We start from the raw sequence: 136857 nt of genomic DNA on the forward strand, positions 1-136857 counted from the left end.
TTAGGGTCTCAAAAGTTTAGGGCCTCAACATTTGGGAGTCTCAGATTGCGTCCCCTAGCGCTTTAGACTCTAGACCCCTGGTGACTCGGAGTGACAGATTTCTGGCCACCGGGACCCTGGAGCCCGAGAATTACCAGGTCTTGGCATTTCCGAATCTTGGAAGCCCGAGGCCTCGGACACCAACCAGGGTCGGCCCCGCGAGGCCAGGGCGTGTGGGTAGGGGCCGCGCGTCTAGGAGGGGCCCCGGGGGAACCGCGTCTTCAGACCATACAAGGCCAGCGGCGTCAGGACCAGCCCCGGGGCCCCGTGCCCGGAAGCCGCCCTGCGTCAGCGCCTGCGGCTCGGCCCTGCCGCCCAGCCTTCGCCCCCCGCGACCCCTCTTCTTTCTCCTTGCCCCGCTCTCCCTCCTCTTCCCTCCCACTTCCCTCTTTTCTCCTTTCCCTACCCTCACCCTTCCTCCTCCTTTTCACTTCCTCTTCTGCACCCTGCTGCCCCGCCCTACGCCCTTTGCCTTCTGTTCTTCTCTCCTCCCTCCGATTTTTCCCCTCCCTCATTATTCCTCTCCCCCCACTTTCAGCCTCCCCATCCTGCCGTCTCTTACCCCCTTTCTCCTCCTTCCCGTCTCCCTTCTCTCTCTTTTTCCGTCCTTCCTTTCCTTGACCTCCCACTCCCCATTGTCCTCTTCCCCTCTTCCCCCAAGACTTACTCCTCCTCCTCTTCTCTCTCCCTCTCCAGCCCCCTTCCCTCCTCTCCCTTCTTTCTACCCTCCTCAAGCCTCCCTCCAGCTCTCAGGCCTCCTTGGCCCTCTCCCTTGCTCACTGACGTTTGGTCTCCTCTTCCAGGAAACTGCCTCCTTTATGGGAAAGGGCTCAGGCCCTGATAAGTAGAAGAAGGTCAGGCGAGAGGGAGTCAGAACCCCTGAGGTGCAAAGGCAGCGGAGGGGCAGAGACCAAGAGCAAGCAGTGAAGAGACATTTGCTGAAACAGAGCGTTGGAGACTGAAAGAACAACATCCCTGGTCCTTCCTTTAGCCAGATCAGATTCTCTGCCCCTTCCTCAAAGAACCCCTCATGTAAGAAAATGGCACCTCCCACCATCTACCAGGGCTTAAGCCAGACACCCAGGAGTATCCCTTGACACTTTGCTCTCAAACCCACACCCCAGGCCAACAGCGATCCTGTCTGATCCACCTGCAAAATAGATCCACAATCCACCTGCCCCCACCATGACCCCCACCCTGGTCCTAGCCAACATCGTCTCCCATTTGCATCTTCATAGCAGCCTCTGCCCCAGTCTCTGCTCTAGCCCCTGCCTTCAGTCTCTCCTTTCCCCACTCCCCCACGAGACAACCAAACGAAGCCTGTTATGAGACCTGAGTCAAATCACATACAAGTTAAAGTCCTAAGTCCTCCCCACAGCCCACACAGTCGCGTCCATCACTTACCCTCCCCCTTGGTCACTCTGCTCCAGCCATACTGGCCTCCTAGCTGCTCTACCAAGTCTGGTCTGCTTCATCCATAGGAGCTTTGCACTAGCTTTTCCCTCTGCCTGAACGCTCCCCAGGTGTCCCCCCCCATGGCTCACTCCCCTCCTTCAGGTCTCTGCTGAAAAGTTGCCTTCTCTGAGATCCCCCCCACCACTGCTGTTGCAATCCACACCCCACCTCCAACTACCCCATCCTCCCTACCTTGCTCGACTTTTTCCATGACATTATCATCACCACCTAACATTAAAATGTACTTAATTCTTATGTTGACAGCAATCTGCCTCCCCACTAGAATGTCACGTCCTCAGAGGGCAGGGACTACTTGTTTACTGCCGTATTACACACAGCTAAAGGAAGCCAGGTACATAGTGAATGTTCAATACATGTTAAAAAAAACAAGTCGACTCAAAAACGGAAAGGAAACATAGTTTTCCTTTTCAACAGAGGTTGAAAACTCCAAGACAGATAAATATGTTCATCTGTAAAAGAGGCATTAAAAAGAGAGAGAAATACGGAGGAGGCAGTCATGTACAGTTTGCCTAGGACACACGTCTCTACAAAAGTCAAACTATTTGCACTCAAGTCCATGCCCAGAGCATCTAATAAGAGACGATACCCCCACCTGGTGGCTGAGACGGAAACGGCACCTTCCTACAATACAGAACACCCAAAGGACCGTCGCCAAAGCCCTAGGAGTCTTTTGAACCCAGTAATTCAAAAGATAGAAACGTTCATTCATTTAAGGGATGTAGATGTTTTGGTTGGTTTATAAGATGTATAAGTTTGTAAACACTGATGAGAAGCCAGGCGTGGTGGCTCAGGCCTGTAATCCCAGCACTTTGGAAGGCAGAGGCGGGCGGATCACCTGAGGTCAGGAGTTCGAGACCAGCCTGACCAACATGGAGAAACCCCGTCTCTACTAAAAATACAAAATTGGCCGGGCGTGGTGGCACATGCCTATAATCCCAGCTAATAGGGAGGCCGAGGCAGGAGAATCGCTTGAACCTGGGAGGCGGAGGTTGCAGTGAGCCGTGATCGTGCCATTGCACTCCAGCCTGGGCAAACAAGAGTGAAACTAGGTCTAAAAATAAAAATAAAGATAAAAATAAAAAACAACTGATGAGGAAAAAATTAAAAGTGCTCCAGGTGAGGATCGAACTCACAACCTCGGCATTGCTCCGCTCGCACTGTCATATAAGTACCGCGCGCTAACCGATTGCGCCACTGGAGCTTCGGCCGCACCCCTCCGCCGGGGACTTCTTCAGTGGTTCATAGCCACGTGACCTCACCGGAGGGCCCCGCCCTGTATTACACATGCAAATTAAAAACTTTGGATTGACCAATAGGAGACAGTGCATCGCCAGTTCCTGATTCTCACGCCTCGCGGCCCTTGCTGTAAAAGGGAAAAGTCAGCGAGGCGTTTGGAATGTAGGGGTGTCGCCTACCAGAAGGACGCGCCTCCTCATGAATATTCCAAATCAGGGGCGGGGTCTTAACCCTTTGCTGCCGGGCCGGCCGGAAGGCAGCCCCTCCCCCCTGCAGGCGGGAACAGGATGTAAGCCCCGGCGACAGCGGGGGAGGGGAAACCCCGGGCGACCGCCCCCCGCCTCACAGCTGGGACCGGACTCTCCCGCCCCAGATGTGGCGTCGCCGCCGTCACAGGAGCCCCGTGTCACCCAGCCGGGAGCCCGAGGGGTCCAGAGGCTCGGACCCGGGCGTCCGGAATTTCTGCACCGCATCCAGAGAGACCCCGAGGTCCAGGCCCCGGCGCCCGGGCTGGAGGACTTGAGCCATCCAGGTGCGCAGCGCCCCCTCCTGGAGCAGCCGGGAGCCCGGACGTCACCCCGGGGGACCCTGGAGGCCGAGCGCCCCGTATTCCCGGTTTCAAGAACTCAGGATCCAGGACCGCAGACGCCCTCCAGGGCTCCGATCCCAAGACCCCGCGTTGGAGGAACTTGAGATCCGGACTTCTAAGCGCCCAACCAGTTTTGGGCTGCAGCGTCCATCACTTCAAGGGGACCCAGGACTTTGGGACCCCCTGTGCCCCAATCTGGAGGGAGTTTCATTCCTGCCCCTGGAATTAGGGGAACTCAGAAGTCCACCCCCCACCCCACGGCCCTACCTAGAAGACTCAGGAATGTGGGTCCCCAGCGCCCCCATCTGAGGCTCCAGAGTCGAGGCTCCCAGCATCCCCTACTTACAACACCGATAAATTCTGACTGCGGGACCCCAGTCTCCGAGAGACCCCAGATTCTATTCCTGGAGCCTGAGAGCCCGAAGTTTACGCCCCTGAGTCTGGGCTCCGCACCTCCCCGGGGACCGCGTCGGGGTCGCGCAGGAGCCGGGCTGCCTCGGGCCGGGGCTTGAGGCTCCCCGGGAGGTGAGGGGGGAGGTGAGGGGCCCAGGCAGACTGGGAGAGGGGGCGGCGCCACTGCTGAACAATGAGGGGGCGTGCCGGCGGGGGGCTAGCCGAGGCGCCGGCGGGAGTTGGGGGCTGGAGGGGTGTGGGAAGGCGCTGGGGAGGCTGCGGCTGTGGGGACCGCGATCAGGGTTCGGAGAGACCGGCCGGAGGGGGTGCGAGGGCTCGGGGCCAGCGCCCCAGCGCGCAGCTCTCGGCGGGGGAGGGAGCCGTCTGCAGGACCCTGGCATCCGGTCCCCCAGCCTCCGCCCTCCCCTGGGACCTCGCGGCCTCCCGCCCACGGCTTTTCCCAGCCCTGCCCCTCGCCCTCCGCTCCAGCCGGAGCCCAAACGTTCCCAGGATCCCTAAGCCTCCGGCCCCAGACAAACGGGACTCCCTAGACAAACGGGACTCGCAGCTTCTGCGCCTCCTGCTCCGCTCACTCTTCTTTGTCTCAGCCTTTCCATCTTTTTCCGCAGGTTCTCTCTCCTTGTCTCCTTCTTTCTGTCACTTTGTGCCTCCCCCATTAGTTACTCCCAGGGGCCCCTCCCTGGATGTACACCACGCTGCTAATTCTCAGCCCCCATCTGTGAGTTTGGGCGGCGGAGAGGCCCATGGGGTCCTGATATCCAAAAAGGGACTCTTTCTGCAGGACTGCTGGGCCGCTCAGCCATGCCAGAGGGAGCCCAAGGACTGAGCCTCTCCAAACCCAGCCCAAGCCTCGGGTGTGGCCGAAGAGGTGAAGTGTGTGACTGTGGCACCGCTTGTGAGACTCGGACAGGTGAGCCCAGAGGCAGGGGTGGAGCCTGTGGGGCATTTATTCCTGGGCAATGCTGGCAAAGCAGGGTGATGGAGACAGCCCAAGGCCAACTCGCACAAAGCTCCGAGTCTGGTGGGGGAGGCGGGCCCATCCCCAGGCAATGACAGGCCAGAGGGGGCAGCGCTGGGCAGAGTGGTCAGGACTGTGATCAGGCTGTGATCGTGGATCCTCCGAGCTCGGAAGGTCAGGGGAAGGTTCCTGGAAGTGGGAACATCTCAACTGAGAAGTGGAAGATTAGGGGGAAGGAGTTGGGCAAAGACAAGGAAGAGTATTCTACATTCAAGGAACAGCATGTGCAAAGGCCCAGAGGTGAGAAAAGCCTGCATGTAAGTGACCGAAAGAAGCTGAGTGTTGGCCGGGCGCGGTGGCTCAAGCCTGTAATCCCAGCACTTTGGGAGGCCTAGACGGGCGGATCACGAGGTCAGGAGATCGAGACCATCCTGGCTAACATGGTGAAACCCCGTCTCTACTAAAAAATACAAAAAACTAGCCGGGCGAGGTGGCGGGCGCCTGTAGTCCCAGCTACTCGGGAGGCTGAGGCAGGAGAATGGCGTGAACCTGGGAGGCGGAGCTTGCAGTGAGCTGAGATCCGGCCACTGCACTCCAGCCTGGGCGACAGAGCGAGACTCCGTCTCAAAAAAAAAAAAAAAAAAAAAGCTGAGTGTCACTGGAATGCAGAGTGTAAGAAGGGGGTGGCCGTGGGAAGAGAACTGGCTGGAGGGATCTGTGTCGGCCACATTGCCCAGTGCCCTGTGGATCTGAGGATTTTGGACTTTATCCCCAGGGGCAGGAAGGGGTTATATTCACGGGAGTGACACAGTCAGATGGGCAAATTAATAAAGGTCTACCTAGCTGATTCATGAAGGTGGATTAGAGAAATGGAAGCCAGAAGTCCAGAGAGGACCGTGATGGGAGAGGATGGGACTGGACCAAGGCAGGGCAGTGGGGAGAGAAGGAAAGAACTTGTGGGAAAGCTGTTGGACAGGAGTGGGTGAGGGTGTGGGGTGAATGCATGAAAGACTGTGGAAGTCCGGTGCATGGGGAGATTTCTCTGACCTCCTGTTCCACACCCCAGCAGCTCCTGCAGCCCCCACTATGACCTCCCCCCGAGGTTCTGGGAGCTCCACATCCCTGAGCACAGTGGGCTCTGAGGGGGATCCAGCCCCAGGACCCACTCCAGCCTGCTCAGCCTCCAGGCCAGAGCCCCTTCCAGGGCCCCCCATCCGCCTACATCTCTCTCCGGTGGAGATCCCAGGTTCAGCCAAACCCTCAAGGCTGGAGCGTGTGGCCCGGGAGATCGTGGAGACAGAGCGGGCCTATGTCAGAGACCTCCGCAGCATCGTGGAAGTAAGCCAGGCAGACACGCTAGGGCAGTGGGTACCCAGGCCAGCCCCTTGGCTCCCGTAACCCCAGTCATCCCCACAGGACTACCTGGGCCCTCTGCTGGACGGCGGGGTCCTAGGGCTGAGCATGGAGCAGGTGGGCACGCTGTTTGCCAACATTGAGGACATCTACGAGTTCAGCAGGTCAGGGGCAGGGGGGACAGGCAGAGGGCATTGATTGGTTGGAGGGTCTATTTTCTAACCCAAACTTCGGAGCTTCATAGTGTCCTGTCCAGGCTGGTATGTGGGGTTGTGACATTGGGCAAGGATCAGGGATCATGACTGGGAGTGAGGACCCAGAGTAAGGGAGGGGCATAGGGGATGGGAGTCAGAGGACCTGGATGAAGCCCAAACACTGGGACAGGGTCCCGGCATCAGGACGAGGCCTCAGGCTGTGTCAGCTCTGGGCTCACGATGAATCCAAGAATCACGTGCGGCCTGAAGGCCGGGACAGCTTGAGCATGCGTGTGACCCCCTAAGCCTGATTTGCCTGGGACTTTTCCAGTTTTAGCACTGAAAGCCCTCGTCCTAGGAAACTGCTGAGTCCCGGACAAACCAGGATGGTTGGTCGTTGTAGTAAGGAGGACGCTGGGGTCCAAGGATCGTGACACGGAAAAGTGCCTTGGCGAGGTCTCCAGATTACAGCAGGATCTTAAGATCATCCTAGCTCTTTAGGTCATGACATGACGCCCCTAGGCTCATGCCAGCAGCGACACAAGTTCAAGCTGAGGAATGAGAAGCTGTCCAGGGACAAAGTCTAAGCAGGTTACCGTGTTCCGTGTAGCCCTCAGAGGACCCTTCTTCCGGACGTGACATCCCCTTAGGAGATGCTGGCAGTCAGCAAGCCCCGAGCCCCAGCAGACCACTGGGGCCTCAGCCTCCTGGAGGCCTCCCATGGAGGGGTTCGTGGAGGCAGGCGGTTCCTCACCCTCCCCTCTTCCCCGTAGCGAGCTCCTGGAGGACTTGGAGAACAGCAGCAGCGCTGGGGGCATTGCCGAGTGCTTCGTGCAGAGGGTGAGTGGAGGGTTGGGGGGCTCTCGGTCCTAGATGGGGCCTTTGTAGAGGGGGGAGAGCAGGCTTGGGCTAGGATGGAAGGGGGGTCGTGGGAAGCCAGGACCTGGGGTCTCCCTGACTCCCATGTCACCCGCAGAGCGAGGATTTTGACATCTACACATTGTACTGCATGAACTACCCGAGGTGAGGGGCAGGAGCCCCTGCCGGGCCTCAGGCCGTGCCCACAAGCTGATGTGCCAGTCACCCTCCCTCTACCCCCGACCCATCCAGCACCGACCCCTGCCAGGCTGTGACAGTAACTGACCTCTCCCTTACTGCCCCACCCCCTGTCAGACCCTGACCCTTCCCAAACCTTGGCCCCTCCCCAACCCCTCTTGTCCCCACCCACTGGAACTGACGATCCCCCACTGACCTGTGCTGTGCCCCCAGCTCCCTGGCCCTGCTCCGGGAGCTGTCATTGTCTCCGCCAGCAGCGCTGTGGCTGCAGGAGCGCCAGACCCAGCTTCGCCACTCACTGCCCCTGCAGAGCTTCCTGCTGAAACCTGTCCAGCGCATCCTCAAGTACCATCTGCTGCTGCAGGTCAGCTAGGGCCCCTGGAGCCAGGCTGGGGAGGGCGAGGTCCTGTCCCTTGACCACTGTTGATGCATCTGGAGGGTGGACCCCCTCACCAGTTGGACGAGGCCTGAAGAGGCATCCTCTGACTTTTCTGTACCAGGCTGTGCACCTGGGAAGGGATCCAGTCCCTAGAAACTGGGCCAGTGGACCGGGTGCAGTGGCTCACACCTGTAATCCCAGCATTTTGGGAGGCCGAGGTGAGAAGATCATTTGAGCCCAGAATTTCAAGACCAGGCTGGGCAACATAGCAAAACCTCACCTCTATAAAAATTTTTTTTAATTAGCCGGGCAGGCCGGGCGTGGTGGCTCAAGCCTGTAATCCCAGCACTTTGGGAGGCCGAGACTGGCGGATCACAAGGTCAGGAGATCGAGACCATCCTGGCTAACATGGTGAAACTCCATCTCTACTAAAAAATACAAAAAAAAAAAACTAGCCGGGCGAGGTGGCGGGCGCCTGTAGTCCCAGCTACTTGGGAGGCTGAGGCGAGAGAATGGCGTGAATCCGGGAGGCAGCGGAGCTTGCAATGAGCTGAGATCCGGCCACTGCACTCCAGCCCAGGCAACACAGCGAGACTCCGTCTCAAAAAAATAAAATAAAATAAATTAGCCGGGCACAGTGGTTTACAACTGCAGTCCCAGATACTTGGAGGCTGAGGTGGGAGGATTGTTTGAGCCTGGGAGTTCGAGGCTGTGGTGAGATGTGACTGTGCCACTGCACTCCAGCCTGAGTGATGGAGCAAGACCCTGTCTCAAAAAAGAAAAGAAAGAAAGAAACTGGGCCAGCATTTGGTGTAGGGTCTTGCTGGCAGTGGCGCCTGGCACCAGCTCATTCCACTTCCTGTCTCTGCCTGTTTGTCTTCCTCCATCTCTGCCCCTACCTTTTTTTTTTTTTGAGATGGAGTTTCGCTCTTGTTGTCCAGGCTGGAGTGCAATGGCGCGACTGCAACCTCCGCCTCCTGGGTTCAAGAGATTCTCCTGTCTCAGCCTCCTGAGTAACTGGGATTGCAGGCATGTGCCACCATGCCTGACTAATTTTGTTTTCTTTTTTTTTTGTATTTTTAGTAGAGACAGGGTTTCACTACGTTGGCCAGGCTGGTCCCGAACTCCTAACCTCAGATGATCCACCTGCCTCGGCCTCCCAAAGTGCTGGGATTACAGGCATGAGCCACAGCGCCCAGTCCTACCTTTTTTTTTCCCTTTGAGATGGAGTTTTGCTCTTGTGGACCAGGCTGGAGTGCAGTGGTGTGATCTTGGCTCACTGCAACCTCCATCTCCTGTGTTCAAGTGATTCTCCTGAATCAGCCTCCTGAGTAGCTAGGATTGCAGGCGCACACCACCATGCTCGGCTAATTTTTGTATTTTTTTTTTTTTTTTTTTTTTTTTTTTTTTTTTGAGACGGAGTCTCGCTCTGTCACCCAAGCTGGAGTGCACTGGCCAGATCTCAGCTCACTGCAAGCTCCGCCTCCCGGGTTCACGCCATTCTCCTGCCTCAGCCTCCGAGTAGCTGGGACTATAGGCGCCCGCCACCTCGCCCGGCTAGTTTTTTTTTTTTTTTTTGTATTTTTTAGTAGAGACGGGGTTTCACTGTGTTAGCCAGGATGGTCTCGATCTCCTGACCTTGTGATCCGCCCGCCTCGGCCTCCCAAAGTGCTGGAATTACAGGCTTGAGCCACCGCGCCCGGCCTAATTTTTGTATTTTTAATAGGGACGGGGTTTCACTATGTTGGCCAGGTTAGTCTTGAACTCCTGGCTTCAGGTGATTTGCCCACCTCAGCCTCCCAAAATGCTGGGATTACAGATGTGAGCCACTGCGCCTGGCCTCTGCCTCTGTCTTTGTATTTCTCCATCTCCTGTTGCTCTCATTCTCTTTTGCCTTCTCTGTTTTTCTCCCCTTCCCTGTGTGCCTGGTGGCTGCCTGACAGGAACTAGGGAAGCACTGGGCGGAGGGCTCAGGCGCTGGGGGCCGCGAGATGGTGGAGGAAGCTATTGTGTCCATGACAGCGGTGGCCTGGTACATCAACGACATGAAGCGCAAGCAGGAGCATGCGGCGCGCCTCCAGGTGGCCCCAGGGTGGGGCTGGGGCTTGCTGGATGAGGGAGTGAGCGAGGGGGCCTTGGGGGCAGGTGGGGGGATATCAGTGCCTCAGAGGTTGCCTTGGAGGATTGGCTGGGGACAGCACGGCCCTGTTGCTAACCCCCCTGTTTTGGTGTGTATGTGTGTGCTACCTACCTATGCTTGTCTCTGTGCCCGGCGCACCTGGCGGTGTCCTGGCAGGAAGTGCAGCGGCGGCTGGGTGGCTGGACCGGCCCGGAGCTCAGTGCTTTTGGGGAGCTGGTGCTGGAGGGCGCGTTCCGAGGAGGTGGAGGGGGCGGCCCCCGGTTACGAGGGGGTGAGCGGCTGCTCTTCCTGTTCTCTCGGATGCTGCTGGTGGCCAAGCGCAGGGGGCTGGAGTACACCTACAAAGGCCACATCTTCGTGAGTTTGGGGATGGGGTGCGGCTAGAATACTACCTAAAAAGTATACCCCAAATACTTGTATCTGTGTGCCCAACGGTGTGGGCCAGGGGACCCTGCCACATTTTCTTGAGTTAGAGAATGGAGATCAAGGGAAGGTTTCTTTCTAGTACATAGAATAAGAGCTGCCCCAATTAAGAGAAAAAGGAAGAAGGCTGGGCGTGGTGGCTCATTCCTGTAATCCCAGCACTTTGGGAGGTCGAGACCAGCAGATCACTTGAAGTCAGGAGTTCGAGGCCAGCCTAGCTAACAGGGTGAAACCCCGTCTCTACTAAAAATACAAAAATTAGCTGGGTGTGGTGGCAAGTGCCTGTAATCCCAGCTACTGGGGAGGCTGAGGCAGGAGAATTACTTGAACCCAGGAGGCAGAGGTTGCAATGAACCAGGATTGCGCCACTGCACTCCAGCCTGGGTGACAGAGCGAGACTCCGTCTCAAAAAAAAAAGGGATAGGAAACCCACCATACAGCCTTATGGGGTACATCTTCCTAGGGAGTAGGACCCGGATACATCTCCAAGGGTGTCTCCGTATAAGGGGCATCACTGAGCCCAAGGACTCTGAGCTTGCTGCCCCTCTCTTTCCTTCCAGTGCTGCAACCTGAGCGTGAGTGAGAGTCCCCGAGACCCTCTAGGGTTCAAGGTGTCTGATCTGACCATTCCCAAGCACAGACACCTGCTCCAGGTGAGCATGTAGTGGGGTCAGACTGGCAGGGATCCCCCAACCTCGAGACCTCACACCTGGCCCCCTGACTCTACTGCAACCCACTCCCAGGCCAAGAACCAAGAAGAGAAGAGGCTGTGGATTCACTGTCTCCAGCGCCTCTTCTTTGAGAACCACCCCGCCTCCATCCCTGCCAAGGTACAGCTCCCGCCACAGCCAGGGGCCCTCTGAGTGCTGGAGACACCATCCCCCAATAGTACCAGGAGACGCCCCTGCCCAATGCCAGAGCAGTCTCTTATAATGTGATTGCTAAAAGTGCAGAATTCCGCTACTGGGGTTTGAATCTTAGCTCTACCATGTCCCTGCTTTGTGACCCTGGGCAAGTAACTTAACCTCTCTGAGCCTTAACTTCCTCACCTAGAGGAATGATAGCACCTTCATCCTAGGGTTGTGGTGATGTTTAATAGTCGCCAGCCCCGTCGTCGTGGGCTTGACCAATAGAAGCTCCCATCAGCTGGCTGTGGCGGCTCATGTCTTATAATCCCAGCACTTCAAGGGGGTGATGTGGGAGGATGACCCGAGCCCAGGAGCTCGATACCAGCTTGGGCAACGTAGTGAGACCCTGTCTCTAAAAAACATTTTTTAATTAGCTGAGGCTGGCCAGGCACGGTGGCTCACGCCTGTAATCCCAGCATTTTGGGAGGCCAAGGCAGGCGGATCACCTGAGGTCGGGAGTTCGAGACCAGCCTTACCAACATGGAGAAACCCCGTCTCTACTAAAAAAATACAAAATTGGGCTGGGCACGGTGGCTCATGCCTGTAATCCCAGCACTTTGGGAGGCCGAGGCGGGTGTATCATGAGGTCAGGAGATCGAGACCATCTTGCCTAACACGGTAAAACCCCGTCTCTACCAAAAATACAAAAAATTAGCCAGGCGTGGTGGTGGGCGCCTGTAGTCCCAGCTACTTGGGAGGCAGGAGAATGGTGTGAACCCAGGAGGCGGAGGTTGCAATGAGCCGAGATCACGCCACTGCACTCCAGACTGGGCGACAGAGTGAGACTCCGTCTCAAAAGAAAAAATTACAAAATCAGCCAGGCATGGTGGCGCATGCCTGTAATCCCAGCTACTTGGGAGGCTAAGGCAGGAGAATTGCTTGAACCCGGGAGGTGGAGGTTGCGGTGAGCCGAGATCACGCCATTGCACTCCAGCCTGGGCAATAAGAGCAAAACTCCGTCTCAAAAAAATAATTAAATTAAATTAAATTAAAGTAAATTAAAATAAATTAAAATAAAATAGCTGGGCTGGGCGTGGTGGCTCACGCCTGTAATCCTAGCACTTCGGGAAGCCAAGGCAGGTGGATCACCTGAGATTAGGAGTTTGAAACCAACTTGGCCAACATGTTGAAACCCCATCTCTACTAAAAACACAAAAATTACTGGGCGTGGTAGCGGGCACCTGTACTCCCAGCAACTCAAGAGGCTGAGGCAGGAGAATCGCTCAAACCAGGAGGCAGAGGTTGCAGTGAGCCGAGATCGCACCTTTGCACTCCAACCTTAGCTGGCTGTGGTGGTGCACATCTGAAATCCCAGCTACTCAGGAGGGTGAGGTGGGAGGATCACTTGATCCCAGGAAGTAGAGGCTGGAGTGAGCTATGATTGCACCACTCTACTCCAACCTGGTGGATAGAGCAAGATCATTAAAAAAAAAAAAAAAAAAAGAACAGCACCCATTAATGGGCATGACTACGGTGCTTAAAGCATCCTCCCTGTGGTACTCCAAAATCGACCCACCTCAGCCCTCATCCTCCTATCTTTCAGGCAAAGCAAGTTCTCCTTGAAAACAGCCTGCATTGTGAGTTGGGGCCTTGGGCTGGGAAGGTGTGGAAGTAGAGGAATTACTTCCAAGAAAAGTTGGCTCTTAGCCCCAAAACTCTCCCCACAGGTGCCCCCAAAAGTAAGCCTGTCCCAGAGCCCCTGACACCCCCACTTGGGTCTCCTCGACCTCGAGATGCTAGAAGTTTTACCCCTGGGCGAAGGAACACAGGTAAAGGCGGTGGATCCCTGAGTCCCGGCCCTCAGCCCTCACTTCCCTAGGACCCGGGAGCTGGGCTTACGCAGGGCTCTGGCCCTCCCTCCCACAGCTCCATCTCCTGGGCCTTCTGTGATCCGCCGAGGCCGCAGGCAGTCTGGTGAGCGCTCACCCCTAAGGGTGATCCAGGCATCGGGGTGGGAGCTGGGCTCCTGACATCACTGTGTCCTCCCCGCAGAGCCGGTGAAGGACCCTTATGTCATGTTCCCACAGAACGGTCAGTGACTGCCCTGGCTTAGCCTGGTCCATCCCTGTCTGTCTCCTGGCGGGATGTCTGTGGTGGGTTGGGGAGGGGTGGTCGCTTCAGCTCATCAGTTAAGGGGGATCACCCTCTTTCCCTTACATCTCACTAATGTTTTTCTCTCTATCTCTCCATCCTCAGCTAAGCATGGATTCAAGGTAAGAGATATCTCGAGATAGGGTCTGGGCACCTTGACTTCTGGGTCTGATAGAGAAGGGAGCCTGAGTTCCAAAATCCTGGGTCTGAATGAGAAGGGGATTGGGGCCAGACAGAATAGCTCATGCCTGTAATCTCAGTACTTTGGGAGGTCAAGGCAGGAGGATTGCTTGAGCCCAGGAGTTTGAAACCAGCCTGGGCAACATGGCAAAACCCCATCCCTACAAAAAGTACAAAAAAATTAGTCGGGCACACCAGTGCATACCCATAGTCCCAGCTACTAGGGAGGCTGAGGTAGGAGGATTGCTTGAGCCTGAGAGGCAGAGGTTGCAATGAGCTGAGGTCGAGCCACTGCACTCCAGCCTGGGTGACAATGAGACTCTATCTCAAATAAAGAAATAAAAATTTTAAAAGAAAAATTTAAAAAAATTTTTTTTGATTGAGCCAGCCATGGTGGCTCACACCTGTAATCCCAGCACTTTGGGAGGCCGAGGCGGGTGGATCACCTGAGGTCAGGAGTTCGAGACCATCCCGGCCAACAAGGAGAAACCCCGTCTCTACTAAAAATACAAAAATTAGCTGGGCATGGTGGCAGCCACCTGTAATCCCAGCTACTCAGGAGGCTGAGGCAGGAGAATTGCTTGAAGCTGGGAGGTAGAGGTTGCAGTGAGCCAACATCGAGCCACTGCACTCCAGCCTGGGTGACAGAGTGAGACTCCGTCTCAAAAAAATAAATAGGCCGGGCGCGGTGGCTCAAGCCTGTAATCCCAGCACTTTGGGAGGCCGAGACGGGCGGATCACAAGGTCAGGAGATCGAGACCATCCTGGCGAACACAGTGAAACCCCGTCTCTACTAAAAATACAAAAAACTAGCCGGGCGAGGTGGCGGGCGCCTGTAGTCCCAGCTACTCGGGAGGCTGAGGCAGGAGAATGGCGGGAACCCGGGAGGCGGAGCTTGCCGTGAGCTGAGATCTGGCCACTGCACTCCAGCCTGGGCGACAGAGCAAGACTCAGCCTCAAAAATAAATAAATAAATAAATAAATAAATAAATAAATAAATAAATAAAAAATAAATTAGCTGGGCATGGTGGCAGGCACCTGTAATCCCAGCTACTTGGAGGCTGAGGCAGGAGAATGGCGTGAACCTGGGAGGCAGAGCTTGCAGTGAGCCAAGTTCGCGCCACTGCACTCCAGCCTGGGTGACAGAGCGAGACTCTGTCTCAAAAAGAAAAAAAAATTTTAAAAATTGGCCAGCCTGGGTGACAGAGCAAGACCCTGTCTCAAATAAATAAATAAATAAATAAACAAAATTTAAAAGAAAAAAAAATTGGCCAGGCATGATGGCACACACCTGTAGTCCCAGCTACTCAGGAGGCTGAGGTGGGAGGATTGCTTGGACCCAGGAGGTCGAAGCTGCAGTGAGCTATGATCGCACCATTGCACTTCAGCCTGGGCAACAGAGTAAGACCCTGTCTAAAAAAAAAAAAAAAATCCAGGCACAGTGGCTCACGCCTGTAATCCTAGCACTTTGGGAGGCTGAGGCAGACGGATCACTTGAGGTCAAGAGTTTGCAACCAGCCTGGCCAACATGGTGAAACCCCATCCCTACTAAAAATACAAATACTAGCCAGACATTGTGGCAGGTGCCTGTAATCCCAGCTACTCAGGAGGCTGAGGCGGGAGAATCGCTTGAACCGGGGAGGCGGAGGTTGCAGTGAGCAGAGATGGCGCCATTGCGCTCCAGGCTGGGCAACAGAGCGAGACTCCATCTCAAAACAAACAAACACAAATGAAGGGGATTGGGGCTTGGGGTCCTCTATGTGAGGGAGGAGTCTCGGCTTTTGCCTTCCATTGCTTTCCCTCCTTCACAGCATGCTGGCAGCGAAGGTGAACTCTACCCCTCAGAATCTCAGCCACCAGTTTCAGGCTCTGGACCGCCTGAGGACCTAGAGGATGCTGGACCTCCAACACTGGACCCCTCTGGGACCTCAATCACTGAAGAAATCCTGGAACTGCTGAATCAGCGAGGCCTTCGAGATCCAGGGGTGAGCTGGCTGTCCCATCATGGTGTCCTTGGGCCTCTGGGTGTGGGCACACAGACCAGGGACCAGGTAGGCCAGCCCATGCTCATACTTTTTTTTTTTTTTGAGATGGAGTCTTGCTCTGTTGCCCAGGCTGGAGTGCAGTGGTGCGATCTTGGCTCACTGCAAGCTCTGCCTCCCAGGTTCAAATGATTCTCCTGCCTCAACCTCCTGAGTAGCTGGGACTACAGGTGCCTGCCACCACGCCCGGCTAATTTTTTTTTTTTTTCTTTCTGTATTTTCAGTAGAGACAGGGTTTCACTGTGTTGGCCAGGCTGGTCTTGAACTCCTGACCTCAAGTGACCCGCCAGCCTCGGCCTCCAAAAATGCTGAGATTACAGGCATGAGCCACCGTGCCCGGCCACCATGCTGATATCTTTGGCTTCTTCTCCTGTGCCCACTATAGCCATCCACACATGACGTTCCCAAGTTTTCCAGAGACTCCCAGGTGCCTGGCGACAGCGAAACTCTCACATTCCAAGCCCTGCCCAGCCGGGACTCTTCTGAAGAGGAGGAAGAGGAGGAGGAAGGACTGGAGATGGATGAACGGGGGCCTTCCCCACTCCATGTCCTGGAGGGGCTCGAAAGTTCCAGTGCAGCTGAAATGCCCAACATTCCCTGCCTTACCAAAATTCCTGACGTGCCCAACCTTCCTGAAATTCCCAGCCGCTGTGAAATTCCCGAAGGTCCCCGCCTTCCTAGTCTCTCCGACATTTCCGGTGTTTTTGAGATGCCCTGCCTTCCAGCCATGCCTAGTGTCCCCGACACCCCCAGTCTTTCTAGCACTCCCACCCTCCCCTGTGACTCCTGGCTCCAGGCGCCTCTGCAGGAACCAGTTGAGGCTCCAGTCACCAGGAGAGAACTGTTCTCTGGAAGCAATCCTGGGAAACTGGGAGAGTCGCCCTCAGGAGGCAAGGCAGGGCCAGAGGAGGGTGAAGAAGGGGTATCTTACCCAGACCTCCAGCCCCAGGATGTCACCCAACCTCAGGGATTCCCAGATGAGCTGGCATTCCGCTCTTGCTCAGAAATCCGGAGCGCCTGGCAGGCATTGGAGCAGGGGCAGCTGGCCCGGCCAGGCTTCCCAGAGCCACTGCTGATCCTGGAGGATTCGGATCTGGGTGGAGACAGCGGGAGTGGGAAGGCCGGAGCCCCGAGTTCGGAAAGGACAGCATCCCGAGTGCGAGAGCTGGCCCGGCTTTACAGTGAGCGGATCCAGCAGATGCAGCGGGCGGAGACTCGGGCATCAGCCAACGCCCCCCGCCGCCGGCCTCGGGTTCTGGCCCAACCCCAGCCGTCCCCCTGTCTGCCCCAGGAGCAGGCGGAGCCAGGTGAAGTCCGGGTACGTGGTTGGCAGAGGTGGTCCCCGCTGGGGTAGTGGTCCTGACTTGATCCTCTTTTTGCATTCAGGGCTCCTGCCTGCCTTTGGACACGTGCTGGTGTGTGAGTTGGCCTTCCCGCTGACATGTGCCCAGGAGTCTGTCCCCCTGGGTCCTGCTGCCTGGGTTCAAGCTGCCATACCTTTGTCGAAGCAGGGAGGCAGCCCGGAGAGCCAGGGTCTACATGTTTCAAATTTGCCTAAGCAAGACCATCCGGGCATCCATGTTTCAGCTGCTACCCTTCTGCCTGAACAAGGAGGTTCCCAGCATGTCCAGGCTCCAGCCGCTACACCTTTGCCGAAGCAGGAATGCCCCCTACACCTCCAGGTGCCGGCTCTTACAAGTTTCCCTGATCCAGGCCACCCAGAAACCCAAGTTCCAGCTACTACTCCTTTGCCTGAGCATAGAAGTCACGTGGCTATACCAGCTCCATCCACTGCCTTTTGTCCTGAGCAGGGACGCTGTGTGGACATCCACGTTCCCACCACTCCAGCTTTGCCCAAGGAGATTTGTTCTGATTTCACAGTTTCAGCCACCACTCCTGTGCCCAAGCAAGAAGGTCACCTAGACAGCGAGAGCTCAACCAATATCCCACTAACAAAGCAAGGAGGTTCCAGGGATGTTCCGGGCCCAGACCCTGTCTGCAGTCAACCCATCCAGCCTTTGTCTTTGCATGGAAGCAGCCTGGACCCCCAGGGCCCAGGCAACACCCCACCGCCCTTGCCACGTCATCTCCCAGATCTTCAGATTCCAGGTACCTCACCTTTGCCTGCACATGAAAGCCACCTGGACCATGGGATCCCAGCCAACGCCCCACTGTCTCTGTCCCAGGACCTTCCAGACACTCGGGTTCCAGCTACCACACCTTTGCCCCTGCCACAAGGCCTCACAGACATCTGGGTCCAAGCCCTCCCAACTTCACCCAAGCAGGGAAGCCTCCCAGACATCCAGGGTCCAGCGGCTACACCTCCACTTCAGGAGCCAAGCCTTACAGATACACAGGTCCAAAAACTCACACCTTTGTTGGAGCAGAAGAGCCTCACAGATGCCCATGATCCAGTTGCCACACCTTTACCTGAGAGAGGAGGCTCTCTAGACATTCAGGGCCTCTTACCCACCCCATTTCAGACCACCATGGTTTTGTCCAAACCAGGAGGCTCCTTAGCCTCTCATGTTGCCAGGTTGGAGTCTTCAGACTTGACCCCACCTCATAGTCCCCCACCTTCCAGCCGTCAGCTCCTGGGTCCCAATGCAGCTGCCCTCTCCAGATACCTGGCAGCCTCATATATTAGCCAGAGCCTGGCTCGGCGGCAGGGGCCTGGGGGAGGGGTCCCCGCAGCCTCCCGGGGCTCCTGGTCCTCCTCTGCTCCCACGTCACGGGCATCTTCGCCGCCCCCCCAGCCCCAGCCACCACCTCCCCCAGCCAGGCGGCTCAGCTATGCCACGACGGTTAATATCCACGTGGGTGGGGGTGGGCGGCTGCGGCCAGCCAAGGCCCAGGTCCGGTTGAACCACCCTGCTCTCTTGGCCTCCACACAGGAATCTATGGGCCTTCGCAGGGCCCAGGGGTCTCCTGATGCCCGCTTCCATATGTGAGCCAGGACATGAGACTTCCCCAAAGCAAAGACTTCAGCCAGATGCCATAGACCCTCAGAACTTGGCCCAGAAGTCCAGACACTGAACGCAGGCCTCAAAACTGCTGCGGCTTTCCAGCTCCTGGTTTCTGCGAATGGCCCTTCTTGCCTTGATCCACAGGGATGGGGAAGGGAATGTCATCAATGTTTTGTTAATACTGATTGTTTCATGCGATGATGTGTATTTTCCCATTCTGGAGGCTGTGGGGGATGACAAGACAATGAATGGGAAAGTCTAACACAGAACAAATCAGTGATTCTGAACACTTGGAGAATCTCAGACTCCTTTGAGAATTATTGGAAAATGGATCCACTATAATTTGGAGTGTGATTTCAGCAGGTGTGTGAACTGCTTGACGCCCATTCAGGAAAGCCAAGTTAAGAAGCTCTGCTTCAAGTAGACCCTAGAAATCCATTCCCTTGGCAATTTATACAGTTAACATCTCCCACCATCCGTTCATCTCACCCACTCTGCCATCTCCACCTGTCCATCCAGCTGTTGCTCCATCTAACTTTCCCTTTCCATCTACCCATCTTCCAGTCCCTCATCTCACCTATCTACCTTGCTTATCCAACTGTCTGCCCTCTTCACCCACCCATCCCTTTATCATTCTACCCCCATCTGGCATTCCATCCCTCCCTCCATTTATCCATCATCCCACTTACCCATCTTCTCCATCCAGCACTCCATCCATCCATCTCTCCCTACATATTTCCATCTGTGTCCATTCATCCACTCATTTTGCCATCCATACATATTCACCCAGCCATCTCCCAATCCATCGACATACCCATCCCTCCCTCACTAGACTCTTCTGGGTCTTAGTACTGTGACACTTCAGAGACAATTCCATGCTGATACAGGGGAGATCAATTTTGGGGTTCTGGAATAAGTCTGTCCCACATCTGTCTTGATTTCCCTTGGCATCCTCCCCACCAGTTCCTCATGAATATCCCGGTTCTTGTGCCCACTCACATACCTCAGATCCCTTCACTCCTCCCCCCAGTTGGCAGCCTCTACAATTCATCCACATGCTCCCTCCCCCAGCAAAATAATTCAGGTCGTGGAGACAAAAGGCTTTTATGTTAGGTTCTGTCTGCCCCCTTGTTCCAGCAGTGGTATGCTCAGTGAGAGGCACAATTTAAGCAGTGTCTTTGGTGCTGATACTAGCTGCTTTCATCAAATACTTAGCATCTTGTGCTTTAGCATGTTATTTATGTAAGCTCCCCTAGGATTCTCTAACGCACCCTGGTATCCTGGCTATGAATTCAAGTCCCATCTTTACTTATTTGGTGTGGGTCCTCCCTCTGAGCCGGATTTCTCATCTACAAAATGAAGACAACAGTACTTCCCTCCTGGGATCATTGAAAGATTTAGGGAGCGTATCCTCCCACTTCCCAAATATGTTTGAACCTCTGACTTGCTTAGGAGCATCATTCAAATCACAGATCTAGTCCCGACTTACTGAATCAGGACCCCCAGGGCAGGAAGAGCTTGGGAATCTGAATTTTTTTTTTTTTTTTTTGAGATAGAGTCTCACTCTGTCACCCGGGCTTGAGTGCAATGGCGCAATCTTGGCTCATTGCAACCTCCACCTGCTGGGTTCAAGCAATTCTCATGCCTCAGCCTCCTGACATAGCTGGGATTACAGGTGTGCACCACCACGCTCAGATAATTCTTGTAATTTTAGTAAAGACAGGGTTTCACCATGTTGGCCCAGGCTGGTCTCAAGCTCCTGACCTCAAGTGATCTGCCCACCTTGGCCTCCCAAAGTGCTGGCATTACAGGCATGAGCTATCATGCTTTCCTGGGAATCTGAATTTTTTTTTTTTTTTTTTTTAAACGGAGTTTCCCTCTTGTCGCCCAGGCTGGAGTGCAATAGCACGATCTCAGCTCACTGCAACCTCTGCCTCCCAGGTTCAAGTGATTCTCCTGCCTCAGCTTCCCAAGTAGCTGGGATTACAGGCACCCACCACCACCCCCAGCTAATTTTTGTATTTTGTAGTAGAGACGGGGTTTCACCATATTGGCCAGGCCATAGTGGTCTTGAACTCGACCTCAGATGATCCACCTGCCTCGGCCTCCCAAAGTGCTGGGAATACAGGCGTGAGCCACCACACCCTGCCCAGGAATCTGAATTTTCAGCAATCAGTTAATAGCAAATAAGCTGCGATTTACTGGGTACTAAGCACATACTATGAGCATTACAGCCACTTTATATAAGCTCATTCACTGTCCTCATAACATCCCTAATATGCAAGTGAGCATGTTTTTTAATCCTCAATCTGTGCCTGCCTCAGTGAGGAAATTCAGGCAGACACAGAAAGGCTAAGGGATTTGCCTAGTCACACAGCTAGGAAGGTGCAGCACTGAGACTCGAATCCACACAGCTTGGCTCAAGTCTACCATTAAATTTGTTTGTCCTGGCCAGGTGCGGTGGCTCATGCCTGTAATCCCAACAGTTTGTGAGGCCGAGGCAGGTGGATAACGAGGTGAGGAGTTTGAGACCACACCAGCCTGGCCAACATGGTGAAATCCCGTCTCTACTAAAAATACAAAAAGCCAGGCGTGGTAGGTGCCTGTAATCCCAGCTACTCATGAAGCTGAGGCAGGAGAATCACTTTAACCCGAAAAGCAGAGGTTGCAGTGAACAGAGATCATGCCACTGCACTCCAGCCTGGGAGACAAGCAAAACTCCGTCTCAAAAAAATAAAATAGGCCGGGCGTGGTGGCTTAAGCCTGTAATCCCAGCACTTTGGGAGGCCGAGACGGGTGGATCACGAGGTCAGGAGATCGAGACCATCACCATCCTGGCTGACAGTGAAACCCCGTCTCTACTAAAAAAAATTTAAAAAAACTAGCCAGGCGAGGTGGCGGGCACCTGTAGTCCCACCTACTCGGGAGGCTGAGGCAGGAGAATGGCGTAAACCGGGAGGAGGAGCTTGCAGTGAGCTGAGATCGCGCCACTGCACTCCAGCCTGGGCAACAGAGCGAGACTCCGTCTCAAAAACAAATAAATAAAAATAAAAATAAAATAAAATCCATAAATGTGCCTGTCCTGTGCCAGGTGCTGTTCTTGCCAGTGGGGATACAAGAGAGAACACTGCCTTGCCAGCATGAGGCTTGTGGCCTGGTGCTGTGCACGCCTCAGGGGATTCTGATAATTAGCTGAGTACAGTTGCCAGCACAGGGCCTGGCTCAATAAATATTAGCTGCTGGCTTCTGCTCACTTACTGTTTATTGACTGGCTACTGTACACCAGGGCCGGGGCTGTGTCCTGGGGGCCCCGGGGCGACAGAGGTGAACTCCTCAGCCTGGAATGATCCACTCCACTGCAGCCTCCCCAAGGTCAGGACCGCAGCCGATGCTCCCCTCCTCTGCCCCAGCTGCACATTCCCGGCTGAAGGAAGTTCTCAGCCTGGCTTGGGCTTCCAGCAGCGTCGGAATTCCCGGTATTCGAGGAGGCAGGGAGGGAGAAGGGGCCTGTCTACTCCAAGGCCTGGAGCTGGGAAGGAGAGGCAAGCCCCTTTCCAGTCCAGATGTGTCCCAGCTGTGCCTCTGGGAAAGCGCCAGGAGCCTCAATAAGGGGGTCTCTGGACCCCCGGGGAAAACCATGGGCGCCAGGCTGGCCCCCGCCCTCCGCCCTCCTCCCGGTGTCTGTGAATTCCCCTTCTTCCCTCCCGCCCAACTCCTACTGCTGCTTCTCGGCCCCATCTCCGTCACCTTCTCAGGAAGACCTTTCCTGCTGGCCTACCTTGGTTCCCAGCCCAGTCCTCATCAAAGCTACAGCTAAATCAGGTTCCGAAAGGATAAGGATCGTGCCCGCTGTCCTCTCCAGGACATTTAGGTTAATACCAGCTAAACCTAGTTAACCCGAGTTAACTCTGGCTGCAATGCAAAACTTGGCAAGCTGCAAAACATTTTGCCCCTAGGGTAGCTTTCTCACCCTGTGTCACCAACCTCACAGGGATGTGGATACCTCCAACAATCTGATGCTCCATGAACCCCACTCCTTTACTTTACTTTAATTTTTCTTTTTTTGAGAAGGAGGAGTCTTACTCTGTCGCCCAGAGCTGGACTGCAGTGGCGCAATGTCGGCTCACTGCGACATCTACCTCCTGGATTCAAGTGATTCTCCTGCCTCAGCCTCCAGAGTAGCTGGGACTACAGGCGCGTGCCACCATGCTCAGCTAATTTTGTACTTTTAGTACAGATGGAGTTTCACCATGTTGGCCAGGCTGGTGTCCAACTCCTGACCTCAAGTGATCCGCCTGCTTCTGCCTCCCAAAGTGCTGGGATTACAAGAATGAATCGTTGCGCCTGGCCCCCCACTCCTTTACTTTTTATTAAATTTAATTAATTAATTTGAGACGAAGTCTCTCTCTGTTGCTCAGGCTGGAGTGCAGTGGCACGATCTTGGCTTACTGCAAACTCTGCTTCTGTGGTTCAAGTGATTCTCCTGCCTCAACCTTCAGAGTAGCTGGGACTACAGGCACCCGCCACGACGCCCGGCTTTTTTTTTTTTTTTCTTTTTTTTTTTTTTGTATTTTTAGCAGACACCAGGTTTCACCATGTTGGCAAGGCTGATCTCGAACTCCTGATCTCAGGTAATCCACCTGCCTTGGCCTCCCAAAGTGCTGGAATTACAGACGTGAGCGACCGGGCCCGGCCCCCCACTCCTTTTACGTATCCTGTGTCAGTGCTGTCCCATACAACCTTCCTCGATGATGGAAATGTTCTAATTTGTGCGGCCCCGCTTAGTAGCCATACATAGTTTCTGAACACTGGCTACTGTATCAACTAGGGTAGATACATAGAAAATGAGCAAGAGGACAAAAAATCTCGAGTTGTTAAACGTTCCCCCTGAGCATTTAAGTGCTGGACCTCCCTATTGCCTGCAGAGGCTGGAACTAGGAAGTAGAGATCACTGCGCTCCCCAAACAATGAAGTTCACTAGCTTCCTATGAGTCATTAGCCACTCAACTAAGCTCTCACTTAACGTCAATAGGTTCTTGGAAACTGTGACCTTAAGCGAAAGGACGTATAAGGAAACCAATTTGTTTAAAAGACTGTTATTACAGGATCTGCTTTGTTTTGCTTAAGTCTATTTCCGAGCACCTATCCAAGATGCTGAGGATGCACTGTGCTTTGAAGCCCAACTCCTCTTCCAGCACCGGCAGCAACCCTTGTGTCATCTGTGACTTCTTGGGAGGGGAAAGAGGGCTGTGGTCCCTCAGTGGCCCATGATGAGCACATGGCCCGCCACAGGTGTTCAAGGGAAGCGAATGAGCAAGTTGAGGCGATAGGCACCCGAAAATAACTCACCACACTGTAATCCCAGCACTTTGGGAGGCCGAGACGGGCGGATCACGAGGTCAGGAGATCGAGACCATTCTGGCTAACACGGTGAAACCCCGTCTCTACTAAAAATTACAAAAGAAACTAGCCGGGCGAGGCGGCGGGCGCCTGTAGTCCCAGCTACTCGGGAGGCTGAGGCAGGAGAATGGCGTAAACCCGGGAGGCGGAGCTTGCAGTGAGCGGAAATCCGGCCACTGCACTGCAGCCTGGGCCACAGAGCGAGACTCCGTCTCAAAAAAAAAAAAAAAAAAAAAGGCCGGGCGCGGCGGCTCAAGCCTGTAATCCCAGCACTTTGGGAGGCCTAGACGGGCGGATCACGAGGTCAGGAGATCGAGACCATCCTGGCTAACATGGTGAAACCCCGTCTCTACTAAAAAATACAAAAAACTAGCCGGGCGAGGTGGCGGGCGCCTGTAGTCCCAGCTACTAGGAGGCTGAGGCAGGAGAATGGCATGAACCCGGGAGGCGGAGCTTGCAGTGAGCTGAGAACCGGCCACTGCACTCCAGCCCGGGCGACAGAGCGAGACTCCGTCTCAAAAAAAAAAAAAAAAAAAAAAAAAAACATAAAAAAATAACACCACAGACATGGTGGTCTCCCTGACTATTCCTACCGGCCAGCAGCTCCTGGTTCCCATGTCCTCTACCTCAAGGAGCCCACGTGACTCCTTCAGGCTGTCAGGCACCACCTGACTCCCACAGCCTTCTGTACTTTTCCCGCAAGCGGCCACCCTGACTCCTTAGCTCCTCATATTGAGGGGCCACAGGGTAGAGATGGGGCCTCTTGGGCAGATTTGTGACAACCTAAACTGGTAGACAAGAACCTGGGCTCCAGGTCAGGCGCGGTGGCTCACGCCTGTTAATCCCAGCACTTTGAGAGGCCAAGGCAGGAGGATCACCTGAGGTCGGGAGTTCAAGACCAGCCTGGATAACATAGTGAAACCCTTGTCTCTACTAAAAATACAAAAATCAGTCAAACATGGTGGCGCTCGCCTGTAGTCCCAGCTACACGGGAGGCTGAGGCAGGAGAATTGCTTGAACCCGGGAGGCGGAGGTTGCAGTAAGCTGAGATCACGCCATTGTACTCCGGCCTGGGCGACAAGAGCAAAACTCCATCTCAAAAAAATTAAAATAAATTAAAAAAAAAAAAAGAACCTGGCTCTTCTACAGCCCAGTTGCCTGTCCAAAATGCCACTTTGGGCCCGGCATGGTAGCTCATGCCTGTAATCCCAGCACTTTGGGAGGCTGAGGCGGGAGGATCACTTGAAGATAGGAGTTTGAGACCAGCCTTACCAACATAGTGAAACCCCATCTCTACTAAAAATACAAAAATTAGGCCGGGAACGGTGGCTGACACCTGTAATCCCAGCATTCTGGGAGGCCAAGGTAGTCAGATCCCAAGGTCAGGAGTTAAGAGACCAGCCTAGCCAACATGGATAAACCAACATAGTGAAACCCCATCTCTACTAAAAATACAAAAATTAGCCGGGTACGGTGGCATGTGCCTGTAGTCCCTGCTACTCGAGAGGTTGAGGCAGAGGTTGCAGTGAGCCAAGATGGCACCACTGCATCCCAACCTGGGCAGCCTTGGTGACAGAGACTGTCTCAAAAAAAAAAAAAAAACACAAAAACTGGCCTGCACTGTGGTTCATGTCTGTAATCCCAACACTTTGGGAAGCCGAGGTGGGCAGATCATGAGGTCAAGAGATAGAGACCATCCTGGCCAACGTGGTGGAACCCCGTCTCTACTAAAAATACAAAAATTAGCTGGGCATAGTGGCACACGCCTGTAGTCCCAGCTACTCAGGAGGCTGAGGGAGGAGAAACGCTTGAACCAGGGAGGTGGAGGTTGCAGTAAGCCAAGATCTCACTACTCCAGCCTGGCAACAGAGCAAGACTCCATTTCAAAAAAAAAAAAAAAAGCCACTTTGACTTTTTACTGTGTCCTTGGCAAGCAACTTCCTGGTTCTACTTTCCTGTTCTACAAAATGAGAAAACCTAAAAGTGACTTCGTCTACAAGCAACACTTTTTACTTCTATATGTTCCCTGTTTACCAGTGCTGTTCCCCAGAACTTTCTGCAGTGACAGAAATGTTGTATGATCCCTGTAGCCTGGTACAGTGGCCTCGTGGTAGCAGCTGAGAACTCACTGTATGTTGCCTCTTATTACACAGCAGTCGTTAACAGACCAAGTCCCTAGATCCCCATAAAGCTGCCAGCCCAGCACAGTGGCTCACGCCTGTAATCCCACCACTTTTGGGAGGCCAAGGCGGGCGGATCACCTGAGGTCAGGAATTCGAGACCAGCCTTGCCAACAAGGTGAAACCCTGACTCTATTGAAAAAATACAAAAAAATTAGCCGGGCAAGGTGGCAGGCACCTGTTTAAGCAATTCTCTGAATCAGCCTCCCAAGTAGCTAGATTACAGGCATCCACCACACCCAGCTAATCTTTATATTTCTAATAGAGATGGGGTTTTACCACCTTGGCCAGGCTGGTCTCAAACTCCTGACCCTGTGGTGGTGATCCACCAGCCTCGGCCTCTCAGAGGGATTACAGTTGTGACCCACCCCACTGGGCTCTCCTTGTTTCCTTTGTATTAAAGATCATTGGCTAGGCATGGTAGCTCGTACCTGTAATTTGGATACATTGGGAAGCTGAGGCAGCAGGATTGCCTGAGCTCAGATGACCAGGCCTGAGCAACACAGTGAGACCTGTCTACAAAAACAAAAATTCAGCTGAGCGTGGTGGCTCTTGCCTATAATCCCAGCACTTTGGGAGGCCCAGGAAGGTGGATCACTTGAGGTCAGGAGTTTGAGACCAGCCTGACCAAACATAGTGAAACCCATGGATACCTGTAATCCAAGCTATTTGGGAGGCTGGGATTGAAAAAATAGACACCCACAAGGGTGAGCCATATATCCACCAAGGTCTGCAGCCACCAATGGCCCAAACCACTCCCATCTCAGTTGTGCCTGCACACTAGACTCTACGGGAGGTATAGAGACAGAGACCCCCTGCCTTCTGCCTCCACCCATCCACGCCAAGCCCAGTGTGACCACTTCTGGGGAGGGTTAAAATCCAGACTGGCAATAGGTCGAGGATGTTTACTGATTTCTGTCTGGTTAAACATCCGATACCAACACATAAGGCCACACACAGTTCTTGAAACTTTAAAATCCCTCAAAAACTGTTTATTACACAGATGAATTTTGATAGTCATGATGGGCTTATCGGTAGGATTTCTGGTAGCGAGCACGGGCACCAGGACCTCCAAACTTTTTGGACTCGCAGCGACGGGGATCAGCTACCAGCAGGGTCCGGTCATACTGGATGAGGATGTCTTTGATCTCCTTCTTGGAAGCCTCATCCACATCTGGCAAGAAGAGTAGGGATGAAGATTTAGATAATCACAGAGTCCTTAATGTGATCCCCACACACCCACCTACCTCATGGGAAGGACCCATGCTCACTCACATTTCTGGTAATAGGCCACCAGGGCTTTGGAGATGGACTGACGGATAGCTGTGAGGAAGACACACATATAAAGGATACAGGAGTTCTGTGAAGGCCTCCCTCCCAGAGCCACCTCCCCTATGTGCCCAGTTCCTGGGACTCACCATATATCTGGGCTACGTGACCACCACCCTTCACACGGACACGGATGTCCACACCAGCAAATCGCTCCTTGCCGAGAAGCAGAACTGGCTCCAGCAGCTAAAGGAACAGGGGGAAGGAACAGGGATTTAAGTTACATGCTGTGCAGCTTAGTCATCTCACTGGGCTTCTCTTTGTCTCTGTGGCTTCTGCCACCACTGGCCTCAAAGTACTAGTGGTTAGGGGTCAGGGTGTCACTCCGAGCCCCCCCTACAGAGTAAAGTAAAAAAAGCCAGATTATGAGACTGCTGAAGTGGCAAGAAATATAGGCAAGGTAAAGGGAACAAGATCTGGGCTCCCTCCTACTTGTGTACCTCACTGGACCTCAAACACCCTATCTCTAAGACTGGTTCTTAGAAGGCTGAACAGTAAGGAGCATACCAGTGGCTTCTGAAACTTCCAAGGGTGAGTTTCAAACAGTCGAAAGCCATCCCCTGAACTATTCAGGTGCCTTTTCTATTTCCCATCTGAGCTGCCTTTTCTTTTTTTCTTTTTTTTTCTGACACGGAGTCTCGCTCTGTCGCCCAGGCTGGAGTGCAGTGGCCGGATCTCAGCTCGCTGCAAGCTCTGCCTCCCGGGTTTACGCCATTCTCCTGCCTCAGCCTCCCGAGTAGCTGGGACTACAGGCGCCCACCACCTCGCCCGGCTAGTTTTTTGTATTTTTTTTAGCAGAGACGGGGTTTCACCATGTTAGCCAGGATGGTCTCGATCTCCTGACCTCGTGATCCGCCCGTCTCGGCCTCCCAAAGTGCTGGGATTACAGGCTTGAGCCACCGCGCCCGGCCCTGAGCTGCCTTTTCTTTGCGCCTCACGGATTTCCAGAATTACAATACAACCTGTCCCTGTCCCTAGACCTTTCCCAGCTCTAGGTCTTTTACCAGTGCCTCTGTCTGGATACTTTCTCTACCTGCTTTCAGCTCACAGGTCTCCTTCCCCAGTTCTGACCACTTTGGATCAGCTTCTGGTATTCGGCTCAGTCCTCCCCAGCTAGGCTGGCAGGTCCATGAAGGTAAAACCTGAAGTCATCTGGATTACTGCTATGTCCCCAAAACTCAACAGAGGGTACACATACAAATCCTTCAAATAAAGTGACAGCCAATAACAGTAACATTCAACATGTGCTATACAAAGGAATCTCAGAATTTTTATTAAATTCAAGGCCAGGCATGGTGATCACATCTGTAATCCCAGTCCAGGCAGAAGGATCACCTGAGACCAAGGACCAGCCTGGGCAACGAAGTGAGACACCATGTCTACAAAAGAAAATTTCTGAAATGAGCCAGGCATGGTGATGTGCCTGTAGTCTTGGCAACCGAGAGCCTGGGGTGGAAGGATCTCCAACTCAGGAATTCAAGGCTGAAGTTCATTAGGATTGTGCTACTGCACTCCAGGGTGGGTGACAGGAAGATACTTTTTTTTTTTTGGAGTCTCACTCTGCCGCCCAGGCTGGGCCCAGGCTGGAGTGCAGTGGCCGGATCTCAGCTCACTTCAGCTCACTGCAAGCTCCGTCTCCCGGGTTCACGCCATTCTCCTGCCTCAGCCTCCTAGTAGCTGGGACTACAGGCGCCCGCCACCTCGCCCGGCTAGTTTTTGTATTTTTAGTAGAGACGGGGTTTCACCATGTTAGCCAGGATAGTCTCGATCTCCTGACCTCGTGATCCACCCGTCTCGGCCTCCAAAGTGCTGGGATTACAGGCTTGAGCCACCGCACCCGGCCAAGATACTATTCTTTAAAAAGAACCTTATATTTAAAAAAAAAAAAAAAAAATTTTTTTTTTTTTTTTTTTGAGACGGAGTCTTGCTCTGTCCCCGGGCTGGAGTGCAGTGGCGGATCTCAGCTCACTGCAAGCTCCGCCTCCCGGGTTTACGCCATTCTCCTGCCTCAGCCTCCGGAGTAGCTGGGACTACAGGCGCCAGCCACCTCGCCCGGCTAGTTTTTTTGTATTTTTTTTAGTAGAGACGAGGTTTCACCGTGTTAGCCAGGATGGTCTCGATCTCCTGACCTCGTGATCCGCCAGTCTCGGCCTCCCAACGTGCTGGGATTTTTTTTTTTTTTTGAGGCGGAGTCTCACTCTGTCGCCCAGGCTGGAGTGCAGTGGCCGGATCTCAGCTCACTGCAAGCTCCGCCTCCCGGGTTTACGCCATTCTCCTGCCTCAGCCTCCCCAGTAGCTGGGACTACAGGCGCCCGCCATCTCGCCCGGCTAGTTTTTGTATTTTTAGTAGAGACGGGGTTTCACCGTGTTAGCCAGGATGGTCTCAATCTCCTGACCTCGTGATCCGCCCGTCTCGGCCTCCCAAAGTGCTGGGATTACAGGCTTGAGCCACCGCGCCCGGCCAAAAATTTTTTTTTTAACTGACCCTGCAATGCACATGTTCTTTCTTTCTTTCTTTTTTTTTTTTTTTTGAGATGGAGTCTCGCTCTGTTGCCCAGGCTGGAGTGCAGTGGCCGGATCTCAGCTCACTGCAAGCTCTGTCTCCCGGGTTTATGCCATTCTCCTGCCTCAGCCTCCCGAGTAGCTGGGATTACAGGCGCCCGGCTAGTTTTTTTTTTGTATTTTTTAGTAGAGACGGGGTTTCACCATGTTAGCCAGGATGGTCTCGATCTCCTGACCTTGTGATCCGCCCGTCTCGGCCTCCCAAAGTGCTGGGATTACAGGCTTCAGCCACCGCGCCCGGCATGTTCTTTCTTTTAAAAGTAGTAAATTTCAGAAGGGGCAGAAATCAGACTCTGGTTTCTTTCCATTCTGAGCCAAAGAAACTGAGAGTCCCAAACAGGGAACAGAAGAACCCCTTTCACAAGCAAGCATTTAAACAGACCCAAATTCGGCCGCGCGGCTCACCAGGCTGGTCAGGAGTTCTAGACCAGCCTGGCCGACCGACATGGTGAAACCACGTCTCTCCTGAAAATACAAAAAATTGCCGGCCGTGGTGGTGTGCGCCTATAGTCCCAGCCACCCGGGAGGCTGAGGCAAGAGAATTGCTTGAACCCGGAGGGTGGAGGTTGCAGCGATCCGAGATCGTGCCACTGCACTCTCCAGCCTGGGCGACAGAGCGAGACTCCCTCTCAAAACAAGTAAATAAATAGAATAAAAAATAAACAGACCCAAATTCAAGCTATTGCAATACTTAGTGAGCACTTACAATGTCTAAACGCTGCTTTAGACGCTTGGGGTTTATCAGGATCAAAACATTGATCCTCGTGAAAATAAAGCTATGAAACCGGTGTTCCTCCACCCTTTGGGTCACCCCCCCATCCCAGTTAGATGAACTTCCTAACATTCCAGTTTTCAAAGCAACCCCTTAATCTTCAACATCCCCATCTCAGCTTTTACATCTTCTGAACCTCAAGCCCGGCTCTATTGCCAAATACCCTACTCTTCTACAACCCATACAACTTCTAAACATCCCGCTGCTGCTACCAGCCCCCTCAGCTTTCAAGAACTACTATATCTCCAAGAGTCCTCCATCCACTCAACGCTGGTGCCCGATGCCAGCACCTTGTATTGCAGCGTGCGCGGCTCAATCATCTCCAGGGGCCGCCCATTCACCTTGATGAGACCATTGCCGCGTTTGCAGTGCGCCACAGCTGTGGCTGTCTTCTGTGGGATAGAAGAGGAAGAGTGGCCCCGTGAGCTCGGGCTCCAGCTCCCATGTTGCCCCCTGTATTTCTGCCCACCGTCCTCTCCCAGATCCTGACCTTCTCCTTCCCCTCCCCTTCCCATTCGGCGTCTAGCTCACCTTGCGTCCGAAGACCTGCACGGACTGCAGCGGGCCCTTGGACGGCATTGATGCGACCGTGGAAAAGAGAACCTAACCGCGCGGCGCTCCAACCGGAAAAGGAAAGCCCGGGGTCACCCGGGCCGCTTTTCAGGGTCTGCGCAGGCGCCTTGAGCGCTGCGTCGCGACGGGAGAGAGCTTTACGGCTTCTGTTGCGGCTAAGGGGCGGGGCGTCTGATCAGCCGCGGGAAGGCCCTTAGGAGCTCAGAGCGGGCGTGCCCTGTGAGGCGGAAGTGGCGGGCTCTGTGGGCGGAAAGGGCGGGTCGTGGGAGTGTAGCGTGCGGATTGATGGGAACGCTTCGTGAATGTGCTTCGCGTCCTCGGTAGTCGTCGATTGCCGCAGCTCTCCTTTGCGTTCTGACTCTTTAATAATCTCCCTTCGCCCCTTCTTTAAATCAGTTCCCACCCTCCCACTACCTGTAATCTTTCTCACCTCTGGACTCTTCCCCGAATCCCCCGCATCAGAATCTTCACTCTGGAATCTACTGCAAGAAATCTGACTGGATTCTCAGATTCAGGACTTCCAGAATCCTATCCTCCCTAGAATCCCCCTCCTTCGGGATCCTCTCCCAGAATCCTTTCCCCCTCAGAGCCCCCTCCCCTCAGAATCTCCTTTTCACCAGAATTTCCTTCCTTTTAGTCTCCTCTTCCCAGAATGTTTCCCATCCTTCTCTCAGAAGACCAACCCGAAATGTTCCTCTTAAGAGCGCTCAACTTAGACCCCCCTTTTCCCTGAATCTCCCTCCATTTGGTCCTCGTCCCCTCAGTCACCCTTGCCAGAATCTTCCTCTTGTCAGGACCCAGTACCTCTGGAATCTCCCTCCTCCAGAATCTCCCTTTCCCAGCAAATCCCCCTTTCCCAGAAAATCACTCTTTCCGAGAAAGGACCCCTTTCCCAGAACACCCCGCCCCGCAAATCCACAAAAACTTCTCTCTCAGAGACCTGTCCCTCAAAATCTACCTTTCTCCTGAATTTATTTCCCTTCCGAGACTCCTCTTCCCAGCAACTGCCTTCCCTAGAGTTTTCCTCCCCTTAGAATTCCCCTTTCCTCAGAGACCCTCCCCCAATAATTCACCTCTTCTGCGTCCCAACCCTAGAATCTCCCCCCCCCTTTTTTTTTTTTTTGAGATGGAGTCCTGCTTTGTCCCCCAGGCTGGAGTGCAGTGGCATGATCTCTGTTCACTGCAACCTCTGCTTTCCGGGTTAAAGTGATTCTCCTGCCTCGGCCTCTTGAGTAGCTGAGATTGCAGGCATGTACCACCACGCCTGGCTAATTTTTGTAGTTTTAGTAGAGACGGGGTTTCACCATATTGGCCAGACTGGTCTCGAACTCCTGACCCCAAGTGATCCACTCATCTCAGCTTCCCAGAGTGCTGGGATTACAGGCGTGAGCCACCGCGCCCTGCCCCTAGAATCTCTTTCTCCAGAATCTCCCAGTCATCTTTTTCCTTTCCCCCAAATCACCCTCCACTTAGGCCTCCTCCCCACAGAATTCTCTATCCCCAGCCCCCAACTCCACTTAAGGGACCCCAGGATTGGGTTGTCCTCGGGCTGCCAGCAGATGTCCCTGCCTCTCTCCCTATCAAGATTCTCCCCAGCCCAGAGATTCCTCTCTCAGGGCTACAGGGAGCCCACAGTTGCCTCAGTTTCTCTGGCAGTACAGGGTCTGGGATCCAAGGTTCAAAAGGACGTGGTGGCACACCTTGCCAAAGAGGGTGGAGACAGGGAGACACTGGAGGGCAGGTCTGGGGCCAGAGGGAAAATCCAGCCTGGAGTCCAGCTCTAAAAGGGTGAGACAGGAGAGGGGCTGTGAGGAGGGAGGAAGGAAGTCCCTAGAGTCTGACCCGGAGGGACACAGAGACAGCCCAGAGAAACATAGGCACACGTGGAGAAGGAGAGAAAGATGAAAAGGCCAAGGGAGAAGAGGAGGAGAAAAGGGAGAGACCAGGACAGTCAAGAGATGGACCCCCAAAACAAGCCCAGTGACAGAGGCAGAGAGGCCAACCCTCAGACAAAAAGGAGATAAAGGCAGGCATGAAGTTTCCAAAATACTTGAGACAGAGGCCAGGTGCAGTGACTCACATCTATAATCCCAGGACTTTGGGAGGCCAAGGCGGGAGGATCACTCAAGCCCAGGATTCAAGACCAGACCGGTCAACATGGTGAAACCGCGCCTCTACTAAAAATACAAAAATCAGCTGGGCATGGTGGCAGGCACCTGTATCCCAGCTACAAGGGAGGCTGAGGCAGGAGAACCACTTGAACCCGGGAGGCGGAGGTTGCAGTGAGCTGAGATGGCACCACTGCACCCCAGTCTGGGTGACAGAGCAAGACTCTGTCTGAAAAATTAAATAAATGAAAAAGGAGAGCTGAGACTTCAAATATTCACCTAGACATAGATAAAGGCTAGCACAGGTGTTTTCCAATGAAGACGGAGGCAGATGAGAGGATGCACACACTCTAACTATACTGTCTCTTTTTTGAGATAGAGTCTTGCTGTGTCACCCAGGCTGGAGTGCAGTGGTGCAATCTGAGCTCACTGCAACCTCCGCCTCCCCGGTTCAAGCAATTCCCCTGCTTTAGATTCTGGAGTAGCTGAGATTACAGATTCTTCTGCTTCACCCTCCTGAGTAGCCCAGATTACGGGCCTCTGCCACTACGCTTGATTAATAATTTTTTTTCCTTTTTTTTTTTTTTTTTTTTGAGACAGAGTCTCACTCTGTCACCCAGGCTGGAGTGCAGTGGCGTGATCTCGGCTCACTGCAAGCTCTGCCTCCTGGGTTCACGCTATTCTCCTGCCTCAGCCTCTGGAGTAGCTGGGACTACAGGCACCCACCACCACGCCCGGCTAATTTTTTGTATTTTTAGTAGAGACGAGTTGCACTGTTTTAGCCAGGATGGTCTTGATCTCCTGACGTCTTGATCCACCCGCTTCGGCCTCCCAAAGTGCTGGGATTATAGGCGTGAACCACTGTGCCCGGCCAATTTATCTTTTTTTTTGAGATGGAGTCTCGCTCTGTCACTCAGACTGGAGGGCAGTGGCTTGATCTCAGCTCACTGCAACCTCTGCTTCCTGAGTTCAAGCAATTCTCCTGTGTCAGCCTCCCGAGTAGCTGGGATTACAGGCATGCACCACCATGCCCAGCTAATTTTTGTATTTTTTAGTACAGACAGGGTTTATCATCTTGGCCAGGCTGGTCTTGAACTCCTGACCTCAAGCCCACCTCGGCCTCCCAAGGTTCTGGGATTACAGGTGTGAGCCAAGGCTATCGGCCTAGCCTGCACTGTCTTAAGGGCCTGTTGGGCAGGGGAGTTCAGGTTCTCTAGTCTCTCCAGATTGATCTTCACACTCTTGCTAAGTCTTGTATCGTCCCTGAGCTTGGGAGTCAGGGAGCGCTGTGACCTAGGCCCTCCCGACTTTGGGGTCACCATCTTTCCCCAGCCTCTGTGGGCACACTCCCTGAATTATCTGTGGCTTGAGTGGAACAATCGGGATAGGACGGCGGGGGGAGTTGGAGGGGGAGTGCCAGTCACCCACTTCAGTCCTCCAGTCTGCTCCACCTTCCTGTACCTCTGTCTTCCAGAATCCCAGATCAAGCACCAGAGAATGTCTGGGAGTGAGCAAGGTGCTGGTGTTGCTTCTGTGGATCATCCTCCTGCTTGTACAGCCCTGGGGGAACCTAGGAATGCCCCTCTGCTGTAGGGAGCCTTTTTACTTCCTTGCGGCCCTCTGAAGATACTAGTGAGTGGAGTGGGGAGTGGAGCCAGCAGACAGGGGTGGGCCAATTGATGGGGCATGGTAGGGGGTGTGTTTGAGGAAGGGTCAGCCTCTTTTCCTCCAAGATCTGATTCTCCTCCTTACCCCTGAATTGTAGGGAAACAAAAATGATGACACCCTCTACACCCCAGATGATCTCCTGGTATCGTATTTGCTTCTTTCTGCAGTTGGAGGTTTTGAGAAAATTCAGTGGTCTCCATGTGTGAGGGTAGCTGTGTGACCATATGAATATGTTGCAGGGAGGAGGTAGTGGGACTGTCTCCTGACCCAGCCCCTAGTCTCGACAGATATATTTTGGTCACTGCTGTCTCCAACACCTAGAATAGGGAGGCATATAATAACAAATGATGACTACAGCTACATGTAAATAGTGCTTACTCTGTGCCTGGTATTGGTTTAAATGCTTTACGTATGTTAGCTTATTTACTCTTTATACCAATCCTATAAGATAAACAGGACCGCCATGTACGGATGTGAACGTTGTACACTGCATAAGGATCCCACATCTACAAAGACGGTACTGTATTCAGTCTGGACATTGTAGATTTGCATATTTGTCAGTTTCCAGCAGATGGCAGTAAAGTATCTTGTTCTAATAAAATCAAGACTTAGAAGGTAGAAGGAACTTAAAAGGAAGGTCTTTTTCTTTTCTGTTTTTTTGAGACAGGGTCTTGCTCTGTCCCCCAGGCTGGAGTGCAGTGGCACAATCACAGCTCACTGCAGTCTCAACCTTTTAGGCTCAACCAATCCTCCCACCTCAGCCTCGAGAGTAGCTGGGACCACATGTACATGACACCATGAATGGCTAATGTTTTTTTTTTTTTTTTTTTGAGACAGAGTCTTGCTCTGTCACCAAGCTGGAATGCAGTGGCACAATCTCTGCTCACTGCTACCTCTGTGTCCTGGGTTCAAGCGATTCTCCTGCCTCAGCCTCCCGAGTAGCTGGGACTACAGGCATGCGCCACCATGCCCAGCTAATTTTTGTATTTTTAGTAGAGACAGGTTTTCACCATGTTGGTCAGGATGATCTCAATCTCTTGATCTCGTGATCCACCTGCCTCGACCTCCCAAAGTGCTGGGATTACAAGTGTGAGCCACCATGCCCGACCTTTTTTTTTTTTTTTTTTAGATATGGGGTGTCACTATGTTGCCCAGGCTGGTCTGGACACCTGGGCTCAAGTGATCCTCCTGCCTTGGCCTCTCAAAGAGCTGGGATTACAGGCAGGAGTCACTGTGCCAAGCTGAGTGTCTTTTTCTAACTTGCACGTAAGTACAGTAATGGGATAGTGTCAGCCCTTAAGGTTGGGATTATCCAGAGCCCTATTTACAAATGAGGTAACTGAGGCCCAGAGAAGTGAAGGGGTTTGTTCCAGGCCACAGATAAGAAACCTTGGGAGTGGGGACTTGGACTTATGCCCTTACCCATAGATACCAGGTCACTTTGTCCCCACTGTGTGTCCTGCTGAGACTCTAGGCTGCTTCAGGTTGGAGCTGTCTGTGATTGGGTTTGAGGAGGGACCATCTGTGGGAACTGCTGTGTTGCAGCTACAGTACCTGCTGGATCCTCTGGGGTCCCAGCTGTGGGTGGCCAGCCAGGGCTGTTGCCGGCCCTGTGAAGGACATCCCCAGAGACCTGTCCCCCTCTTTCTGGCCAAACTCCTGGAGTTACTACAGGGAGCTTGTGCTCAGCACCCTACCACAGCCTGAGCCTTGGAGGACATGGGCTCCCTGGTGCACCTAGAGAGGCTGGGTAGAGAGAGGGAGGGAATAGTCTTTAGCTCCAACTCCCAAACCCTAAGCCTTTTCTTCCCTCTAGGCCAGAGGATCCCACCTGGAGCCCTATGAACCAAGGCGAAGAGGTGAGGAGGAAAGTAAGGTAAGATCTTAAGTCTCTGAGCTCTTGGGCAGGGAGTTGGCTAAATTGCCCCACCTGCCCCCATTCTCACTGTCCTTTAGATACTCCCTCTTCTCTCTTCTTCCAGGAAGGGACAGAGAAGTGCACAAGTATTCTCTAACCTCATCCCTATCCCTTTAGGACAGGGAAGGTCCTGTGGCTCACATCCCTACATCCCTGGCTACAAATAATTACCACTTGAGGCCGGGCGCGGTGGCTCAAGCCTGTAATCCCAGCACTTTGGGAGGCCAAGACGGGCGGATCACGAGTTCAGGAGATCGAGACCATCCTGGCTAACACGGTGAAACCCCGTCTCTAGTAAAAAAATACACACACACACAAAAAACTAGCCGGGCGAGGTGGTGGGTGCCTGTAGTCTCAGCTACTCTGGAGGCTGAGGCAGGAGAATGGCGTGAACCCGGGAGGCGGAGCTTGCAGGTGAGCCGAGATCTGGCCACTGCACTCCAGCCTGGGCGACAGAGCAAGACTCCGTCTCAAAAAAAAAAAACCTTTCCCCTCCCGATCCTCCGCAGATGTCGCCCCCTCACTCCGCCTAGGCTAGCCCTGCCTCTCTCAAGATGGCGACCTGGAAGTGCGTCGCCCGGGCCAGCCCCGGAAATCTCGTGTTAGGTGAGGCCAACGGATAGGTTCTCGCGAGAGGACCCGTCAGCCCCAGCCGGGCGTCGTGCGAGCAGCAGCTGGTACCGAAGGCGGAGGTGGAGCCCGAGCGGTAAGTGCGTGTGCAGAGGTGGCAGTTCCGGGGGCCGCCGGAGGCCGAGGAGGTGTAGAGAACAGATTTGGAAACTGGGGAGGTCTAGCATGTGGCGTAGGAGGGGGTCCGCACTCCAGTTCGCGATTGCCAAAACAAGCCTGCCGGAAGCGCGCTAAGGGGTTTTCTTCTCCCAGGGAACCAGCGGGGAAACTGAGGCTCGGGGTGGCGAGCAGGATTGTGGGACGCGCTGAGGCTGCTGTCTTTCCCAGCAGCAGCGGAAGATGTCGGACAGCGAGGACAGCAACTTTTCCGAGGAGGAGGACAGTGAGCGCAGCAGTGACGGCGAGGAGGCCGAGGTCTGTGGCTGGGGCGCTGGGGGAGACATTGCACCTGGGGGCAGGACTCCGGGTAGAAAGCCCACTGTGGGAGGCTCGAGGGGTTCACAGCGGACTCTGGCTTCTGGGAACTCCCAGATTGTCACAAGAGATAGAGAATTAGGCAAGTCGAAGTCAAACAAAGGGACAGGTTCTGGAGGCCAGAAATGTGTTAGGTCCAGTGAGATAACAGGTGATGTTTTTAAAGTTTATTCTGTGTGCGTATAGTAAGCACTTAGTATTAGTTGTTTTTTTTTTTTTTTTGGTTACGTCTAGTCATTCCAGAAATTTATTTGTAGTGCCTACTACGTACCAGGTGCAGTTCTTTGTCTTTGGGGTACACCAGTAAACAAAGCAGATTTTAAAAATGTCTGCCTGCGGGAATGTACATAGATATAGCCAAGGAATGAACTGTATAGTAAGCCAGAAGGTACTCTGGAGAAAAGGAGAACAGAAAAGGGGAATGGAGAGTCCTGGTTGCACTTGTAATAGGGTCATCAGCATGACTTGTTGGAGGTGAGGGAGTGAGTCTTGGTTAGCTGGAAGTGGAGTATTCCAGTGAGGGGGACCAGCAGGTCCAAAGATGGAAGTGTGTCTGCCGTGTTCAAGGATTAACGAGGATTTGAGAGGCCAAGCTAGGAGGTTCACTTGAGCCCAGAAGTTCAAGGGCAATCTGGGCGACATAGTGGGGCTCTGTCTCTACAAAAATATAAAAAAATTAGCTGAGGCCGGTCTTGTTGGCTCACACCTGTAATCTCAGCACTTTGAGAGGCCAAGGCAGTGGATCACCTGAGGTCAGGAGTTCAAGACCAGCCTGGCCAACATGGTGAAACCCTGTCTCTACTAAAAATACAAAAAAATTAGCTGGGCTTGGTGCCGCCCACCTGTAATCCCAGCTACTCAGGAGGCTGAGGCTGAGAATCACTTGAACCAGGGAGACAGAGATAGTGGTGAGCTGAGATGGCGCCACTGCACTGCCGCCTGGGCGACAGAGCAAGACTCTGTTTTACAAAAAAATGTTAGCTGAGCTTGGTGGCACGCTCCTGTAGTCCCAGTTACTTGGAAGGCCGAGGTGGGAAAATCGCTTGAGCCATAAGGTGAAGGTGCAGTGAGCTGTGATGGTGCCACTGCACTGCAGCCTGGGTGACAGAGTGAGACTTTGTCTCCCCACCACCGCCTAAAAAAAGGGGATCCAGTTTGGTTGGATCAGACTGAGTACAGCAAAGAGTTTATGGGACCCAGGTCGTATAGGATCTTGAAAGCTGTGGTAGGAATTTGGTTTTAACTGAGTAAAATGAAACCTCGAAAAAGTTTGGGCAAGTGAAGATGTGATCTAATGTTTTGAAAGGATCACTCTGGCTTTAGGTCTCTTGAGTACCTCTGTTCCGGGAACCAAAAAACCAACATTTCCTGGGGCATTTCTCATTTCAAATGTTCTTTTATTTGCCATTAAATTTTTTTTTTTTTTTTTTTTTGAGACAGCATCTCAATAGGTTGGCACAGGCTGGAGTGCATAGTCATGATCTCGGCCCATTGCAACCTCAGCCTCCCGAGTAGCAAGGATTACAGGCATCCACCACCACATCAGGCTAATTTTTGTATTTTTAGTAGAAACGAGGTGTCACCATTTTGGCCAGGCTGGTTTTGAACTCCTGATCTCAGGTGATCCACCCTCCTTGGCCTCCCAGAGTGCTAGATTACAGGTGTGAGCCACTGCACCAAGCCCAGTATCCTCCTTTTAAACTTATTTTCGTTTTATTCGTTTGTTGAACAAATCAGTGTTTCCATCTACTACTGTGTTCCACTTACTTGCCACGTGTCTGGTAGGAAATCTTTACTTTTTCGGAGTTGACATTTAGTAGGCAGCAATCATAAACTAGTAAACAGGTGACAGGGTGATTATAGATCTCTTGTTTGATGCACAGAAACTTCAATTGGCTTTTTAAATTAGTAGCCAATGCTTGTGAGGGAGATTTAACATAAAGATTAAGATTTCTTGCTTTTTCTGGGAAAGTGGAAGGAGCTGGCACCCTGGGACCCAGGGTTGTTCTGCAGAGCAGCCGTTTGCTTGATGAGTGGCTGTCCTACTTACAGCTGGGAATTTTCTCCAGTTCCCAGGATATGTTAGTTGCCATTTATCATCTTGCTTGCCTCGTGGCAGAGTGAAGAAAAGGAAGAGATTTCACGTGGCTGTGTTCTGGAAAACGTTTGGTCGATGGAGAGTGCCATGTGTTTTGGGTGACTTGTCCCACTCATTTATGTTGCTTGCTTATCCTATGTGGACATTTGATTGCCAGCCTTTGTTGTGCCCTTTGGGGAGGTGCCTGGTAGTGAATAGTTGGAGAAATTGAGATGCTGTGGTAGGGGAGGGATGAGTGGGAGAGTGACAGGGAGGGCCTTTTCTCTAAGCTGTAGCACTGGATTCTTGGTCTCTGATTCATGGCTTGGAGACACTGCTTGTTGGTTAAAGTCTGGTGGAAATGAGACCAAGATCCCCAGTTCCATTTCCTGTCTGACACATTCTCGTTTGCACTGTACTAGTCTCACTTCCCCAGCACTACACCATACTTGACCCCTCCCTGCTGGCTCCTCTTCAGTTACCAGGTGAGGCAGGAGGGCAGTGTGAGGCCTGTCCCCACCACCAGGGACAGGATTGGATGACCTTTTCAGACAGCCAAATGGTGACATGGTCCTTGCAGGACAGGGTTATGTGGCTAGACAGGTAGGGATGGATGGCAAATAATGAGCTAGTTTTGAGGGGAGCTGCTGGTTCGCCCATCACAGCTACAGCAACCTGTTCATTTATTTCAACAAATGTTCCTTGACTTGTCATGTTGGGGTCATAGCCTCCCTTACGGAGATCTCAGTCTCAGGGCAGAGAGAGTTTTATAGATACACAGTTACTGCAGGGGATGTTGAGGACAGTAAGAGCACATCCAAGCCCTGAGGTGATGCAGAGAGTGGCAGGGACTCTCTCCACTGGGAGGGAGGAGCCAGGTTTGGAAAGAGGCTTCTCTGGGACCTGGCAGAGGGGGACTGATGACAAGGTTCCTAGAAATCAGCCTGTGGTCCTGTCATAGTTTGGGTTGTTAAAACGTGCTTCATTGTGGGCTAGTCAATATTATGTGTTAAGCAAATATTTCTGAAGTCTTCTGTGCTTGGCCCTGGGCTGGGTGATGTTGGGGGACCCAGCGGTGCCTGAGATGGACTGGGCCCTACTATTGGGAGGCTTACAGTGGTCAGGGCTGTGATGGAGGGAGCACAGAGAATTGTGAGCGCAGAGGATGTGCCTGACTCTGCTTGGGGAAGGGGGGCAGGGATGGCTGCCTGCAGGAGGAAGGTTGGTTTTTTTTGTTTTTGTTTTTTTTGAGACGGTGTCTTGCTCTGTCACCCAGGCTGGAGTGCAGTGGCGTGATCTTGGCTCACTGCAGCCTCCACCTCATGGTTAAGCAATTCTCCTCTCTCAGCTTCCTGAGTAGCTGGGATTATAGGGGTGCGCCACCACACCTGGCTAATTTTTATATTTTTGGTAGAGATGGAGTTTCACCATGTTGGCCAAGCTGGTCTTGGAACTCCTGACCTCAAGTGATTGCCTGCCTCAGCCTCCCAAAGTGCTGGGATTACAGGCATTAGCCATCTTGCTCAGCCCTTTTTTTTTTTTTTTTTTTTTGAGACAGGGTCTCACTTTGCACCCGTGCTGGAGTGCAGTGGTGTGATCTCAACTCACTGCAGCCTCAGTCTCCTGAGGAACAAGCAGTCCTCCTACTTCAGCCTCCCAGTGAGCTGGGACAACAAGAATCTGCCACCATGCCTGGTTAAATTTTGTATTTTTGGTAGAGACAGGGCTTTGTCAGATTGTCCAGGCTGGTATCAAACTCCTGGGCTCAAGTGATCCTCCTACCTTGGCCTCCCAAAGTGTTGGGATTACAGGTGTGAGCCACCATGCCCAGCTAGGGAGGGAATATTTTAGTTGAAGTGTTAATGGGGGGCACCCCTTTTATTTTTTTTTTGGAGATGAAATCTCGCTCTGTCTCCCACGCTGGAGTGTAGTGGCACAATCTCGGCTCACTGCAACCTCTGCCTTCCGGGTTTAAGTGATTCTCCTGCCTCAGCCTCCTGAGTAGCTGGGATTACAGGCAGGTGCCACTGCACCCAGCCCCAGAGGAGACTTTTTATACAGAGAACCAGCATAGATGATGGCCAGCACTGAGAGAGCATGGTCCAAGTAATTGAGTGCAGCTGAGGCCTGGTGTTGGGGAGGCAGTCCTGAATGGTGGGAAATGGGGAGAGGCAGCAGGCAGAGCATGTGCTTCTAGTCCAGGCTGGCCGAAGCTGGGCAGGGGACCAAATGGTCAGGTTCATGTTGTTGTTGTTGTTGTTGTTGTTGTTGTTTTTGAGACGGAGTCTCGCTCTGTTGCCCAGGCTGGAGTGCAGTGGCACGATCTCGGCTCACTGCAAGCTCCGCCTCCTGGGTTCACGCCATTCTTCTGCTTCAGCCTCCCAAGTAGCTGGGACTACAGGAGCCCACCACCATGCCCGGCTAATTTTTTTGTATTTTTAGTAGGGACTGGTTTCATCGTGTTAGCCAGGTTGGTCTCAATCTCCTGAAGTCGTGATCCACCCGCCTCGGCCTCCCAAAGTGCTGGGATTACAGGCTTGAGCCACCGTGCCTGGCAGGTTCATGTTTTATTACATCACAGTTTTCCAAGACTGTACCGTATATTCTAGGTTGGGGATGATGAGAGATGCTTTTAGGTGGAATAAGGACAAGACCTTAAGCTACATTGAATCATTTAGTGAGAATATTTCCTTTTCAGTTGTGTGTCTTGTCTTGATTGGATCATGAGAAGGTTTCATTTTAGTGCTTCTGGGTCTTGAACGCCTCTGGGTGGATGAATAGGCCTTAGGCTTAGAGCCTGCAGCAGGCTGCAGTATCTTGCGGGGTCTTAATAACATTGTTTTGCTTTTATCTTTATAGTTACCTTGTGTTTATGACAAACCTTCAAAAAGTTTTAAATTTTGAAACATTGCATAACATAGAAATGTTAAGAACGTGAATGGATTTGAAGAAAATACACATTGAATGTTATCCAAAATGCTTGGGACAATAAGTGTTTCAGATTTTGGATTTTTTTTTTTTTTTTTTTTGATTTTGTAATATTTACACTGGAGCATTCCCTAATCTGAAAATTCAGAATGCTCCAGTGAACATTTACTTTGAGCATGACCTTTTTTTTTTTTTGAGACAGAGTCTCACTGTGTCACCCAGGCTGGAGTGCAGTGGTGCGATCTTGGCTCACTGCAATCTGTGCCTCCCAGATTCAAACAATTCTCCTGCCTCAGCCTCCCAAGTAGTTGGGACTACAGATGCGCCACCATGCCCGGCTAGTGTTTTTTTTTTTTTTTTTTTTTTAGTAGAGATGGGGCTTTACTACGTTAGCCAGGCTGATCTTGAACTCCTGACCTCGAGCCGCATGAGCCACCGCATGCGGCCTGAGCATGACCTCTGAGCATTATGTCAGTGCTGAAAAAGTTTCAGATTTTGAAGCCTCTCAGATTTCAGTTGTTTTGTTTGTTTTTTTCACAGCGTCTCAGTCCATTGGCCAGGCTGGAGTGCAGTAGCACAATCTCGACTCAGTGCAACTTTCACCTCCCAGTTTCAAGTGATTCTCCTGCCTCAGCCTCCTGAGTAGCTGGGATTACAGGTGCCCACCGCCACGCTGGGCTTGCTTTTGTATTTTTGGTAGAGACGGGGTTTCACCATGTTGACTAAGCTGGTCTTGAACTCCTGATGGCAGGTGACCCACCCGCCTCAGCCTCCTAAAGTGCTGGGATTACAGGCGTGAGCCACTGTGCTTGACCAGATTTCAGATTTCTGGATTAGAGATACTCAACCTGGCTGGGTGCGGTAGTTTACGCCTGTAATCCCAGCACTTTGGGAGGCTGAGGCGAGCAGATCACGAGGTCAGGAGATCGAGACCATACTGGCTAACATGATGAAGCCCTGTCTCTACTAAAAAATACAACAAAAATTAGCCGGGCCTGGTGGTGTGTTCCTGTCGTCCCAGCTACTGGGGAGGCTGAGGCAGGAGAATGGCATGAACCCCGGAGGTGGAGATTGTAGTGAGACGAGATCACGCCACTGCACTCCAGCTAGGGCAACAGAGCAAGACTCGGTCACAAAAAAAAAAAAAAAAAAAGAAATGCTGAGCCGGGCACGGTGGCTCAAGTCTGTAATCCCAGCACTTTGGGAGGCTGAGACGGGCGGATCACGAGGTCAGGAGATCGAGACCATCCTGCCTAACACGGTGAAACCCTGTCTTTACTAAAAAATACAGAAAACTAGCCGGGTGAGGTGGCGGGCACCTGTAGTCCCAGCTACTTGGGAGGCTGAAGCAGGAGGATGGCATAAACCTGGGAGGCGGAGCTTGCAGTGAGCTGAGATCTGACCACTGCACTCCAGCTTGGGCAACAGAGTGAGACTCCGTCTCAAAAAAAAAAAAAAAAGAAAAAGAAATGCTCACCCTGTGTTAGGTAAATGGATTGTAGCAATGACATGGAAGAAGTTGTGAAGTTAATGAGTTAAAGATTAAAGTTCAGTATGCATCCATTAATGTTGTTGCTGGTATGGAAAGAGGGATTAGAGGCCAGGAGAGTAGGGAGGAGGCTAGGGTAAGGATCCAGGTGTTAGAGGGCAGTGTCCTGGCCTAGGCTCAGATGTATGGGGCTGGGGGAAAGGATGGGTTGGAGAAATGATGTTCACAGGCAGAAAGGATGAGGATTTGGCGCCTGTCGGTAATTGGAGGAGGCCAGCACAGGTCTAGGGGAAGACGTTGAGGTCAGTTTGGGACACAGTGGGTATGAAAGGGCTCAGAGGACATCTGGGGGAGGCATCCAGGATGCTGCTGGTGCGTGGAGGTCTTGAATTCTGGAAAAAAGTGGGAGTGTAGAGACAGATGAGGGTGTCGTCTGTAGAGACAGGAACTGAGGTCATGGAAGGTAAAATGGCCAGGGAGAGAGTGCATGGAGGGAGAACAAAGTGGCCTTGGACTGAGCCCTGGTAATTGATGTCAGACATGAAGGGGTTAATAGTAAGAGGAGCTTGAAGAGGAGCTGTTGGAGTTTTGAGAAAAACCAGGAGAGCATGGTACGGCAGAAGCCAATAGAGGAGCGTTTCTCCAGGGAGGGCATGGTTGGGGTGCCAGATGCTGCTGGGATGGTAGGGAATACAGAATGGCCACAGAATTAGCAACAGGGCTGGCCAGTGATCTTGGTGAGCAGTGTGGACTAGAAACAGAGATGGGAGTCACTGTCACAGAGATGTCCCCCACCATCAAGGGAGAGGACAAGATGGCCTTGGGGAGTTGTTGAATGGGAAGAGATGGGCTGGTTGCTGTGGCTAACACCTGTAATCCCAGCACTTGGGGAGGCAGAGGCGAGTGGATCACCTGAGGTCCGGAGTTCAGGACTAGCCTGGCCAACATGGTGAAGCCTTGTCTCTACTAAAAAAATGCAAAAATTAACCAGGTGTGGTGGTGCACGCCTATAATCCCAGCTACGCAGGAGGCTGAAGCAGGAGGATTGCTTGAACCCAGGAGGTGGAGGTTGCAGTGAGCTGAGATTGTGCCCCGGCACTCTAGCCTGGGAGACAGAGTGGGCCTCCATCTCAAAAAAAAGAAAGGAAAAGAAATGAGGCCCAAGGACCAAGCTTCATCGAGCTATTATAGTTAAAGACCCGGTGGAAAGTGAGCAAGAAATCTAGTGCAGGGAGAAGCCCAGGTCAACTCCCAGGGTTGGTTGAGTGGCTGGGGAGATGGCAGTGCTGTCTCTGAGGTAGGATGGTAACCAGAGAGCAGGCTAGAGTGAAAGGGGTGTATGCAGAGCAAAGGGGGCTGTGTGATTGGCCAGGCCCATCTGAGGTCAGATTTAGGGTGGGAAACTTGGTTTTCGGATTTTGGGGTAGTAGAATTCTGGTGCTACAACCCTGCCTGACCCCTGTAGGTAGAGGAAGAACGGCGGAGTGCAGCGGGCAGTGAGAAGGAAGAAGAGCCTGAGGAAGAAGAAGAGGAGGAAGAGGAGGAGGAATATGATGAGGAAGAGGAGGAAGAAGATGATGACCGGCCCCCCAAGAAACCCCGCCATGGAGGCTTCATTCTGGATGAGGCTGGTATGTCACAGTGCTGGGCCAGTGCTTAGCAGAGGCTGAGATTCCACTTTTAGTTCCATTTCTTTTTTTTGAGACAGAGTTTTGCTCTTGTCGCCCAGGGTGGAGTCCAATGGTGCGATCTCGGGTCACTGCAACCTCCACCTCCCAGGTTCAAGTGAGTCTCCTGCCTCGGCCTCTCAAGTAGCTGGGATTATAGGCATGTGCCTCCACACACAGCTAATTTTTTGTAGTTTTTGTAGAGACGGGGTTTCACCAGGTTAGCCAGGATGGTCTCGATATCCTGACCTCATGATCCACCCGCCTCAGCCTCCCAGAGTGCTTGGGATTACAGGCGTGAGCCACCGCGCCCGGCCATATATCCGTATATATATATATATTTTTTTTTTTTTTTTCTTTTTTTTTTTTTTTTTTTTTTTTTTTGAGACGGAGTCTCGCTCTGTCGCCCAGGCTGGAGTGCAGTGGCCGGATCTCAGCTCACTGCAAGCTCCGCCTCCCGGGTTTACGCCATTCTCCTGCCTCAGCCTCCCGAGTAGCTGGGACTACAGGCGCCCGCCACCTCGCCCGGCTAGTTTTTGTATTTTTAGTAGAGACGGGGTTTCACCGTGTTAGCCAGGATGGTCTCGATCTCCTGACCTCGTGATCCGCCCGTCTCGGCCTCCCAAAGTGCTGGGATTACAGGCTTGAGCCACCGCGCCCGGCCTTTTTTTTTTTTTTTTTTTGAGACGGAGTCTTGCTCTGCCACCCAGGCTGGAGTGCAGTGGCCAGATCTCAGCTCACTGCAAGCTCCGCCTCCCGGGTTTATGCCATTCTCCTGCCTCAGCCTCCCAAGTAGCTGGGACTACAGGCGCCCACCTCGTCGCCCGGCTAGTTTTTTGTATTTTTAAGTAGAGACAGGGTTTCACCGTATTAGCCAGGATGGTCTCGATCTCCTGACCTCGTGATCCGCCCGTCTCGGCCTCCCCAAGTGCTGGGATTACAGGCTTGAGCCACCGCGCCCGGCCGCCGTATATATTTTTTGAGACAGAGTCTCGCTCTTGCCACCCAGGCTGGAGTGCAGTGGTGTGATCTTGGTTAACTGCAACCTCCACCCCCTGGGTTCAAGCGATTCTCCTGCCTCAGCCTCCTGAGTACCTGGGATTACAGGTGGCTGCCACCATGCCCAGATAATTTTTGTACTTTTTTTTTTTTTTGAGACGGAGTCTTGCTCTGTCGCCTAGGCTGGAGTGCAGTGGCCGATCTCAGCTCACTGCAAGCTCCGCCTCCCGGGTTTACGCCATTCTCCTGCCTCAGCCTCCCGAGTAGCTGGGACTACAGGCGCCCGCCACCTCGCCCGGCTAGTTTTTGTATTTTTAGTAGAGACGGGGTTTCACCGTGTTAGCCAGGATGGTCTCGATCTCCTGACCTCGTGATCCGCCCGTCTCGGCCTCCCAAAGTGCTGGGATTACAGGCTTGAGCCACCGCGCCCGGCCTTTTTTTTTTTTTTTTTTTTGAGACGGAGTCTTGCTCTGCCACCCAGGCTGGAGTGCAGTGGCCAGATCTCAGCTCACTGCAAGCTCCGCCTCCCGGGTTTATGCCATTCTCCTGCCTCAGCCTCCCAAGTAGCTGGGACTACAGGCGCCCACCTCGTCGCCCGGCTAGTTTTTTTGTATTTTTAAGTAGAGACAGGGTTTCACCGTATTAGCCAGGATGGTCTCGATCTCCTGACCTCGTGATCCGCCCGTCTCGGCCTCCCCAAGTGCTGGGATTACAGGCTTGAGCCACCGCGCCCGGCCGCCGTATATATTTTTTGAGACAGAGTCTCGCTCTTGCCACCCAGGCTGGAGTGCAGTGGTGTGATCTTGGTTAACTGCAACCTCCACCCCCTGGGTTCAAGCGATTCTCCTGCCTCAGCCTCCTGAGTACCTGGGATTACAGGTGGCTGCCACCATGCCCAGATAATTTTTGTACTTTTTTTTTTTTTTGAGACGGAGTCTTGCTCTGTCGCCTAGGCTGGAGTGCAGTGGCCGGATCTCAGCTCACTGCAAGCTCCGCCTCCCGAGTTCAAGCCATTCTCCTACCTCAGCCTCCAGAGTAGCTGGGACTACAGGCGCCCGCCACGTCGCCCGGCTAGTTTTTTGTATTTTTAGTAGAGACGGGGTTTCACCGGGTTAGCCAGGATGTTCTCGATCTCCTGACCTCGTGATCCGCCCGTCTCGGCCTCCCAAAGTGCTGGGATTACAGGCTTGAGCCACTGCACCCGGCTTTTGTACTTTTAGTAGAGACGGGATTTCACCATGTTGGCTAGGCTCGTCTTGAACCACAAAACAAAACAAAAAAACACACACAATCACAGTATCATTATGATCTTTTTTTCTGTTGAGATGGAGTCTCACTCTGCTGCCCAGGCTGGAGTGCAGTGGTGTGATCTCAGCTCACTGCAGCTTCTACCTCCTGGGTTTAAGCGATTCTCCTTCTTCTGCCTCCTGAGTAGTTGATATTACAGGCGTGTGCTACCACGCCTGGCTGATTTTTGTATTTTTAGTAGAGGCAGGGTTTCACCATGTCGGTCAGGCTGGTCTGAACTCATGACCTCGTGATCCGCCTGCCTCGGCCTCCCAAAGTGCTGGGATTACAGGCGTGAGCCACTGCGCCTGGCACCATTATGATCTTTTAAAATCTGACAGTGGTTTGTACTTGTCATGGAAAGCTCAAATGACTTGAAATTAGGTAACCTGAAAAGGTAGTCTGACAGATTTGGGTCCCTTCTAGCCTGGCTCCACTGTTTTCTCCATGTAGCCCTGGAGAGTGTCCTGTGTATCACTGAGTCTCCTCCTCTCTCAGTGCAAGGAGGGAAATAGTTCTTTCTGTTACAGCAGGGATATGGCGAGGATTTGGGGGAGCATGCATATAAAGCTTGTTAAGTTGATGGCGACCTAGAATGTAATGCCCAACCTAGGAAAAGCCCTCAGAAAACAGAGTTGTTATTTATTAAGGTTACATAGGTCCATGTTATAACTATTCTTCTGCAAACTGCTTTTTATCATTCCACAGTTGCAAAAGTAGAGAAACAGAGATAGCTTAGGTTAAATGACTCAAGGTGTATAAGGAAAGTTTCTGGACCCGTGCAGTGGCTCACGCTTGTAATCCCAGCACTTTGGGAGGCCAAGGTGGAGGATTGTTTTAGCTCAGGAATTTGAATATTGCAAGACCCCACGTCTGACAACAACAAAAAATTAGCCGGGCTTGGTGGCTTGCGCCTGCGGTCCCAGCTACTCAGAAGGCTGAGGTAGGAGGCTCACTTGAGCCCAGGCGGTCGAGATTGCTGTAGGCTATGATTGAGCCACTGCACTCCAGCCTGGGCAACAGAGTGAGACCCTGTCTCAAAAAAGAAAATTTTCTGAACGTCTTCTGGCGCCTAAGTGCTCAATAAACATTAGCTGCTGTCAGTATTATCATTAGTATTAAAATATTTGTTTTTTTCCGATGACTGCACAGTGTTTCATTGTGTAATATGTTTTATTTAACCAGGCTCTTGTTGGCTATTGAAGTTTGTTTGTGTCACAGCACATGCAGTAATGCTGTGACCATCTTCATACATATTTAAACACATGCATGCAATTTATTATATAGACCAAAGTTCTTAACTTTTCTTGTGCTGTGGCCCTTTTTGTAGTCTGGTGAAACCCTGTTCCCTTCTCAGAATCATCTTCTGAAATGCATAAAACAAAATACATAGGATTCTAAAGAGGACAATTTATTGAAATACAGTTATCAGAATATTTAAAAAGAACATTTTGGTGCACATGTTTCTTTGTTAACATATTTAGATAATAAGACTTTGTAGATAGTCTAAGAATCTAATTTTTGAGTAGCAGTGAGTGTAAATGCTGCCTTGAGATACCTACAGCTGTAATGTGCTGTGAAAGAGCCAGTGACACAGCTAACATTGTGTGGTTTGTTGCCATTGTATGTAGCTGATGCAAATGCTATATTTCAGTTCCAGATTACTGAAAATAGGAGCTGTAGTTTTTTCATCTAACACAGACCACCCCAGATGAAAAATCTCTGTTCTACCTGTTAGATCCCTGTCAGTCAAATTGCTAGGCAAAGGTGGTGCTATTTTTTTTTTTTGAGACAGAGTCTCACTCTGTTCCCCAGGCTGGAGTGCAGTGGCGCGATGGCTCAACTGTTCGCAGTTGTAAAATTTGGTGACCTAAATGTTTATTGATGATCAGGGCCTGGTTAAACAAATTATGGGCCATATAGCATATGAGGCTTTTGCTCATAAAGGTACAGAATAGTGTGTTAAAGAATTACATGGGGCTGGGTGTGGTGGCTTATGCCTGTAATCCCTGCTCTTTGGGAGGCCGAGGCGGGTGGATCATCTGAGGCCAGGAGTTCGAGACCAGTCTGGTCAAGATGGGGAAATCCTGTCTCTACTAAAAATATAAAAATTAGCCGGGTGCAGTGGTGGGCACCTGTAGTCCCAGTTACTTGGGAGGCTGAGGCAGGAGAATTGCTTGAACCTGGGAGGTGGAGGTTGCTCTGAGTTGAGATCACTGCACTCTAGCCTGGGTGACAGAGCAAGACTTGGTCTAAAAAAAAAATTACATACGGGGAACAGTGGCGACGGGATGGATTACATGCATTTCTTTTCTTTTCTTCTTTTTTTTTTTTTGAGATGGAGTTTTGGTTTTTCACCCAGGCTGGAGTGCATTGGTGCAATCTCAGCTCACTGCAACCTCCACTTTCTGGTTTCAAGTGATTCTTCTGCATCAGCCTCCTGAGTAGCTGGGATTACAGGTGCATGCCACTACGCCCAACTAATTTTCGTATTTTTAGTAGAGACAGGGTTTTGCCATGTTGGTCAGGCTGGTCTCAAACTCCTGACCTCATGATCCACCTGCTTTGGCCTCCCTAAGTACTGGGATTACAGTCGTCAACCACTGCGCCCAGCCTCTTCTTTTTTTTTTTTTTTTTGAGACGGAGTCTTGCTCTGTCGCCCGGGCTGGAGTGCAGTGGCTGGATCTCAGCTCACTGCAAGCTCCGCCTCCCGGGTTTTACGCCATTCTCCTGCCTCAGCCTCCGGAGTAGCTGGGACTACAGGCGCCCGCCACCTCGCCCGGCTAGGTTTTTTTTTTGTATTTTTTTTTTTTTTAGTAGAGACGGGGTTTCACCGTGTTAGCCAGGATGGTCTCGATCTCCTGACCTCGTGATCCGCCCGTCTCAGCCTCCCAAAGTGCTGGGATTACAGGCTTGAGCCACCGTGCCCGGCCCTTTTTTTTTTTTTTTAAGATGGAGTTTCTCTTGCCCAGGCTGGAGTGCAGTGGCATGATCTCAGCTCGCTGCAACCTCCGCCTCACGGATTCAAACAACTCTCTTTCCTCAGCCTCCTGAGTAGCTGGGATTATAGGCGTGTGCCACCACTCTTGGCTACTTTTTGTGTAGAGACGAGGTTTCACCATGTTGGCCAGGCTGGTCTCGAACTCCTGACCTCAGGTGGTCCACCCATCTCAGCCTCCCAAAGTGCTGGGATTACAGCCATGGGCCATTGCACTGGGCTCTTTTTTTTTTTTTAAAGACAGGATCTTACTCTGTTTCCTAGGCTGGAGTGCAGTGGCACGATCATGGCTCACTGCAGCCTCTACCTCCCAGGTTCAAGTGATCCTCCCATCTCAGCCTCTTGAGTAGCTGGGACCACAGGTGTGCACCATCAGGCCTGACTAGACTTTTTTTTTTTTTTTGAGACGGAGTTTCCCTCTGTCACCCAGGCTGGGGTGCGGTGGCGTGATTTGGCTCACTGCAACCTCCACCTCCCAGGTTCAAGCGTTTCTCTGCCTCAGCCTCCCGAGTAGCTGGGATTACATACAGGCGCCCACCACCGCACCCAACTAATTTTTTGTATTTTTAGTAGAGATGGGGTTTCACCGTCTTGGCCAGGCTGATCATGAACTCCTGACCTCGTGATCCACCCGCCTCGGCCTCCCAAAGCTCTGGGGTTACAGGCGTGAGCTACCATCCGCAACCCTAACTGATTTTTTAAGTTTTTGGATTTAGGGGGTTTCACTATGTTGTCCAGGCCGGTTTCAAACTCTTGGGCTCAAGTGATCTTCCCACTTCAGCCTCCCAAAGTGTTGAGATTACAGGTGTGAGCCACCACGTCCAGCCTTACATGGATTTCATATATGTACACAGATCATCTCTAGGCAAGCAACTAGTCAGGGAGTTGCCTTTGAGAAAGGTTACTGAGATACTAGGGGTTAGAAATGGGAGGGAGACTTAATTCATACTACATCCTCTATAGACATTGGAGATTTTCATTATGTGCATGTATTAAGTTTTTAGTGTAATGTTTGATACCTACAAAACAGTACATGCAACATAGTGAAGAGATTAAGTATATGGACCATGGAGCCAGACTGCCTCTCAGATCCCAGCTGAGTCTGTGGGCAAGTTCCTTCATCTCTCTGGGTCTCGGAGCCCTTGCTGTAAAATAGGAACAGTGACAGTGCCTCCCTCGGGTTTGCCAGGAAGATCAGTGAGGAACCTGTGTCAGGTACTCAGAACAGGGTAGGGTGTATAGTATGCTCTTAGCATTAGCTGTTATAAATGTACGAGAATCATAAACCAACACACCACGAACCATCTTTTTTTTTTTTTTTTTTTTTTTGAGACAGAGTCTTGCTCAGTCGCCCAGTCTGGAGTGCAGTGGTGCGATCTCGGCTCACTGCAAGCTCCGCCTCCTGGGTTCCCACCATTCTCCTGCCTCAGCCTCCCAAGTAGCTGGGACTACAGGCGCCTGCCACCACGCCAGGCTAATTTTTTGCATTTTTAGTAGAGACGGGGTTTCACCGTGTTAGCCAGGATGGTCTCGATCTCCTGACCTCCTGATCCGCCTGCCTTGGCCTCCCACAGTGCTGGGATTACAGGCGTGAGCCACCGCGCCCGGCCGAACCATCTTTTAAAAAAGGTGGTATCTACCGATCATTTTTGATAGTTGGGAGGGAACTTTCCTTCTTGCTTACGTTGATCTTAGTTTTTTAAAAGGGATTTGAGGCCGGGCGCGGTGGCTCAAGCCTGTAATCCCAGCACTTTGGGAGGCTGAGACGGGCGAATCATGAGGACAGAAGATCGAGACCATCCTGGCTAACACGGTGAAACCCCGTCTCTACTAAAAAATACAAAAAACTAGCCGGGCGAGGTGGCGGGCGCCTGTAGTCCCAGACACTCGGGAGGCTGAGGCAGGAGAATGGCGTAAACCCAGGAGGCGGAGCTTGCAGTGAGCTGAGATTGCGCCACTGCACTCCAGCCCGGGCGACAGAGCGAGACTCCGTCTCAAAAAAAAAGGATTTGGGAGTGGAGTAAGGAGAGGGGATGACTTTTAGAGCTAGTTGGAGCTGTATGTCCCCCTCGACCCTGCTGCGTGCACCAGCTCTGTGGCATGGCCCGGGATGAGTGCCTCCCTGTCGGAGGCTCAGTGTCCTGCTCTGTGCAGTGGGGATTTGTAGTGCACATCTTCCAGAGGAGATGCTTGGTGTCCTGGGAGCTGTTCACCTTTGCCCCTTACCACTTGGCCTTTCCGTTTCAGATGTCGACGATGAGTATGAGGACGAGGACCAGTGGGAGGATGGAGCAGAGGACATCCTAGAGAAAGGTGTGTGTGGGCCCTGCCTCCACAAGACTGCTGGGAAGAGGGTGGCTGACAGGGTCTTCAGAGCCCATTCCCCCCACCCCCATCCCCTGTACACCCCAACCCCCACCGTCCTCACCTTGCTTCTTTCTGTCCTTCCCGGAGAGACCAGCTCCCTGCTTTTTCCTTTTAGGCCCATGAGTGGGGGGTGGGGCTGTGGGGTGGGGATGTTGTGGGGAGAGGACTCTGGGATCCCAGGGCCCAGTGAATCCCTTCTGGGGTTGTAGGGTGGGCAGCCTCTGTCCCAAGATACCCCCCACTTCCTGGGCCAGTGCCCCCCTTTCCCCGTTATTTTCCGTTCTGTGCGCCTCATACATTTCGGCTTCTCCCCAACCACCTGGTGCCTGGCCTTTACTTTTGATTTTCAACCTTTCTGTGTCCCTTCCTTCCCCTCCCCCAACCCATTGGTTGATTTTGCTGCTATAATTTGGCTCATACTTTGTCTGCCCTCGCCCACCACCACCACCACCACAACCACCACCACCACCACCACCTCCTCTTCCTCCAAGTAGAAGAGATTGAAGGTAAGAATCTGAAAAGTGTGATTCCCTGACCTTCCTCCCATATCCTGACATTTCCTCCTTCCTGAGGCACCTGCCCTCACCGCCTCCCCACCAGCCCTGGTCTGGCCCTGGAGGCTCTGACCCATGTAGGATCCAGAGTCAGAGAGTTCTGGGGCCAGGTCTATCCCAGTTGTTGACCTGGAAAAGCATGGATGTGTCTGTCTGGGACTGTGCATTTGTGGGTGGTAGCGATGTGTAGGGTGGGGTGCAGTCCAGGGTGTGCCTGGACAGTGACTTTGAGATGGGAACAGCTGGAAGCCCCCCAGCTTGCTGGGCCCGATCCCCAGTCTTTTTGACAAGAAGTAGGATGCTGAGTAGGATAGAGTAGGGGATGAGGGATTGGAATTTCCTCTGTGAGATGTCATCTGCCTGCCCCAGGGCCAAACCCTGACCCTCTTAGCTGCACGCCCCTACTTTCTCCAGGCCCCTGCCCTCCACCTGCCATTGCTCACACCCTCTGCCCGTTTGTTTTCAGCCTCCAATATTGATAATGTTGTCCTGGATGAAGATCGTTCTGGGGCTCGCCGCCTGCAAAACCTCTGGAGGTGGGCAAGGAAGGGAAACATGGTGGGATTGGCTCCTGTGGGGAGATTTGGGGGTAGGTCAGCCCACCTGCTCTCCTCAGCCTTCAATTTGTGTGTGCTTCCCCATTCATGCTCCAGGGACCAGCGAGAAGAAGAACTGGGCGAGTATTACATGAAGAAATATGCCAAGTCATCTGTGGGAGAGACGTAAGGGCATGGCAGGGGCAGGTGGGGTGGGGAGCAGGTGGTCCCTAAGCAGGAAGGGGCAGGGGTCTGACGGAGCTTCACCTCTTCCTTCCTGACTGCCCTACTCCCTTCAGGGTGTATGGAGGATCTGATGAGCTCTCAGACGACATCACCCAGCAGCAGCTACTCCCAGGAGTCAAGTAAGGGGGTTGGGATGGTGGGGGCCATGCTGGGGTGCGAATCTTGTATGGGGTGATGGTGCCCAAACAGGTGGCTCCCTGAAATAAGTCAGGGCAGAGTCACACAGACAGTGTGGTGGATGGCGGGGGTAGGGAGGGGAAGGTGGCACTTTCTCTTTCCTCTTGCTCATGGAGAGAAGTGTGGGGAAGCCACTGAGTATGGGGGAACCTGGGTGTGAAAACAGGAAGAGGGTGGCCCTGGGGGTTCATCTGTTTGTTGCTGAAGATCCAGCTTCACTGAAGGGCTTCCTTTGCCTCTGCTGCTTAGGGATCCCAATCTGTGGACTGTCAAATGTAAGGTACGTGCTCTGACCTTGGAGCTTGGAGGAGGTAGGAAAATAAGGGAGGCTGCTTTGTGGGGAAGAAGTGTCTATCTGTCCTGGGTCTCCGTGGCCTGCCAGTCACTTGGTCCTTCTGTCTCCGTCCCCCACTCCACGTTACTGACTCGCTATCTCCCACCCCATCTTTCTGTCCATCCTTCTTTCTCTCTCCTCTCTTGGTCCTACTTTATCTTTCTTGCTGCTGTCTCCTGCCGCCTTTCCTGTGTCCTTTTCTCCATCCTGTCATCTCTCTCAAATCTGTCTTTCATCTTCCAGATCGGAGAGGAACGGGCCACGGCCATTTCCTTGATGCGCAAGTTCATTGCCTACCAGTTCACAGACACGGTAAGTTGGGTAGGCAGGCGGCTTGGTGGGGAGACATGGCAACACCCAGAGGGAAGGAGATTGTCAACTTCAGGGGCACCAGGTGCCCCTGTGCTGAGCAGAGCTGCCTGCTGAGTGAGCTACTTGAGCTAGAACAAGACCACTGCCTAGGTGGAAGGGCTCCTCTGGGCCTTGACAGATATGTTGTCTTTGTTGTCTGCATTTCTGGCAGGGTCCTGCCACCCCTGTAGCTCTTTGGAAGTCAGCCAGCTAGCTTCCTGCACCTTTTCTTCATGAGAGTGGGTTTGCCTGTTCACCAGCCCTGTTGGGCTGGGGTCACCCTCTTCACCACATGCCAGGCAGCAAATGCTGCATCCAAGGCCCAGGTTTTCTTTAGACTGACAGAATTTGAGTCCTGCTCTTGCCACTTCGTAGCTGTGTGACTCTGATGCACCTTCTTCCCCTCTCTGGGCCCCTTGGTTGCCTCTCAGCATCATTAGGATTAGGTGGCTTTTAGCTGGGCACAGTGGCTTACACCTGTAATACCAGCACTCTGGGAGGCTGAGGTGGGCGGATCACTTGAGGTCAGGAGTTCGAGACCAGCCTGGCCAACATGATAAAAGCCTGTCTCTACTAAAAATACAAAAAATCAACTGGACATCGTGGTGCACACCTATAGTCTCAGCTACTTGGGAAGCTGAGGCAGGAGAATCACTTGAACCCAGGAGGCAGAGGCTACAGTGAGCCGAGATGGCGCCACTGTACTCCAGCGTGAAAAAAAAAAGGATTAGGTGGCTTTATGTCCAGCTGTCAGCTAGGACTTGTTCTGCAGCTTGCATTTACTTAGCAGAGCTGTTGTCAAAGGCTTAATTGGCAGTTTGGAAACCAGGGCAAATGCTCTAAAGGGTGCTGGCTGGTAGCTTTCTCAGTTAACATGATCCCTGCTAGGGATCATGCTTTTACCTGTTGAACCACTGGGTGTGACCCAGTGGGACCAAGTAGACAGTTGCAGGGTTTGCAAACTATGAGTTTAAATGTGCTCAAATGTCCTCCTCAAAGGCTGGCCACAGTGTCTCATGCCTGTAATTCCCAGCACTTTGGGAGGCTGAGGCGGGTGGATCACCAGGTCAGGAGTTTGAAACCAGCCAGTTTGAGATCAGCCTGGCCAACATGGTGAAATCCTGTCCCTACTAAAAATACAAAAATTAGCCCAGCATGGTGGTGCTTGAGTGTAATCCCAACTACTCTGGAGGCTGAGGCAGGAGAATCACTTGAACCTGGGAGGCAGAGGTTATGGTGAGCCAAGACCGCGCCATTGCACTCCAGCCTGGGTGACAGTGAGACTCTGTCTTGTGGGGTGGGGCGGGGAAGAAATGTCTTCCTAATTATTATAGTGGTAAGTGTCCCTGCCTGTCATGGGGGAGACTGGGGTTTCTGGGGTGCGATTCCCCAACAGGGAGGCTGAAAAGGTACCTTTTGGCCAGGTGTGGTGGCTAGTCGTAATACCAGTATTTTGGGAGGCTGAGGGAAAAGGATAGCTCGAGCCCAGGAGTTCAAGGCCATCCTGGACATCGTAGTGACATAGTGACACCTGGTCTCTACAAAAAAAAAATAATAATAATAGTAATTAAAAGAAATGTGCTCAAATCCACCTACATGGTGCCCTGGGGTAAAATTCTAGTCACTTCATTTGCGTTATGACTGATTATTCTTTTTTTTTGAGATGGAGTTTCACTCTTGTTGACCAGGCTGGGTGAAATGGTGCGGTCTCAGCTCATTGCAACCTCTGCTTCAGCCTTCTGAGTAGCTGTGATTACAGGCACCTGCCACCATGCCTGGCTGATTTTTTTTGTATTTTTAGTAGAGACGGGGTTTCACCATGTTGGCCAGCCCAGTCTTGAACTCTTGGCTCAAGTGATCCTCCCGCCTTGTCCTCCCAAAGTGCGGGGATTGCAGTTCTGAGCCACTGTGCCCGGCCTAAAATTTAATTTTTTAAAGTGCAAACTGTGGTGGGTTTTATATATTGTAGTTTATTTATAACCATCATCACCATCTAATTCCACGACATTTTCATTATCACAAAAAGAAACCGATAACCTATTAGCCATCACTCCCCATTCCTCCCTCCTCCCAGCTTCTGGTAACTACAAATCTACTCTTTCTCTGTGGATTTGACTGTTTGAACTCTGGACGGTTCATACAAATGGCATCATTAACCTTTTGTGACTGACTTCCTTTACTTAATGTTTTCAAGTCTCATCCATGTTGTAGCATATATCAAGACTTCATTTTTTTTGTTTGTTTGTTTTTTGAGATGGGGTTTTACTCTTCTTGCCCAGGCTAAAGTGTAATGGTGCAGTCTTGGCCCACTGCAACCGCTGCCTCCCAGGTTCAACCAGTTCTCCTGTCTCAGTCTCCCAAGTAGCTGGGATTATAGGTGCCTGCCACCATGCCCAGCTGATTCTTGTTTTTTTAGTAGAGATGGGGTTTCGGCCCACCTCGGCCTCCCGAAGTGCTGGAATTACAGGCGTGAGCCACTGCACCCAGGCTGAATTTTTTTTTTTTTCTTTTTGAGACAGAGTCTCACGGTTGTCCAGGCTGGAGTGCAATGGCGCGATCTCAGCTCACTGCAACCTGCACCTCCTGGATTCATGTGATTCTCCTGCCTCAGCCTCCCAAGTAGCTGGGATTACAGACACCCGCCACTATGCCCAGCTTAATTTTTTTTTTTTTTTTTTTGTATTTTTAGTAGAGACGGGGTTGTACCATGTTGACCAGGCTGATCTTGAACTCCTGACCTCAGGTAATCCACCCCTCAGCCTCCTAAAGTGCTGGGATTACAGGCATGGGCCACTGCGCCTGGCCAACCGGCCTTAAGTTTTGTATTTTTAGTCAAGACAAGGTTTCACTATGTTGGCCAGGCTGGTATTGAACTCCTGACCTCAAGTGATCTACCCCCCTCAGCCTCCCAAAGTGCTGGGATTACAGGCGTGAGCCACTGCTCCTGGCCTTTTTTTTTGTATTTACAGCTATACATTTACTTCTAAGCATGGCTTTTTCCATATCTCATAAGTTTTGGTATCTAGGAGTGTGTTTCCATGTATTTGTGAATTCCTAAGTATCTTTTTGTTGGTGATTAACTTCATTACATGTGGGTGAAGAATATACTTTATATGATTTCCGTTCTTTTATGTTTACTGAGACGTGTTTTATGGCCTAACCTGTGGTTTATTCTGGAAAGTTCAGTATGCCCTTGAGAAGAAAGTGCATTCTGCTGTTGTTAGATGGAGTGTTCTTTTTTCCCATTTCCGCTTAGTAGGTGGAAATTGAAGATGGAATGCTCTGTCGATAGCTGATTGTTAGGTTTAGTTGGCTTACATTGTTGCTCAGGTGCTCTCTTTCCTTGTTGATCTTGGATCTAGCTCTGTCCATTATTGAAAACAGAGTATTGCAGTCAAGGATTGTTACCGTCCAGTTGTCGGTTTCTTCCTTCTTTTCTGTTAGTTGCTGCTTCATATATTTTGAGGCTGTGTTAGTTTCATATATATTTGTAATTCTATTTTCTTGATAGATTGACCTTTTAATTGTTATAAAATGTTCTTTGTTTTCTCTGGTAGCAGTTTTTGTCTTAAAGTATATTTTGTCTGATGTAACCACTCCTTTCTTGATTCTTCTAGTTGCCTTTTTTTTTTTTTTTTTTGAGACGGAGTCTCGCTCTGTCACCCAGGCTGGAGTGCAGTGGCCAGATCTCAGCTCACTGCAAGCTCCGCCTCCCGGGTTCACGCCATTCTCCCGCCTCAGCCTCCCGAGTAGCTGGGACTACAGGTGCCGCCACCTCGCCCGGCTAGTTTTTTGTATTTTTAGTAGAGACGGGGTTTCACCGTGTTAGCCAGGATGGTCTCAATCTCCTGACCTCGTGATCCGCCCGTCTCGGCCTCCCAAAGTGCTGGGATTACAGGCTTGAGCCACCGCGCCCGGTCTTTTTTTTTTTTTTTTTTTTTTTTTCCCCCGAGACAGAGTTTCACTCTTACTGCCCAGGCTGGAGTGCAATGGCACGATCTCAGCTCACCGCAACCTCCGCCTCCTGGGTTCAAGCGATTCTCCTACCTCAGCCTCCTGTGTAGCTGGGACGACAGGCATGTGCCACCACGCCTGGCTAATTTTGTATTTTTAGTAGAGATGGGCTTTCTCCATGTTGGTCAGGCTGGTCTTGAACTTCTGACCTCAAGTGATCCACCTGCCTCGGCCTCCCAAAGTGCTGAGATTATAAGCGTGAGCCACCGTGGCTGGCTGTAATTGCTTTTTTACACAGAATATATGTTGGATATCTTTCTATATTAGTACATATAGGTTAATCTAATTTTTATTTTTTATTTTTAAGAGACAAAGTTTCACTCTGTTGCCCAGGCTGGAGTGCAGTGGTGTGATCTCAGCTCACTGCAGCGTCAACCTCCTGGGCGAAGCAATCCCCCCTGCTCAGCCTCCTGAGTAGCTGGGGCTACAGGCATGTGCCATCACACCAGATAGTTTTTTTTTTTTTTTTTTTTTTGAGATGGGAGTTTCACTCTTGTTGCCCGGGCTGGAGTACAATGGCACGATCTCAGCTCACCGCAACCTCCGCCTCCCGAGTTCAAGCCATTCTCCTGCCTCACCCTCTGGAGTAGATGGGATTACAGGCGTGTGCCAGCACACTCAGCTGATTTTGTATTTTTAGTAGAGATGGGGTTTCTCCACGTTGGTCAGGCTAGTCTCGAACTCCGGACCTCAGGTGATCCGCCCCGCTGGGCCTCCCAAAGTGCTAGGATTACAGGCGTGAGCCACCACGCCGGCCATTTTTTGTTTTTTTTAACTGCAACATTGTATTTCATGGTACATTAAGCCATCAATTAACTAGTTACTGTTCCTGGATATTTTTAAATTTCCAGTCTGATTTGTTTGCTGTAATAATTCTGTAAGGAACACCTTTGTATCCATGTCATTGTGCCAGTGTGTTTCTGTGGAATAAATTCCTAGAAGAGGGATTGCTGATGAGTGGCAGTCATTTCTGTTTTTTTTTTTTTTTTTTTTTTACGATGGAGTCTCGCTCTGTCGCCCAGCCTGGAGTGCAGTGGCCGGATCTCAGCTCACTGCAAGCTCTGCCTCCTGGGTTTACGCCATTCTCCTGCCTCAGCCTCCCGAGTAGCTGGGACTACAGGCGCCCGCCACCTCGCCCGGCTAGTTTTTTGTAGTTTTTAGTAGAGACGGGGTTTCACCGTGTTAGCCAGGATGGTCTCGATCTCCTGACCTCGTGATCCGCCCGTCTCAGCCTCCCAAAGTGCTGGGATTACAAGCTTGAGCCACCGCGCCCGGCCGTCATTTCTGTTATTAGCCTTTGTGTCTCACTGTTTCCTCCTTCCTCTGGCTCACCCTGCAGCCCCTGCAGATCAAGTCAGTAGTGGCACCAGAGCACGTGAAGGGCTACATCTACGTGGAGGCCTACAAGCAGACCCACGTGAAGCAGGCCATCGAGGGGGTGGGCAACCTGCGTCTTGGCTACTGGAACCAGCAGATGGTGCCCATCAAGGAGATGACAGATGTGCTCAAAGTGGTGAAGGAGGTGGCCAACCTGAAACCAAAGTCCTGGGTCCGCCTCAAGCGGGGCATCTACAAGGATGACATTGCTCAGGTGCCAGGGGGCGGGGCAGCATGGGGGTCAAGGTCCCAGCATTCTGTTCTCCCTTCCTTTCCTTTTGTCCTTCCCACCTTCTTTGTGCTACAGAGAATAGAACCCCACTCAGATGAGGTGAAGCAGAGCCTGGGTTTTGTGAGCACACAGGAAATGGATGGCTGTCTTCTGTGCACATTCCCAGGCGTGTTGAGTAAAGGTCTGAAGGAGCGGAGGGCGTGAGGCATGTGGAGCTCTTGGAGAGGAGTGTTGTAGGCAGCAGGAGCGGCCTGTGAGATAGGATGGCACAGTCACTGGCTGCAGCAGGGATGGCATGAGATGAGTCAGGGAGCTCACAAGGGCTTTGGTATTTACTGGCGTAGGATGGGAGGGCTCTAAAGGACACAGGCTGACTTCAGTGTTAGTAAGATTTCTCTGGTGACTGTGTTGAGACTGGACCACTGGTTCTCAAGCCAGGGCGATGTTTCCCCAGGGGACATTTGGTAATGTCTGGAGACATTTTTGGTTATGTCAGCTGGGGAGGGTTTTGATGATTATGGCGTCTAGCGGGTTAAAGCCAGAAATGCTAGACACACACATCCTCCAGTGCACACACAGGATGGCTGCCCACAACAAAAAATTACCTGGCCCAAAAAGTCAGTAGTGCCAAGGCTGAGAAACCCCGGAATAGCCTGGAGGGGACCATTGGGCAAGAGCATGGAGACCAGGGAGGAGGCTGCTGCTGTAGCCCAGGTGGCAGTGCTGGTGGGATGGGACCAGGACCCTAATACAAGTTGAGTGTCCCTAACCTGAATGCTTGAGACCAGAGGTGTTTTTCAGATTTCAGATATTTTCAGCTTTTGGAATATTTGCATTATACTTACCGGTTGAGCATCCCACATCTGAAAATCTGAGAGTGAGCATTTCCTTTGAGCATCATGTTGATGCTCACAAGGTTTCCTATTTTTGAGCATTCTGGGCTTTTGGATTTGGAATGCTGACACTGCAGCAGAGGAGGGGAAGAGGTCAGGTATTTTGAAGGCAGAGCTGATGGAATTTGCCGATGGATCGGGTGTGGGTGTAAGAGAAAGAAAGGAGTCAAGCATGGCTCCCAGGTTGTGTGCCTGAGCAGAGGGGAGAATGGAGTGGGAGGCGGCAGGTTTGGGGGAGTCAGCGGTTTGCCTGCGGTTGTCCTGGATTTGAGGGACCTTTAGATATCCAGGTGGAGGTATCAGGCAGGCAGTGGCTACTCAGTGCCAGAGTTGAGGGGAGAGACAAGCTAGAGTGGGACTTTTGGGAGTTGTCAGCAGCCTGGTTTCTTCCCCACCATCCTGCATCCCTTCTCCTTCCTAGTATCTCCTGACCCTTCTTGTGTCTGGGGTCAGGGAGGAGGGTGCAACCCTGCTGACCTCCTGCTCGCCCTGCTCAGGTGGACTATGTGGAGCCCAGCCAGAACACCATCTCCCTGAAGATGATCCCGCGCATCGACTACGATCGCATCAAGGCCCGCATGAGCTTGGTACTTGGGGAATCTGGCCTGGGGGAGGGGGTGCGCTCGATCCCGCTGGTGGCCAAGCCCCCTCCCTCACCCTTCCCACCCATACCCCTTTCCTCCATAGAAAGACTGGTTTGCCAAAAGGAAGAAGTTTAAGCGGCCTCCACAGAGGCTGTTTGATGCTGAGAAGATCAGGTGCGTGTCCTTGGGGACTGGCTGGGCTGGGTCCCCAGGGCTGGTATACAGAATGTGCCTTTTGCAGGTTCCTCCACAGGGGTGGCCCCACCACAGGTTTAGCCTGTGAATTGGTTAGCTTGGCAGTGTAGCCTCAGGCAAGTCACTTCACATCCCTGTGCCTCAGTTTCCTCTGCTGTAAAGATTGATGAGGCTGGGCACAGTGGGAGGGAGCACTTTGGAAGGCTAAGGCAGGAGGCTTGCTTGAGGCTAGGAGCTCGAGACCAGCCTGGGCAACATAATGAGATCCCATCTTTTTTTTTTTTTTGAGACAGAGTCTCGCTCTGTCGCTCAGGCTGGAGTGCAGTGGCCAGATCTCAGCTCACTGCAAGCTCCGCCTCCCGGGTTCACGCCATTCTCCTGCCTCAGCCTCCTGAGTAGCTGGGACTACAGGCGCCCGCCACCGCGCCCGGCTAATTTTTTGTATTTTTAGTAGAGACGGGGTTTCACTGTGGTCCCGATCTCCTGACCTTGTGATCCGCCCACCTCAGCCTCCCAAAGTGCTGGGATTACAGGTGTGAGCCACCGCGCCCGGCCGAGATCCCATCTTTTAAAATAATAATAAGAAGAAAAAAATTTAAAAAAATATTTAAAAAGATTGGTGCGTCCAGGCACGGTGGCTTACAACTATAATCTCAGCACTTTGGGAGGCCGAGGTGGGCGGATCACTTGAGGTCAGGAGTTTAAGACCAGCCTGGCCAACATGGTGAACCCTTGTCTCTACTAAAAATACAAAAATTAGCCAAGGTTGGTGGTGGGCACCTGTAATCCAAGCTACACGGGAGGCTGAGGCAGGAGAATTGCTTAAACCCACAAGGCAGAAGTTGCAGTGAGCCAAGATTGTGCCACTGCACTCGAGCCTGGGTAACAGTGCGAGACTCCGTCTCAAAAAAAAAAAAAAGATTGATGAAAACAACCTCTGCTTCTTCAGATTATAGATGATAGTGAGAATTAAATAAATCAGTATGCATATGTACTCAGAATGCACTTGGCATATAAAGTGTGATCCATGGTACGATACATTGAAAGGGATTGACTGTGTCGGGCTTTAGAAAGTCTCCTTTCCTGATCTGCTTATGCCCACTTGAGATGTGGGGGGCATGGAGCCCCTTTCCCTCAGGATTCCTCCCAGGCCCCCCAGCTGGGTAGAGAATTGGAGCAGCCCAGGAATTTCAACATCCCGGGGTCAACTGGGGGCTCCGGCAGGGAGGACAAAGAGGAGGACATGGAGAAATGAGAGGTGCCGGTGACACTCTTCCCTCTGGTCCTGTTCTAGAATTAATTGTGTGTGATTCAGCCAGTCAGTTTCCCTTCAGATAAAGGAAGAGCTGTGGAATGCACCTTTCAGTCTGCACCCAAGGGCCTTGCTAATAATACATCACCTGCTTGAGTTTGGACCCATTTATACCACTGGTCTCGACTCAACTGAACCTCTCTCTGCAAAGAGCAAACTCTAGTGCTCCCCTCCCCACCCTGCAGCAAGCCAGCTCACCAGGTACCCCAACATGCCCAGCCGAGCGTGCTGGCCCCTCCCAGGTTCACTATGGGAGAAGGCGATTGCATGAGTGCAGAAGGAACTTGACCTGTTCCTCCCATGCGTTTCCCTTTTGGAGAGTGAAGGAGGTTCCTTCCCCACCCCGGAGACATGGAACAGGACTAAGCGGCCCCCACTCCATATTCAGGGCGAGGGGCTACAGGTTTGGGAGTCCCACCTGCCTGCTTTTGAATCCTGTCGAGACTCTGGCTTGGCAACCATGGGTGTGTGGTGTGACCTCCTGAGCCTGCATTCCCTCACCTGGAAATGATGAGCAGTTACTGATGTCACAGATTTGGGGAAGAGTCTGTGAGGTCATGAATGTGCAGGCCAGGCCGAGTGCTCTGTGAATATTAACTGATACCATTGTCTGATACTGTTACTTTGTTCAGCTAATGTTTACTGCACACTTCCTGTGTCGTGGGTGCTATTCTTGGTGAAATTTAGTGAATGTTACATTCCCGACCTTTTGGAGCTGACATGCTAGTTACAGGGACAGGTCAAACACTAGCTTGTCAGATGGTGATCGGTGCTCTGGTGAAAGATAAATCAGGGAGTGGGTGGAGGAGTGCAGGGAGGTGGGAGGCGGGCCTTTGGGGTTTGTGAGAAGTCACTGCTGCCAAGAGGGTGTGTGCTGGGATGGGATGGGTCAGCCTGCCTGTGGTCCTCTCTCACTGTTGCCAGCTGAGAAGACTGAGGTACAACAAGACTATTCTTGACTCTCCCTTCTAATCTTCTCTCCCCCATAAAATCCCAGGTCCTTGGGGGGCGATGTTGCCTCTGATGGTGACTTCCTCATCTTTGAGGGGAACCGTTACAGCCGGAAGGGCTTTCTGTTCAAGAGCTTCGCCATGTCTGCTGTGGTGAGGGTCCCAGAGGGGCGTTGGTAATGGGGGTGGGGTGAATGTTCTCCTGCAGGCCAGGCCTTGAGCTGTGGGTTATCTGGGTCTGTCCCACTCCCCAAGTTAGGAGTGTTCCCTAGGAGAATTATTCCCCTAGAGCCCACTGAGCTGGGCTGTCACACTGACCTTGGTCCATTTTCTTCTTTTCCCCTCACACCTGGGGGCTTAGATCACGGAGGGTGTGAAGCCCACACTCTCTGAGCTAGAGAAGTTTGAGGACCAGCCAGAGGGCATCGACCTGGAGGTGGTGACTGAGAGCACAGGTATTTGATCACCCTCTGTAACCTGCGCCAAGGAGCAGGGGCGGCCCACGGCGGCAGCCCCTGAGTCAGCCCTATGACTGCCCCTGCAGGGAAGGAGCGGGAGCACAACTTCCAACCTGGGGACAATGTGGAGGTCTGTGAGGGCGAGCTCATCAACCTGCAGGGCAAGATCCTCAGCGTGGATGGCAACAAGATCACCATCATGCCCAAGCATGAGGACCTCAAGGTGGGTGCCCGGTGTTCCCAGGTGCAGGGGTTGGTGCGTTCAGGCACATCTGACTGTATGTGGCTATATGACATGGTGGTGTGCCTGGTGACACCTGGTTTCCCGGAGGGTAAGTTGAGGCCCTTCTAGTGTTCTCAGGTGCCTGAGAATCTCTAAGTATAGCACAGGGTTGGTGGGCAGCAGGCCTGCCTGGTGGTGTCTGTCTCTGGAGAGTGGCTTGGTCTGTCTTTTGTTTCTGAAAAGTAAGATATCTGGGTAGTACTGGGTTGAGAGTGTGATTAACCATGGAGTAGTCCGAGGTGGGGGCTTGGTTTTATTTGCTTAGATTGGAGTGTGTGTGTGTGTCTGTGTCTGGTGTATGTCTGAGGGGTTGTGCAGGCCTAATGTGATGTGTGGGGTGAGGCTGTCTTGGGTGGGGCTGAGGAGCTGTCCAGTTGGGGGTCCTGTGTCTGAGGGGTAGGCTCTCTGTGTGGGTATAGGTAGGCATCGTGTGTCTTGAGGGCAGGTTGGTGTCCTGTGTCTGGGGTCAGCTGTTTCTGGGGCAGTCTGAGGGATCGTCCAGGTGGACTAAGGTAGTCTGGGGTGGGTGGTGTGAGCCTTAAGTGGGGTTTTTGAGAACATGAGTGGATTCTGAAGACAGGAGGGGCAGGCAGGTTGTGGTGGTCTCCCCTCACCTGCTCGTCAATGGTCCCCACACCCAATCCCCCAGGACATGTTGGAGTTCCCAGCCCAGGAACTTCGGAAATACTTCAAGATGGGGGACCATGTGAAGGTGATTGCCGGCCGATTCGAGGGCGACACAGGCCTCATTGTGCGGGTAGAGGAGAATTTTGTTATCCTGTTCTCTGACCTCACCATGCATGAGGTAGGTGGATGGAAGGGTTGGGGAAGGGTGCATGTTCCAAGAGGAGACCCAAGTAGGCAAGCCAGCTAGATTGGGCCTCACCCCTTTCACCATCCCTGGCAGCTGAAGGTGCTCCCCCGGGACCTGCAGCTCTGCTCAGAGACAGCATCAGGTGTGGATGTTGGGGGCCAGCATGAATGGGGCGAGCTGGTGCAGCTGGATCCCCAGACTGTGGGTGTCATCGTGCGACTAGAACGGGAGACCTTCCAGGTGTGTGTGTAGTGCTCTGTGGCGGGGACTTGATTTTAGGAGGCTTCCTGTCCCTCAACCCCTCATCCTGGGAGGTGGCAGAGCCCCCAGACTGCTCTGGGTTGTAGACTTGGCTCTGTCACTCACCTCTGACTGGCTGATAGTGGGCACGTGGCAAGTCATTGATCCCTCCCCGTGCCTGTTTCACACCCGGTAAAATGGAAACGAGAGCAGTGTCTACTCTGTTGGTAGTGAATGATTCCCCGAGGTTAGATCTGTACCCTGGTGGCTGCTCCTCGCTCAAGGATGGAGTGGCACATGTGCCCTCCTGCCTTTGCCCCTTCATCATGGATGTGGGAGTCACGGAGCACAGTACTTAGGACCCTGGACTCCACATCCACATCTTGGCTTTGTTGCTTCTGTGCCGTGTGACCCTGGGCTAGTGACTCACCCTCTCTGAGCCTGAGTTTCCCTCTGTAAAATGGAAATCATAATAGAATCCACCTCAGAGGAAGTTTTGAGGCTTCAGTGAAATCTTACGGGGCCTGACACAGAGTGATAGGTGAACAATTAGCTGTTATGTTGCTGTCAGCGCCCCCTTCCATCTCTCAGGTCCCTCTTTTCCAATCGGGGTGGAGTCTCCTCCCAAAGGGTGTGGTAGAATGACTGGGAACATTTTTGGTTGACCCAGTACCTAAAGGGTGGCACTCTGCCTGCCTGCCCTGCAGCCAGGGAGTTGATGCCCTGTGGAGCTTGGAACTGTCTTCCACAAAGAAGGATTATCCCACTTTAGGGAACCCCTGCCCTGTGTCTCCCCTTCCCATTCTTACCCCCACAGCCTCCCTGCTCTCCCTCTGTAGGTGCTGAACATGTACGGGAAGGTGGTGACTGTCAGACATCAGGCTGTGACTCGTAAGAAAGACAACCGCTTTGCTGTGGCCTTGGACTCAGAGCAGAACAACATCCATGTGAAAGACATCGTTAAGGTCATTGACGGCCCCCACTCAGTGAGTACAGGTTCCTGCTTTTGAACTGCATCTGAAGGAATATGGTTGGTGGGGGGTGAGGGGGCCATGGCAAGAGAGTGACCCTTCTCTCCCTGGCTAGGGCCGAGAGGGGGAGATTCGCCATCTCTTCCGAAGCTTCGCCTTCCTACATTGCAAGAAACTGGTGGAGAACGGGGGCATGTTTGTCTGCAAGACCCGCCACCTGGTGCTGGCTGGGGGCTCGAAGGTGAGGTGGGCATGGCAGGACCCTGTGTGTTGGGTACCTGGTTCAGCTCTCCAGCCTCCTGTAGCCCCAGAAGTGACAAGATTGGGCTTTTGAGGGATTAGGAGAGCAGTGTCATTGTCAGGTCCTTGGCAAAGAGTGAAAAGGTTTATTTGGGATTCTGAGCTGTTCACCAAGTTATTTATTCATTTCATTTTACTGAGCACCTGTTAGGTGCCAGACACTGGAGAACCAGTGGTGAACAAGACAAAAAAAACCCTCTGCTCTCCCAGAGCCGATACTGCAGAGATGGACAGACAGATAAACCCGTCGTACAGCGTGAGGCAAGCGCTGTGAAGAAAACAGAACGGGCTCAGGAGACAGGGAGTGACCAGGGCTGCTGTTTTAGGCAGAGGAGGGTAAAGAAAGGCCTCCGTGAGAGGCGACATTGGAGCAGAGACCTGAATGAAGGGATAGAGAGTGAGCATTTTGGGGGAACAGCAAGTGCAAAGGCCCTGAGGCGGGGCTTGTAGGGAAGTGTGCAGAAGCAGGTGGCACAGAGGAATTCAGGCCTCTGGTGTGGGTGGCTGGGTGGCCTCCTCGGGGCCCTGCACCTGGGATGATGACTTCCTGTGGTTTGTGGTTTTTGTGTCTCTAGGGGTTTAAATTCCTAATTAGCCATATTTTAGTCCTACTCCTTGGCCAGTGGAAGCCCAGGTCCCTTGACAGGCTTACAATGGCAGAGGGCTGGGAGTTTCCCAAAAGGAAATTGAGGCATTGTCACCAGAAGGAGGGAGGGGTGGCAGCAGGGCACATCCCAGCAGGAGCTGTTCCCACCTGGAGGCATTCAGGGTGGTGTAGGGGGCTGAGGGACTGTCCCCAGACCCTGCCACCCCCATCCCCTGCCTGCCAGTTCACTCCTTGCTTCTCTCCTAGCCCCGTGATGTGACCAACTTCACCGTGGGTGGCTTTGCACCTATGAGTCCCCGGATCAGCAGCCCCATGCACCCCAGTGCTGGAGGTGAGGGGTTCAGGCTCGGGATGTGGTGGGTAGAAGCGACTGGAAGGAACTTGGTTGTTCAGCCCATACTCAGTGCCTGTGCTGGACTGGGCCCTGCTGGGCTCACCACCCACAGGAGGGTAGACGCTGCAGTGACAGCCCGGAGTGGTCAGGGCTTCCATAGGAAAGCCAAGGGGCAGGGGGTGGGCAGAGGAGGCTCTTAACCCAAGTAGGGAGGAGTCAAGCAAGTGAAGGAGGCGTTCTGATGGTGTACTTGCTGTGGGCACAGCAGTGGGGGACCAGTGACATTCTCCCTCATCCCCAGGTCAGCGTGGCGGCTTTGGTAGTCCAGGTGGCGGCAGTGGTGGCATGAGCAGGGGCCGGGGCCGGAGGGACAACGAACTCATCGGCCAGACTGTGCGCATCTCCCAGGGGCCCTACAAAGGTGACCTGCGAGGCCTGTGGAGGCCTGGGGAGGGGCGTGGTGAAGGAGAGCCTGCCCAGCCTGACCTCCTGCCCCCCCCGCAGGCTACATCGGTGTGGTGAAGGATGCCACAGAGTCCACGGCCCGTGTGGAGCTGCACTCCACCTGCCAGACCATCTCTGTGGACCGTCAGCGGCTTACCACGGTGTACGGGCGGGGCCTGGGGAAGGCCAGACTGGGGCTTGCTGGGCAGTGAGAGGGCCCTGCTCACCCCATTTGTTCTCCGTGTCCACAGGGGCTCACGGCGCCCCGGTGGCATGACCTCGACCTATGGGCGGACGCCCATGTATGGCTCCCAGACGCCCATGTATGGCTCTGGCTCCCGAACACCCATGTATGGCTCACAGACGCCCCTCCAGGATGGTGAGTGCCCACAGGGGACAGGGAAGAGGGGCTGGGGGAACCTAGAGGAGGGACGGGACAGACAGACACACTCATCTCCCCCATTCCAGGCAGCCGCACCCCACACTACGGCTCGCAGACGCCCCTGCATGATGGCAGCCGCACTCCTGCCCAGAGTGGGGCGTGGGACCCCAACAACCCCAACACGCCATCACGGTGAGTCCAGGGTTCCCCAGGTTCTGGTGTGTGCTGGTGCGTGTGAGGGTGATGCTGGCTGTCTGGGCATGGAGGGGTTTGTGGGGCCACCCAGCATTCTCTGCTCCCAGCCTCAGGCTGGTCCCTTTGAAGGAGGCGGCATAGCATGGCAGGGCGGGGGCAAAGCGGCGTCTTCTCCAGCCCCAACCTCAGTAGTGATTGTGGTTACCCCTGGGCCTGGAGAAAGATTGCCTGGGTGGGGTGACCTTGGGAGGGCACTCTTATTTCTCTCCACCACAGTGTCAGCTGTGGAAGGGAAGTAACATCAGGAGTGTCTCTGGATGGGGCTCCCGTGAGAATGAAATTGCCTCATTTCGGGGTCTGGTGTAGGGTGCTGGTCTGGAAGCATCCTCCGCATTATCACCACAGTTGCTCTCAACAGACTTTTCTCCCAACAGGGCTGAGGAAGAATATGAGTATGCCTTCGACGATGAGCCCACCCCGTCCCCGCAGGCCTATGGGGGAACCCCCAATCCCCAAACACCTGGCTACCCAGACCCTTCGTCCCCACAGGTCAACCCACAGTACAACCCACAGACGCCAGGGACGCCAGCCATGTGAGTCCACTGGGGCCCGCCCTCGTCTGCCCCTGCCCAAACCCTCCTACAGCCACTGCCTCCTTTCCCCTCCCTGCTCCAACAAATGCCCCCTTCTTTCCTGTCTCTGCAGGTACAACACAGACCAGTTCTCTCCCTATGCTGCCCCCTCCCCACAAGGTTCCTACCAGCCCAGCCCCAGTCCCCAGAGCTACCACCAGGTGGCGCCAAGCCCAGCAGGCTACCAGAATACCCACTCCCCGGCCAGCTACCACCCTACACCCTCGCCCATGGCCTATCAGGTAATGGTCTGCCTGCCTGCGCTTGAGGGTGGTAGGCCTTGGGCCTGTAGGGTTGGCCAGGCCAGATGACTATTCCCAATGACACTTCCTCTTTCCCCTGCAGGCTAGCCCCAGCCCGAGCCCTGTTGGCTACAGTCCTATGACACCTGGAGCTCCCTCCCCTGGTGGCTACAACCCACACACGCCAGGCTCAGGCATCGAGCAGAACTCCAGCGACTGGGTAACCACTGACATTCAGGTGAAGGTGCGGGACACCTACCTGGATACACAGGTGGTGGGACAGACAGGTGTCATCCGCAGTGTCACGGTACGTGGGGCCCAGGGTGGTGGGTGAGCAGGCATCCTTTCCTTCGTACCCCCTAAACTGGGGACAGACCTGTCCCCAGATGGTGACAGCCCAGAGTGGGCAGAGCTGGAATGGAGGAAGCCTAGAGGGCAAGGGGAGCTATGTGAACCCGATTGAGGCATCTTACCCGATTTAGTGGGGAATCAGAGAGGGCTACCTGGGGAAGGAGAAATTTCAGCCAAGACCTGAAGAATGAATAGGAGTAAGTTAAGGAAAATGACTGGGTTGAGTGTGTTCCAAATGGCAGGAACTGCATGTGCAGAAGCCTGGAGGTGAGGAGAACTTGGGCACGTTCCGGGAGCTGAAGGGTTTGTTGTGGCTGGAATATAAAGAGCCATGGTGGGCTGGGCAGTGGCTCATGCCTACAGTCCCAGCACTCTGGGAGGCTGAGGTGGGCAGATCACCTGAGGTCAGGAGTTCAAGACCAGCCTGGCCAACATGGTGAAACGCTGTCTCTACTAAAAATACAAAAAAAAAAAAAAAAAAAATTAGCTGGGCGTAGTGGCGCACGCCTGTAATCCTAGCTACTCAGGAGTCTGAGGCAGGAGAATCACTTGAACCCAGGAGGTGGAGGTTGTGGTGAGCCGAGATCATGCCACTGCACTCCAGTCTAGGCAACAGAGCAAGACTCCTCTCAAAACAAACAAACAAACAAAAAAACCCACAAAAGTGAGTGATGAGGCCAAAGAGTTGGCTGGGGCCCCGTCATGCACCAGCTTGGAGGACCTAGACTGTCCTTAGGGCGCCGGAGAGCCAAGGAGGAATCTAAGCAGGAGAAGGGTGGGAGCAGATCTGTGGTGTGGAATTCTCCATCCATCAGTGATGGATTGGGGGTGGGGAGACTGGGCTGGGAGCCCAGGGGGAGGCTGGGCTGCGCTAGGGCAGGGCTATGGGGATGAGGCAGGAGGCAGGTGGGAAAGACCCTCACGGGCTGAATGGCCAGGCCTCAGAGCTAGGGGCTTATTGGTCAGGGAGGTGACCAAGATGAGGTCCAGAGCCCTGGTGGGCCTGCAGACCATGGGGTGGTCCCTGAGACCAGGTCCAGGAAAAGGAGCAGGTGTGGGGAAGATGCTGAGGCAAGTTTGGTACATGAAGAGTCAAGAAGCAGTCTCCTTTTTGCCTCTTAGCTTCATTCTGATGCTTCCCTTGCTGACTGGGTCACCCTGTCCACCTACCCTGACATGCACCACAGGCCCCAGGCCTTGGAACCAGCCCCAGCCTTGGCCTTTCCTGCCCCCATTTCACCTTGAGTTCTCAGAATGAGCCCTGAGCCTGTGTCCCCTGGAGTGTGGGTCTCAGTCCCATGTTGGGAGCAGGACAGGCTGACCAAGCTGTCCCTGTCCTCCAGGGGGGCATGTGCTCCGTGTACCTGAAGGACAGTGAGAAGGTCGTCAGCATTTCCAGTGAGCACCTGGAGCCCATCACCCCCACCAAGAACAACAAGGTAAGGGCAGGGGGCAAGGAGATAAGATGGGGGTGTTGGGTGCTGACACGGACCCTGACCACATTACCCCCACCTCCAGGTGAAAGTGATCCTGGGCGAGGATCGGGAAGCCACGGGCGTCCTGCTGAGCATTGATGGTGAGGATGGCATTGTCCGTATGGACCTTGATGAGCAGCTCAAGATCCTCAACCTCCGCTTCCTGGGGAAGCTCCTGGAAGCCTGAAGCAGGCAGGCGGGTGGACTTTGGCAGGTGAAGAGTGGTCCTCCTTCCTTCCCTGGCCCTTGGCTGTGACACAAGATCCTGCTGCAGGGCTAGGCCGATCGTTCTGGATTTCCTTTTATTTTTCTTTTTAGTTTTCCATCTTCTCCCTCCCTGGTGCTCATTGGAATCTGAGTAGAGTTTGGGGGAGGGTTTCTACCTTCTTGTACCTCCTCCCCACAGCTTGCTTTTGTTGTATCGTCTTTCAATAAAAAGAAGCTGTTTGGTCTAAAAGTGTGTGTGTGTGTGTGTGTGTGCGTGCGTGCGCGCTCGCCGTGGGAATGAGGTGTCTTTAAGTGGGGGTCATTTGCAGACCCCACTTCCTTGCTTTGTGGTTGGGGCAAATAACTAGGGGTGTGTGTGTGTGTGTGTGTGTGTATGCTGTGGGAATGAGGTGTCTTTAAGTGGGGTCATTTCAGACCCCACTTCCTTGCTTTGTGGTTGGGGCAAATAACTGGATGCTACCTGAATCCGTTTTCCCATCTAGATAATAGTGATAGTACCTGCCCCAGAGGGCTCTTGAGGGGAATGTGTATGAGAAGACATCGGAAGGAGATGATCAGAGTAGAGCTTGTCATGTGATTGATGACATTATATCTTATTCAGGCATGAATTATGCTAAGTGAAAGTCACAGTATCCTCCAGGAAACCTAAATTCCTCCTGTGGTGCAGGATACAGTGCTTGATGGTCCTTTTAGTTTTTTCTTTCTTCTTTTTTTTTTTTTTGAGACAGTCTTGCTCTGTCACCAGGCTGGAGTGCAGTGGCACGATCTTGGCTCACTGCAACCTCCGCCTCCCAGGTTCAAGCGGTTCTCCCTCATCAGCCTCCCCAGTAGCGCGCGCCACCACACCCAGTGAATTTTTTTGTATTTTTAGTAGAGATGGGGTTTCACCATGTTGGCCAGGATAGTCTTGATCTCTTGACCTCACGATCTGCCCGCCTTGGCCTCCCAAAGTGCTGGGATTACAGGCGTGAGCCACTGTGCCCAGCCCTTTTTCTTTCTTTCTCCTCCGAGGTGGAGTCTCTATTGCCCAGGCTGGAGTGCAGTGGCGTGATCTCAGCTCACTGCAACCTCCACCTTCTGGGTTCAAGCAATTCTATCTCAACCTGCCAAGTAGCTGGGAGTACAGGTGTGAGCCACCATGCCTTTAGCAGAGACGGGTTTCACCATGTTGTTCAGGCTGGTCTTGAATTCCTGACCTCGTGATTCGCCCGCCTCGGCCTCCCAAAGTGCTGGGATTACAGGCGTGAGCCACTGCGCCTGGCCAGTGGTCCTTTATTTTTTCTTTTCTGTTTGAGATAGGGGTCTCACTCTGTTGACCAGGCTGGAGTTCAGTGGCACAGTCATTGCTCACTGCAGCCTCAACCTCCTGCGCTCAAGCGATCCTCTTGCCTCAGCCTCCTAAGTAGCTGGGACTACAGGCGTGTGCCACCATGTCTGGATAATTTTTTTATTTTTAAATTTTTTATAGAGACAGGGGTCTCACTATATTGCTCAGGCTGGTCTCGATCTCTTAGCTTCAAGTGATCCTCCTGCCTTGGCCTTCCACAGTGCTGCAATTACAGGCATGAGCCACAGTGCCCAGCAGTCCTTTTCCTTGAACCCTGATAGCAGTGACACCAGGATTGCTGTAGCTTATCCAGTGGGTGCAATCTTAAGAGACTGGGGCTTAGTACCCAGAACCTGTTTCCCTTCCTCGTTAGATATTCCTGTCTTTTTACAAATGTAAATGTATTATAAAACATTTCAGGCAGGGTGCGATAGCTCATCGCTGGACATCGTTGGACTTTGGGAGTCCAAGGGGGGCGGATCATTTGAGGTCTGGAGTTTAAAGACCAGCCTGACCCAACATGGTGAAACTCTGTCTCTACTAAAAATAACAAAAACAATTAGCCGGGAATGGTGGCGGGCGCCTGTATTCCCAGCTACTTGGAAGGCTGAGGCATGAGAATCACTTGAATCTGGGAGGCGGAGGTTGCAGTGAGCCGAGATTGCGCCAACTGCACTGCAGCCTGGGTGACAGAGCAAAACTCTGTCTCAAAAACAAAAAACATTTCAGATGTTCAAGATTATATACCAAGAACACCTATGTCCCCACCACCCAGGGGAGGAAACAGGAAACAATATGTACTAGATAGGACCCACTTCAGCAGCACCCCAATCCATTCATTCCCCCAGAAGTAACCAGGAGTGCCGAGTTCCTTGTGTCTTTCCCTTGCTGGAATTCGTATTCTTACTACCTTGGTATTTTGTTTTAAAGTTTACATAAACAGGACCTGATTTTTTTTTTTTCTTTTTTCTTTTTTTTTTTGAGACGGAGTCTCGCTCTGTTGCCCGGGCTGGAGTGCAGTGGCCGGATCTCAGCTCACTGCAAGCTCCGCCTCCCGGATTTATGCCATTCTCCTGCCTCAGCCTCCCGAGTAGCTGGGACTACAGGCGCCCGCCACCTCGCCCGGCTAGTTTTTTGTATTTTTTAGTAGAGACGGGGTTTCACCATGTTAGCCAGGATGGTCTTGATCTCCTGACCTCGTGATCCGCCCGTCTCGGCCTCCCAAAGTGCTGGGATTACAGGCTTGAGCCACCGCGCCCGGCCAGGATCTGATTTTTCTTACACTCAATTTAGGGGAGGTTCGTAGTGTCTATTGCCTCTAATTTGTTTCTCAGTCAAGCCCTGTACAGCCAGATACTGCTGTTCTTTGGCTGAGCCTCAGGTAAAATGGTTGGCTCTCCAGTCCTTTATAGAAAATCATGGTAGGAAGGGGCCAGGTGCGGTGGCTCACGCCTGTAATCCCAGCACTTTGGGAGGCCGAGGCGGGCGGATCACAAGGTCAGGAGATCGAGACCATCCTGGCTAACACAGTGAAACCTGGTCTCTACTAAAAATACAAAAAAGTAGTACGGCATAGTGGTGGGCACCTGTAGTCCCAGCTACTCGGGAGGCTGAGGCAGGAGAAGGGCATGAACCCGGGAGGCGGAGCTTGCAGTGAGCCGAGATCGCGCCACTGCACTCCAGCCCGGGTGACAGGAAAAAAAAAAAAAAGGAAGTCATGGGAGAGAAAACAGATTTCTCCTCCCAGCTCCATGTGAGGAAGAGTTTTATTATTAATTTTTGTATTTTTGAGACGGAGTCTCCCTCTGTCTCCCAGGCTGGAGTGCAGTGGCACTGCAACCTCCACCTCCCGATTATCCTGCCTCAGCTTCCCCTGCAGGTGGGACTACAGGCGTGCGCCATCATGCCTGGCTAATTTTTTTTTTTTTAATTTTTAGTAGAGAGGAGGTTTTGCCATATTGGCCAGGCTGGTCTCAAACTCCTGACCTCAGGTGATCCGCCTGCCTCAGCCTCCCAAAGCCCTGGGATTATAGGCGTGAGCCACCGCGCCTGGCCTATTATTATTAATTTTAAAAATAGAGATGGCAGTCTTGCTATGTTATCCAGGGTGGTCTCAAACTCCCGGCCTCAAGCGATCCTCCTGCCTCGGCCTCCCAAAGCGCAGGGATTACAGGTGTGAGCCACCGCGCCCGGCCAAAAGAGTTTTCGAGGACTGGCTTTTCAGGTCGCTTTCTGGGCCTCAATGTATATTTCTGACAATTGGGAGGTGAGGGCCGATGCCCTTACACGGTGAGACAAGCGACCTGACTCGTGACTATTTTTTTGGACAAATCAGGCAGCCACTGACTCCATTATGGCCTCAGCTTTACCTCTGGGCAATGAGTGTGATCCCTTCCCTCGCTGCGTCCTTTGCAGGGGCGGTGGCGCTCTGCAAGGCCCAAGCGGGACGTGGTCCGGAAGACTTTGGATCCCAGTTGGCGCCCCGCCAGGGGCAGCCAGGAGAATGGTTAGAGGAAAGCGCGCCTGCGGCAATCCGCCCGATGACTTTGGTCTCTCTCGGGCTTCCGTCCACCCGCCCCGCCTCCGCGCTTCCATTGGCTGTAGCTCCGGTCCGGGGCGGGTGAGAAGGGAGCGAGTGGGCGGGGCCGCGTGGCGTCAGCGCAAGATGGCGGCCTCGACAGCGCTGTTCTCGCGCTTGCGGAGCGGGCTCCGGCTCGGCTCGCGGGGACTGTGCACGAGGTTGGCGACGCCGCCCCCCCGGGCCCCAGATCAGGTGAGCGGAACGAGGGTGGCGCTCTGAATGTGGGGTCCCTTCCCTGGAGTTCCGGACATATCGCCGCCCCTTGGGGGTTCCGGGACGCCTCACCTCAGGGTGCTGAATGAAACGCCGCTTGCATTTTGGGGCCCTTCCCAGCCTCCTGGGTGGACAACACTTGCTCCCTTAGGCTGGAGGCTGGGAACCCAGTTATGTCCTCTAGATCCCACCTCTCACCCACGTGGGTGCCGGAGGAGGAGGAGGTTACCGGTTCCCCGTCTCAGTGACCACTCAGGTGATACTTGAGCAGGAGGGGCCTGGTCCGCCGGAGTCCCAGTCTGTCCGTGGGAGTTATCTTCTCTGTGGCGTTGGTGGTGGTGAGGTAGACGTTTGGGTTTCCAATTCGACCTGCCTCCATGTTGACAGAGATCCAGCCATTCTGACCATCAACTCTGTCACTTCTGTGCCTGAGTTCCCCAAGCCCCAGACAAGTGATTGCCCCTCCCCGCCTCTGCTCCCATCCCTTACCCTGTAACTCTGCTACCTTTAGCCCCAAGCAGCCGGATGTCGTAACTCCCCGTCCTGTCTGTCCCCCTTCCCCCACCACTTGTGCCCTCCATTCCCTCTCATCCCAGTGTTTAGGCCCTCCCATCCCTTATTCTCCGTGCTCTGCTTTTCTGGACTGCAGACCCTCCAGTCCTGTTGCCTTCAGGATCCTGTGCACCTGGCCTGTTAGCTCTTAAAACTCCTGGCATCCTGGTGCCGGACAGTCTGCTTTTGACCCTCTGAGCGCCCCACTTCCTGACTGCGCCTCCAGGGACACAGATGTCCAGGGCTCTGTGGGTGTCTGCCTCTTGGCTCCTGAACTTGATTCTTCTTGGACTGGAGGGTTGGAACCATCCTGATCTCTCTCCTCTCTTAGCTGACCTCCCCTTTCTCAATCGCAGGCCGCAGAGATCGGGAGCCGTGGGGGCACTAAGGCACAAGGGCCACAGCAGCAGCCGGGTTCAGAGGGTCCCAGCTATGCCAAAAAAGTTGCGCTCTGGCTTGCTGGGCTGCTTGGAGCTGGTGGGACCGTGAGCGTCGTCTATATCTTTGGTGAGGGACATATCCCTGCCCCCCAGTTTTGTTCCTTGGCCTCCCTAGTCCACTGTGAAATCTCCCACTCTTACCCACTACCAGCGTCTCTCATCTTCATTCCCTGGCTCCTTCCTCAATAGGGCAGCCAAATAGGATACCTACCTTGAAAACCAGGGAAGTCTTCTTTCTTCTCCCTTCTACTCCTTAAGGTTCTAGTCTTTCTAGTTGGTTCCTGTACCGGGATACAGGAAAGAGGGAATGGGAAGGATAGGCCTGGATCAGCTTCCTAAACTTTGTCTTTCCTCAGCACCCAAAAATCCAGCCTTCCACTAGTTCCTTTATCCCACAGACCCAAGAGACCCAGCCCCAGCCCCCTTTCTCTCAAAGACCCAGGAATCTTGGCTCCCAGCCCCCTCTTGGCTTGAATCCAGGAGGCTGTGCCTCTAACTCTCTTTCCTCAGATCCAGGAGTTCAGGCCCCTTATCCCACTCCTCCCTCAGGACCCAGGGGACTGGGCCCTAATTCCTCATATTCATCCTGGTCTCCCTTGCAGGAAACAACCCAGTGGACGAAAATGGTGCCAAGGTGAGGGGGAAAGAGACCGAGGCCTTTCCAGGAGTCCTAGCCTGTGGGTGAGAGGGGTCCCCTTTGGTCTGTTCAGGCACATTGCTTGTCTGGAGTGAGCCTTTCTTTCCTAGTGACCTTTGCCTATTCCTGTTGGGGTCCTGGAGATTCCTTTTCTGTATGTGATGGGGTTCTGCCTCTGACATCCTAAACCTTCCATTTTTCTCTCCACCTCCCAGATTCCTGATGAGTTTGACAATGGTGAGTAAACAAGCACAGATTCTGGAGTCCTTGACCCTCTCAACTCTGTCATTTGTAAGGATGTCTCTCTCCCCATCTGGTGTCTCCGGCCCCTCCTCCTTCCACTGGGGAGGTGGGGGAGCCAGCAGCTGGATGGCGTTGTGGGGAGGGACATTACAAAGCCCCAGCCTGCTTCCCTGGCCCCTCAGCCCCGAGCAGATGGTCAGAGACAGATGGGGGAGGGGAGCCTTGGGTGGGAGGGCTTGGGGACACAGGGTGGCCTATCTCCAGACACATGGGTTCCTGTGTCTTAGACCAAGCATCTGCAGCTCCCAACTCCTTCCCCATCCCCCTCAAGCCCCTACCCCATTAGGCTCATTTTCAAAACAATGCCTCCTTCCTCCCTCTCCATCTGGTTAACCAGCTTTTGGTGGTGAAGTTTATGACAAATTGGATAGTAGAGATTAGTTGTCAATTGTGTCATACCTGGCCCTTCCCAGGAGAAAAATGAAATTGGTGGGTCCAGAAAGCCACCTGTTTATGTTGGGGGACGTTTGCAAACAGTCGTGTTAATACGTTGATTGTTTCAAACTGGGCAGGTGGGTGAGTGCCGTTTTAACTGGGCAGTTGTAGAATCATGCTGGCTTCAACAAATGATATGCTGATTTAAATTGGGCAGGTAAATCTGAAGTTTTAAAGTGTATATGTTTACTAGCCTAACTGGTTTCAATATTGTGTTTTTTTGTTTTTTATTTTTTTAATTTTTTATTTTTTTTGAGACGGAGTCTTGCGCCCAGGCTGGAGTGCAGTGGCGGATCACTGCAAGCTCCGCCTCCTGGGTTTACGCCATTCTCCTGCCTCAGCCTCCCCAGTAGCTGAGACTACAGGCACCCGCCACCTCGCCCAGCTAGTTTTTTGTATTTTTTAGTAGAGACGGGGTTTCACCGTGTTAGCCAGGATGGTCTCGATCTCCTGACCTCGTGATCCGCCCGTTTCGGCCTCCCAAAGTGCTGGGATTACAGGCTTGAGCCACCGCGCCTGGCCTGTTTTTATTTTTTATTTTTTGAGACATAGTCTTGCTCTGTTGCCCAGGCTGGAGTACAGTGGTGCAATTTTGGCTCACTGCAACCTCCACCTCCCGGGTTCAAATATTTCTCATGTCTCAGCCTCCCGAGTAGCTGGGAGTATAGGCCCACACCACCACGCTCAGCTAATTTTTATATTTTTAGTAGAGGCAGAGTTTTGCCATGTTGGTCAGGCTGGTCTCAAACTCCTGACCTCAGGTGGTCGACTCACCTTGGCCTCCCAAAGTACTGGAATTATAGGCATGAGCCACCACTCCTGGCCCACTATATTGTGTTTTTTTTAAGAGGAAGCCCCATGTATTGCACTAAAAATACTGTATTAAAGTAGGCAGCCATGTAAGTTTACTGTTTTATACTGGATTCATTAGCTGGGAGTGGTGGCCTGTGCCTGTGGTCCCAGCTACTCAGAGGCTGAGTTGGGAGGATCACTTGAGCCTGGGAGTTACAGGCTGCAGTGAACTGTGATCCCACCACTGCACTCTAGCCTGGATGACAGAGTGAGTCTCCACCTCCAAAAAAAAAATAAGTTAAAATGAGAAAGGAAACTGGAGTCAGTATATTCACTTAAGCCAGGGTTTTTCACCCTTGGCCCTATTGACACTTTGGATCAGGTAATTCTTATAGAGGACTGCCCTGTGCATTGAAGGATTTTTGTAGCATCCTGGGCATCTGCCTACTAGATGCCAGTATTGCGGCAATCAGTTACATCTCCCGGCATTGCCAAATTTCCCAGGGGTAGGCGTACAGACAGAATTGTTCCTAGTTCTGAACCACTGTTTTACAGTGTACAGATGTGTTTATATATTCATTGTGGTTTAGATTCAGCACACTGGCTGAAAGTGGGCAGATCTGGAAGCCTAGTGATTCAAAGTGGGCAAAATACACTGGCATAAGTTAGGTGCAGTGGCTCACGCCTGTAATCCCAACACTTTGGGAGGCCAAGGCGGGAGGATCACTTGAGCCCAGGAGTTCAAGACCAGCCTGGTCAACAGAGCAAGACTCTGTCTCTGTCTCTTTAAAAAAAGTATGTATACACTGGCGTAATGTCAGCAGATTTATGTGTATGTGGGTTATTTATTTATTTATTTATTTATTTAAGACAGTCTCACTCTGTTGCCAGGCTGGAGTGCAGTGGCGTGATTTTGGCTTGCTGCAACCTCCACCTTCCAGGTTCAAGTGATTCTCTTGCCTCAGCCACCCGAGTAGCTGGGACTACAGGCGTGTGCCACCACGGCCGGCTAATTTTTTTTTTTTTTTGTATTTTAATAGAGGCGGGGTTTCACCATGTTGGCCAGGATGGTCTTGATCTCCTGACCTCGTGATCCATCTACCTTGGCCTCCCAAAGTGCTGGGATTACAGGCATGAGCCACCGTGCCCGGCCTTGTATGTGGGTTTTAAGTGGGCCAATGTATAAGCATTCTGTTTCATACCCGTGGTAGTATGTGGAAATAAGTATCAGCTTAAAACGGGGCAGGTAAATAAATCTCTGTTCCTATCTGGCGGTATGTCATTGCCTTCTATCTTTGGACCTAGAAATGAGTTAGTTCAAACCAGGTGGGTATGCAGGCCTGTTTGTATCTGGTAGATAATAAACCCCTGGTTTGTCTGGGAGGTTGAGCAGCGGCTTATTGTGGAATCTCTTTGTGCCTGGTGTTCTCCTAGATCCAATTCTGGTACAGCAGTTGCGCCGGACATACAAATATTTCAAAGATTATAGACAGGTGAGCAGAAGCCCTGGGCTCAGTCCCCATTGTCTCCAGCCCTGGCCTCCTTGTCTGAGCGCCCCATCCATCCCTCTCCCACAGATGATCATCGAGCCCACCAGCCCTTGCCTTCTCCCAGACCCTCTGCAGGAGCCGTACTACCAGCCACCCTACACGCTTGTTTTGGAGCTCACTGGCGTCCTCTTGCATCCTGAGTGGTCGGTGTGTCCCGGGAAAGGCAGTGGGTTGGGGATAGACCTGGGCAGCGGGGTTGTGATAAGGTGGACTTTCAGCCCTAACTGTGCTGTGTGATCTTGGGGAGGAGATGTCACCTGTCATTGCCTTGCTTTCTTCAGCTGGGAGAAGGCAGTCATGCTAACAGCCACTCTGTAGGGTGGTGTAGGTGTGCCCAGGCATGCTGTAAGTGCCACAAAGGAGCCAGACCCTTAGTCACAGCCCATGTTGTACTTCTTAACCTCCAAGAGCCACAAAGACATAGGGAGAGAACTCTATTCTGGGAATCCCCCAGGCTGGATCTTCGTCTTCTTGGGGACTCTGAGGGCCTCTGGGTCTTGGTGTTTCACTGTCCTCACTGTCTTCCCAGCTGGCCACTGGCTGGAGGTTTAAGAAGCGCCCAGGCATCGAGACCTTGTTCCAGCAGCTCGCCCCTTTATATGAAATTGTCATCTTTACGTCAGAGACTGGCATGGTGAGGCTCTGGGGCAGGGGAGGGAAGGTCGGTGTGGTGGGAGGCGTAGAGATCTGGAGGGCCAGGGCTCAGCCTGACCTTTTCTCCCTCCCTTCCCACCCGCAGACTGCGTTTCCACTCATTGATAGCGTGGACCCCCACGGCTTCATCTCCTACCGCCTATTCCGGGACGCCACAAGATACATGGATGGACACCATGTTAAGGTGCCATGGGTTCATGGATGGGCCTCTGGGATTTGGTGGGGTTGGCACCACCTGAGGGAAGGAGGGCCTAGCTCTGACCCTAGCCTCACCTGGCTTATAGTTCTACCCAGATTCGATTCCTGCTGGCAGGCACACGCCTGCCTCCAGCCTTGGCCAGACATCTGCACCCTTCTTTGTTCCCTGGAATCTGGGTGTGGGAGTGGGGGGAAATGAGGTCTCTCTAAAGAAGACAGGGGTTAGTGGTAAGGATGTACCATTTAGAAGCTGGTTTTATCTTGCTGTATCTGTAACTTAGTGCTTCTGGGAAGGTTTGCTTATAATTGTACATGTGAGACTGGTTGCGGTTTGTTTGACCTGGCGTCTATTACTGTGGCCAGTGATATATTCAGGAGTCTGGATCTGTGAATGGGCCTCCAAGTGTCTATGTGTCTGTTGGGTTTCTGTTTCTGTCTGTGTCCTGGGGAGGAGGGTCTGTGTTGTTCTTGGGAATTCAGAAATACATGGACTGTGATCGAGGGTCTTGAAGGGTCTGTGTCTGGGAGCCTGTCTTTGTGGTTCCCTGGGTATGGCTGCAGATCTGTCTGCACCTGTTTACTTGAGTAAGAGGTTCTTTTTTTTTTTTTTTTTTTTTGAGACAGAGTCTTGCTCTGTCGCCGGGGCTTGAGTGCAGTGGCCGGATCTCAGCTCACTGCAAGCTCCGCCTCCCGGGTTCACGCCATTCTCCTGCCTCAGCCTCCTGAGTAGCTGGGACTACAGACACCCGCCACCTCGCCCGGCTAGTTTTTTGTATTTTTTAGTAGAGACGGGGTTTCACAGTGTTCGCCAGGATGGTCTCGATCTCCTGACCTCGTGATCCGCCCGCCTCGGCCTCCCAAAGTGCTGGGATTACAGGCTTGAGCCACCGCGCCCGGCCGAGTAAGAGGTTCTTAAACCTGCGACATACCACAGTCGCCTGGGCAGGGGTTTAACACGAGAGTGGCCGCCTCCCTCTCCATGGAACTTCCTAATCGCCTTTCTGTGTGCTAGACCCTGGGTCTAGGAATCTCTGTGATTAGCTCCTCAATATCCTGGGGGTTGTTTTGTTTTTTGTTTCTGAGACAGGGTTTTGCTGTGTCACCCAGACTGGAGTGCAGTGGTATGAACACGGCTCACTGCAGTCTCAACTTTCTGGGCTCAAGTGGTCTTCCCACCTCTGCCTCCCGAGTAGCTGGGCCTATAGGCGCACACCACCATGCTTGGCTAATTTTTGTGTGTGTGTGTGTGTGTGTGTGTGTGTGTGTGTGTGTGTGTGACGGAGTCTCGCTGTGTTGCCCAGGCTGGAGTTCAGTGGTGCGATCTTGGCTAACTGCAGCCTCTTCCTCCCAGGTTCAAGTGATTCTCCTTCCTCAGCCTCCCGAGTAGCTGGGACTACAGGTGCACACCACCATGCCTGGCTAATTTTTTGTATTTTCAGTAGAGACAGAGTTTCGCCGTGTTGCCCAGGCTGATTTTGAACTACCGAGCTCAGGCAGTCCGCCCACCTTGGCCTCCCAAAATTCTGGGATTACGGGCGTGAGCCACCACATGCCGCCATTTTTTGTATCTAGTAGATATGGGGTTTTACCATTTTGTCCAGGTTGGTCTTGAACTCCTGACCTCAGGTGATCCATCTGCCTCGGCCTCCCAAAGTGCTGGGATTACAGGCATGAGCCACTGCGCCTGGCCCATGCCCACCTAATTTTTAAATTTTTTGTAGAGATGAGATCTCTCTGTGTGGCCCAAGCTAGTCTAGAACTCCTGGGCTGAGTGATCCTCCTGCCTTGGCCTCCCAAAGTGCTGGGATTACAGGCCTGAGCCGCCATGCCTGATCCTCTGTGGAGGTTGATGCCATCATCCAAAGCTGGTCTTTGAGAGGCCCTGCCGTTGTGATCCCAGTATGTGTGATGCTGTGTATGTATATTTTGTGTGTTTTGGGTCTTCTTGATGGGGGGAGAGTTGGGCACAGATGTTGACCTGATCTGTCACTCACTTCCAGGACATTTCATGTCTGAATCGGGATCCAGCTAGAGTAGTAGTTGTGGACTGCAAGAAGGAAGCTTTCCGCCTACAGCCCTATAACGGCGTCGCCCTGCGGCCCTGGGACGGCAACTCTGATGACCGGGTCTTATTGGACCTGTCCGCCTTCCTCAAGAGTAAGGCCGACTTCTGATCCCTGGGCCTCTGACCCCAGAGCCCCTGATTCTGAAGAGGAAGGATAAATGCATTATTTGTGGCTGGGTGACTGAGGTGCAGGAGGTACCTGAGCACCTTGGAGTCTTTAGGAGCTTCTTAGGATGTTCATGGAATGTTTAGGGGATACTTGGGGATGTTCAGGGGAACCCTTTCAGAGTGTTTAGAAGCATTCCAGGTAGCACTGACCGCCCCCCTGCCCCAGTGTGGGACCTTCCCCTCGTGGGCCCTGCCTGCCTCTGGCCTTCAGAAGCCTGGCTGACCACCCCCGTTGTGCCCACAGCCATTGCACTGAACGGTGTGGAGGATGTGCGAACTGTGCTGGAGCACTATGCCCTGGAGGATGACCCACTAGCAGCTTTCAAGCAGCGGCAAAGCCGGCTAGAGCAGGTTGGTGCTCAGATGCCCAGAGTGGAGGATAGGCTCTGAGGCTCCTGAAAGAGGAGCCCGGAGCAGTCCATCTCCATACTCCTGGCTTGGCTGTGTGACCGTGAGCAGATACCTCCTCTCCGCCTCAGTCTCTGTAACCAGGGGGACATAACACAGCCTGTCCTGTAGGGTTGCCAGAATGAGGGGATGCATTGATTCTGCAGCCTGCCCTGAGAACAGGAGACAGTCAAGGCTTTGAGACTGGACTGGAAGAGGGGTTGCCCTTGATGGTCTTGAGTAGGTCTGGGGGGCACCTTGTGGAGGTGGACTGTGGGTTTTAGATCAGGTCTGGAAAGAGGATCCCTGGGCACATGGCCCAAGGCTGTGGGGAGAGTTGTGATGGTCTTGGTGGGACCCTAGTAATTTGGAAGTGGGACTGAGAGTATGGATTGCATCTGGGTAAGATGCCCAGGGGTCTAGGCTGAAGTTCACCAGATTCTAGGTTAGATTCCTAGAGTTGGGAGTCCCTGAGTGCCCAGAGAAGAAGTCCCTAGAGATTTGGTCCTGGGGACCCCCCCCAGGGAACTCCCCCTGCCCGCCACATCCAGACAGGGGTCATGGGGCTCAGGGGGCCCAGGGGCAGGATGATGCAGTCTGATGAGGAGGGCTCTGGGGTTTGGACCTGGGATCTCACCAGCATTCACCTTGGGGTAACAGGGTCTGGGATAGGATCTCAGGTTCAGGGCAGGGGTCCCTGGGATCTGGGGAAGGGGATTATGAGAGTCTGGGGCCTGAGAAGCTACTGCAGTTCAAGCCTGAATATCTCGAGTGCCTAGTATTGGAGTCTGGCATCCCCCAAACATTGAAGCCTAGGCTCCTGCGGCTCAGAGCTGGCTCTTGTCTGGGCTGGGGAGCTGAGGTCTAGGGTCCCTTGTGTCTGGGCTGGGGGCCCCAGGGTTTGGGGAAAGGGATCTGGACTTGGCAGAAGTCAGAAGGAAAGGTGGCCCCTGGGCTGAGGCCTGGGGAGCTGGGCGTCTGGGAGGATGCTCTGTCCTCCCTGGGCTGACCCTCTCCTCCATCTGTCTCCCAACCCCAGGAGGAGCAGCAGCGCCTGGCTGAGCTCTCCAAGTCCAACAAGCAGAACCTCTTCCTCGGCTCCCTCACCAGCCGCTTGTGGCCTCGCTCCAAACAGCCCTGAACTCTGGGCCTCCTCAAACTCAGTGCCGGAGTCCAGGGCCCCAGTGCTTCCAGACCAAGACTTGGGCCACCACTGTCCAATAAAGTACATCCCAGATGCCACACCTGCTGTGTCCCGAGAGTCTCCAGATGGGGGCATCGGGATGAGGTCTGGGACTTTCGGGTCACCATCCCACAGTGGCTGATCGGCCGCCAAGCACAGAGTGGGGGCTTTGTTGGATCAGAGCGTATTTTTCACCCTGGTCTGGGAATGTAAAAACCCTCGCTGTGTCTTCCTGTGTGTTGTGTGATCTGTAAAAAATACATCTCCCTCTGACCACAGATTCCCCATGTGTGGAGAAGGGAAGAGAGGATGGCACTTGGCTTTAAAGACAGGTAGCTGCCATGCTGCTGTGGAGAGACTGTGTTATGGGCCCAGTGGGGCTCTGGTGGACCAGAGATCACCCCTCTCAACAGGCCAACTGCTGCTTGGCTCCAGCCAGCGTGGCCCTGGAGTAGAGGGGGCCTGGAGTTGTGTGACATGCCAGTTTTGAAAAGAAGCAAGCACTTGGGAATTTTTTTTTTTTTTTTTTTTTTTTTTTGAGACAGGGTCTCACTGTTGCCCAGGCTGGAGTGCAGTGATGTGATCTTAGCTCACTACAGCCTTGACCTCCTGGGCTCAAGTGATCTCCAAGTGACCCTCCTGCCTCAGCCTCCTGAGTACCCTCTTGGAGACTACACGTGTGTGCTGCCACACCCAGCTAACTTAAACAAATTTTTTTTTTTTGTAGAGATGGGGTCTTGCTGCCCAGGCTGGTCTCAAACTCCTAGTCTCAAGCAGTCTTCCTGCTTTGGCCTCCCAAAGTGCTAGGATTACAGATGTGAGCTACCATGCCCAGCTAAAATTGGGGTTTTTTGTATTAAATTTCCCCTATTTTAAAATCTTAGGCCGGGCGCGGTGGCTCAAGCCTGTAATCCCAGCACTTTGGGAGGCCGAGACGGGCGGATCACGAGGTCAGGAGATCGAGACCATCCTGGCTAACACGGTGAAACCCCGTCTCTACTAAAAAAATACAAAAAATTAGCCGGGCGAGATGGCGGGCGCCTGTAGTCCCAGCTACTTGGGAGGCTGAGGCGAGAGAATGGCGTAAACCCGGGAGGCGGAGCTTGCAGTGAGCTGAGATCCGGCCACTGCACTCCAGCCTGGGCGACAGAGCGAGACTCCGTCTCAACAAAAAATAAATAAATAAATAAAATAAAATAAAATAAAATCTTGACTCCTGGCCGGGCGTGGTGGCTCAAGCCTGTAATCCCAGCACTTTGGGAGGCCAAGACGGGCGGATCACGAGGTCAAGAGATCGAGACCATCCTGGCTAACATAGTGAAACCCCGTCTCTACTAAAAATACAAAAACTAGCCGGGCGAGGTGGCGGGCGCCTGTAGTCCCAGCTACTCGGGAGGCTGAGGCAGGAGAATGGCGTAAACCCGGGAGGCGGAGCTTGCAGTGAGCTGAGATCCGGCCACTGCACTCCAGTCCGGGCGACAGAGCGAGACTCTGCCTCAAAAAAAAAAAAAAAAAAAAAAATCTTGACTCCTAACTAAAACAGGCAGATATGTAGCAGTGTTCTCCACTGGAACTTTCTGTGATGCTTGGTTCATGCTCTAGATCTGTATTGTCCAGTACAGTAGCCAGTGACCACATAAAGTTTCCGAGCACTTGAAATGTGGCTGGCATGACTGAGAAACTGAATTTTTAAATTTTGTTTTAGGCTGGGCGCAGTGGCTCACGCCTGTAATCCCAACACTTTGGGAGGCTGAAGCAGGAGGATTGCTTGAATCCAGGAGTACGAGACCAGCCTGGGCAGCATGGTGAAATCTTGTCTCTAAAAAAATACAAAATAATTAGCCCAGCGAGGTTGTGTGTACCTGTAGTCCCAGTTACGTGAGAGGCTGAGGTGGGAGGAATCCCTTGAGCCCAGGAGGTCACGCGTGGCTGTGATGAGCTGTGATCGTGCCACTACATTCTAGCCTGGGTAACAGAGTGAGACCCTGTCTCAAAAAAAAAAAAAAAAAAAAAAGCTTAAAACTTTTTGGAGACAGGGCTTCACTCCGTTGCCCAGGCTGGAATGCAGTGGTGTAGCTGTAGCTCACTGCAGTGTTGAATTTCTGGGCTCAAGCAATCTTCTTGCCTTGGCCTCCCAAATGCTGGGATTGCAGGAGTGAGCCACCATGACCAGCTACTTTTAATTAAATGGCCACATGTGTCTCCTGTATGGACAGTGCCACTGTGTATTACTTAAGAGTATGAGTTCCAGATTGTCTAAGTTCAAATCCAAGCTCTACCACTTCCCGGCTGGCTTGTGATCCCGTGCAAGTTACTTCACCTCTCAGTGCCTCGGTTTCTACATTTATAGAATAACAGGACAGGCACAGTGGCTCCTGCCTGTCATCCCAACACTTCAGGAGGCTGAGGTGGGAGGATCACTTGAGGCCAGGAGTTGGAGAGCAGCCTGGGCAACATGGGAAGACCCTGTCTCTTAAAAAAAAAAAAAAAAGTTAACTGTCTCCTAGGCTAGTTTTGGGGACCACATGAAGCACTCCCGTGTAGGCACTCAGATGGTAGCTATGTAAACCTTAGGCAAGGCACCTCTCCCTCAGTTTCCTCATCTCTAAAATGGGGTGATGGTAAGTACGTTAGCAGATGGTTGTGAGGCGTAAACAGCACAGTCCGTACGTGGGTTATATGTTTGTATTCCCAAGGGCTTGCTGTTAACAAGGGTTATTACAGATTGAAATATCTTAGCTGGGCGTGGTGGCTCACCCCTATAATCCCAACACTTTTGGGATGCCGAGGTGGGTGGATCCCCTGAAGTCAGGAGTTTGAGACCAGCCTGGCCAACATGGCGAAACCCCGTCTCTACTAAAAAATACAAAGAAATTAGCTGGGCATAGTGGCACGTGCCTGTAATTCCAGCTACATGGGAGGCTGAGGCAGGAGAATCGATTAAACCCGGGAGGTGGAGGTTGCAGTGAGCCGAGATCACAACACTGCACTCCAGCCCAGGTGACAGAGTGAGACTGTCTCAAAAACAAAAAAAAAACAAAGCTCTGCTGTCATGAACTGATGTTCAGTGTTCTCATGGAGGAGACGGACAATGATCAGATAACTTCCTGGGTAATAAATGCATAAATAAAAAGTATAGCAAGGAGCCGCAGTCATCTGGGAACTTGGAGGACTGGTTTAGACCGGATGGGATGGACAGGGGACCTCTTGGGAAGGCGCATCTCAGCAGAGATGGGACGAAGTGGAGGGAAGCCCTGGGATAGCTGGGTGTGCCTGAGGCACACTCAGGGCCTCCACAACTGCTGTTCGCTCTGCCAGAAGTGGTTTTCCCTAAAGTCTACACGACTTACTCTTTTAGGCCTTTGCTTAAATGTGACCTTGGCATGGCCTATTTTTTTTTTTTTTTCTTTTTTCGAGACAGTCTCGCTCTGTTGCTCAGGCTGGAGTGCAGTAGTGTGATCTTGGCTTACTGCAACCTCCACCTCCTGGGTTCAAGTGATTCTTCTGCCTCAGCTTCCCCAGTAGCTGGGACTACAGGTGCCCGCCACCATGCCCAGCTAATTTTTGTATTTTTAGTAGAGATGGGGTTTCAGCATGTTGGCCAGGCTGGTCTTGAACTGCTGACCTCAAGTGATCTGCCCGCCTCGGCCTCCCAAAGTGCTGGGATTACAGGAGCCACCCGTGCCTGGCCAGCATGGCCTTCTATGGTCACTACGGTCAGCATATAAAGGAAAGTCATGAGTAGTCAGAAAGATGCTCAGAAATCCCTTAAAGTACATGACACTACACACACACACACACACACACACACACACACACACACACACCACACACCACAAAAGAATCCACGTGAAATGCCATTGTGCCTGCCACAAACCTTCACAAAGGCTGGCAATTTTTATGATCTTTAAAATTTTCGGGCCAGGCTTAATGGCTCACACCTATAATTCCAACACTTTAGGAGGCTGAGATAGGAGCATCACTTGAGGCCAGGAGTTCGAGACCAGCCTAGGTAACATAGTGAGACCCTCTCTAGGGGGAAAAAAAAAGTTCAGGCGTGGTGGTGGGCGCCCATAATCCCAGCTAAATGGAAGGCTGAGGTATGAGAATTGCTTGAACTCGGGAAGCGGAGGTTGCAGTGAGCTGAGATCAAGCCACTGCACTGCAGCAGCCTGGGTGACAGAGCGAGACTCCATCTCAAAACAAAACAAAACAAAAACATTCTGAGATATCTCAGACCTGGAATCTGTTCCCCCGATGATCATCCAGGGCAGGAATTTGCTTCCTTCCACAGCTGGTTGCCCAAATTCTGTTAAAATTATTCTGTGATGGGATGTCTATTCCCTCACCTAACCCAATATGAGACCTAATTTGCCTCCAGGTGACTGGTTTACAAGGTCTGGCTTTACTCCTTGGGGCCACATAACCTGTCTGAGCAGCGGGGATGTGGAAGGAGGGTCTCAAATGTCAGCCTGAGAAGCTTACATATTTAGAAGGCACTGGGGAGCTATAGAAGAGTCTAATGCAAGTGAAGGAAATGGTCTGATTTGTGCTTAGATAAACCCCACAGGGGCAGGCATGGTGGCTCATGCCTGTAATCTCAGCATTTTGGAAGGCCGAGGTGGGAGGATCGCTTTTGCTCAGGAGTTGAGCCTGGGCAACATAGGGAGACCCCATCTCTACCAAAAATAATAAATTAGCCAGGTGTGGGGGCTCATGCCTGTAATCCTAGCTACTTGGGAGGCTGAGGTGGAAGGATCATTTAAGCCCAGGAAGTTGAGGCTGTAGTAAGCTAGGATAATGCCACTGCAGTGCAGCCTGGGCAACAGAGACCTCATCTCAAAAAAAATAAAGACCTCATAGGCCAGAGTGGTCATGGCTGAGGGAGGCACAGACAGGGGTCGGGTGGAATAAAAGAATCACAGGGGGGTGTGGGAACTCAGGAGGTGCTTGATGCTTCTGGGGAGTATTAGGGAGCGCTGCCTGGAGGAGGTGAAGTCTGAATGGTGAAAAAGGAATTAAAGAAGGGAGTAGAGCCGGGCACAGTGGCTCATGCCTGTAATCCCAGCACTTTGGGAGGCCGAGGTGGGCAGATCACGAGGTCAGGAGTTGGAGACCAGCCTGGCCAAGATGGTGAAACCCCGTCTCTACTAAAAATACAAAAATTAGCCAGGCGTGGTGGCGCATACCTGTAATCCCAGCTACTCGGGAGGCTGAGGCAGGAGAATCGCTTGATCCTGGAAGGTGGAGGTTGCAGTGAGCGGAGCCACTGCACTCCAGCCTGGGCGAAATAATAAAACTCCATCTCAAAAAATAATAATACATTAAAAAAAAAAAGGGGGGGGAGTGGAAAAGACTCCGTAAGGGAAAGGAACCTGGGATGTTCTGCCCAATCTGACCCATGGCCCTGCCTTGCTCAAATGCCAGTGTTGTCAGAATTCAGAGAAGAATTTTTAGGCTGGTTTTTCCTTCTTCTCTTTCTTCTTCTTCTTCTTTCTTCTTTCCTTCCTCCTTCCTCCCTCCTCCTCCTCCTTCTCTTCTTCTTCTTCTTCTTTTTTTTTTTTTTTTTTTTTTTTGAGAGGGAGTCTGGCTCTGTCGCCCAGGCTGGAGTGCAGTGGCCGGATCTCAGCTCACTGCAAGCTCCGCCTCCCGGGTTCACGCCATTCTCCTGCCTCAGCCTCCCGAGTAGCTGGGACTACAGGAGCCCGCCACCTCGCCCGGCTAGTTTTTTGTATTTTTTTAGTAGAAACGGGGTTTCACCGTGTCAGCCAGGATGGTCTTGATCTCCTGACCTCGTGATCCACCCGTCTCGGCCTCCCAAAGTGCTGGGATTACAGGCTTGAGCCACCGCGCCCGGCTTTTTTTTTTTTTTTGAGACGGAGTCTGGTTCTGTCGCCCAGGCTGGAGTGCGGTGACCGGATCTCAGCTCACTGCAAGCTCCGCCTCCGCCTCCGGGGTTTACGCCATTCTCCTGCCTCCGCCTCCCAAGTAGCTGGGACTACAGGCGCCCGCCTCGTCCGCCCGGCTAGTTTTTTGTATTCTTTAGTAGAGACGGGGTTTCACCGTATTAGCCAGGATGGTCTCGATCTCCTGACCTTGTGATCCGCCCGTCTCGGCCCCCCAAAGTGCTGGGATTACAGGCTTGAGCCACCGCGCCCGGCCCTCTTCTTCTTCTTTTTGCAGAAAAGTGTGTCTTGCTATGTTGCCTGGCTGGTCTCAAATTCCTGGCCTTAAGCAGTCCCCTGCCTCAGCCTCCGAAAGTGTGGGGATTATAGGCCTGAGCCGCTGTGCCCAGCCTGGTCTTCTTTCATTCGTTAAAAAATGAACTGGGCAGGGATTAGTGGCTCATGCCTGTAATCCCAGCACGCTGGGAGGCTGAGGTGGGTGGATCACCTGAAGGTCAGGAGTTCGAGACCAGCCTGGCTGACATGGTGAAACACCGTCTGTACTAAAAATATAAAAAATTAGGCCGGGCGCGGTGGCTCAAGCCTGTAATCCCAGCACTTTGGGAGGCCGAGACAGGCGGATCACGAGGTCAGGAGATCGAGACCATCCTGGCTAACAGGGTGAAACCCGGTCTCTACTAAAAAATACAAAAAATCAGCCGGGCGTGGTGGTGGGCACCTGTAGTCCCAGTCACTTAGGAGGCTGAGGCAGGCGAATGGTGTAAACCCGGGAGGCGGAGCTTGCGGTGAGCTGAGATCTGGCCACTGCACTCCAGCCCGGGCGACAGAGCGAGACTCTGTCTCAAAAAATAAAAAATAAATAAAATAAAATAAAAAATAAAAAATTAGCCGAGCGTGGTGGAGGGTGCCTGTAATCACAGCTACTCCGGAGGCTGAGGCAGCAGAATCGCTTGAACCCGGGAGGTGGAGGTTGCAGTGAGCCAAGATCACACCACTGCACGCCAGCCTGGGCAACGAGGGAAACTTCTCAAAAAAAAAAAAAAAAAAAAAAATTAACTGAGTGCCTACTGTATGCCTGGCTCTGCTGGTCTATGCTTCGTTGGTTACTATGTCTTCTCTGGAAAAAAAACATATAAATTGAACCTGTATTTTTCCCTATAATCATTAACCTGTAAGCACAAAAATTTTTTACTTTGGGGGGAAAGACAAAGAAGTTACCCCAGCTCAAGGGTTTTGCCCCATGCCTGGCAGGGAGCAATTATGACCAGAGGGGCTGGGACATCTGCTCCTAATTGGCTTTTCCTGCTGAGGTCCTGGAATACTAAAGGGTTTCTGAAGGGCCCGGGGTGTCCCCCGCCTCATTCTTCTGGGGTGGGGGAGCGGGTCCCTGTATGTGAAGACGGAATTTCCTGCCCATTTGCTCCTCACACCTTCCGGAGGCCAAACGGGCAGCCCAGCTGCGGCCCGAAGGGGGAGGGGCTCGGCCGCCCGGCAGATGGCGGCATTTACATACAGCTGGGAGCCCCTTCTGAGGCCGAGCTCCTCACCCTGGCGTCTGGTGCGTCCGCGATGCGGGGTTTGGGAGGGTGGCTTTGTCTTGGGGAGGGGGAACGCACACACGCCCGCACACAGGGGTCCACAAAGAACTCCGGATCTTCATCGTATTCACACGTGGCTGCATCCATGGACTTCTCAAACCCAGTCTCATTCACACACAGGCGCCCTCAGCCATTCCCACCTTGCACAGCCTCTACCACACCCGCACAGAACACAAAGTCACAGGTTTATACGGCTATACAGGATCTTCCATAAACACACACACACAGAGAAGTATCTACACAGCCACACCATCTCAAAGAGTCACACAATCACGACGTCGTGTACACGTCCAGTTTCCCACTCGGGTGTGCGTACAGAGTCAGAATTGTTTACAGCCTCATAAATGTGTCAGTCACACACAACTCCAGGCGTATGCTGAGCCGCACAGTCCCACGTGGACACGCAATCACAAAGTCATGCACACCCTCCAGTAGCTCGGGTTCATACCACACTTCCAGAATCTTAAAATCATGTACAACCTCACACACAGGCTTAGCCCCCCCCCCCCCAGCCACACACCGAGTCGCGGGATCACCCACTCATGACCTCGCCCGTGCCTACGACCACAGACAGAATCTCGCTGATGCTCCTGCACGCTCCCCTTCCCCTGTGACTCCCCCCGCCCTTGGTCCCTTGGGGCCGGGTAGCTGCCTGAAGGGGCGGGGCCATTCCCTCAGATATAAGACTCGGAAGCCAGCAGCTGCGACTCCCGAGACCCCCTCCAAGAAGGCCATGGTCTCCCCACGGATGTCTCGGCTCCTCTCCCAGACTGTGATCTTAGCGCTCATTTTCCTCCCTCAGGTCAGAGCCAGGTGGGAGGTGGCGTGGAAAGGGATGAATGCGGGGGAGAGGGGTGAGTGCGACCTGAAGGTCTTGGGGAGGGAGCGCGAGGCGGACGGGACGCCTGAGTCCCCCCGACCGCCTCACCCTGCGCCCGTCTTCGCCCCAGGCACGGCCTGCTGGCGTCTTCGAGCTGCAGATCCACTCTTTCGGGCCGGGTCCAGGCCCAGGGGCCCCGCGGTCCCCCTGCAGCGCCCGGGGCCCCTGCCGCCTCTTCTTCAGAGTCTGCCTGAAGCCTGGGCTCTCGGAGGAGGCCGCCGAGTCCCCGTGCGCCCTGGGCGCGGCGCTGAGTGCGCGCGGACCCGTCTACACCGAGCAGCCCGAAGCGACCGCGCCTAATCTCCCACTGCCCAACGGCCTCTTGCAGGTGCCCTTTCGGGACGCCTGGCCTGTAAGTGCTGCCCCCGGGGGACTCCCGGTGCTGGAGGCCTAACCCTGCCACCAAAACCTCCACCTCCTCTCCCCTCCAACTTCCAAGACCCTAATCCCGCCTCCCAGGGGGTGGACCAAATTCCCAGACCAGTAACTCCACCATCTGGAACCCCACATTCCCAGACCTCTAAACACTACGCACTGGGGATTCTAAATGTTCTGATTCCCCAACCCTGGATGGTGGAACCCCCAAATTCCCAGAATCTCAAACCCAACCTCTGAAATCCTAAACTCAAGGAACCCTACCTCTACTCCTTGGGGATCCCTAAAAACTGGGGTCCTCATCTTTCTCCGCAAACCTCTCACACCTTGTCTTGGGAACCACTAATATCTTCTCTTTTTTTTTGTTCTGTCCTCAGTTATTTCAATTGGGTCCTGTATTAATTACTCTTTCACCTCCAAAATCCTATCTCCCATCCCCACAACCCAAAGGCACAAAGATGAACAGACCTGTATTGCAATTCTAGACCCTTGTCCTTTTGGATAAGTGACTGCCTGGTTTCCAGATTCAGTTTCCTAAGCTTAAAAATGGGATCATCCTGGTACCTCACAAGGATCCCTTTTGAGCGATTCAACCACATCTCTTGAATAAAGTGCTTACCACTTAGTAAGTGCTCAATAAAGCAAGCCATGTCCAGTAGGCTCACCCTGTAATTCCAGCACTTTAGGAGGCTTAGGCGGCAGGATCGCTTGAGCCCAGCAGTTTGAGACCAGTCTCAGTAACATAGTGAGTAACATAGTCTCAGTAACATACTTGTCTGTAAAACAAAACAAAACAAATAGCGGGGCATGGTGACATGCACGTGTAGTCCCAGCTACTGGGGAGGCTGAGGTGGCAGGATTGCTTGAGCCTTGGAGGTTGTTGCAGTGAGCCAAGATTGTGCCACTGCACTCCAGCCTGGTTGACAGAGTGAGACCCTGTCTCCCCCTCGCCCCCCTCAAAAAGCCACAGATGTCATTCCTTCCCTGGGCTGGGCTGGTCCCTCTGGGAATTGTCCCTTGCTTGCTCAGTCCCCAGCAATGGCCATCACCCTCTATTCCTGAACTCTGGCCTTCACTGAGTACTTACCCTAACCACTGTCTTTCATCTTTCATCTCCCCCTTCCTTCACCGAACCAGGGCACCTTCTCTCTCATCATTGAAACCTGGAGAGAGGAGTTAGGAGACCAGATTGGAGGTGAGAGTCTTCAGTCTTGGGACTGGTGGGGAAGCTGGGCCATGCGAGACATGGGGTTGGTGGTATTGTCTATAGGTCTTATGATGTCATCACAGCTCCTGGGATGTGGTGCCGGGTGTTGACAGCTCCAGGGCTCTTGGCATCTCAGGCACAGAAATGTCCCTGGTACTGGATGTTGCAGTCTGTGGTCCTGGTAGCAGATGAAGTAGGGGAAGCTCTCTTACTATCAACACTTCCGGAGCAGGGCATACCATTTCCCAGCCCTACTTTATCACCATCTGATATTGAGAGCTCAGGGTGCGATATGAGTTACTTCTGGTTCTTCTATGTGAAGTTTTTTTTTTTTTTTTTTTTTTCAAGACAGAGTCTCGCTCTATTGCCCAGGCTGGAGTGCAATCTCACTCACTGTAACCTCTGCCTTCCGAGTTCAAGCAATTCTCCTGCCTCACCCTCCCAAGTAGCTGGGATTACAGGCACCCACAACCACGCCTAGCTACTTTTTTTGTATTTTTAGTAGAAACAGGATTTCACCATGTTGGCCAGGCTGGTCTCGAACTCCTGACCTCGTGATTCGCCCACCTCGGCCTCCCAAAGTGTTGAGATTATAGGCGAGAGCCACCGCGCTCAGCCCCTATGTGAAGCTCTGTCACTTTCTCCATGTGGAGGTCCCAGGGAGCCCTGTGGGATGTCAGAGCTTCACCAAGGAGAATATTGAGCAGAGGTTCCTGGGAGGGATACAGGCCATTCTTTTTTTTTTTTGAGACGGAGTCTCACTCTGTTGCCCAGGCTGGAGTGCAGTGGCTGGATCTCAGCTCACTGCAAGCTCCACCTCCCAGGTTTATGCCATTCTCCTGCCTCAGCCTCCCGAGTAGCTGGGACTACAGGCGCCCGCCACCTCGCCCGGCTAGTTTTTTGTTATTTTTTTAGTAGAGACGGGGTTTCACCGTGTTGGCCAGGATGGTCTCGATCTTCTGACCTCGTGATCCGCCCGTCTTGGCCTCCCAAAGTGCTGGGATTACAGGCTTGAGCTACCGCGCCCGGCCGTTACAGGGCATTCTTATCCTCAACTTGGGAGACTCTATTGCTATGTGAGGCCCACACCTGGGGGGTTTGTCACCATTTTTTTTCTTGTTCTTATTTTATTTTTTAATGGAGATGGGATCTCGCTATGTTGCCCAGGCTTGTCTCAAACTCCTAGGCTCAAGTGATCCATTGACTTTGGCCTCCCCAAACGTTGGGATTATAGGAGTGAGCCACTTCTTCACTGTTCTGATGTAGAAAGCTGTATCACAATCTTGGGGAGGTGACACCTTTGCCTTCAAGAAAGTGTCACTCTCCCAGTATCCCAAGGTCTCAGGTAATGTGGTAATTTACGGTCTAGTAATTGGGGTCTCTGCCACTCTTTTGATATAGGAAGATCCGGAGGCACAATTTAGGGGTGTTATGACCTCACTTCAGACATGTTATTGTTCTTTGGCCATATCAAGGTACCAAATGTCACAGGGTGTTAGAGGTCTCATTATTACTTCAATTTACAAAGATCCGGGTCAAAATACGGTAGTATTAAGGTTTCTGTGAGATAACTGTTTATTTTATTTTATTTTTTTTTTGAGAGGGAGTCTTGCTCTGTCACTCAGGTTGGAGTGCGATGGCTCTCTCTCGGTTCACCACAACCTCCACTCCTGGGTGCAAGTGATTCTCTTGCCTTAGCCTCCAGAGTAGCTGGGATTACAGGCGTGCGCCACCACGCCTGGCTAATTTTTTTTTTTTTTTTTTTTTTTAAGTAGAGACAGTTTCACCATATTGGTCAGGCTGGTCTTGAACTCTTGACCTCAGGTGGTCCACCTGTCTCGGCCTCCCGAAGTGCTGGGATTTCAGGCTTGAGCCACCACACGCCTGGCCGAGAGAACTGTTATCTAGGGTACTAGAAGAGACCATGACATTGCAGGTCCCAGGGTGCATTGGGGAGTTCACAGCCTTGCTAAAGTAAGGAGAGTGACTGCCATTCTAGTCGCGAGGTCCAAGGACCCCAGGGCTCCATGAGGGTGTTTTGGCCTCGCTGGGGAGAATGCGGCCGGGGCGCTCCGTATGCATCCATGTTCGGCCGGGCCCACCCCAGCACCCCTCCTTTTGCCTGTCCCCACAGGGCCCGCCTGGAGCCTGCTGGCGCGCGTGACCAGACGGCGGCGCTTGGCAGCCGGGGGCCAGTGGGGCCAGGACATTCAGCGCGCAGGCGCTTGGGAGCTGCGCTTCTCCTACCGCGCGCGCTGCGAGCCGCCTGCCGTCGGGACCGCGTGCACGCGCCTCTGCCGTCCGCGCAGCGCCCCCTCGCGGTGCGGCCCGGGACTGCGCCCCTGCGCACCGCTCGAGGACGAGTGTGAGGCGCCGGGTGAGTCCTGCGTTCAACCCCACCCCGTCCCAGCCAGGGACCCCGGCCCCTCCTGAGCGTCATTCGCGGCCCCCAGTCCCCTCTCACAACCCACTCACCCTCTTCAGGGTACTCTAGAGTCCCCCACCATGTACCCCAGGCACCCCTCTTCAGGGAGCTGGGGAATGCGCTGACTGCTGTGGATGTACCCCAAACCCCGTCCACCATCCAGCTGCCACCTTCAGGGAAACCGAGGACCCTGGACCTCTCTCCAGCCCTGCCTTACTACTCGAGCCCTCTTCCCTCTCCCAGCCCTCTTGTTGCCACAAATAGGAAGTCCACGTCCATTTCCTATGCTGGCACCCTCCAGTTCCTTCCCTAACCCACATTCACACCCTGTCCCGATGCTAGGACTCCAAAGCTCTTCTAATTCTGCGGCCCTCCCGACTCCCACCCGGAATCTTTGGAATCTCTTCCCAGTCCACTCTGGCCAAGGGCCTCTCCATCCTCCCTCCCTAGGGTTGCAGGCCAGAACCCATGGCTTCTTAAAGCTTGGAATTCTTCAGACCCCTCCTCAAATTTCAGAGCCCCACCAAGGCCCCTAGGACTCCCAGGCTAATCCAGATCTTCCCAGAGCCACCCTAATTCAAGACACTCCCATCTTCCCTGAAAGGCCAGGGGTCCTCCCACCAATCCCAAATCCCCTCCCTGTCTCCTATCCTCACGATCTGACGTGGGTGCCCCGGTCCCATTCTCCTTCCAAGAGCACAGACTCCAGCCCGATGGCGTGGGTTCACATCCTCACTCCTCCATTTCCTAGGTGGGCTGGTCACTTTGTCTCTGTGAGCCTCAGTTTCCCCATCTGTAAACTGGGGAGGAGGGGTCACAGTACCATCTAGTCCCAATGATTATCTGTCACAAGGATGAAGCAAGGTGGCGCAGGGAACGTGCTGAGAAACCTCCCTGAGTTCCATCTTGTCCCTGGCCCTCCCCGACCTTGGTGTTCCCTTTCTCTCTGCCTCTCTGTCCCCCGTAGCGGTATGCCGAGCAGGCTGCAGCCTCGAGCATGGTTTCTGTGAGCAGCCGGGTGAATGCCGATGCCTGGAGGGCTGGACTGGACCCCTCTGCACAGTCCCTGTCTCCACCAGCAGCTGCCTCGGCCCCAGGGGCCCGTCCTCTGCTACCACCGGATGCCTTGTCCCTGGACCTGGGCCCTGTGACGGGAACCCGTGTGCCAATGGGGGCAGCTGTAGTGTCAGTGTCACCCTTCCCACCTTGTCCTGCTTAGTACTTTACCCTGGGAGCCACGGCCCCCTCCATGGGGCTCCATGAGACGCCAGCTTGGAGAGGAGGTCTGGGAATAGCTATCAGGGAGGTCTTCCTGGAGGCATCCAGCCTGCATCTGGGGCCTTGAAGTAGGATTAGGTGATGGGGATGGGACTGGGGAGAGCATACTCAGTGGGTGGCCCTGAAAGATGTGGGAGTGGAAATGATGAGGAGCCGTGTGGGGCCACAGCTGCTCCCACTGTGGGAGTGAGAATGGTTCAGGGTCCAAGGTAGTGGGTGGGGGGTCCAAATCGGTTGGAGATTTGGGATCTGCGGGCACAGGGGGGTGGAGACATCAGAGAAGGCTTCCTGGAGATGGCTCCGGGCTGGGGCTTCTGGGACATGATTAGAGAGGGTGGCCAGGTGAGTGGCCTGCAGGGAGCAAGGGTGCAGAGGTGGCAGTGAGTGAGCCTGGCATGGAGTGCTGGGGTAGAGTAGGGTCCAGTGTGGGCCACCTGGATACTGCCACACTCAGGGTTCAAATACTTAGGGGGAGGCTCTGGGAAGGAAAGATCCAGAGAACACTTCCTGGAGGAGGTGGGCTGAGATCTAGGACCTCCCAGTAGGACTCATCAATGTAGACAGGAGCGAGGAGGGCAGACCAGGCAGGCAGCATTTGGTAGGCAAAGGTGTAGTGGTGGGAATGGGGTCACTCTGGGTCCCCAGAGCTTCCTCCCTGTGGGGTCACATGGGCAGACCCAAAAATGTGGAGTGGACCGAGGGGATGTCGGGAGGACCTCCCAGGGTGGCCCCTGCACAGTGGGACTTGGGACTGGACAAGGAGCAGTCCCCAGTGGTTAGGAATGAGGAGGGGATGGGATTTTTCTCCAAGGAAACTCCATTCTCAAGTCCTCTTGTCCCTGCCCAGGAGACACCCGGGTCCTTTGAATGCACCTGCCCGCGTGGGTTCTACGGGCTGCGGTGTGAGGTGAGCGGGGTGACATGCGCAGATGGACCCTGCTTCAATGGCGGCTTGTGTGTCGGGGGTGCAGACCCTGACTCTGCCTACATCTGCCACTGCCCACCCGGTTTCCAAGGCTCCAACTGTGAGAAGAGGGTGGACCGGTGCAGCCTGCAGCCATGCCACAATGGTGAGGCCTGGAGGCCCCAATGGCAAGGGATGGGGGTGGGGGCCCTGCATGGCTCAGACAGTCCTGGGTTGGGATCCTGGCTTTGACTCTTCTAACCCTAGGGCCAGGGGACCTGATCTTCCACCAGCAAGCCTGTTTGTTCTGTAAAATGGGCAAGGAGACATTCCCTTTCTCATAACTATTAAAATTTACTGTGTGCCAGGCTCTATTCTAGGCACTGAGGATACAGCAGGGAATGAAACAAATTCCCTGCCCCCTCCTGATAGTGCCTGGTGTGCTGAGGATAAGCAGGGAAGCCAGTGTGGTTACACTGATGAGATGAGATCAGGGAGGTGACTAAGGCACATCTTGTGGGACGCCCCTGGGTCACAAGAAGGAGAACTTTCACTTTTCCCCTGAGTGAGATGGAGCCACAGGAAGGTTCTGAACAGAGAAGAGACCTGATATCGGTGCTAACAGATTAAATGAGGCTGGGCACAGTGACTCACGCCTGTAATTCCAGCACTTTGGGAGGCCCAGGTGGGCGGATCACCAGAGTTCAGGAGCTGGAGACCAGCCTGGGCCACATGGTGAAACCCTGTCTCTACTAAAAATACAAAAAATTGGCCGGGCGTGATGGCAGGTGCTTGTAATTCCAGCTACTCGGAAGGCTAAGGCAGAAGAACCACTTGAACTTGGGAGGTGGAGGTTGCAGTCAGCCAAGATCGTGCCACTGCGCTCCCGCCTGGGTGACAGAGTGAGACTCTGTCTCAAAAAAGAGAAGAAAGAAAGAAAGGGCCGGGCGCGGTGGCTCAAGCCTGTAATCCCAGCACTTTGGGAGGCCGAGACGGGCGGATCACGAGATCAGGAGATCGAGACCATCCTGGCTAACACGGTGAAACCCCGTCTCTACTAAAATACAAAAAACTAGCCGGGCGAGGTGGCGGGCGCCTGTAGTCCCAGCTACTCCGGAGGCTGAGGCAGGAGAATGGCGTAAACCCGGGAGGCGGAGCTTGCAGTGAGCTGAGATCCGGCCACTGCACTCCAGCCCGGGCGACAGAGCAAGACTCCGTCTCAAAAAAAAAAAAAAAAGAAAGAAAGAAAAAGATTAAATAAGATCATGAATGTAGGCTGAAGCAGAGAATTGCCTGAACTCGGGAGGCAGATTGCAGTGAGTCCAGATCGCACCACTGCACTCCAGCCTGGAGGTCAGAGCCGAGACTCCCGTTTCAAAAAAAAAAAAAAATCACGAATGTAAAGGGCTGGCTGTTATCTTCTTGCGAGTGAATACGATAATTCTGTCCCAAACACTGAGTGTTCACTCTGGGGTGCGTGGTACTAGGGACACAGCAGGGACCAGGACATGTTTGGGCCGCGCCCTCCTTCCTGGAGGTACCAGCCCAGAGGGGAAGACAGACACCCTCAGTCAGACACAGCCCAGGGTGGGTGGCCAGGGCTGTGATCTGGGAGCACAGGGCAGTGATCAGGGCTGGGATGGAGGAAGGAGCATCGGAGTAGAGACCTGAGGAGTGGGCTAGGGAAGAGAAAAGGGGGGAAAACGGGAGAAAAGGAGGAAGGGAAGACAGGAGGTATTCTAGGCAGAAGAAGGTCAGAGGGTTCAAACACATAGTTCTGGGAGCTGTCTACTATTGAAGTATGGTCGAAGTCGAGGGAAAAAGAGACAAGGGCACCGAGAGCCAAAGAGGTGGCACTGAATTAATTATTCCAAAACTTCATCAGGTAGAAGCGAGCTGGCTTTCCTGGCACACTCCAAGACGCTGGCCCTTGAGTTAAGAGACAGAGAAAAAGGGGACCCCGTGCAGCGATGATAGAGCTGGGAAACAGCGCGGGCAGGTGGGCCCCCAGCTCCCAGGCTGTGCCCTCTGATGCTCCCTTCCCCACAGGCGGACTCTGCCTGGACCTGGGCCACGCCCTGCGCTGCCGCTGCCGTGCCGGCTTCGCGGGTCCACGCTGCGAGCACGACCTCGACGACTGCTCGGGCCGCGCCTGCGCTAACGGCGGCACGTGTGTGGAGGGCGGCGGCGCGCACCGCTGCTCCTGCGCGCTGGGCTTCGGGGGCCGCGACTGCCGCGAGCGCGCGGACCCGTGCGCCGCGCACCCCTGTGCTCACGGCGGCCGTTGCTACGCCCACTTCTCCGGCCTCGTCTGCGCCTGCGCGCCCGGCTACATGGGTGCACGGTGTGAGTTCCCAGTGCACCCCGACGGCGCAAGCGCGTTGCCCGCGGCCCCGCCCGGCCTGAGGCCCGGGGACCCGCAGCGCTACCTTTTGCCGCCGGCTCTGGGACTGCTGGTGGCCGCGGGCGTGGCTGGCGCTGCGCTCTTGCTGGTCCACGTGCGCCGCCGTGGCCACGCCCAGGATGCTGGGTCTCGCTTGCTGGCTGGGACCCCGGAGCCGTCGGTCCATGCACTCCCGGATGCACTCAACAACCTAAGGACGCAGGAGGGTCCCGGGGATGTCCCGAGGTGAGGGGCTGCGCCGCAGACGAACGCCTCGCGCTGCTGGCTGCTTGTACCCATCTCCATGGTGCAGTTGGCCCGATTCCCTGATGCATTTCCCTGGTCGGTCTCTGTTACCCCGTAGCTGGCTTTGGGTTCCCGTTTGTGATGAGTAGGGGAAAACAAGATCTGAGAATTTAAAGGGTCTGAATTTTTCTTCTTTCTTTCCTCCCACAGCTCGTCCGTAGACTGGAATCGCCCTGAAGATGTAGACTCTCGAGGGATTTATGTCATATCTGCTCCTTCCATCTACGCTCGGGAGGTAGCGATGCCCCTTTTACCCCCGCTACACACTGGGCGCGCTGGGCAGAGGCGGAACCTGCTTTTTCCCTACCCTTCCTCGATTCTGTCTGTGAAATGAATTGGGTAGAGTCTCTGGAAGGTTTTAAGCCCATTTTCAGTTCTAACTTAAGTTTCTTCCTATTTTGCATCCCTCTTGTCGTTTGGAGCTACCTGCCATCTTCTCTTCGAAAAAGCTATGGGCTTGAAGAGGTCACTGTGGGGACTCCGCCAGAGCTTTTCCACTGATTCTACTCTGCGGGGAGGCAGGGGAGGCAGAGGGGCAGCCTCTCTAATGTTTCCTACTCGTTTTGTTTCTAGGCCTGACGCGTCTCCTCCGTCCGCACCTGGAGTCAGAGCGTGGATTTTTGTATTTGCTTGGTGGTGCCCAGTCTCTGCCCCAGAGGCTTTGGAGTTCAGTCTCGAAGGGGTGTCTTGGAGAACTCTACTGCTGCAAGTTGTAAATAGTGGTTATTTATATCCTATTTTTTTCTCACCCATCTCTCCAGGAACACCTATAAAGGCTATTATTGTGATCAGTTTTGACTAACGAGGCTGAATACTTTGTATGTAGTATTAGGGCTGAAGGGAAGAGATTTTGTCTCCTGAGGAGAATAGTAGACAGGACTCTATGTTGTAGGGGTCGCAAACGACTCAAACTGCTTTAAATATAAAAGAATTTATGGCTGAGTGCTGTGGCTCACGCCTGTAATCCCACTGAACCACAGAGTGAGATCAGTGGCTGAAGCGGAACGATTGCTTGAGGCTGGGAGTTGGAGAGCAGCTGGGCAACACAGCAAGACCCCTATACGAAAAATTAAAACAAAATTAGCCAGGCCTGGTGGCGCACCTGTAGTTCTACCTACTTGTGAAGCTGAGGCTGGGAGGATGGCCTCAGCTCAGGAGTTTGAGGCTGCAGTGAGCTATGATAACACTACTGCACTAAATCCTGGGCACTACAGCAAGATCCTGTCTCTTTAAAAAAAATGTATTTAGCCGGGCGAGGTGGCGGGCGCTTGTAGTCCCAGCTACTCGGGAGGCTGAGGCAGGAGAATGGCGTGAACCTGGGAGGCGGAGCTTGCAGTGAGCTGAGATCCGGCCACTGCACTCCAGCCTGGGTGACAGAGCGAGACTCCGTCTCAAAAAATAAAAAATAAAAAATAAAAAAAAATTAAAAAAAAGTATTAGTGGCCAGGAGTGGAGGCTCACGCCTGTAATCCCAGCACAGGATTACAAAGGGAAGCCGAGGTGGGTGGATCACCTGATGTCGGGAGTTCGAGACCAGCCTAGCCAGCATGGCAAAACCCCATCTCTACTAAAAAATACAAAAATTAGCCGGGTGCGGTGGCAGGCACCTGTAATCTCAGCTACTCGGGAGGCTGAGGCCGGAGAATCGCTTGAACTCGGGAAGCAGAGGTTGCAGTGAGCCGAGGTTGTGCCATTGCACTCTAGCCTTGGAAACAGAACAAGATTCTGTCTAAAACAAACAAACAAACAAACAAACATGGATTAGCTCATAAAATGGAAAAATCCTAGGAGTAGATGTGGCTTCCAGCAGCAATGGACTGGGGCTCCTGGTCTTTCTCTGGTTGCCTCTACTTACCCCCCTGATTGATTTCACTGTGGGCAGTCTCTCATTGGCCCTGGCTTGTTGGTAAGCCTTCCTAAACCAGTCACCAGGCAGTATAGCTTCCTCTGATTTGGCCAGGCTTGCTCATTTGCCTGTTGTGTGGTAGGAAATGACGTCAACCTGCCTAGATCACATGGATTATATAGGTGAGGGGGTGTCCCTGCTCCCCTCAGATCAGTTTGTTCCCAGAAATGAGTACTGTGTCAGGCAGGCAAACTGACAGACCATCTTACAAGAAATATGGAAACTCCTTAGTCTGAAAGCAGGTAACCTCAGACAGTAATTCAAATCTACAGCAAAAACCAAAGAGTAGGCTGGGCGTGGTGGCTCACACCTGTAATTCCAGCACTTTGGGAAGCTGAGGCGGGTGGATCACCTGAAGTCAGGAGTTTGAGACCAGCCTGGCCACATGGTGAAACCCTGTCTCTATTAAAAATACAAAAATTAGCTGGGGTGGTGGTGGGTACCTGTAATCCCAGCTACTTGGGAGGCTGAAGCAGTAGAATCAATTGAACCTGGGAGGTGGAGGTTGCAATGAGCTGAGATCACTCCATTGTACTCCAGCCTGGGTGACAGAGTGAGACTCTGTCGCAAAAAAAAAAAAAAAAAAAAGGCAGCAGTGACAGTAATCATGTAATTATAAGGATTATGGTGAGCTGGGAGCAGTGGCTGACGCCTGTAATCCCAGCACTTTGAGAGGCCGAGGCGGCCGAATCACCTGAGGTCAGGAGTTTGAGACCAGCCTGGCCAACATGGTGAAACCCCGTCTCTACTTAAAGTACAAAACATTAGCCGGGCGTGGTCGTACACACCTGTAATCCCAGCTACTCAGGAGGCTGAGGCAGGAGAATCGCTTGAACCTGGGAGGCGGAGGTTGCAGTGAGCCGAGATCGCGCCATTGCACTACAGCCTGGGGGACAAGAGTGAGACTTCATCTCAAAAAAAAAAAAAAAAAAATTACAGTAGTCCTCCCTTATCCTTGAAGCATATGTTCCAAGACCCACAGTGGATGCCTGAAGCTGCTGATAGTACTGAATGCAACCTGAACACATTTCTGTTTATGTCTTCCAAATTGAATGCCTTTCCCATCTTGACTAAGCATTTATCACACCCTGTGGCCTTGGAAACTTTGGCAGTTTGAGGTGTGACAGTGAAACTAGCATGAATTTCCTTCTCTTTCTTCACAGTTTCATGGCTAGAATATTCATCTTTTTTTTTTTTTTTTGAGACAGAATTTCACTCTTGTTGCCCAGGCTGGAGTGCAGTGGTACAATCTCGGCTCACTGCAACCTCCGTCTCCTGGGTTCAAGCAATTCTCCTATCCCAGCCTCCCAAGTAGCTGGGATTACAGGCATGCGCCACCACACCCAGCTAATTTTGTATTTTTAGTAGAGACCGGATTTCTCTGTGTTGGTCAGCCTGGTCTCAAACTCCTGACCTCAGGTGATCCGCCTGCCTCAGCCTCCCAAAGTGCTGGGATTACAGGCGTGAGCCACCGAGCCCGGCCTAGAAGATTAATCTTAAGGCCAGGCATGGTGGCTCACGCCTGTAATCCCAGAATTTTGGGAAGTTGAGGCAGGAGACTTGCTTGAGCCCAGGAGTTCGAGACCAGCATGGGCAACATGGCAATACCCTGTCTCTACAAAAAAAAATTGAAAAAATCAGCCAAGCATGGTGTCATTCGCCCGTAGTACCAGCTACTTGGGAGGCTGAGCTGGGAGGATTGCTTGAGCCTAGGTGGTTGAGGCTGCAGTGAGCTGTGATGGTGCCAAAGCACTCCACCCTGGGTGGCAGAGTGAGCCTCTGTCTCAAAAAATAAAATAAAATTTAAAAATGGGGCTGGGCACAGTGGCTCATGCCTATAATCCCAGCACTTTTGGAGGCCAAAGTGTGTGGATCACCTGAGGTTGGGAATTTGAGATCAGCCTGACCAATATGGTGAAACTCCATCTCTACTAAAAATACAAAAATTAGCTGGGCATGGTGGCAGACACCTGTAGTCCCAGTTACTTGGGAAACTGAGACAGGAGAATCACTTGAACCTGGGAGGCGGAGGTTGCAGTGAGCCGAGATCATGCCATTGCACTCCAGCCTGGGTGACATAGCGAGACTCCATCTCAAAAAAAAAAGGAAATGCCTGAGGCTTCTGAAGCTTTGTAATTTATAAAGAAAGAGGTTTATTTTGGCTCATGGCTCTGTAGGCTATACAGGAATCACAGCACTGGCATCTGCTTCTGCTGAGGCATCAGGAAGCTTCCAATCATGATACAAGGTGAAGGGGGAGCAAGCACATCACATGGCAAGGGAGGCAGTGAGAGAGGGGTGCCAGCCTCTTATTTATTTATTTGATACAGAGCCTCACTCTGTCGCTCAGGCTGGAGTGCAGTGGCACGCTCTCGGCTTACTGCAACCTCTGCCTCCCTGATTCAAGCGATTCTCCTGTTTTGGCCCCTCAAGTAGCTGGGACTACAGGTGTGCGCCACTATACCAGCACATTTTTTTTGGTATTTTTAGTAGAGACGGGGTTTCACCACTTTGGCCAGGCTGGTCTCGAACTCCTGACCTCAAGCAATCTGCCTGCCTTGGCCTTCCAAAGTTCTAGGATTACAGAAGTGAGCCACCACGCCCAGTCTCAGCTCTTTGCTCTGTCACCCTGGCTGGAGTGCAGTGGTGCTATCTCAACTCACTGCAAGCTCTGCCTCCCAGGTTCATGCCATTCTCCCTCTCAGGCTCTTTTTTTTTTTTTTTGGGACGGAGTCTTGCTCTGTCGCCCAGGCTGGAGTGGCCGGATCTCAGCTCACTGCAAGCTCCGCCTCCCAGGTTTATTCTCCTGCCTCAGCCTCCCGAGTAGCTGGGACTACAGGCGCTCGCCACCTTGCCCAGCTAGTTTTTTGTATTTTTTAGTAGAGACGGGGTTTCACCGTGTTAGTCGGGATGGTCTCGATCCCTGACCTCGTGATCCACCTGCCTCGGCCTCCCAAAGTGCTGGGATTACAGGCTTGAGCCACCGCGCCCCGCCTCAGGCTCTTTTAAACAACCAGCTCTGGCGGGAACGAGGGAACTCACAGAGCGAGAACTCGCTCATTACTGTGGGGAGGGCACCAAGACCTTCATGAGGGTTTCGCTTCCAGACACCTCCCACCAGGCCCACCTCCAACACTGGTGGTCATTTCAACATGAGATTTGAGGGGGGGGAAATATCCACACCAAATCAATACCCATATAAGAAGCCAGAGGCTGGGCACGGTGGCTGATGCCTGTAATCTCAACACTTTGGGAGGCTGAGGCAGGTGGATCACTTCAGGCCAGGAGTTTGAGACCAGCCTGACCAACATGGTGAAAGCAACTCATCTCTATAAAAATGTACAAAAATTAGCCAGACATGGTGGCGCCCACCTGTAATCCCAGCTACTTGGGTGGTGGAGACACAAAAATCGCTTGACCCCAGGAAGCAGAGGTTGAAGTTAGCTGAGATTGTGCCAGTGCACTCCAGCATGGGTGACAGAGCAAGACTCTGTCTCAAAAATAAAAAATAAAAAAAGAAGAAGGCCGGGCGCGGTGGCTCACACCTGTAATCCCAGCACTTTGGGAGGCTGAGGCTGGTGGATCACCTCAGGTCAGGAGTTCAAGGCCAGCCTGGCCAATGTGGTGAAACCCAGTCTCTACAAAAATACAAAAATTAGCCAGGCATGGTGGGAGTGCCTGTAATCCCAGCTACTCAGGAGGCTGAGGTGGGAGAATTGCTTGAACCTGGGAAGCAGAGGTTGCAGTGAGCTGAGATTGTGCCATTGCACTCCAGCCCAGGCGACAGAGCAAGACTCCATCTCAAAACAAACAAACAAACAAAAGCCAGAGAGCTAGCTGGCTGTCTTCCTGCCATATGAGGATGCAAGAAGTTGGTGGTCTGCAGCTTGCAAGAGGTCCCTCCCTAGAACCCAACCTGCTGGCACCATGATCACTGACTTCCAATCTCCAGACCTATGAGAAATAATGTTTAAGCCAGATTATGGTATTTTTTTAAAATAGCAGCCTGAGCCAACTAACATAGCTGGGTTTTGCAGCAATAACAAATGTCCCTCAAATCTTACTGACTTACACGATCACAGGTTTCTTTTTTGTTCATGGCACACATCCAGGCCACTAGGCTTTGCTTTTCATTTTGTTTAAGAGACAAGTCCTGGCCGGGCGCATGGCTCACGCCTGTAATCTCAGCACTTTGGGAGGCCGAGGCAGGCGGATCACGAGGTCAGGAGATCGAGACTATTCTGGCTACCGTGGTGAAACCCCATCTCTACTAAAAAAAAGACAAAAAAATTATCCGGGCGTGGTGGTGGGTGCCTGTAGTCCCAGCTACTCGGGAGGCTGAGGCAGGAGAATAGCGTGAACCTGGGAGGTGGAACTTGCAGTAAGCCAAGATCGTGCCACTGCACTCTAGCCTGGGTGACAGAGTGAGACTCCATCTCAAAAAAAAAAAAAAAAAAAAAACCCAGAACAAAACAAACAAAGAAAAGAGAGACGTAGTCTTGCTCTTGTTCTGTCACCCAGTCTAGAGTGCAGTGGTGTGATCATAGCTCATGGCAGCCTCAATCTCCTGGGCTCAAGCGATCCTCCTGCCTCAGCCTCCCGAGTAACTGGAACTGCAGGTGCATACCACCATAGCTGGCTAAATCTAAGTTTTTTGTAGAGAGGGGTTCCCATTATGTTGTCCAGTCTGGTCTTGAACCCCTGGGCTTAAGCAATCCTCTTGCTTTGGTCTCCAGAAGTGCTGCGATTAAAGGTGGGGTTTCATCATGTTGGCCAGGCTGATGTCGAACTCCTGACCTCAGGTGATCCACCGCCTCGCTCTCCCAAAGTGTTGGAATTACTGGCGTGAGGTACCGTTCTCCATCAGGGGCCTTTTTTTTTTTTTTTTTAAATCAGTATCTAACACTGGAACACTTTTCTGCTTTGGAAGTAAAACCATCCAGGCTGTTAGACACAGACACCCCTCTCTTGGCTTCCTTCAAATTACTGAAAACAAGTCTCTCCACTCCCACACTCAACCAACCAACCAAAGACTGGCCAGCTCATGCTGTAGTCCCAGAACTTTGGGAGGCCAAGGTGGGAGGATTCCTTGAGCCCAGGAGGTCTTGCTGCAGCAAGCTGTGATTGCACCACTGTGCTCCAGCCTGGGTTATAGAGTGAGAGCCTGTCCTCCCAAAAAATGAAAAGATTTTTTGAAAAAGTACTTGTCTGATGTACTCGTAAAAAATAAAAGAAGGTCCTTGGTTAATGGCCCTGCCCCTCACTCCAAGGCCGTATTTGCTGTGCTCACTGTCTGGGCTCTAGTCCTGCTGCCTCCAGCTAACTCCTCCTTTACCTGGCTAACTCCTTTGTCTCTTTATTAATGCCACAAACATTTATTGAGCACCTACTGCATGCCAGATCTTGTTCTGGGAGCTGGGAATACAGCAGTAAACAAGATGGACGAGGCCCCATGCTTGAGGAGCTCACAGCTTGACATTCCATATCAAAGTGGTTAAGCCCCAGGATGCTGGAGCCTGACAGGTTGCGTTTGAATCCCAGCTCTGCCACTGAACTAGCTGTGGGCGAATGTTTAGCGCCTAGCACTGTAATAAATGTAAACTCTCAGCCTGGCGCAGTGGCTCACCCATATAATCCCAGTAGTTTGGGAGGCTGAGGTGTGTGGGTCACTTGAGGCCAGTGGATCACTTGAGGCCAGGAGTTGGAGACCAGCCTGGCCAACAGAGTGAAACCCCATCTCTACTGGAAATACTAACATTAGCTGGGTGTGGTGGCGGGCAGGGTGAGGCAGGAGAATCTCTTGAATCCAGAAGACTGAGGTTGCAGTGAGCTGAGATCACACCACTGCACTCCAGCCTGGGCCACAGAGTGAGACTGTCTCCGAGGTGGTCGCCATCATTCTCCAGATGTCAGTGGTCCCCTTTTCTAGGAAGCTGTTTCTGATTGCCGCAGGCTGACTGAACTTATTCCGTGAAGGGGGCCAGCCCCTCCACACCTGTGGATATTTCTCATCAGGTGGGACGAGAGACTGAGAAAATAAGTAAGACACAGAGACAAAGTACAGAGAAAGAAAAGTGGGCCCAGGGGATCGGCGCACTCAGCATACGAGGACCCGAGCCGGCACTGGTCTCTGAGTTCCCTCAGTATTTTTTGATCATTATCTCTATCATCTTGGGGATGGGGATGTAGCAGGACAACAGGGTAACAGTGGGGAGAGGGTCAGCAGGAAAACATGTGAACAAAGGTCTCTGTATCATAAATAAGTTTTTTTTTTTTTTTTCATTTTTGAGACGGAGTCTCGCTTTGTCGCCCAGGCTGGAGTGCAGTGGCCAGATCTCAGCTCACTGCAAGTTCCGCCTCCCAGGTTTACGCCATCCTCCTGCCTCAGCCTCCCGAGTAGCTGGGCTACAGGCGCCCTCCACCTCGCCCGGCTAGTTTTTTGTATTTTTTAGTAGAGACGGGGTTTCACCAGGTTAGCCAGGATGGTCTCAATCTCCTGACCTCGTGATCCACCCGTCTTGGCCTCCCAAAGTGCTGGGATTACAGGCTTGAGCCACCGCGCCTGGCCAATCATAAATAAGTTTAAGGAAAGGTGCTGTGCTTTGATGTGCACTATACAAACATCTGGGTGCATTAAAGAGCAGTTTTGCCGCTAGCATGTCTCACCTCCAGGCCTAAGGCGTTTTTCTCCTATCTCAGTAAATAGAACATACGATTGGGTTTTACACCAAGACATTCTATTCCCAGGGACTAGCAGGAGACAGATGCCTTCCTCTTATCTCAACTGCAAAGAGGCCTTCCTTGTTTACTAATCCTCCTCAGCACAGACCCTTTACTGGTGGTGTCGGGCGGGCTGGGGGGACGGTCAGGTCTTTCCCTTCCCATGAGGCCGTATCTCAGGCTATCACTTGGGGAGAAACCTTGGACAATACCTGGCTTTCCTAGGCAGAGGTCCCTGAGATTAGAGATTAGAGAATGGTGATGACTTTTAACAAGCATACTGCCTTCAAGCACTTTTTTAACAAAGCACATCCAGCACAGCCCTAAATCCATTAAACCTTGCCGTCAACACAGCATAAGTCTGTGCAAGCACAGGGTTGGGGCGAGGGTTACAGATTAACAGCATCTCAAGGCAGAAGAATTTCTCTTAGTACAGAACAAAATGGAGTCTCTTATGTCTACTTCTTTCTACATAGACACAGTAACAGTCTGATCTCTCTTTCTTTTCCCCACATTCTGGAATCTCACAGCTCCTGGGCTCCCTCATCCCGGCCCTGAACACTGGGCTGTGGCTCTTTGGTAATGGGTATGTGTCCCCCACTGGACAGGGAGCCTGGTGAGGGCAGGGACCAGAGCTTTCCTGATCCCTGCTCTGTCCCCAAATTCACCCCACAGAGAAGTGTGCATGCAGCAGGCACTCAGTACCTATAGGCTGAACACCTGAGTGCCACAGACAGCTGCGGAGACATTGGGGCAATCTGTGTTTCTCAGCCTGGCCGTCGGGGGTTAAGGGGGCGGGAATTACTCAGCGAGTTCCGGAGGTGGCACGCCCTTGGAGAGCGGTGGAACTCGGGGGCCAGGTGGAACTCGATGTAACAGAGCCCCTGTGGTCGCGCCCCGTCTCAGAACCCGGTGCGGGAGACGCTCTCCCTGCCCGAAGAGGGAAGGCGGGCGGGACTCCCCAACTTGCCTGGGTCCCCCTGGGCGCCATGAATAACCAGGCGCGGACCCCAGCCCCCTCCTCGGCGCGGACCTCAACCTCAGTCCGGGCTTCTACCCCCACCCGGACACCGACTCCACTCCGGACTCCGACTCCAGTCCGGACTCGGACCCCCATCCGGACCCAGACTCCAGTCCTGACTCCGTCTCCGGCCCGGCCTCCCACTCTGGTCCAGACTCCCGCTCCAGCCCACATCCCCACTCAGGTCCCGACTCCCGCTCTGGTCCGGATACCCCGTCTGGTTCCGCCTCCTGCTCGGGCCTGGATCCCTACTCCGGTCCCTGCTCCTGCTCCCGTCCGGAACCCAACTCCGGTCCCGACTCCGGCTGGGACCCTGACTCCTCCAGTCCGGGTCCCAGCCCCAGCCCCAGCCGCAGCCCCAGCCCAGGTCCTGGCGGGGATTCGGACCGCGCTCCCCGCCTTGGACTCCTACCCGGCCCCGGCCCTACCTTTGGATCCGCCCCCGGAACCTGCTCCGGAGCCGCCTTTGTCGCCCGAGGAGGACCCTGAGCCGGCGCCGAGCCTGAAGCTCATCCCGTCGGTCTCCAGCGAGGCCGGGCCCGCCCTGGGGCCCCTTCCCGCTCACACTCCTCTGGCCGCGAACTCATCCGGGCCCACCCTGGACTTCACCTTCAGGGCAGACCCGTTGGCCACCGGGCTGGCAGATCCCCACATTCCCAGCCCTGTTCCCGCGCCCATCCTGGGGACCATCCCGTCGGCCCTCTCCTTACAGAATTCGACGGAAACCTTCGTCTCCACCAGCGAGAACTTCGCGCTGGACAAGAGGGTCCTGATTCGAGTGACCTACTGGTGAGGACCTCACACACGCCTCTCCCAACCCCCGGGGACAGGGCCGGCGGTGGGGGCTGGGTCTCCGGGGACGTGGAGGTCAGGGTTGGGGTAGGGCGAGGGGAGGGATTCAGGTAGAGCCCCAGAGTCCCAGTTCCCAGATTGGAAACTCGCTCTTGTCTCTCACTCTCTTTGGGGCGGGAGAACTTCAGGTTCAAATCCCTGCTTTGGATCTGAGCTTCATTCATTCATCCCTGCGGGCCAACTGCCAGGCCTGTGCTGGGGATGGGGTGCTGAGCAGAGCGACCTGCTTTGCTCCCCAGCAAAACCGACACAAAGACACCGCACATGATGGGGGCTCTGGCTTCCCTTCCCAGCCTCTCTCCTGCCCTGGAAGCCTCTCTGGCCCCTTGTCTCTTTCTCTCACTTTGTCCACTTCTGCCCAGGCAGTCTCTCCCACTCTCTGTCTCCCCACCTCACTCTCTGTTTTGTTTTTGTTTTTGTTTCAGACAGGGTCTTGCTTTATTGCCCAGGCTGGAGTGCAATTTTGCACTCACAGCTCACTGCAGCCTCGACCTCTAGGGCTCAAGCGATCCTCCCACCTCAGCCTCTTGAGTAGCTGGGACTACAGGTGTGCACCACCATGCCTGCCATTTTTTTTTTTTTTTTTTTTTTAGCAGAGTTTCACTCTTGTTGCCCAGGCTGGAGTGCAATGGCGCGATCTCCGCTCACTGCAACCTCTGCCTCCCGAGCTCAAACAATTCTCCTGCCTCACCCTCCGGAATAACTGGGACCACAGGCATGTGCCCCCACGCCCGGCTAATTTTGTATTTTTTTTTAGTAGAGACGGGGTTTCACCATGTTGGACAGGCTAGTCTCTATCTCCTGACCTTGTGAACCACCTGCCTTGGCCTCCCAAAGTGCTGGGATTACAGGCGTGAGCCACTGCGCCTGGCCCCTAATTTTTTAATTTTTTGTAGAGACGGGGTCGGGGATGGGATGCGGGGGCAGTATCACTATGTTGCCCAGGCTGTTCTTGAACTCCTAGATTCAAGCAGTCCTCCTGCCTCAGCCTCCCAAAGAGCTGGGATTACAGGCGTGAGCCGCTGTGCCCAGCCTGTGTCTTTCCTTTCCCAGAGTGTTGTGTGTTTCTCCTTCTCCCTATCTCGGTTCCCTCATCTCTGGCCTCTTCCTTTCTCTCCATCTTCTCTTTTCTGTCTCTTTCTTTGACTCAATGGATTCATGGATTTATGTATTCATTCATTCATTTGACAACTACTTCTTCAGCACCCACCATGTTCCAGGCCCTATTGGCATCAGGGACACAGCAGTGAACAAGACAGAGATCCCTGTCCTTGTGGCTCCCACGGGCTGGTGTGGAGGGGCAAGCAATAAACAATAATATGACCCCTGGAAAATGATCTCATATGTGAGGAGGTGATACATACTGTGAACAAAAGGCATTTTGGGGGGTTGCAGTTTTAGCTGGGGTGGTCAGGAAGGCCTCACTGAGAAGGGGATATATGAGAGAAGCCCTGAAGGAAAGAGAAAAGGAGTTGTGTGGATGCTGTGGGGAGAGCATTCGGCTGAGGGAACTTCCAGTGCAAAGGCCCTGAGGCAGGGCATACCTGGGGTGTTGAAAGATGAGCTAGGGGCCAGGCCTGTAATCCCGGCACTTTAGGAGGCCGAAGCTGGTAGATCACTTGAGGCTAGGAGTTCGAGACCAGCCTGGGCAACATGGTGAAACCCCATCTCTACAAAAAATTCAAAAATTAGCTGGGTGTGATGGTGCATGTCTGTAATCCCAGCTACTTGGGAAGCTGAGGTGGGAGAATCGCTGGAACCCACGAGGTGGAAGGTTGCAGTGAGTCGAGATCACACCACTGCTCTCTAGCCTGGGCGACAGAGCAAGACTCTGTCTCAAAAAAAAAAAAAATATCGGGCATGGTGGCTCACGCCTGTAATCCCAGCACTTTGGGAGGCCAAGGCAGGTGGATCATGAGGTCAGGAGATCGAAACCATCCTGGCCAACATGGTGAAACCCTGTCTCTATTAAAATACAAAAAAATTAGCCAGGCGTGGTAGGGGTCGCCCGTAGTCCCAGCTACTTGGGAGGCAGAGGCAGAAGAATGGCGTGAATCCAGGAGGCAGAGGTTGCAGTGAGCCGAGATCACGCCACTGCACTTCAGCGTGACAACAGAGGGAGACTCCGTCTCAAAAAAAAAAAAAAAGAGAGAAGGCCGGGCACGGTGGCTCAAGCCTGTAATCCCAGCACTTTGGGAGGCCGAGGCGGGCGGATCACGAGGTCAAGAGATCGAGACCCTCCTGGCTAACACGGTGAAACCCCGTCTCTACTAAAAATACAAAAAACTAGCCGGGCGCGGTGGCCGGCGCCTGTAGTCCCAGCTACTCCAAGGCTGAGGCGGGAGAATGGCGGGAACCCGGGAGGCAGAGCTTGCAGTGAGCCGAGATCGCGCCACTGCACTCCAGCCCGGTGACACAGCGAGACTCCGTCTCAAAAAAAAAAAAAAAAAAAAGAGAGAAAGAAAGAAAGATGAGCTAGGGGCTTCTGTGGCTGGCACAGGGTGAATGAGCTGGGGAGAAGATGGGGACAGAGGGGTGAGAAGGCAGATCCTGTGGTGGCTTGCAGGCCATGGGACGGACTGGTTTTTCTCCTGCGTGAGATGGTGCTACTTCAGGGTTCTGAACAGGGGAGGAAAATGATCTAACTCAGGTGTTCATAGGATCCCCTGAGCTGGGGAAGATACTGATGCGGTGTCTTCCCTGGTCTCTCTCTAACTTTCTCCTCCTGCTCTTGGCCTCCAGTGGCCTCTGAAGCTATAGCCTTCGGGTGAGTCGTTTTGGCTTTGGAGGTAGGGGGAGCCTGAGGCAGGAAGACTGGGAGGGGTCCCTGTTTCCCCTCCCCTGCGACTGCGTGACCCCATCTCCTGCCCTCAGTACATTCTACTGAAAAACAGCCTGGAGCAGCAGTTTCCAAATCACCTACTCTTTGTAAGTGTGTGGGGGTCCTGGGGGAGAGGGGAGTGGTCAGGGATCTGAGATCCCCAAAGGACTTGGAGGGGAGATCTTAGCCTCCCCTATCCCCGCCATCTCCTCCCAGGAGGAGGACAGAGCTGCCCAGGCTACAGGGGAGTTTGAGGTGTTTGTGAACGGGAGACTGGTCCATTCCAAGAAGGTGACTCTGAGTAAGGGACTGGGACAGGGAGGCGGGGTGGTGCTGAGGTCCTGCGGGTGGGAGACCTGTGTGCTTTCTCCCCTCTGTGCCCAGAGGGGTGATGGCTTTGTGAACGAGTCCGGGCTGCAGAAAATTGTGAGCGTTATCTATGAGGAGATCAAGAAAAGGTAGCCGGCAAGGGGTGGAGCTGGAGGTGAGCGGGGGAGCTCCCAAGGCTGTGGTGGGAGGGGTGGGGGCCGGGTAGGAGGATGGGCCAGGGCTGTGTCTCACTCCTGATCCTAGCTCAGCCAGTCTTCACTGTTAGAATCATGACAAGCCACCTACACCCTTTTCTGAGCCTCAGTTTCCTCATCTGTAAGACCCTGGGGTAGGACTGTGTTCAGTGAGTTTGAAAAATAGCAAGGAGGCAGGGCGCAGTCCTAGCACTTGGGGTGGCTGAAATGGCAGATCACTTGAGCCCAGGAGTTCGAGACCAGCCAGGGCAACATAACAAGACTCTGTCTCTACAATCAATCAATCAATCAATCAATAAGTAAATTAGCTAGGCACAGTGGCTCACGCCTATAATTCCAGCACATTGAAAGCCTGAGGTGGGTGGATTGCTTGAGCCCAGGAGTTAGAGGCTGCAATGAGCGCTGACTGGGCCACACTCTAGCTTGGGTGACAGAGCAAGACCCTGTCTCTACGAGAAAAAAAAAAAGGGGGACGGGCACTGTGGCTCAAGCCTGTGATCCCAGCACTTTGGGAGGCTGAGGTGGGCGGATCACGAGGTCAGGAGATCGAAACCATCCTGGTTAACACAGTGAAACCCTGTCTCTACTAAAAATACAAAAAAATTAGCCAGGAGTGGTGGTGGGCGCCTGTAGTCCCAGCTACTCGGGAGGCTGAGGCCAGAGAATGGAGTGAACCTGGGAGGCGGAGCTTGCAGGGATCCAAGATCGCACCCTGCACTCCAACCTGGGGACAGAGCGAGACTCCGTCTCAAAAAAAAACCAAAAAAATAAAAAGAAGGAAAAGAAAAAATAGTGAGGAAACTAGAATGAGCATTGTAGTTCATGGAAAACAGTAGGACAGTGCCTGAGGCATGGTAAACCCTATATAAACACTTATTTTTATGGAGCTGTCATTGTTATTGTTATTTTAATTTTTTTTCTCTCTTCTCTCCCATCTCAGGAGTCTCAGCCGGATGATGAGAAGGGCTGAAATGTTGCCAAGTCAGGTCCTTTTCTGATGGTGGTTGGGGCTGGGGTGAGCTCAGGGAGGGGGAAGAGGAGAATACATGCAGAGTCTGCCCCACTGTGTCTGGTCTTACTGTGTCTGCTGTCGCCACACTCAGCTCTGAGGTCTGTGGAAGTCACCTGCTGCACTGCTTCCGGCATCTCCGATATTCTAGCCCCAGGGGTGGGAGGGAGGAGGAGCTTGGAAGGCTAGTCCTGTGGCTCCAGTCCTCTAGCCTCCACTCCTCTTGCTGCTGAGGCCAGTTTGTTTCTTTGGTGGCTTCGTCATTTCTCATGCCCTGGTTCCAGATATATTTTGAAAACCTTCCATCTTATTGGCATTTACTGGGGTTGTGAGGGAAACAGGGATGGCAGTCAGTCTCAAACCCTTGACACTCCAAACTTGATTATGCTCCACGGTCCACTTTCTAAACCTGTAAGATCTATGTTCCAGCCTGGGCAACATAGTGAGACCCCAACTCTGTAAAAAAATAAAAAATTAGCCAGGTGTGGTGGTGTGTGCCTGTGGTGGTCCCAGCTATTTGGGAGGCTGAGGCAGGAGGATGGCTTGAGCCCAGGAGGCTGCAGTGAGCCATGATGATGCCACTGTATTGCAGCCTGGGAAACAGAATGAGACTCTGTTTCAAAAAAAAAAAAGGAAAAAACCCATAGGTTTTAGAATGACAGTGTTGTAGGGAGTGTCTCTGTGAGCAGGGGCTGGGGGGAGGCATTTTCACATTCACTGGACATTATGGGCTCTCTACTCTGCACCTGGCATGGTGGGGTCAGTGGTCACATGCCAGGAGGTCAAGGGCACAGACAGGGGGGACTCAGACTTTACCACTTAGTTGCTGTGTGACCACCAACAAGGGATGCCACCTCTCTGAGCCTCAGTTTCCTCCTCCATAAAATGGATGTCATAGCACTATTTAACTCGTGGAATTTTTTGATAATTACATACTAAATTATGCTTGGGAAGGGATTAGCAGAAGGCTTATCACAGAATTAGTAGGTTTCAGTTAGTAGTTGATTTCGGTTAGGAGTGCTTTTGCCTGCAAGTAACAGCAGACTTGACTGCCAATGTCTCATACAGTAGAAAACACAAATTCTGTTTTGTTTCTTTGTTTTTTGAGATGGAGTCTGGCTCTGTCACCCAGGCTAGAGTGCAATAGCGTAATCTTGGCTTACTGCAATCTCTGCCTCCTGGGTTCAAGCGATTCTCCTGCCTCAGCTTCCCGAATAGCAGGGATTACAGGCATGAACCACCACACCCAGCTAATTTTTGTATTTTTTTTTTTTTTTTTTTTTTTTTTGAGGCGGAGTCTCGCTCTGTCGCCCGGACTGGAGTGCAGTGGCCAGATCTCAGCTCACTGCAAGCTCCGCCTCCCGGGTTTACGCCATTCTCCTGCCTCAGCCTCCCGAGTAGCTGGGACTACAGGCGCCCGCCACCTCGCCCGGCTAGTTTTTGTACTTTTAGTAGAGACGGGGTTTCACCGTGTTAACCAGGATGGTCTCAATCTCCTGACCTCGTGATCCGCCCGTCTCGGCCTCCCAAAGTGCTGGGATTACAGGCTTGAGCCACCGCGCCCAGCCAATTTTTGTATTTTTAGTACAGACGGGGTTTTGCCATGTTGGACAGGCTGGTCTCAAATGCCTGACCTCAAGTGATCCACCCACCTCAAACTCCCAAAGTGCTGGGATTACAGGCATGAGCCACCTCGCCCCACCTGATTTTTTCAACACCTCACAGTATAATATGCTGGCCCTGTACAATGATATGCTGGTGTGAGCAGGAAATAATTTATCTATCATGTCTGTCAAGACAGACTGCTGGAGGTTAGGGGAAAGTCCCAGAACATATATGGGGTTTGTCTCAGTGAAATCTGTATGTGTCAAGTAGTATAAAACATGAGAGGATCTTTCCTATGTGAAAGATACTTCCCACCCCCTACAGTTAGGGAATTGCTTTCTTTTGTTTTGTTTTGAGACAGAGTCTCGCTCTGTCGCCCAGGCTGGAGTGTAGTGGCACAATCTCGGTTCACTGCAGCCTTGAACTCCTGGGCTCAAGTGATGCTCCCACGTCAGCCTCCCAAGTAGCTGGGGTTACGGGCACGTGCAACCATGCCAGGCTAATGATTTTGTTTTTTGAGACAGAGTCTCACTCTGTCCCCCAGGCTGGAGTGCAGTGGCGTGATCTCAGATCACTGCAACCTCTGCCTCCCGAGTTCAAGCCATTCTCCTGTCTCAGCCTCCTCCTGAGTAGCTGGGACTACAGGCACGCACCACCATGCCCAGCTATTTTTGTATTCTTAATAGAGAAGGGGTTTTGCCATGTTGGTCAGGCTGGTCTCGAACTCCTGACCTCGTGATCCGCCTGCCTCGGCCTCCCAAAGTGCTGGAGTTTCAGGCGTGAGCCACTGTGCCCAGCAGGCTAATGATTTTTGTATTTTTAGTAGAGACGGGGGTCTCCTCCTGTTGCCCAGGCTGGTCTTGAACTCCTGGGCTCAAGCAATTCACCTGCCTTGGCCTTCCGAAGTGCTGGGATTACAGATGTGAGGCACCACGCCTGGCCAGGGATTTGCTTTAATCACACTTTTATGAACTTGGTGACACCATCCTGGTTCAGAACGCCTAACATCTGATAAAATAGTTTTATTTTTTACTTTTTTGAGACAGAGTCTCGCCCTGTCACCCAGGCTGGAGTGCAATGGCATGATCTCAGCTCACTGCAACTTCCGCCTCCCGGGTTCAAGTGATTCTCCTGCCGCAGCCTCCTGAGTAGCTGGGATTATAGGTGTGCACCACCACACTGGGCTAATTTTTTGTATCTTTAGTAGAGACAGGGTTTCACCATGTTGGCCAGGCTGGTCTCCAACTCCCGACCTCATGATCCACCCACCTTGGCCTCCCAAAGTGCTGGGATTACAGGCATGAGCCACTGCGCCTGGCCTAAAATATATATATATATATATATTTTTTGAGACGGAGTCTCGCTCTGTTGCCCAGGCTGGAGTGCAGTGGCGCAATTTCGGCTCACTGCAAGCTCCGCCTCCCGGGTTCACACCATTCTCCTGCCTCAGCCTCCAGAGTAGCTGGGACTACAGGCGCCCGCCACCTCGCCTGGCTAGTTTTTTGTATTTTTTAGTAGAGACGGGGTTTCACCGTGTTAGCCAGGATGGTCTCGATCTCCTGACCTCGTGATCCGCCCGTCTCGGCCTCCCAAAGTGCTGGGATTACAGGTTTGAGCCACCGTGCCCGGCCTGGCCTAAAATATTTTAAAAGTATTTTTAATGCAAAATTGAGCTGGTGGGAAGGTAAGGGAACTCCTGGAGTCCAGAAATCTTACAGAAATATAAATCCAGAAGTGTTTGGTGTTGGAGTTGGTACTTGCTGTGAGGAGATCTGCTAATTTTGATGACGAGAACCTGCATGACTCAAAATGTGAAGGGAAAAGACAGAACCCAAGGCCCAAGCAGGATGAGATGCCAGAGTGGAGACCACGTGGATGCTGGGAACCCCAGGAGGCAGTACCCTCCAGTGGGTAGGACGGGAAAAAATGCCCCTCACAGAGGTAGGCGGTTGGGGTGATTAGCAATCTCCACCTTGTTAGTGAGCAAATGATTGAAAGAAAGCCTTCTGGGCTGGGCGCGGTGATTCAAGCCTGTAATCCCAGCACTTTGGGAGGCCGAGGCGGGCGGATCACGAGGTCAGGAGATCAAGACCATCCTGGCTAACACGGTGAAACCCCATCTCTACTAAAAATACAAAAAAATTAGCCGGGCGTGGTGGTGGGCGCCTGTAGTCCCAGCTACTCGGGAGGCTGAGGCAGGAGAGTGGCATGAACCTGGGAGGTGGAGCTTGCAGTGAGCCAAGATCGCCCCACTGCACTCCAGCCTGGGCGACAGCGAGACTCCGCCTCAAAAAAAAAAAAAAAAGAAAGCCTTCTGTTAATAAGCCTGCACTCACACAAATTTGGGAGCTAGGCTGGGCGCGGTGGCTCAAGCCTGTAATCCCAGCACTTTGGGAGGCCGAGACGGGCGGATCACGAGGTCAGGAGATCGAGACCATCCTGGCTAACACGGTGAAACCCCGTCTCTACTAAAAAATACAAAAAACTAGCCAGGCGAGGTGGCGGGCGCCTGTAGTCCCAGCTACTTGGGAGGCTGAGGCAGGAGAATGGCATAAACCCGGGAGGCAGAGCATGCAGTGAGCTGAGATCCGGCCACTGCACTCTAGCCTGGGCGACAGAGCAAGACTCCGTCTCAAAAAAAAAAAAAAAAAAAAAAATTTGGGAGCTAAATTCCCGCCATCTGACAAGTCCAAAATTTAATCTAAATTAATGTCTAGTTAGGAATGTTCCCAAGTACATGTTAACATTAAACAGAAGTCAACTAAGAAGATGCTGAACCATTTCCCAAGTAGTTCCCAAAGATAACGTTTTGAGGAACACGAGTTAGGCATGAAAAGGAGCAGGGCATGGTAGCTCACACCTGTAATCTCAGCACTTAGAGAGGCAGAGGCGGGAGGATGGCTTGAGGCCAGGAGTTCAAGACCGGCCTGGGCAACATAGGGAGACCCTGTCTCTACAAAAAATACAAAACTTGGCCCAGCATGGTGGCATGCGCCTGTAGTCCTGGCTACTCAGGAAGCTGAGGCTGGAGGATTGCTTGAGCCCAGGAGGTCGAGGCTGCAGTGAACCGTGATTGTGCCACTGCACTCCAGCCTGGGCGATAGATTGAGACCCTGTCTCAAAAAAGGAAAAAAAAAAAATGTTGTTAATGAAAGAGATCAAATGAAAAAAACTAAAAGGCAGAAATGAAGTCCACAGGCAAACAACCCGGGCGGCGCCCTGGCAGCACCGGGCGGCACCCTGAGCCTAGTTAAAGATCGACCCCAGACCTAACCGATTAGGTTATCTATAGACTCCAGACATTGTAAGGACAAATGTGGTGAAAGTCTCTGTCCTGCTCTGTTCTGTTCTAATTACCGGTGTCTGCCACATATCTTAGTCCTGGGCCCAGTACAAACACATTCCTCTATTTTGTCCCAACTTCCTGAGCCCAACACAAACACACCCCCCACACACACACCTCAGAAACACCACCTAGAGAGCCCCTGATAAGGTCACAACCGTTTGTAGTTTTACTAAATGCGTGGGAACAAATAGAGAACTGTTAATTGTATAACTTAAAATATTAACCAATTACCAGTTGTGATGCTGCAACCAAAAGAATTCCTTTGTACCTCTGTAACCTTACATATCCTGTATGCATCGGGCTATAAAAAGCGGGCACATGCCTCATTCGGGGCCCTCTTGTATGTTGTAGAACGGAGGGACCAAGTTCGAACTTGCATTAAAGATCCTTGCCGCTTGGCTTTGACTCTGGACTCTGGTGGTCTTCTTCGGGGAATAAACGGTCTGGGCATAACATTAACATAAAAGTCATTAAAGTAAAAAACAATATTAGATATTGTCGTATAGTAGAGAATTCGGTTGGCCTTTGTGTCCAGTTGCTGGGAGGGGCTCTTTAAATCCTTGGCATTTCCCAAGTGATAGGGGTGTCACTTAGTGTCACCCACCATTAACATGGTGGGCCCCTTGGACCATACTTGATAGGTTTTTTTTTTTTTTTTTGAGGTGGAGTCTCACTCTGTTGCCCAGGCTGGGGTGCAATGGTGTGATCTCGGCTCACTGCAACCTCCGCCTCCTGGGTTCAAGCGATTCTCTTTCCTCAGCCTCCCGAGTAGCTGGGTCTACAGGTGCACACCGCCACGCCCAGCTAATTTTTTTTTTTTTGTATTTTGGTACAAACAGAGTTTCACCGTGTTGCTCAGGCTGGTCTCGAACTCCTGACCTCAGGCAATCCGCCCACCTTGGCCTCCCAAAGTGCTAAAATTACAGGCGTGAGCCACCGTGCCTGGCCCATACTTGATAGTTTAGACTCAAAAGGTGACTAACGGTTCACTTCTTTTTTTTTTTTTTTTTTTTTTGAGGCGGAGTCTCGCTCTGTCGCCCGGACTGGAGTGCAGTGGCCGGATCTCAGCTCACTGCAAGCTCCGCCTCCCAGGTTTACGCCATTCTCCTGCCTCAGCCTCCCGAGTAGCTGGGACTACAGGCGCCCGCCACCTCGCCCGGCTAGTTTTTTTGTATTTTTAGTAGAGACGGGGTTTCACTGTGTTAGCCAGGATGGTCTCGATCTCCTGACCTCGTGATCCGCCCGTCTTGGCCTCCCAAAGTGCTGGGATTACAGGCTTGAGCCACCGCGCCCGGCCACGGTTCACTTCTTGTTTATAGTAATTAGGTGAATCAGAATGGCGGCTGTCAGTGACAGAAGGGCCACCATGAGATTATGAGAAAACTGCACTTTGAGCCATGTGGTATCAGCTTGACAGTCTGGGAGGGGAAGGAAGCTGGAGATTGAGTTCAGTTCCATGACCAATGATCCAGTCAATCACGTCTGCATGATAAAACCCTAATAGGCTGGGTGCGGTGGCTCAGCACTTTGGGAGGCCGAGGCGGGTGGATCACGAGGTCAGGAGATCGAGACCATCCTGGCTAACACGGTGAAACCTCGTCTCTACTAAAAATACAAAAAATTAGCTGGGTGTGGTGGTGGGCGCCTGTAGTCCCAGCTACTTGGGAGGCTGAGGCAGGAGAATGGCTTGAACCTGGGAGGCGGAGCTTGCAGTGAGCGGAGATCGTGCCACTGCACTCCAGCCTGGGTGACAGGGCAAGACTCTGTCTCAGAATAAATAAAAATAAAACCCCAATAAAATACTTTGTGCACGGTGGCCCAGGTAGTTTTTCCAGCTAGGAATACTCTGCATATCACCACAAATCCATGAGCCAGAAAACTGGTGTGTTCTGCCTCCACAGGGAGAGGACATGGACACTGCATTGGGACCCTCCCAGACCTCTCGCCATGTGTGTCTTTCTTTCTTGGCTAATCCTGATTTTTATCTTTTTTTTTTTTTTTGGCTATAGTAAAACTATAAAATCATAGCACTTTCCCCAGTTCTGTGAGTCACTCTAGTGAATTATTGACCCTGAGGAGGAGTGGGAACCCTCTCAATTTGTAGACAGTTGGTCAGGAGTAAGGAGGTCTGGGAATCCCAGAGCTTGTGGCTGGTGTCTGGAGTGAGGACAGCCTTGTGGAAGACTGAGTCCTTAAACCTGCGGAGACTGATGTTAACTCCGGGTAGTTAGTGTCAGAATTGCATCGTAGACATAAAGTAGTAACTACAGAATAATAAATGTTTTAATTGGGCAGGAGGGCGATACAATTCAAAACTGTATGTACCTATTAACAGCTTCAAAATACATTAAGCAGCCGGGTGCGGTGGCTCACCCCTGTAATCCCAGCACTTTGGGAGGCCGAGGTGAGTGGATCACGAGGTCAGGAGTTCGAGACATGCCTGACCAACATGGTGAAACCCTGTCTCTTACTAAAAAGACGAAAATTAGCCAGGCCTGGTGGCACACACCTGTAATCCCAGCTACTCAGGAGGCTGAGACAGGAGAAACACTTGAACCCAGGAGGCGGAGGTTGCAGGAGCCGAGATCCCACCATTGCACTTGAGCCTGGGCAACAGAGTGAGATTCCGTCTCAAAAACAAAACAAAACAAAAACAAAATACATTAAGCAAAAGCTGAGAGAACTATAGTTCACGTTATAATGCTAAATTGACAAATATATCTTAATTGGAGACAGGTGAAACTGACAGAAAGATGAAGGGGTGGCCTGCCCCTCCACACTTGTGGGTGTTTCTCGTTAGGTGGAACGAGAGACTTGAGAAAAGGAATAAGACACAAAGTATAGAGAAAGAAAAGCGGGGCCCAGGGGACCGGCGCTCAGCTTACAGAGGACCCACACCGGCACCAGCCTCTGAGTTCCCTTAGTATTTATTGATAATTATCTTTGCCATCAAAAAGATAAGGGAGTGGCTGGACAATAGGATCATTGTAGGGAGGAAATCAGCAGTAAGACATATGAACAAAAATCCTTGTAACATGAAGAAGTTTAAAGGAAAATTCTGTGCCTTGAGATGCATATGCAAACATCTCCATAAACCTTTAGCAGCATTGCTCCAGCAAGCCCCACCTTATTCCTAAAGGCGGTTTTCTCCTTGCTCAGTAAACAAAGCACACAATGGGTTTTACCGGGAGATGTTCCATTGCCCAGGGACGGACAGGATTTTTAACCAGCAAGCTGCCTTCAGGTACTTGTTTAACAAAGACACATCCTGGCCGGGCGCAGTGGCTCAAGCCTGTAATCCCAGCACTTTGGGAGGCCGAGACGGGCGGATCACGAGGTCAGGAGATCGAAACCATCCTGGCTAACACGGTGAGACCCCCGTCTCTACTAAAAATACAAAAAACTAGCCGGGCGAGGTGGCGGCGCCTGTGGTCCCAGCTACTCGGGAGGCTGAGGCAGGAGAATGGAGTGAACCCGGGAGGCAGAGCTTGCAGTGAGCTGAGATCCGGTCACTGCACTCCAGCCTGGGCGACAGAGCGAGACTCTGTCTCAAAAAAAAAAAAAAAAAAAAAAAAACACAAAGACACATCCTGCACAGCCCAATATCCATTAAACCTTGAGTCACCGCAGCACATATTTCTTGCAAGGACAAGGTTAGGGGTAGGGTCACAGATTAACAGCATTTCAAATACAGAACTAAATGGAGTCTCTTATGTCTACTTCCTTCTATATAGACACAGTAACAGGCTGATCTCTCTTTTCCCCACAAAAATTCAGGAGGTAGAAGAGTATGTAGAACATAAACCACAAGCCTGATCTAATGAACAAATGTATATAATTGTACCCAACAATTGGAGAATACCCTTCTGCACAAATGAAATATTTACAAAATGTGACAAGGTGTTGTGCCATAAAGCCTCCATAAATTTTAAATTATCTGCATCATTCAAACCACATTCTCTGACCACTGTGTACTTAAGTCAGAAATCAGTAACAAAAGAAACAAAAACCTGAACACCTTTAGGAATTAAGAAACACACTTCTTAATAACTCAGTGGTTGAAACAAAGATAATAACAATTGGGACTGATTTTTAGCTAAATAATAAAAATATGTACATAAACTTACAGGTTTCAACTAAAATGGTACTCAGGAGGAATTTTATTACCTGCCTTAAATGGTTGTAACAGAAAAGATGGGTGAAACTTGATTAACTGAAAATCCAGCTTAAGTTAAATATTTAAAAAGGCAGCCAGGGCCGGGCATGGTGGCTCATGCCTATAATCCCAGCACTTTGGGAGGTCGAAGTGGGTGGATCACCCGAGGTCAGGAGTTTGAGACCAGCCTGACCAACATAATGAAACCCCGTCTCGGCCGGGCACGGTGGCTCAAGCCTGTAATCCCAGCACTTTGGGAGGCCGAGACGGGCGGATCACGAGGTCAGGAGATGGAGACCATCCTGGCTAACACGGTGAAACCCCGTCTCTACTAAAAATACAAAACCTAGCTGGGTGAGGTGGCGGGCGCCTGTAGTCCCAGCTACTCGGGAGGCTGAGGCAGGAGAATGGCATAAACCCGGGAGGCGGAGGTTGCAGTGAGCTGAGATCTGGCCACTGCACTCCAGTCCGGCGACAGAGCGAGACTCCGCCTCAAAAAAAAAAAAAAAAAAAAAAAAAAAGAAACCCCGTCTCTACTAAAAATACAAAACCTAGCTGGGTGAGGTGGCGGGCGCCTGTAGTCCCAGCTACTCGGGAGGCTGAGGCAGGAGAATGGCATAAACCCGGGAGGCGGAGGTTGCAGTGAGCTGAGATCTGGCCACTGCACTCCAGTCCGGCGACAGAGCGAGACTCCGCCTCAAAAAAAAAAAAAAAAAAAAAAAAAAAGAAACCCCGTCTCTACTAAAAATACAAAAATTAGCCGGATGTGGTGGTGGGCGCCTGTAATCCCAGCTACTCGGGAGGCTGAGGTAGGAGAATTGCCTGAACCTGGGAGGCGGAGGTTGCAGTGAGCTGAGACATTGCCACTGCACTCCAGCCTGGGCGACAAAGCAAGACTCTGTCTAAAGAGTGATACTCTGTCTAAAAAAAAAAAAAAAAAAAAAGGCAGCCAGGCCTGGTGGTTCATCCTTGTAATCCTAGCACTTTGGGAGGCTGAGATGGGGGGATCACTTGAGGCCAGGAGTTCAAGACCAGCCTGGTTAAGGTAGCAAGACCTCATCTCTCTCAACAATACAAAATTAAAAGGAATTTTTTTTTTTAAAGGCACTGCAGCCTAAGCAACAGAGTGAGACCTTGTCTCAAAACAAAACACAAAAACAAACAAACATAAAAAGGGATCCAAATAAACTGAAAAAAAAAAAGGGCAGGTAATGACAAAGGCACAAATTAAGAAAACAAAAATAATAAGTTTAAACAGTTAAAGGTTCTTTAAAACTGAGAAATCTCTCCTGAGGTTGAAATTTTAAAACAGAGAAAGCAATATATAAACAAATACTATTTGGAAAAGAGTTCCTCTTATTTCTGCTAGGGAAGCCAGTGTGTATTTTCCTTGGGGCTGATCTCCTCAGGGAAGGAGACTCAGGCCACAGAAACCACTGTCGGTGGAAGGACAGCCCCACTGACTTCTGGCTGTTTCATACCAGCATTGTAGAAAAAGCACAGTGAGGATCAAGCCTACTTTATAGAGAAAACTCTGGGGAAATTTTACATAGGCTACAAATTCCAGACATTGTACAATATTCTTTGTTTAGTAACTTCCTTCTGCCATCAACAGGTGGGGAGACAGGCACATATTCAGAAAAGAGGCAAAATAAGCCAGAAAGTGCTACATCACCCAGGCTGGAGTGCAATGGTAAGATCTTGGCTCACTGCAACTTCCGCCTCCTGGGTTCCAGCGATTCTCCTGCCTCAGCCTCTCGAGTAACTAGGATTACAGGTGCATGCCACCATGCCTGGCTAATTTTTGTATTTTTAGTAAAGGCAGGGTTTCACCATGTTGGCCAGGATGGTCTCGAACTCCTGACCTCAGGTTATCTGCCTGCCTCGGCCTCCCAAAGTGTTGGGATTACAGGCGTGAGCCACTGGAACTGGCCTTTTTTTTCTTTGAGACAGTCTTGCTCTGTTGTCCAGGCTGGAGTGCAATGGTGGGATCTTGGCTCACTGCAACCTCCAGGTTCAAGCAATTCTCCTGCCTCAGCCTCCTGAGTAGCAGGGATTACAGGAGTGCCACACCACATCCAGCTAATTTTTGTATTTTTAGTAGAGATGGGGCCTAGACCATCTTGGCCAGGCTGGTCTTGGATTCCTGACCTCAAGTGATTCACCTGCCTCGGCCTCCCAAAGTGCTGGGATTACAGGCGTAAGCCATGGTATCTGGCCCAGAAATGCTGTATTCTAAGTCAGTAGAGAAATGCTAATACTTGGGTCAGTACCCTACAAACTCTATGGATTTTATCTCACAAGAAAAAGAAAATAATCAATGAACTAGTCTCCCAAAAAGCATTAGCCCTGAATGGTTTTCAGAATAAAAATCTGTGAAACATTAAAAACCAGGTAATTCCAATGTCAGCTTTTTTCAGAGCAGGGAAAAAATAAAATACTTCCGTACTCTTCATATGAAATGATATCTATGAAATACAGTTGATCTAAATACTGCAAAGGTTGATAAACTAGAAACTAATTTCACTTATGAATTCTAATTAAAAAATCTTAAATAAAAATTTTATTTTATTCCATAAAATACAATGGAATTCAGTATCACACTAAGGAATGTATCATGTCTAAGTGAGGGGCATTTCAAATGCAAGGACCATTACTACAAAACCTATGAACATAATTTAACATATTAATATATCATGGGAGAAAAGAGATCCATAAACGCGGATCTGACCTTTAACAAAATTCTCTATCAGCTGGGCGCAGTGGCTTATGCCTGTAATCCCAGCACTTTGGAAAGCTGAGGCGGGTGAATCACCTGAGGTCAGGAGTTCCAGACCAGCCTGGCCAATGTGGTAAAGCCCCATCTCTACTAAAAATACAGAAATTAGCCGAGTGTGGTGGTGTGCACCTGTAATTCCAGCTATTCGGGAGGCCGAGGCAGGGGAATCGCTTGAACCTGGGAGGCAGAGGTTGCAGTGAGCCAAGATGGTGCCACTGTACTACAGCCTGGGTGACAAAGCGAGACTGTCATAAAAAAAAAAAAAAAAAAAGAATGAGGTAAATCTATTGTTCTTTGTAGATGATATGATTGTATACCAAAGAAAAGCTAGTGCAAATAATAAGAGAATAGAGTAAGTTTAATAGAGCACCAAAAAAAAAAAAAAAAACAAAACAGCATTCAAATTTACACACCACAAAACCTCATTCACAATAGCCATAAACAACGAACAAAACCAAACAAACCTTGGAATTTTTTTTTTTTTTTTTTGAGACGGAGTCTTGCTCTGTTGCCCAGGCTGGAGTGCAGTGGGGAGATCTCAGCTCACTGCAAGCTCCGCCTCCCGGGTTCATACCATTCTCCTGCCTCAGCCTCCCGAGTAGCTGGGACTACAGGCGCCCGCCACCACATCTGGCTAATTTTTGTATATTTAGTAGAGATGAGTTTCACCATATTGGCCAGGATGGTCTCGATCTCTTGACCTTGTGATCCGCCCACCTTGGGCTCCCAAGGTGCTGGGATTACAGGCGTGAGCTACACCCCGCCCCATGACTCTCTAAGTCTGGAAACCACAAAAGAAATAAACTGAATATACACAGCTACATTAAACATTTTTCTGCATGGCAAAAGGATCACAGCAGTCTGAACTGCTGTAAACTATATCCCATGTCATCACAAAGGGCTAATTTCTTTAGTAACTGACACATAACTTATTAAAAAATAAGAATATGGACAGGTAGTTCACTGAGAAGTGAAAACAAATGGCTCTTAAGCATTTGAAAACATGCATCCTCACTCATAATTAGAGAGATTCAAATTAAAACTACAGTAATAAACCATCTTTTACTGTCAGATGCTTCCAAAACTGTCAGATTGGCCAGGCTGTGGAGAAAGAGGCACAACTAGCCCTGGCTGAATGGAAGGTAAACTGGTCAAGCCCCAAGGACAGCACTCTGGTGACACATTAAAAATACCAAAGTGGGGCCGGGTGCGTTGGCTCATGCCTGTAATCTTAGCATTTTGGGAGGCTGAGGTGGGCAGATCATGAGGTCAGGAGTTCGAGACCAGCCTGGTCAACATGGTGAAACCCTGTCTCTAAAAAAAATACAAAAATTAGCTGGGCGCAGTGGTGCACCTGTAGTCTCAGATACTCGGAGGCTGAGGCAGGAGGATCACTTGAACCCAGGAAGTAGAGGTTGCAGTGAGCCAAGATGGTGCCACTGCACTCCATTCTGGGCGACAGAGTGAGACTCTCATAAAGAAAAAATAAAAACAAACAAAAAAACAAGGTGGCTGGGCGCGGTGGGTCACGCCTTTAATCCCAACACTTTGGGAGGCTGAGGCGGGCAGATCACGAGGTCAGGAGATCAAGACCATCCTGGCTAACAAGGTGAAACCCTGTATTTATTAAAAATACAAAAAGTTAGCCGGGTGTGGTGGCATGTGCCTGTAGTCCCAGGTACTCCAGAGGCTGAGGCAGGAGAATCACTTGGACCCGGGAGGCAGAGATTGCAGTAAGCCAAGATTGCACCACTGCACTTCAGCCTGGATGACAGAGTGAGACTCCATCTCGGGAAAAACAAACAAACAAAAAAAAAGTGTACTATGGAAAATGAGTAAACATGTATAAATGCATAGAAATGCATAGAAAATGTTATAGAAATGCATAGAAATGCATGCAAACATGTATAAATGCATAGAAATGCATAGAAAATGTTAAAACATTCTGCAAACAACCCAGATGTCCAAAAGTTCATTATACTAAGACACGGCCTTACATTGTAGCTGTAAAAAAAAAAAAAAAAGCCCAGTGGAGTAGCTCATGCCCAGCACTTAGCACTTTGGGAAGCTGAGGCAGGAGGAACAGTTGAAGCTAGGAGTTGGAGACAAGCCTAGACAACATAATGAGGCCCCATCTCTATTTCTATATATAAAAAAAAGAAGAAAAAAAAACCCTGATATGTAAATCTCTCCATATATAACTGAAAAAACTCAAGATGCTGATAGAGGTATATAATATGCTACCTTGATTTTATATTTTTAAAAATTTATACCACGTGATGCAAATGAACTGCCTTGATTTTAAAAGGGAAAATGCACAATATTTAGATTGATGTTTATTTGCATATGCATCAGAAAACTTGAAAGGCATACAGTGAAAAAGCAAAAAACAAGCAAAACCAAGAAAACAACAACAACGAAACCCCAAGCCACAAGCAATGACACCTGCATGGAATAGTTCTGAGTTTGACAGAGGACAGCAACAAGAGAGATTTCTCACAGCATCTTTTGATACTTTTTTTCTTTTTTTTTGAGACGGAGTCCCACTCTGTTGACTAGGCTGGAGTGCAGTGGCGTGATCTCGGCTCACTGCAACCTCTGCCTCCCAGGTTCAAGCGATTCTCCCGTCTCAGCCTCCCAAGTAGCTGGGACTACAGGCGCATGACACCATGCCTGGCTAATTTTTTATTTTTAGTAGAGATGGGTTTCACCATATTGGCCAGGCTGGTCTTGAATTCCTGACCTCAGGTGATTCACCAGCCTTGGCCTCCCAAAGTGCTGGGATTACAGGCGTGAGCCACTGCGCCCGGCCGATACTTTTTTTGTTGTTGTTGAGTCTTGTGAATAGAATACATATTCTAGAATAAAAAGCTTAAAATTAACAAAAAACAAGTTTATTCCACACCTACCCAATTTCACATAGACTTGAAAACATGGATCATATAATAAATACGTGGGTTTTTCTACTGAATATTTACCGTTCATCTAAAGTACCTCAGAAAACACAAATTTGAATCTTACGCTAGGATTTGTTGACATGACCACAAATTGTGAAATTTCAAAGTCCTCTCAATTGCCTTCCAGTCCTAGTAACTCAGGTACACCTGGATTCTGACAACTCTTTCTTTGTTTCCTTTCATCACTTTGGTTCATTTCTATGGGTTCTATGATTGGCATTTTTTTTTTTTCCTCAGATCTTTGCAAAACCATCCTTTATGGTGAAAGTCTTGAAGGATTCTCCACAAATGCAGGAAAATGCATTGCTAACAAAGTGCTAAGTCAGAAGTATCTTGGGACCTGTTTGAACACAAGATTCGGCCGGGCGCGGTGGCTCAAGCCTCTAAAGTAATCCCAGCACTTTGGAAGGCCGAAGCGGGAGGATCGCTCGGGTCCAAGCGTTCGGGACCAGCCTAGGGATGCGAGACTCCCTTCTCTATTTAAATAATACTAACAAAGAAGAAAGGAAACAAAATTCAACAGTCTTGTCTGTTTCCATTTCGCAGTGTGCTTCCTCCTTCAATTGCACATTGCCGTATTCCCTTCCAGTCTGCATTCCCTCTAACGACAGAGTTAACTAAACTGGCACAGCCTGCCTGTTCTTTTGATCCGAATAGGGTCACTTGGCTATTCCTTGCCACCAATCCCATCATCACAGCCGACTCAGTCGGCCAGAGGACTGAGGGCCTCGGAGGCAGTCAGCGCTACAGTAAACGCGACAGCAGCGAAGTCCATCTGCGGTGGATCCGCGTCAAAGGCTGCTTCCCTCGCCTTGCAGCCTTCCACGAACAGCCTGCGGCGTTCCTCGAAATCCCGTAGTAATCTGACCGGAATCAAGGAGCTACTATCCAGATACTCGCGGAACAAGAGCTGCTGGTTAATTTCTAAGAAAGCGAGCTGCTGATGGGGGTCTGGCGCGGACGCCAGGCCCGGGACGCTGCTGGGGATGGGCCCGGGCACAGGGCTCGGCACCCGCGCCATAGACCGCGCAGCTTCGGCCACTGGGCCTTCCCGGGACTCCTGCACCCGAACCCCGCCGCCGACTGCCCCCTGCAGTACGTCGCTGACGCCACTCCCTGTGCCCACCTGTGGGACACTGCTGTCTCTGGGGAGCTCAGACATCTCCAACAGTCCAGTCGACTCCGCCATAGTCCGAGCGTTTCTACGGAGACGGAAATAACGGTACTGCGCTACTGTATGCAGGATGTGCGCATGCGCAAGTCTCGGTGTGCGCATAATCGCTGCGCGTGAGACAGTGTGCGCATGCGTAAGCACGGTGCACACTCCTCGAGCGTTCCCTAGCGGTCCTGAGTAGCCATTACGTCTGTAGCCGCCTCTGGTCCTCTGAGCGCCTGAAGACCTGCGGACTGTGCGGTATTTTAAATTACAACCACTTCAATATTAATGTAAAGTTCTTTATAAGGTCATTTTCCAGCTCCTGTCTTTATTATTATTATTTTTTCCAGACTGGGTCTCGCCCTGTCACCTAGGCTGGAGTGCAGTGATGCGATCTCGGTTACTGCTGCTTTGACCTCCCAGCCTCAAGCCATCCTCCTGCCTCAGCCTCTGGAGTAGCTGGGACTACAGGTGTGCACCACCACACCCAGCTAATTTTTTATTTTTTTGTAGAAATTGGATCTCACTGTGTTGCCCAGGCTGGTCTCGAACTTCTGGTCTCAAGTGATCATCCTGCCTTGGCCTCCCAAAGTGCTGGGATTACAGGCTTAAGCCACACAGCCTGGCCTGTAAGTAATATTTTGACGCTGCAAGTTTGGGGGTTTCCCAAAACCACCTTTAGGCTTGATAATTCCCAGAGCTCACTAAAATGTTATACTCAGTCATGTGTATTACAGGCAAAGGACACAGATTAGAAGAGATATATAAGGCAAAATCTGGGATGGGGAAGGTTCCAAATGTGAGGTTCCTGTGTTCCTAGGGATGTGTTACCCTTTGTCATCCATGTGTGGCAATAAGTGTGGGGGCAGTGCTAACATAGGACTCTTACCCAGGCTTTGGTATCGAGAATTTTTATTGGGGTTTTACTACATAGGCATGCTTGATTAAACCATTGCCCATTTGGTTGAAGTCAGTCTCCAGCCTCCTACCTGATATCACATGGCTCCAAGTCCCAACTCTCTAATGATATGGTTAGTCTTTCTGTGTGGCTAGCTCTGATCCTGATGATAACCCAAAATGTGAAAGTCTGTGTTCCATTTAAAATCAGTCAGCTATGGCTGGGTGTAGTGGCTCATGCCTATAATCCCAGCACGTTGTGAGGCAAAGGTGGGAGGATCGCTTGAGCCCATGAGTTTGAGATCAGCCTGGGCAACATAGTGAGACCCCTGTCCCTACAAAAAAAATTAGGCAGGCATGGTGGCATGTGCACCTGTAGTCACAGCTATTCAGGAGGCTGAGGTGGGAAGATGACTTGAGCTTGGGAGGTCGACTGTGCAGTGAGCTATGATTGCATCACTGCACTCCAGCCCGGTGTGACAGAGTGAGACCCTGACTCGAAAAAAAAAATTCTTTGAATTTAACTGGAATCCAAATATGAGAGTTGCTGGCAACTGAACTTCAGGAGGATCCATCTAAAAATTCTGACCTATCACAAGTCATGTCTGGGAGCTGACTGGGTTGGAAATCATTCTGACTTATGCGTACCTTGCTTTGTTTCTACAGTTCTCTTTTTTTTTTTTTTTTGAGGCGGAGTCTCGCTCTGTCGCCCGGACTGGAGTGCAGTGGCCAGATCTCAGCTCACTGCAAGCTCTGCCTCCTGGGTTTACGCCATTCTCC

At 52.2% G+C, this 136857-nt stretch overlaps 7 protein-coding genes, 1 long non-coding RNA gene and 1 other non-coding gene across 20 annotated transcripts; 6 read left to right on the top strand and 3 right to left on the bottom strand.

Moving 5' to 3' along the window:
* Positions 1-2623: 2623 nt before the first annotated feature.
* TRNAI-UAU lies at positions 2624-2716 on the bottom strand. The gene is given in 2 exon segments: positions 2624-2659; positions 2679-2716. It is a non-coding gene; the product is annotated as a tRNA-Ile (tRNA).
* A 169-nt stretch (positions 2717-2885) lies between these two features.
* On the top strand, positions 2886-18792 carry PLEKHG2 (pleckstrin homology and RhoGEF domain containing G2). 7 transcript variants are annotated; one of them, XM_033226186.1, is made up of 20 exons: positions 4003-4362; positions 4536-4664; positions 5779-6050; positions 6129-6229; positions 7033-7099; positions 7236-7282; positions 7529-7679; positions 9638-9775; positions 9991-10191; positions 10818-10910; positions 11001-11087; positions 12709-12742; positions 12833-12934; positions 13032-13079; positions 13158-13196; positions 13362-13378; positions 15248-15421; positions 15864-16785; positions 16865-18014; positions 18373-18792. In XM_033226186.1, exons 2-20 carry the CDS (start codon positions 4556-4558, stop codon positions 18512-18514), a joined length of 3894 nt encoding a protein of 1297 aa, XP_033082077.1. In that variant the 5' UTR covers positions 4003-4362; positions 4536-4555; the 3' UTR covers positions 18515-18792. The 7 variants fall into 7 exon arrangements, with proteins under 7 accessions (XP_033082074.1, XP_033082076.1, XP_033082077.1 ...); XM_033226183.1 differs by lacking the exon at positions 4003-4362 and adding an exon at positions 2886-3865 and having other exon boundaries at positions 16865-18429; XM_033226185.1 differs by lacking the exon at positions 4003-4362 and adding an exon at positions 2887-3865 and having other exon boundaries at positions 5782-6050; positions 16865-18640.
* Positions 18793-26987: 8195 nt separating this feature from the next.
* RPS16 (ribosomal protein S16) lies at positions 26988-31386 on the bottom strand. The gene is made up of 5 exons (XM_033226187.1): positions 31219-31386; positions 30978-31079; positions 27443-27539; positions 27300-27347; positions 26988-27198 (listed from the first exon to the last, which is right to left on the bottom strand). The coding sequence occupies exons 1-5, from the start codon at positions 31264-31266 to the stop codon at positions 27053-27055; spliced, it is 441 nt and encodes a 146-aa protein (XP_033082078.1). The 5' UTR covers positions 31267-31386; the 3' UTR covers positions 26988-27052.
* A 3327-nt stretch (positions 31387-34713) lies between these two features.
* On the top strand, positions 34714-37003 carry LOC117092517. The gene is made up of 3 exons (XR_004440830.1): positions 34714-35000; positions 35134-35178; positions 36853-37003. It is a non-coding gene; the product is annotated as an uncharacterized LOC117092517 (long non-coding RNA).
* Positions 37004-37468: 465 nt separating this feature from the next.
* Positions 37469-73810, top strand: SUPT5H (SPT5 homolog, DSIF elongation factor subunit). Of its 3 annotated transcripts, none has more exons than XM_033226188.1 (30): positions 37469-37660; positions 37837-37998; positions 46018-46183; positions 53751-53816; positions 54365-54376; positions 54891-54960; positions 55078-55146; positions 55260-55325; positions 55633-55663; positions 55961-56029; positions 61422-61673; positions 63082-63171; positions 63272-63342; positions 65673-65778; positions 65987-66080; positions 66170-66306; positions 67016-67171; positions 67274-67420; positions 68260-68406; positions 68507-68632; positions 69545-69629; positions 69934-70053; positions 70137-70239; positions 70328-70455; positions 70545-70650; positions 71088-71246; positions 71359-71527; positions 71631-71834; positions 73222-73317; positions 73397-73810. In XM_033226188.1, the coding sequence occupies exons 2-30, from the start codon at positions 37924-37926 to the stop codon at positions 73538-73540; spliced, it is 3264 nt and encodes a 1087-aa protein (XP_033082079.1). In that variant the 5' UTR covers positions 37469-37660; positions 37837-37923; the 3' UTR covers positions 73541-73810. The 3 variants fall into 3 exon arrangements, with proteins under 3 accessions (XP_033082079.1, XP_033082081.1, XP_033082080.1); XM_033226190.1 differs by having other exon boundaries at positions 37558-37660; positions 37915-37998; XM_033226189.1 differs by lacking the exon at positions 37469-37660 and adding an exon at positions 37661-37712.
* A 3436-nt stretch (positions 73811-77246) lies between these two features.
* On the top strand, positions 77247-87295 carry TIMM50 (translocase of inner mitochondrial membrane 50). Its single transcript, XM_033226191.1, is given in 13 exon segments — positions 77247-77348; positions 77350-77385; positions 77388-77681; positions 78611-78761; positions 79297-79328; positions 79547-79568; positions 82296-82354; positions 82439-82558; positions 82941-83045; positions 83151-83249; positions 85264-85420; positions 85741-85847; positions 86923-87295. Coding segments are annotated over 13 exon segments (1371 nt in total). The 5' UTR covers positions 77247-77261; the 3' UTR covers positions 87025-87295.
* Positions 87296-95278: 7983 nt separating this feature from the next.
* DLL3 (delta like canonical Notch ligand 3) lies at positions 95279-105119 on the top strand. Of its 2 annotated transcripts, XM_033226194.1 has the most exons (9): positions 95279-95372; positions 95521-95802; positions 96963-97020; positions 99167-99409; positions 100425-100642; positions 101583-101805; positions 103689-104268; positions 104479-104563; positions 104902-105119. In XM_033226194.1, exons 1-9 carry the CDS (start codon positions 95304-95306, stop codon positions 104905-104907), a joined length of 1764 nt encoding a protein of 587 aa, XP_033082085.1. In that variant the 5' UTR covers positions 95279-95303; the 3' UTR covers positions 104908-105119. The 2 variants fall into 2 exon arrangements, with proteins under 2 accessions (XP_033082085.1, XP_033082084.1); XM_033226193.1 differs by having other exon boundaries at positions 104479-105119.
* Positions 105120-113786: 8667 nt separating this feature from the next.
* SELENOV (selenoprotein V) lies at positions 113787-119669 on the top strand. Of its 3 annotated transcripts, XM_033226195.1 has the most exons (6): positions 113836-114764; positions 117570-117594; positions 117702-117755; positions 117865-117939; positions 118033-118132; positions 119113-119669. In XM_033226195.1, the coding sequence occupies exons 1-5, from the start codon at positions 113944-113946 to the stop codon at positions 118108-118110; spliced, it is 1053 nt and encodes a 350-aa protein (XP_033082086.1). In that variant the 5' UTR covers positions 113836-113943; the 3' UTR covers positions 118111-118132; positions 119113-119669. The 3 variants fall into 3 exon arrangements, with proteins under 3 accessions (XP_033082088.1, XP_033082087.1, XP_033082086.1); XM_033226196.1 differs by lacking the exon at positions 117865-117939 and having other exon boundaries at positions 113831-114764; positions 119113-119231; XM_033226197.1 differs by lacking the exons at positions 117570-117594; positions 117702-117755; positions 117865-117939; positions 118033-118132; positions 119113-119669 and adding an exon at positions 116031-116435 and having other exon boundaries at positions 113787-114764.
* Positions 119670-133944: 14275 nt separating this feature from the next.
* On the bottom strand, positions 133945-135285 carry EID2B (EP300 interacting inhibitor of differentiation 2B). Its single transcript, XM_033226198.1, has one exon. It carries the CDS (start codon positions 135211-135213, stop codon positions 134728-134730), a length of 486 nt encoding a protein of 161 aa, XP_033082089.1. The 5' UTR covers positions 135214-135285; the 3' UTR covers positions 133945-134727.
* Between the last annotated feature and the right edge of the window lie 1572 nt (positions 135286-136857).

This window comes from Trachypithecus francoisi, unplaced genomic scaffold, assembly GCF_009764315.1.
Source record: "Trachypithecus francoisi isolate TF-2019V2 unplaced genomic scaffold, Tfra_2.0 Lachesis_group12, whole genome shotgun sequence".
NCBI classification, from domain to species: domain Eukaryota; kingdom Metazoa; phylum Chordata; class Mammalia; order Primates; family Cercopithecidae; genus Trachypithecus; species Trachypithecus francoisi.

What these genes read in the sequence shown, in the direction of transcription:
- RPS16 (XM_033226187.1), bottom strand. Translation starts at nt 31,266, where the DNA reads ATGCCGTCCAAGGGCCCGCTGCAGTCCGTGCAGGTCTTCGGACGCAAG. An exon ending in TGCAGGTCTTCGGACGCAAG is followed by an intron (nt 31,080 to 31,218) that starts GTGAGCTAGACG and finishes TCTATCCCACAG; the next exon opens with AAGACAGCCACAGCTGTGGC. An exon ending in CGCGCACGCTGCAATACAAG is followed by an intron (nt 27,540 to 30,977) that starts GTGCTGGCATCG and finishes CTGTTCCTTTAG; the next exon opens with CTGCTGGAGCCAGTTCTGCT.
- SELENOV (XM_033226197.1), top strand. Translation starts at nt 113,944, where the DNA reads ATGAATAACCAGGCGCGGACCCCAGCCCCCTCCTCGGCGCGGACCTCA. An exon ending in CTGATTCGAGTGACCTACTG is followed by an intron (nt 114,765 to 116,030) that starts GTGAGGACCTCA and finishes CTACTTCTTCAG; the next exon opens with CACCCACCATGTTCCAGGCC.
- SUPT5H (XM_033226188.1), top strand. Translation starts at nt 37,924, where the DNA reads ATGTCGGACAGCGAGGACAGCAACTTTTCCGAGGAGGAGGACAGTGAG. An exon ending in CAGCTACTCCCAGGAGTCAA is followed by an intron (nt 55,326 to 55,632) that starts GTAAGGGGGTTG and finishes TCTGCTGCTTAG; the next exon opens with GGATCCCAATCTGTGGACTG. An exon ending in CCAAGCATGAGGACCTCAAG is followed by an intron (nt 66,307 to 67,015) that starts GTGGGTGCCCGG and finishes CCAATCCCCCAG; the next exon opens with GACATGTTGGAGTTCCCAGC.
- EID2B (XM_033226198.1), bottom strand. Translation starts at nt 135,213, where the DNA reads ATGGCGGAGTCGACTGGACTGTTGGAGATGTCTGAGCTCCCCAGAGAC.
- PLEKHG2 (XM_033226183.1), top strand. Translation starts at nt 4,556, where the DNA reads ATGCCAGAGGGAGCCCAAGGACTGAGCCTCTCCAAACCCAGCCCAAGC. An exon ending in CCTACAAAGGCCACATCTTC is followed by an intron (nt 10,192 to 10,817) that starts GTGAGTTTGGGG and finishes CTTTCCTTCCAG; the next exon opens with TGCTGCAACCTGAGCGTGAG. An exon ending in CCGCCTCCATCCCTGCCAAG is followed by an intron (nt 11,088 to 12,708) that starts GTACAGCTCCCG and finishes CCTATCTTTCAG; the next exon opens with GCAAAGCAAGTTCTCCTTGA.
- DLL3 (XM_033226193.1), top strand. Translation starts at nt 95,304, where the DNA reads ATGGTCTCCCCACGGATGTCTCGGCTCCTCTCCCAGACTGTGATCTTA. An exon ending in CGCTCATTTTCCTCCCTCAG is followed by an intron (nt 95,373 to 95,520) that starts GTCAGAGCCAGG and finishes TCTTCGCCCCAG; the next exon opens with GCACGGCCTGCTGGCGTCTT. An exon ending in CCAATGGGGGCAGCTGTAGT is followed by an intron (nt 100,643 to 101,582) that starts GTCAGTGTCACC and finishes GTCCCTGCCCAG; the next exon opens with GAGACACCCGGGTCCTTTGA.